Source organism: Tiliqua scincoides, chromosome 2, assembly GCF_035046505.1.
Source record: "Tiliqua scincoides isolate rTilSci1 chromosome 2, rTilSci1.hap2, whole genome shotgun sequence".
NCBI classification, from domain to species: Eukaryota; Metazoa; Chordata; class Lepidosauria; order Squamata; family Scincidae; genus Tiliqua; species Tiliqua scincoides.
The window spans coordinates 226,700,775-226,844,211 of record NC_089822.1 but is presented as its reverse complement, the minus strand read 5'-3'; the positions used below and the strand labels follow the sequence as shown (position 1 = coordinate 226,844,211).

At 43.2% G+C, this 143,437-nt stretch overlaps 4 protein-coding genes and 1 non-coding gene across 8 annotated transcripts; 3 read left to right on the top strand and 2 right to left on the bottom strand.

Moving 5' to 3' along the window:
• The first annotated feature begins 31,242 nt into the window (after positions 1 to 31,242).
• TRH (thyrotropin releasing hormone) lies at positions 31,243 to 33,137 on the top strand. The gene is made up of 2 exons (XM_066617731.1): positions 31,243 to 31,441; positions 32,533 to 33,137. The coding sequence occupies exons 1-2, from the start codon at positions 31,243 to 31,245 to the stop codon at positions 33,135 to 33,137; spliced, it is 804 nt and encodes a 267-aa protein (XP_066473828.1).
• Positions 33,138 to 48,045: 14,908 nt separating this feature from the next.
• RBSN (rabenosyn, RAB effector) lies at positions 48,046 to 68,335 on the top strand. Its single transcript, XM_066613699.1, has 12 exons — positions 48,046 to 48,159; positions 49,491 to 49,800; positions 52,836 to 52,976; positions 54,496 to 54,596; positions 56,755 to 56,800; positions 56,897 to 57,058; positions 57,301 to 57,542; positions 58,054 to 58,124; positions 60,407 to 60,493; positions 61,130 to 61,232; positions 63,638 to 63,742; positions 64,581 to 68,335. Exons 2-12 carry the CDS (start codon positions 49,638 to 49,640, stop codon positions 65,733 to 65,735), a joined length of 2,376 nt encoding a protein of 791 aa, XP_066469796.1. The 5' UTR covers positions 48,046 to 48,159; positions 49,491 to 49,637; the 3' UTR covers positions 65,736 to 68,335.
• MRPS25 (mitochondrial ribosomal protein S25) lies at positions 66,799 to 73,396 on the bottom strand. The gene is made up of 4 exons (XM_066613700.1): positions 73,181 to 73,396; positions 71,583 to 71,689; positions 70,319 to 70,406; positions 66,799 to 69,535 (listed from the first exon to the last, which is right to left on the bottom strand). The coding sequence occupies exons 1-4, from the start codon at positions 73,312 to 73,314 to the stop codon at positions 69,343 to 69,345; spliced, it is 522 nt and encodes a 173-aa protein (XP_066469797.1). The 5' UTR covers positions 73,315 to 73,396; the 3' UTR covers positions 66,799 to 69,342.
• Positions 73,397 to 84,301: 10,905 nt separating this feature from the next.
• NR2C2 (nuclear receptor subfamily 2 group C member 2) lies at positions 84,302 to 140,684 on the bottom strand. Of its 4 annotated transcripts, none has more exons than XM_066614086.1 (16): positions 140,500 to 140,684; positions 138,800 to 138,916; positions 132,701 to 132,784; positions 119,901 to 120,011; positions 117,695 to 117,895; positions 116,347 to 116,449; positions 113,981 to 114,160; positions 112,965 to 113,112; positions 109,709 to 109,802; positions 108,929 to 109,062; positions 107,365 to 107,542; positions 102,576 to 102,697; positions 97,486 to 97,625; positions 90,168 to 90,305; positions 88,148 to 88,253; positions 84,302 to 86,491 (listed from the first exon to the last, which is right to left on the bottom strand). In XM_066614086.1, the coding sequence occupies exons 3-16, from the start codon at positions 132,758 to 132,760 to the stop codon at positions 86,317 to 86,319; spliced, it is 1,890 nt and encodes a 629-aa protein (XP_066470183.1). In that variant the 5' UTR covers positions 132,761 to 132,784; positions 138,800 to 138,916; positions 140,500 to 140,684; the 3' UTR covers positions 84,302 to 86,316. The 4 variants fall into 4 exon arrangements, with proteins under 4 accessions (XP_066470183.1, XP_066470184.1, XP_066470185.1 ...); XM_066614087.1 differs by having other exon boundaries at positions 138,800 to 138,888; XM_066614088.1 differs by lacking the exon at positions 138,800 to 138,916.
• On the top strand, positions 102,390 to 102,516 carry LOC136643388 (U5 spliceosomal RNA). Its single transcript, XR_010793995.1, has one exon. It is a non-coding gene; the product is annotated as a U5 spliceosomal RNA (small nuclear RNA).
• Positions 140,685 to 143,437: the final 2,753 nt, after the last annotated feature.

Genomic DNA, 143,437 nt, shown 5'->3' with positions numbered 1-143,437 from the left:
GGCGGTTCGGCAGAGCTCCAAGATTTGCAGTATTCGGGGCGGCCATCCACGGCTGTCACACCTGACAAGACGCAGCTTGCTGATGTGCTCATTCGCGAGGACCAACGCATAACGACTAGGAAGTTGGCGCTGAAGCTGTCAATCAGCAAAGGAAGTGTGGATGCAATCATCCGTGCTCTTGATTACTCAAAAGTGTGTGCACGATGGGTTCCGCGCTGTCTTACGGTGGACCACAAATCTCTCAGAAAAAACATTTCTTCTGAGTTGCTGAAACGTTTTGAAGATGAGGGGGAAGCATTCTTGTCCAGGATTGTGACAGGTGATGAAACCTGGGTTCACCATTTTGAGCCCGAAACCAAACGACAGTCGATGGAATGGCGTCATCCTCAATCTCCACAGAAGAAAAAATTCAAAGCAACTGCTTCCGCCGGTAAGGTCATGATCACTGTGTTTTGGGACTGTGAGGGCGTCATACTCATTGATGTGATGCCAAGAGGCAGCACCATTAATTCTGAAGCTTATGTGAAGACATGAACCAAACTCAAGAAGCGCTTCCAGCAACTTTGGGGCCATAACAACCCAGGTGAATGTTTGATTCAACATGATAACGCTCGGCCTCACACAAGTTTGAGGACTTCGGAACATATCACTAAACAGGGTTGGACTGTGTTACCCCATCCACCCTACAGCCCTGACCTAGCTCCCTCAGACTTCCACTTGTTTGGGCCATTAAAGGATGCCATTCGCGGAAGACATTTTGAGGATGACGAAGAGGTGATTCGCACAGTGCAGAAATGGCTTCGTGACCAGGACAAGGAGTGGTACCGACAGGACATACATGCCCTTGTGTCTCGCTGGAGGAAGGCCATAGAACTGGACGGAGATTACGTGGAAAAATAGGGAGTGTAGAAGAAACATCATTCTTTCTTGTGTGTAAGTTTCATTGTGTTCAATAAATAATTGTCGAAGAAAAAAAAATGTGGTGCATTACTTTCTGGATGACCTTCAACAACAGAATGCCTCTGAATACCAACTGCTGGGACAGGTATGGTTTTTTTTCTCCTCCTTGCAGACTTCCCAGAGGCAGCTGGTGTGCCTCTAGAAAACACAATGTTGGACTACATCGACCTTTTGCCTTTTCCAGCAGAGCTTTGCTTATGCGCTTATTTTTCCTTCTTCAGCATGGGAGCCTAGCAAGAGATCAGAATACATGGACTTCCCTTTTAGTCAGATTTAGCAGTTGTTGTTCTGCACGTAGCCAGCCCACCGACCCACAACCTCTGGAGTTAATATATATGGGGGTGGAGGAAGAGAAGAGTACCTCTCCTCACTGTCTTCCATTTCTCATTCAAATAACAACTGCAGTGTTCTCCTCTTCAACTGTCCTGCTGTGTCAAGAGATTATTATTGAGGCCTACATAGTGACAGCAGATTGATCAAGACCAACCACAGGAGACACAAAGGAAGAGCTCAGCACAGTTATTGGAGGAAAACAGAACCCCCATGTTCTTTTCACATAACCTGAAAACTGCAACTTGATTGCATAGAATGTTAAAATTGGAAGATATCTTTGAGGTCATCTAGTAGTCCAACCCCCTGTGACCACATAGCCTGCCCGAATTACGATAGTCATGAACTTGCTATATACCATTAAGCAAGCCTTAACAGCTTAAGGCAGTCATTTTCAACCACTGAGCCGTGGCACACTGGTGTGCTGTAAGCAGTCCAAAGGTGTGCCACAGGAATTTGGGGAAAGGTCATTTATGGGTGGAGCCAATGGGGGATGTGAGCCTCCACTGGCAGCATGGTGTGCCTTGTCAATTGTCAAAAGACTGATGGTGTGCCTTGACAATTTTAATGCCTTGTCAGTGTGCCATGAGATGAAAAAGGTCAAAAATCACTGGCTTAAGGGCACAATCCTAACCCCTTATGTCAGTTCTTTCCAGCACTGACATAAGGGCAATGCAGCTTTGAAGTAAGGAAACAAACATTCCCTTACTTTGAGGAGGCCTCTGTGAGTGACACCCAACTGCAGGATGCAGCACATGTCCCATTGGCACTGCTATGCCAGTGCTGGAAAGCACTGACATAAGGGGTTAGGATTGCGCCCTAAGCTACACAGCTGACAGCCACAATCTGGAGGCAGTAATACTGGCTTACCATATAAGATAGTTGTAATGATATATCTGCTAGCTTAAGGAAAGTGTTATACAAATACTGTTTATGCTACTTTACATATGACCCTGAACAAGTGAATCAAAATGCTGCTTATCAGGTTGCTTTCTTGGATACTTTCACTGTGATTTACTATGTGGATGATGCCAGGGATGAGTTTTTTGGTTCTGACTCACTAATACTTTGTTTCACTAAATGGTTTGTTGCACTACGCAACAGGAACTTAAATTGTCATATATGGAAGCCAGTGTTGTCAAATGCTATCCTGTCTCTTGCCATTTTCTGGTAATTCTTCTAGCACATTTACTATAGGTAATATCTGGACAAATCTAAACTTTGTAACAAGCTGGAAATAAACAGGAACATTTAATAGGCTTGTGAAAACAGCTTCTGAGTCTGATTCAGAATGATAAAGAACTTGTATAGTTTTCATATTCACTCCCTGAAGAAATAGGCATCAGGATATCAAGAATTTTTAAATAAACCATTTAAAAATCTGCAATATTTAAGATACATTCTAGAACTCCCATTGTTAAGGTCTGTGTGTTCATTATCTGCAGGGGTCCCCAGGGGTTCTCAGTATGAATCCAGGAAGTGGTTAAACCATGTTAAGGGATTCACTTTCTATGTTAAGTGATATGTGCATTTGTACCTAGAAAATTTTTATTCATTTTCTTTAACATTTTTTAAATGATAAATCAAAGATGGGCAGCCCAATCCTAAACTGTGCTGGTGCAATAGGGCTGCATGGTCTCTGTTGTACCCAATGCAGCTTCAGAGCAGGCTAGAGGTCTCCTCAGGATAAGGTGATCCTCAACCTGCTGAATGGGGTTACTCAGTGCCAGCTATTTAGCTGGTGCAAGTCCAAGCAGCCCTGTGTAGGGTGTTCAGGTCCAGGAGGGAGAATAGGATGCCCCCTCTGCCAATCCTGCCCCCTCCTGTGGCTACCCCACCCCATTCCATGCTCCCCCTCTCTAAAATGCCCCCTCCCCACCTCAGATCCACCCTCCTGCCACCTCTCATGACTCTTACCTCTGCCAGCAGCCACTCCTCAGGATGTAGTGTCTGCAGAGCAGCACAAGCCTTCCCACCAGCACTGCCTACTCGTGTGGTGTGGCAAACAAGCTTTACAGCAAGTTTGCAACACCTAGCACCAGTGTAGCAACTGTGGTGCCAGTATTCCTTTGCACTCTTAGGGCAAAATCCTAACCCCTTATGTCAGTGCTTTCCAGCATTGACATAAGGGTAATGCAGCTCTGAGGTAAGGGAACAAACATTCCCTTACTTTGAGGAGGCCTCCATGAGTACCACCCAACTGCAGGGTGCAGCACATGTCCCATTGGCACTGTCAGGGTTCATGTTGGTTCCTCTAAAGGGAGTAATAATCTCAAGGTTCTCATTAAAGTCCAAACAAAAGGGAACATGAAACACAGGATTTATTAGGATCCAATTAACAATTAAAAACTTTAATATAAATTCAATATGCAGATAACAAAAGCACTACAAAATAAAGGAGGCTCCTGAACCTGCAGGGCTCCCCCTCAGGCAAAACCCTCTTATGAACTTGCCAAGAAAAGCTGCAAAGAAAAAGATTAAAAACCTAATGGAGTCAAAAATAGTTTCACTCGCAGTCCCCAGCTACTACTCCTCCAAATCCCATCCAACCAATGAGGCAACAAAGTTCCCTTCTCCACAGGGTTTTAGTCTCTATACTAATAAGCCCAATCCTTCTCACCTGGGTCCTTTACTCCTGAGGAAACCCAACTACTCTAATACCAATGGAAGGAAAGTAAAGACCTACATGAAACAAGTTTCATGACAGGCACCACTATGCCAGTACTGGAAAGCACTGACATAAGGGATTAGGATTGCACCCTTAGTGCCATAATTTCTGCTCCAGCTCACCCATGGATTCAGCCAAGTTGATATAACATCAGGAATGGACATTAATGACTTCAAAATGTCATTGTTGTTGTGTGTTGGCAACCTTCAGTCTCAAAAGACTCTGGTATCGCGCTCTGAAAGGTGGTTCTGGAACAGGGTCTAGTGTGGCTGAAAAGGCCGATTTTGGAGTGACAATCCCTTCCACACTGGGAGCAAGTGCAGTCTGTCCCTGGTCTGTCTCCCTGGCTATAGGCCTTCCTTCTTTGCCTCTTTGCCTCAGACTGTTGGCCAAGTGTCTCTTCAAACTGGGAAAGGCCATGCCGCACAGCCTGCCTCCAAGCGGGACGCTCAGAGGCCAGGGTTTCCCACTTGTTGAGGTCCACTTCTAAGGTCTTCAGATCCCTCTTGCAGATGTCCTCGTATCACAGCTGTGATCTACCTGTAGGGCGCTTTCCTTGCACGAGTTCTCCATAGAGGAGATCCTTTGGGATCCGGCCATCATCCATTCTCACGACATGACCGAGCCAACGCAGGCGTCTCTGTTTCAGCAGTGCATACATGCTAGGGATTCCAGCACGTTCCAGGACTGTGTTGTTGGGAACTTTGTCCTGCCAGGTGATGCCAAGGTAAGAGCAAAATGTCATTGATGTTCATGTAAATGCAGTGGGTTTCTATGTTGTGTATTGTTTATGCATTCAGAGAATAATTATCTTTCTTATGTAAATTACCACTTTTGTGGCTGCACAAAACTTTGGAGCACTTTTCTCTAGTATGCTAATGTTTTCTCAGAAGCCAGATGCCAACCTCATGGGGTTTTTCTTTTGCTATTATCCCCATGAAGAACGCATTTAAAATAAGAAAGTACAATCGTAAATGAATCCTCTGCTTTTCTCTGCAGAGCTGAAGCACGAAGTAATGCAAAGGCGGGATTAGGTTTTGAAGCAGAAGAAATACAAGCAGATATGTTTTTAAAATATCTATTCAAAGAGGCATGATATAGTGATTAGAATAATCTGAACTGTGCATTTGGAAAGTGCACATGGAAGAGAGAAAAGTGGATCTTTCTTCAGGTCCTTACAGGTCCTATTCCTTCAGGTCGTACGTACGTATGTAGGTATGTAGGTAGGTATGTAGGTATGTATGTATGTATGGTATGTATGTATGGTATGTATGGTATGTATGTATGTATTTAAAACATTTATGCTCCACTTGTTTGATGGGTGAAGCTCTTGTACAGGGACCCAAAGAGTCACGTGCAGGCTGTCGCTGGAACATCGAAAGACTTCCACATTACCATCGGCGTCCACCAAGGCTCGGCGCTGTCTCTGCTCCTGTTCATCATGGTGATGGATGTCATCATCCGTGATCTGCAAAAGCTGGTGCCATGGACACTTCTCTATGCAGATGATGTTCTTCTCGCATCTGACAACCAGGCGGACTTTGAGCGGCAAGTACAAGCTTTGAGCGACCATCTGGCATTGTTGGGCCTCTGCCTCAATGTCAAAAAGATGGAGTACATGACAATGGACCCCAATGAGTTTGGGACAATGCAGATAAATGGCACTGACCTACCACATACTGAGGCGTTCTGATACCTTGGCGCAACAATTGTGGCTGATGGCAGCCTGAATCATGAGACCACTGCGCAAGTAAACGCAGCCTGGACAAAGTGGCACATGATGACTGGTGTCCTTTGTGACAAGAAGATCAGTGACCGTCTCAAGTCAAAGATCTACCAAACAGTCATCTGGCCGGTTGCACTCTATGGAGCTCAAAAAGGATATAGTGGAGACGGAGAAGGTGCAAAAGAGAGCAACCAAAATGATTACTATGAGGAAAGGCTACAATGCTTGGGCCTCTTCGGTCTAGAAAAGAGGCGCCTGAGGTGCATGACTGAGACATACAAAATCATGCAGGGGATGGACAGATAGAGAGACACTCTTTTCCCTCTCACATAACACCAGAACCAGGGGACATCCAGGAAAGTTGAGTGTTGGGAGAGTTAGGACAGACAGAAGAAAATATTTCTTTACCCAGCGTGTAATTAGTTTGTGGAACTCTTTGCCACAGGATGTGGTGATGGCATCTTGCCTGGATGCCTTTAAGAGGGGATTGGACAAATTTCTGGAGGAAAAGTTCATTACGGGTACATGTAATAGTAGGTATGTGCAAGCTCTTGGTTTTAGAGGCAGGCTGCCTCTGATTGCCAGATGCAGGGGAGGGCACTGGGACGCAGATTGTGTCTGTTGTCTTGTGTACTCCCTGGGGCATTGGTAGGCCACTGTGAGATACAGGAAGCTGGACTAGATGGGCCTTTGGCCCAATTCAGCAGGGCTCTTCTTATGTTCTTGTGTTCTTAAAATCACCCACCTACACCCAGACCAATCCTACAATCAAGAGAAATGGCGACTCCGATCCAAAATAGTGGACCCCGCCACCACACGGGACAAACGCTAAAGAGGAAGAAGAAAGAAGAAGATTCTCCACTTTTCCAGAAGCTCAAGGCGCTTACAGTACTCAAGAAAATGGATATAAACACAAAATACACAAGATAAAATTTAAAATATACAAATTCAAAAAAATTTAAAATCCAGAGCATCCTTAAACAACCAGAGCAACAGATGGTAGCAGCATTTCAATTAAAAAAAAAAAAAAGCCCTGGGAAGGGCAAGGAGGTCAAATGTCACAAGTGCCAGGCTGGGGAGTGGCGTTGCACAGTCAAACACCCCCACCCTGTGGTGCTCCCCACCGCACCACCCAGGGCCTTTCACCCAGAGGTGTTCTGAGGGCTGGGGAACTTTACAAGGCCTTTGGAAGCAGCGCACTGCTTCCTTGGGGCTCCAGAAGGGAGGCCAGGGTGGCAGCCTATGGGGAGGGAGCTCATCAGGGGGCTTGCAGCCTGTGGTCTTGGCCCCAGGGGCTAGGATTGCCACTGCCCCATAGGTAGTGATAAGTAAAATTACACAAGCTCAAAATACTGAGGCAACAGAAAGCATACAAATACATGACAAACAGGCCAGATAAAAGCAACCAGGGATATCCCAGTCTTACCCAACCCCAAAAGCCTGAGTAAATAAGAAAATTTTTTATGCCTCACTGGAAACTCTACCGAGGGGCAGATTTAACAGTTTCTGATAGTGAGTACCATAAAAGTGATGCCACAACTAATAAGGCCCTGTTCCTTGCCATTGTACCCTTAACTTCTACCAGCAATGGAACTCTCAGTAGGGCCTTCTCTGATCGGGGCAGATTCAGCTCAACCAGGCAGGAAGACCTGGGCTCCTGGTTGAACTTTGTGGCCAAGGTTTGCTGGGTGGTGCCGTACACTTGAGCTCACTCCCAGGGTTTTGGGTGCTCAGAGTTGTTGGTTCTGAACCCTAGAGCCCTCAAAGATCCCTGTTCGGTAGTACTGCCACCACCCTGTAAGAGCCAGTGCCTCGGTCCAGGGACACCGAGACCCTTTAGGCTTAACTATATCCCTTGTAGGCAGTGAGCACTTTCTTTACTTAAAGTCTCAGTCCTCAAGTTTCTAGTCCACAATGAGGATTTTTGGTAGCTTGCTGAACGGCTAGGCAGGATTCTGAACCTTTGTCCCCAACAGACAATGAACCAACATGGTAAAAGGATTTTACTTTATTAAGTACATAGGGTTACAAAAAGTTACAAAAGGCAGCAAATGCTAGAAGCATAAAACTTCTAGGAAACATATCAGCATAAAACAACAAAGCTAACTGGCTATCCCTATTATTTCCTAACGCTCACCTGGGTCAGCTTCTTTTGTAGATCCTCAGTTACCTATGAGGCCACATGGTCCTGGCCTGGGCAGGATGTGCACCCACGCCAAAAGACCAAAGACCAAAGACGAAGACAAAGGGCAAAAGGCAAAAGACAAGAAACACCCCTTTGGGCTTTGTTCTTATACTTCTCATGCCAAGAGGATGGTGTGACTCTCTACTCATTTCAAACTGCCCAATCAGAACTCTTGGGGACAGAATCTTCTTGAAGTGGGGCTGGATGCTAGTTCTCTTAGTTCTCTCCCTCCCCACTGGGGATTCCTGGGCGCCTCTCTGGCTACTGAGGTGCTACATTTATCACCTTCCATGAGTTGTAAATACCTTTCAGCTAGGATTCCAGCCATTCTATGTTACTGGGTTACTTTGGTTCAGGCTTTGCAATGCTACTAGGCCTGAACTGCACATATTCATGACACGCCCCCTTTTTGGAAAAGAGGCTCGGAGGTTCAACACCTTCAGCCACTCTTTGCTAACACACAGGTCAGGGTACTTCTTATACTGAACTTATTCTACAGTTACGTACTAAGCAATACAAAGCAGGGTTTACTACAAGGTAATAAGCAGTGAAAGCTATAAGACAGTTTGCATTACCAGCATCATACACAGTGAGGTTACATGGAGAATACTTCACAGCTTTCTTACTAATACAGTCATGTTACAACTCATGAACTAGTGTTTTGCTGATTTCTGCTACACTACATGCGAGACAAATCTTCAGCAAGACATTCAAATTCACATATAGCATAATGTGTCTCACAAGGCAATAGTTTTCTACCTAGATATACAAGTGCATGTAACATTCCTTCTTCAGATTCCTGTAAAAGAACAGGGTTTAGAATCTTTATTCTTTCTCTGAGAGCAAATGCCCTTCTTTTTTCTTGTCCTTTCTTGTTGCTGAAACAAAAAGGGTTACAACAAAAGATTGCTGGTATTTTGCACTCTGTGCATGCTCTGAGGCACAAAGATTAGGAGAGTTCCTCCTGCTTTTCTTTTCTTTAAGAACAATGCACTTTACTTTCTTGTATTGCATACATGAAAACATAGAACGTTTTAAGGAAACATTGTTACTATTCAAACTTCTGTTGCTGGCTACAGGGGCAGGGAGTTACAATGGCCACTGTGACCTATTGACTTTTAGCATTACAACACAAATGTTATTGACATTTTAATAGGTTTTCCCATGCATTGAACACACACATGGTTTAGTCTTTGCCCCAACATGATAATGTCTTCCTTTTTGGGGCGCTGCTAAAAATCTTCCAGTTCCTATTGTTTGTTTATCTCTAATTTTAGGCTTGGAAGTCATTTCTTCTGCTTTAGCTTCATGGCTGATGGAAGAGATGCTTGAAGACGCTCTTCCTTTTGCTACTTTAGAAGCTTTGGCTTGACCAGATGGATTTCTGCCTGCTGGAGCTTCTCTAATAGACTTCCTTTTGGCAGCCTGCTGCCTGTCTAACACATTGTGTCCAGTTCTGGTGTCCAGTATTGTGTCCAGTTCTGGTCGCCGCATCTCAAAAAAGACATAGTGGAAATGGAAAAGGTGCAAAAGAGAGCGACTAAGATGATTACGGGGCTGGGGCACCTTCCTTATGAGGAAAGGCTACGGCGTTTGGGCCTCTTCAGCCTAGAAAAGAGACGCCTGAGGGGGGACATGATTGAGACATACAAAATTATGCAGGGGATGGACAGAGTGGATAGGGAGATGCTCTTTACACTCTCACATAATACCAGAACCAGGGGACATCCACTAAAATTGAGTGTTGGGCGGGTTAGGACAGACAAAAGAAAATATTTCTTTACTCAGCGTGTGGTCGGTCTGTGGAACTCCTTGCCACAGGATGTGGTGCTGGCGTCTACCCTAGACGCCTTTAAAAGGGGATTGGACAAGTTTCTGGAGGAAAAATCCATTATGGGGTACAAGCCATGATGTGTATGCGCAACCTCCTGATTTTAGAAATGGGTTATGTCAGAATGCCAGATGCAAGGGAGGGCACCAGGATGAGGTCTCTTGTTATCTGGTGTGCTCCCTGGGGCATTTGGTGGGCCGCTGTGAGATACAGGAAGCTGGACTAGATGGGCCTATGGCCTGATCCAGTGGGGCTGTTCTTATGTTCTTACATCACAAAAATCTTGCCCTAAAAGAACTGATGTGGGTGTGTTTGAATGTACAGCCACAACATGTGTACCTTTCCAACCTTTAAATTCTAACCGCACTTTTGCTTTAGGTACAGAAATCTCAGGACTCTCATAAGGCTTTACTCTAAAAGTTTCTCCAGGCAAAATGTGACATTCCTCCACCAAATTTCTATGAACTGAGGTCAGTCTGGCCCCAGAATCTATGTGTCCACATATCTTCTTTCCATTGACAATTAAGTAAACCTGATGTTTGCTAGGCTCGGACTTTGAGGAACAAGAAATTTGCATCATTGGGGCTGCTGGTTCTGAGGTCCAATTTGTTGTCTTAGCAACTGGTTCAGGGTCTTGCAAGCACTGTAAGGCTGATAAGTCCTGGCAATGGGAGATTGCTGTTTCCTCAGCCTCAGTTGGCTGTGGCATTTTGTGCTGACTCCTGGTTTGCACAGCTTGAACAGCTAGGGTATCTGTTCTCTCTGCCTGCTTTCGTGCCCATTCATCTGCGAACTCTAGGTCTGACCCAATCAGCACTGAAGGTGAGTTAGACGCATGGACTAAAAAGAAGTGGGGTCCTTTAAATGCTTTGTATTTACATTCTAACGACACCACCTTATAAAAGCGGGGAATGTTTGAATCAAACAAGTAAACAGCTGTACACAGTGTGGACTCTTGTGCTGTTTCATCCCCTAAAGAGTCTAGCAACTCTTGAGAAATAAAAGAGACATCACTTCCTGGATCCTGAAGTCCAACAACTTGAAGTTGACTCTTAAGAAATGAAATGGGTTGCTTTCGCTTGTCATTCACCCATTTTCTCTGTTCCTGGGAGATCAAGCTTCCCATTTGCAATACTCTGCAACCTGCCAGTGGCTTTGAAGCCCAATTAGCAACTGATAGAGGGGCTGTATTGTTTTCTGGAGTGGCCTCTCTCCTCCCCCTTCCTTCTACAGTTCTTCTTCTAAAGTTCTTACAAGGTAGACCTGGGCTCCCCATTTAACATGGCCTTCATGGCCAGTTTGCTGGGTGAGTAGACCTGGGCTCCCGCTTGGATGTGGAGCCCAGGTCTACCTGCCAGGTAGACCTGGGCTCCCATTCCAGTCGGTCTCGCTGGCACCCCACCCTGTGGGCATTCTCCATCTCGGCAGACACCCTTCCCTACTGGCACAACAGTTTTGGGGGGGCCATGCACCCATAGCCCTCCCTTGGATCTGCCCCTGTCTCTGATTACATAAGAGAATGGGCAAGGTTATATGTGAGTAGGTGGTCTCTCAGATACTGTGGTCCCAGGTATCTCACTCTCATATCATTCCACACAATGACCTCTCTTGTTCCAGTAGTTGTTGAAAACAACTCTTCCTCCATCGACTCAAGATCTGATCCCCCAGACTGCAAACTCCAGTACCGCCTTTCTCTATGAAATTCCAAGCAGGCCCCAACTCCCCCCTTTAAAAAAGGCACAAAAAAAGATTACTTGTTTTCTTTCTTAGAAATCTCCCTTCTAGAATTAGCACTGATTTCATACAAAGTGAATGTATGGGTTCCTTCAAAGGTGAAACCTCTGAGAGTTGTCAACGCAAGTAAAACAGGTTTCTATAAGATAAGTGAAATTTCTCAGGGGATTCTCAGTATCCCTACATGCTGTTCTCAAAAAGGGTCAGGACCTGAAATGCGTAGAATACAAAAAACTTACTTCCTGTTTGTAGGATCCCAGAAGCTCCACTTGTCAACACCCAGAGTAAAACAAATTTACTCTGTAGTTTATTTCCATACATTATTGATTTGAAATTTTCAGTTATTTAAATCAGAACTCCACAGTAGCCCTATGGTAGTCTTGTACCCTTCTTATCAAGATGTTGAATCCAGTAGAAGCAGTTATTTCCTGGACATATAGTTGTCGGGCAGTGTTCTTCAACCTTGGGGTCAGGGCCACAGTGGGGTTGCAAAGCCTCAATTGTGGGGTTGCAGCAACTTATGGGAATGAAAAAGATTGACCACTGGACTAGAACACTATCAGGTAAAGGGTGAGGCATCTGATGTAACCCTTCAGATACCAGGAGGCTGTGTTCCAGTCCTGCTCAGGTTCTTAGCAATTGTGCTAAAATAGCTTTCACTAGTGCAAGGCTTCATGGTAGCTTTCTGCTCTCTCTAATAAGAATATTTGGGTACAGTGAACAGTGCTGGGAGGGGGTTAGGGGACTGGGAAGTGGGCAGCAACAGGAATGGGGTGGGTGGATAGGGTCCTGGGGCAGGATCAATGGTGGGGTCCCCATTCTCATACTTTAGTTATTTATATATTGGGATCCTGACACAAAAGAGGTTGAAGGTCACTGTTGTAGGGCTAACTAAGGCATGATACTCTTCTGAGAAACTGAATGGATATAGCCTGAGGTATTCATATGCCTCTTTGATCTATACAAGGCACAAACAGAGCAGGAGGTTCAACTTGGTATGCACCACTGCTTCTTTCCACCTATATAGTTGTTTCTCTCAAAGAGTTATAAGAAATAGTCCAGCAATTTTGCTCATACACATTCATGGCTTTCTGTTCTGTAATTTGCTATTTTACAATACATTCATGGAAGAGCTCTGTCTGTAATATCCCAAGGGAGTCTTGTTTTGACTTGGTTGCAGAATAATGAATTTAAAACCATGCCTTTAAAGCTGCAGCCATTGTTATTCACTAGGGGGAAAAACGAGATTTCTTCAGCCTTGGCTGTACTCTGCATGATTTGGCACCTGGTCTTCCCACAAGTGCTTGCAATTTGTGTTCTGCAATGTATCTAATGACTAACCCCCCACCCCCAGTCACAAATATTATTTTTTGTGCAAAATGTATCTTCTATAGTTTCTTTCTTCTTTCATAGGTTAGAATTGGATAGATCCAAATTCAAATGCTTGATCCGAAGAGTTCCTGATTCAGCCAGCCATAGCCACACCTATGCCTTTAAAAATCTCATGGCTGACTTATAATAGCTGCCTGAATCTACATGGGATTTCCACAGTGCAAATTGCACTGATTCCGCCACACTTACAGCCCAAACCTATACCCTGCCATGTTATAACATGGAGTACTCCAATGGAGTGTGCTCTACATGCTATGATGGGAGGGACAATCATACAGCCTGGAAGACATAAGTAAGAATATTTTCTGCTTACCTCCTGGTAGGCTGCCTGCTCGTGTATGGATCTCCTCAGACCTATGCCAGCCATGAGGAGAGCCAGCAAGTCTGACAAGAGTCAGGGGGCATGTCAGGTTAGAAAATGGGGGATTTGATCAGGCAAATTTGATTAGGCTGCCACCCTCTCCTCCCCTCAGCACACTTCCTCCTCTCTAACACATTGCTCCCCCTGCCTTTCCTCTCCCCACGCATGAACCACCCCCACAACAGCCCATCTGCTTGGCACTGTCTGAGGTCCCCAGTGGTGGGGATTTTTGCTGTAGCCACCTTTAGGCAGCAGCCACAAATGGACCAGCAGTGGCACCATCTTCACACAGTCACAGGACCTTTCATGCCAGCAGAACATTAGTCACTGTTGTAAATGGCCCATAGAATTGGGCTGTCAGTTGCCCCCAAAAGGTGGGAAATGTTTAAATTATCTCACCATATGAAGATCAATAGGAGCCAATTGCATGGGTGTTTCCTATGCTATCAGAACCCTCATTCCTGACCCAGTGCTGATTCTGCGCAAAAGACCCACAACATTCACCCATACGATTGGGTCATTCAAAAGCTCTCTTGCTTAGAGATAACAGCTCCATTATGCCTGAAAGAACATGGAAAGGCCTGTTGCATAATGACAGAGCTCTTGCTTTGTATGCAGAAGGTCCCAGGTTCATATCCCTGATTTCTTCCGATACACTAGGGAAAGATGCCAGCTTGAAATCCTAGAGACTTGCTGCCACTCAGGGTAAACAATATCAAAACCAGACTGACCAAGTATATGGTAGCATCATGTTCTCATATGTAGAGGGCAAAGCAGGTGTCCAGCCGATGTGATTTACAACCCAGTCCTATGGGCATGCTGCACTGTCAGAACTCACGTTCTAGTGGTACAGCATGCTTTACAGCTGTCACAAAAGACAACACCCCATTCAGTGAAGCCGGGCTGCCACACAAGTGATAAGCAGCCATGCACCAGCCACAGTCTTCTTCTTTTTGATGTGATTTTGTTTTCATAAACAATCATGTCACTTGATTCAAAACTTCATTACCAAAGAGAAATTTTTTCTGTTGATGATGGAATTATTGCTGCCCTTAGAAAGAGAAGCATAGCTAATCTTGTTGGGACTGGCAGCTTTCCTCCAGCAATGGACTGGAGAGCACTTATTATTTCAATGAAGAAAAAAACATGGGCCGCATGTACATGCTGCAATGCTATCACAGCTCCAGCATCACCTGTTTACAAGATAATCATCCACATTTCCATAATTTCTCAGCGCAATAAAATTTGTCTTCCACTGACGTGACTCAAAGAAAGGAAGGCTGAGAAGACATCAAGTATTATTGCTAAGAACTCCCCAAAGTTATTTTAAAAACAACCTGTGACAGCCTGCTTCTGATGATGGAATTTGGGGAGCAATTGAGAAATATTGTGCTAAGTTTCTTCTCATAAGTAGCTACAGAGATGGCAGGAGAGAAAGATGCAGCACCGTTTAGCTTGTAAATACTGTACTGTACATTTCAAATACTCCCACGTACTTAATGATTTGTTCTGGGTTGGTAGTGGGAGAGCTCTAAACCTGAACATTGCAAGACTTGGGGACATGGGGCCATTCGACAAAAGTAAATACTCATTACTTGTTTCATTGCTGGAGGAACCAGTTTTGCTTATTAAACAAAATCCACAAAGAAAATCAAATTTTCATGAAAACATACACCATCTCTGTTGTCCACTGAAGCTTGCTTGATACAAGCATTGGTATCTTAATTGGTTTATTAATGAGATTTTTTTACACAGTGCTGGGGCTATGTCCTTGAGATCCATGGTGCAAAATCCTGCACTGTGTCCTCCATGGTGCCCTCCCTCTACCTGAGGAAGACTGTGTGCTACTACTGCCACTGATACTGAAGTTTTAGGGTTGCCTTGGCTAGGTGGGCTGCCTGATGGCCATGGGACCTTGGCCAATCCCCTGATGCTAGTCCTGTTTATTCAGCTCCCTGGCAAGGCTCTTACTGCATGACTCCCCCATTATACAAAGAGATGGACAGACAATGACTAGTAGCTGGGTTGTGCTTAAAGGGACAATGCATGGTTAATTTGCAGTGACAGAACACAACACACCATCCATCTTTGTTTCTGGCATTGTGGGTTCATTTTCACATCTTGCTTCTATTACTTTTACAACATGGGAGTTGTACTGGACTCCCCAAGTATATATATTGGTTTAATGAAGCTACTAATTGTGAGCCAGGCTTTCCAACTCCAGTCCTTTGGGGGGGTGTTTTGAATACTCTAGAAATAAAATAATTATCATAATTACGGCTCATAAAAAAGACTGCAGGACTAGCTTGAGTATTGGAATGGCTGTGATGCTATTCAAATGAAGCATAAATGAACTATGGTCTCTCTTGGGTATGATGGAATATACTCATTGATGGGGACAATTAAGGTTAAGTATGCAGTGAGGTGCACAAAGGATTCTTTAAAACAGCTTCGTCTCCAGCTACTTGGGATGCATAGACATTCCTGGCAGCCATGTCTGACTGTGGTAGGAGTGGGAGGATCAAATATGTTTTCCCCCACAGTGGCTAAAAGCCTTTTTCACACTGAGATGGAAGGGTACACTCAGTCCACTCAGCTGGAAGGGTACACTCAATCCAAAAGCTCCACCACCACCACCACCACCATAAAGTTCCACATTTATGGAACACAAAGAACTGAGTCACAATACTAGTGCTGGCTTCTGAGCTGGCTTACTCTTCAATTGGGGACAATAAGTGCAGTCCTCTGCATGACTACTCAGAAGTAAGTTCCATTAAAGTCAGTAGTACTTACTCCCAGGTAAGTGCGCATAGAACTGATAGCTGAAGAGTAGCAGCTAAATCCACTGCAACTTGCCCATGCAGCAAAGTAGATGCATCAATATAGCATCCGCTGAATCCTACAGGGGAGTTTTGGCATTGGGAGAGAACATTTGTTCCCTTACACTGGAGGAAGCCCCTGCAGACCTTGTGGGTCAACTTGGTCATGTGCCTGTGATATCGCTGGCACATGTCTTCATTGTCCCATGAAGGTGGATCAGATCCAAGAAGGGGGTCAGGATTTGGCAGGCGCCACTGATCTGTCCCCATCACCATCCTGTTCCACCCATGCCCTGCCTCATTTTGTCACCCTTGCCTATTCCACCCCTCTCTACCTCCCTCCCAGTCCCTGTACAGCCTTACCTTAGGAAGCGGGCATCTGAGAGCAGTCATCTGCAGACCTTGTTGCTTTCTGCTGTAGCCAGACTGCACTCTCTGGTGTTGTCACATTTGTGACAGCTGCAACGTGCGTTAAGCCAGCAGAATGTGCATTCCACCAGCATAACATGCCCTTGGGATTGGGCTGTAGGTTTGTAATGGAATTCTCCATCAGAGAAATGAACATTTGCCTCCTCTCCATTAGGGCATTTGAAACAGCCATCTTAGCAGGTTCTTTCTTCCCAGGTACTGTTACAAGACAGAAGACTCCTTTGTAGCCCTCCAATAGCCATACAGAATGAACACGATTTCCCCACAATTATGACTGTTATTGATTTGTTTATTTATTACCTCTTTTTATGTTATCTTTCTGACAGAAACAATTTCCAGAAGGGTAGCTGTGTTTCATCTCAATCATACGCATTCCAGAGGTGGAATGCAGTTTCTGGCCATTGCAGTAGCTGGCCCTGGCTACCATCCCAGCATGACGTGTTTTCTAGTGGCTATTGCTGGTGCCTCTTCTGTATTTTTTTTTTAAGATTGTGAGTCCTTTGGGGATAGGGAACCATTTGTTGATTAATTTTACTATGTAAACTGCTTTGTGAACTACACCTGTTTGAAAAGTGGTATATAAATGTTGTTATCCTTGAGGACACTGGACAGATTTCTGGAAGAAAGGTCCATCACAGGTTACAAGTAATGATGACTGTACACAGCCTCTGTATTTTAGAGGTACCCCATCTCTGAATGCCAGATGAAAGGGAGTGGCAACAGTATGCAGGTATCTAATTGTCTTGTGTGCTACCAGAGGCATCTGGTGGGCCACTGTGAGATACAGGAAGCTGGACTAGATGGGCCCTTTGCCTGATTCAGCAGGGTTTTTCTTATGTTCTTAGAGCTCAATCCTATGCATGTCTACTCAGAAGTAAGTCCCATTATAGTCAATGGGGCTTATTCCCAGGTAAGTGTGGATAAGACTGTGGCCTTAAACTATTTGCTGGGCACTCTGTGCTTACACTGCAACTTACAGTGTTGCAGTGGCCTTAGCAAATGGTATTTCGGAGGCTCATAGAGTCATGTACAGTATTTCCAAACTGCCACTTCCGAACTCCCCTTTCTGAAGAAGCTGGAGCACCTGCCGAAGAAAGGTGAGTCAGTGGGGAAGGTTAAATGAGCCAAGGGGGAAGGAGGACAGGAGCAGAACAGGGGGAGGGTGGGAGGTATATCGGAGGTGGGTGGCACCCAGTGCTGGCAACTTGCTGTGGATGTAATTCCCTCTGGGAGTAGTAGACACACCTCCTTTGTCTCCTCAGACTTGCACCAGCTAAAGAGCTGGCACAGGTGCGAGGAGACCCATTGGTGATTGGGAGGCTTACAGTGGGGTAAGGGAAAATATTTTCCCTTTCCCCTCCCAAGCCTCCCTATCTGCCTCCCCCCACCATACCATGCAGCACAGACTGTTTTGGTGCGGCTGCATGCCATGACAGGGAAAAAGATAGGATTGGGCTTCTAATGAAGCTATCCTTCCTGAAGATTTTCATTCCTCTCTAGCACAATGGGTTGAAAAAAATCTATACACATAGCTGTGTATAAACACTGCACAGTTAATGACAGAATAAAGAAACATTTCTTTGAGACCCGCCACAATTTCTAATTCTGAAACAAGCTGTTAAGCTGACTTTTAAGCATACAATTAAGTGTGTCGAGTGCCGACTTCATAATATGCTGTTTACTACCGAGAAGTCTGTCAGGCAAGTGATATGGAGGATTAACACCACAGTAACTTGGTTTTACTTTCTCATTAAATCATAAATCTGATTAGCTTTCATAAGTGACATGCCAGTGGAAAAAGAGAATATAAATAAAGGCTGCTCCATTGACAGATTGTACAGATGTTCCCCCACCTTTGGAATATGCCCTGCACTTGGTATGGATGTAAACAGTTAAGCTCATTTATTTGTATTCTGTGAGGAATTTTCTTAGTAATTCTATTAAGAGCTCCTTTGCTCATAAAATTAATACCCGCATCTCATTCACTAGTCAGTCTCAATTCATTATCAGTGACAGAATATCTGCAGTCTTTGTGGATGGAGTTTTCTCAAAGGGTTTCCTGTTAGTTTCAAGAAAGTCAAGCTGTTAAAGGATTTACATTGTGGTGTTTGCAAGGCTACTGAATGGCATGATTTTTACTTGGTGCAAATTTACTTATGGAGCTATTTTCACCTATGACAGATTGCCAGAGTTGTCCACCTACTTTGAAGAAACACAGCCTCCCTCTTTGTCTCCCTGATTAGTCCCATGCAAGGAGAAATTAGCAAGAAGGATGTAAATTACAAATCTTCGCATATTCTTTTGACAGAGAGAGAAGGCCTGGTTCTCAAACCCAGGGCAATCCTCCTGATTACATAAATATGTGTGAAAGAGGGCAAATTAGTGAAACGCCTTCCTAGAAAATGAAACTGAGTGGAGTAGCATGATTTTTCTTGTGGGTGGGATCGTGTGAACTTCTCTGGGTTGCTATTTACAAATTGGGCTCTGTGCAGCAAAGGTTCCCACTTTAGAAAGTGGGTAAAAAGAAAAAAAAACAGATTTTGCATCATCTCACATTACGTTGTCTTCCCAAAGCAATTAAAGAGCCAGTGATGCCAACACTACTCATTCACATGCACATATGTCTTCCTACATGTGTCATGCACATATACCAAATAAGTCAAATTGAACCAAATTTGGGGAATTAGCAAGAGCAAAAGGTCAAATTTTGCAGTGTCTAACGGTTTTGGGATCATTGATGTGAGTGAGCAGTGCACATTTCAAAGTGCCTCAAAATTAGGCTACCAGTAATCAGGAGACTGAGCTTTTCAAAAGAACATCAAGTTTATTAAGGAATGTAGGCAAACAAGGAAAAAGCACATTTACTTTCAGTTACTTTGCTTAGGAGATTGGTTACAGCACTTTAAATGGTTGCAAGTGAATGAAATATTTGTAAATAGCCGCATTCTGGCAAGCAGAAGTTAATTAGAAAGAGATGGGAGAAAAAGCAAAGGAATTAGCCTGGGCTGAGCTGGATTTTCTCCCCAGTAAGCCAACAGAAGAAGGCGATTTAGCAGGAAGCTTTAAAACAGGCAAGAATGGAGGCTTTTAAGAGAGAGAGAGAGGCAGGGGGAGGAGGAGGAACTGTTATGATTTAAAGAAGGGGAGAGAGATTACCAATCCTATTCTGCTTGGCAGGTTTTAAGTACAAAGTCTGTCCAAGCAGCAACAGCAGGGTCACAATTGGGGGGGGGAGCAAAAAGGTGCTCTTTGAGCTAAAAGGTAGTTCCTCTGAAGGTGAGGACAGTTACCAGAGCAAGAGGACTCAGCTAGAGCCTTCTTGACTGCAGGGCAGAATTGCCAAGCAGAAAATGTGGAGGCTTTCAGCAGGGAAGAAAGCACCACCAAAATCTTTAGAGACTATCAAAATGCACAGCAAAATGGGCAGTTCCAGAGAACTTAGAAGTCCCAAAAACATTCTGTGTGGATAGAGGGCAGGCTTGGAGTGTGGAAATGTGGGAAAGATGCTTGACTAGTAAGCCAAGAGGATATTTGTGGACCCATGCATCCATCTCATCCTGTCATCTATGCGATATGGGGCATCCTGCTCACTCTACCAGTGTGCCAGCCAGCAGCCTCATAATCCAGTGGGGGGGGGGGGATGGGAATGGATGGGAGTATGCATTTCCCATGCTATTTAAATACGTTATTCATAAATGTTCATTAAAGTCATATGTAAATGATTATGAGGCTACAGAAAAAGCATGTTGGGAGGGATGGGACATGCATACTCACATCCCTTATCAAGTGTGAGCAGATAGTGAGCAAAGAACTAGTCCTGAACTGGCCCACTGATTAGTTATAACAGTTAAACCCTGATGCCTTGTAACTAAACAGTAAATATGCAGATCTGCTCATGTGTCAATCTGGATTGTTCAAAGGACAAGGGTGTGTTTTCATCCATACTTCAGATCTCCCTGCCTTGTAAATTCAAAGAGAAGCTTGAAACCTCCTTTGTCCAAAAGCCAACTGCTGGAAACTGATAGATTAAAACCTTATGATAGAACAAACCAAATTGAAGTTGCAAGCCTAAGCCCACTTTCCTGGGAGTAAGTCCCATCAAACAGAATGAGTCTTATTTCTGAGAAGATGCATAGAATTGTGCTGTTACTCTCCACACTATATAGTACTAGGTAAGTAGATTTCCTGCTCTTTTTTTATTCCACTCTATTAGTTTAATGTTACAAGAAGCGAAAAGAAATCCTTTTAATCCTATCCTTTTAATTCTTTCAGAACTACTGTAACAGCAGCTGTTCTCCCTACGTCAGTGGCTCCCAAACTGTGGGCTGTTGTTCCTGGGGGAGCTGCAGAATCCTCGCAAAAAACCTGCCAAGGTATAGGATTGCAACCCTAATGGGAAGCTGTGGCCAATAGCCCAGTAGGTCAAGGGAGCCACCAGTCAAAAATGTTTGGGAAGCACTGGCCTACATGAACCAAGCATTCTCTCTCTCTCTCTCTCTCTCTCTCTCCCAACTCACTAATAAATTGTGCATAGTTTGCCTGCAACTTTTTTTTTCCTGCAAAGTACCCTTTGTGACCTGCACAAAACTTCTGTCTATTACCATCAATATAATTTGAGAAGGGAAGCCACGTAATAGCTTTGGTTGATTCAAGCTGTTTATGAAAAATTGGTCAGAGTGGGAAGAAAGCTAAGCAATTGTATCATTAGATGTTTTATTATTATTTTAAAAAGAGCCCTCTAAGAGACTTTTAAATAGAAAACTGTCTTTGAGGAAAGGCAATGAAATGAAAAGCAAGTTGTGTAAAAAATGAGTATCTAAAAAGACTGTCTTTCCATGAGTACTGCTGAAAGAATTTTTTTTTTTTTACTTTATGAAAAGAAAATAGTTTAAGGGCAGAAAAAGTTCCCTTTCGCAAGAATAATATGATTGAAAGAAGTCCAAGAAAGATGAAGTTGAATATTTATTTATTATTTATTCAGTGAATGTTTACTCCCTCTTCCCTGGGTTCCCCAAGGCAGCTAACAAAATAAAAATAAATGCAAGTATAAATCATTAACAGTACAAATTTTTCACATTATAAAACAATTCATTTTTTAAAAAACCTAAACAGCCTTCAGTATAAAAGGATCTGTCGGCACACCTAAAATCAGATTCCTAACACAACAGCCTTAGGTCTTACCTAAGATCACCTAACAATGTCATCATAAACCTGAGATGTGAACCAGGCAGCCCCAGAAGCTGCAGAAGTGCATGCTCCCTTGCCAGCATACTGGGAGAGGCTGGCGTGTGCTCTGAGGCTTGGCAGAGCCCAGACACAGAGGGGCAGCCCAAGTCCAGGTCCACCCCTTTTTGGACAAATAGCAGCCAGAAGGAGGGAATGGACCTCCTTTCATGTCACCCCTCCCCCATGGTGTCACCTGGTGTGGCCTGCACACACTGCACCACCCTAGTGACACTACTCTTCTCCTCTACCTTTCAAGTCTTGCAATATTAGTGGCGCCCCCACCCCCCAATACAGCACCAGGTCCTGCCTCACAAATCTCAGGCTTTTTTATACATCCAACCTGAAACCATACAGATTACCAATTGGCTTCCAAGAGAACATAAGAGAATGCAGGAGGCATTTTCACCACTCATTTCAGAAGCTCCAATGTAGCCTTTGACAGGTACCTCCCTTTTTGCCTTTGTCTAGGATTCCTCCTTCTCTGGCCTCTTTCCTCGGTGCCTCTTACTTCTCTGATTCTCTGTGTGCTTTGGGTTATCTACCTTGCCATTCAGACCTCTAAATGCTATACCTATTCACGGACCATGTGGCTGCTTCTGATTGCAGTGCCCACTTCCAGATTGCTACTTCCTGATCTAGTTACATTTTATGAAGGCTTCGTCTTCTAAAGCCTGGGCAGTTCTGATTTCCTTTGAATCCACAGGCTTGATCTCTGATGGAACAATACACTCTGAAGCTGTTCCAATTGGCTTTAAAGCCCAATCCTATGCATGTCTACTCAGAAGTAAGTCCCATTAGAGTCAGTGGTGCTTACTCCCAGGTAAGTGGGGATAGGATTGCAGCTGGGCAGCTACCCAGCACATGGGGCTGCAGCAGCACTGAAAATGGCTGCCGCTGCAACCAGTGCACCCCAGGCGGCCGCCGCCACCACCGCCGCTGCCTCTGTGGGAGAAGGGGACTTTTCTCCCCTTTCCTGGGTAAAGTGAGTAGCTCCACAATGGGGCTTCTTGATTCTATGACGACCCAAAGGTCAGTGTAGAATGAAGAGCCTCTGTGTTGGGCTGGCAGCTTGACATGGAGGCTCAGAATCCGGTGGGGCAAAGCTCCACCGGTCCTGCCTCCCTCCTGCCCCGCTCCTTCCCCCCAGCACACCTCCTCCCCACTCTCTCCCTGCCCTTCTTCTGCTTCCCCCTACCCCAGAACCCCTCCTCCCCCCATGCCCCCACCTACCTCTCCACTGCCCAGCGCCAGCCAGCACTGGGCTAGCACCGACACTCCACCGGTGCTAGGGCCCACAAACATGCCTTACGGCACATTTGTGACAGTGCGTGCTGGCAGTAAGCCGGTGCGTACTCTTTAGGATTGGGCCCTCACTGAGCTAAACAGTGCAACACCTTCATAGTCAAAAGAAAGACTTTCAAGGCATATGACATTAAATGATGTGAATTGCTGCAGCCTCACTGACTTCAGGCAAATGCACAATATATTTCCATCTGCTGAAGATCACCAGTGAGCAATTTACTGGCAAAGTTTTAACAGAAGCATTACAGCCGCCAGCCCTTCCTTTGCTTTTGAAAAATGTTGTGGGACTTTTAGAACTAACATCAAAATGCTGATGACTAACGAGAAGGCAAATGACAATGCATTGAAATTATATACATCAATTCAGAATTGCTGAAGCTTTCAGACATAGGACAAAGACATCCGTTAATTTGGAAGGCATGCTTGGTTCATTAACCTGCTGAGCAACCCTTGATAGAAACTGACAGTTAAATCTCTAACAACTTGACCATCATATCCCACTTCTTGAAAGGCATTTAAAAAAAAAAATGCAACAGCTCGCTGACCTCCATCTCCTGACACTTTCGTTTAGTGCTCAGTAAAATTGCTTTTCTCACAGCTCAACCCTAGCTTGCTCCAAGGATTCAATCCTAGCTATCTGACAGCTGGGACCTGTAAACGTCAGAGGGGAGGGAGGTGGTGAGTGCTGCAAGGAGCTGCTCATCAGGGAGAAACACACAGGGAGCAGTTAGCATAGGGATGGTGGGTCTTCTAGAGAAGACAGGGTCTTCTCTGTTGTGGCACCCATTTCTGGAACATGCTTCCAGAGGATCCATGATCAGCTGGTTTATCAGCTACCATCAGTTGGTTTATTACTGTCTGTTTGTTAATTAATTTTATATTTATTACAAAAAGCTATCTATATTATGTGTATTAAATATATATTAAATTATTTTTATATATTATTTTACTATACTATATTATATTAGTTATATAAAATATTAACATATTTAATATTCCCTCTTAATATCTAAGGAATTCAAAAATTTTGTTGAACACAAAATTGTGCAGAAGATACTTAAAATTTATTGTACTGTGTATCTAACGTGCTTACAAAGTTTGGGTGAACTAAAGAACTGGTTCAGTTAAAAAGTGTCATTAGTTTAAGTTAGTAATTCTCTGGTTGGCAACCTTCAGTCTCGAAAGACTATGGTATAAGCCTACAACACTGGGTATTCCCAAGCGGTCTCCCATCCAAGTACTAACCAGGCCTGACCCTGCTTAGATCAGACAAAATCAGGCGTGTGCAGGGTATTATGCCTTTTACAATCTAGATTAATAAAGGATGTGATTTTATGATTATCCACTTAGGGCCCAATCCTGACCTGGGCCAGTGCCAACACTGAACTTCAGGGCCAGTGCTGCGTGTCACAAATGTGCATAAGGCGTGCCCGTGACACCCTGAACCAAGTCGGCACCGGCTTCAGCCCAGTAGGATGCCTCTTGGAGCTAGGTGAGAGCTCCAGGCAGCAGTGAGGACCCTGAAGCAGGGGGAGGTGTTCTGGGTGGGGAGAGGAACCAGGACAGGAAGGGATGGTACCAACCAAGCCCTGCTCTGCCATATCCTGAACCCCTTGTTGGACTACATTATAATAATGATGTATTATGTCAGGGGTGTCAAACACGTTTCACACGGAGCGCCAAATGGCATTCATGATGCCTGCTGAGGGCTGGAAGTGATGTTGTTAGGCAGGAAGTGATGTCATTAAACAGGTCATAACCAAAACTAGCACTTTTTCTCATGTAGGAATTCATTAACTTCAAATGACAGAAGAGAAAACATGCAAATTTTTATCATATTTCAAGATATGGGAGAGCCCAATTTTCGTGGCGGCTGCCCCTTTAGCAGCCACACTTCAGCAGCTGAGAGCCTGAGGGCCAGATAAAAAGCTTCCATGGGCCGCATCCGGCCCCCGGGCCTTATGTTTGACACTCCTGAATTATGTGGTGTGGGGATGTACCTGTGTTCTTTTGTCCCATAGGCGAATTCCCAAGATCTTTTCATTCCCTGTTTGAGGCTTGTGCTGGGATCCTCTGAATGATCTGTACCACACATGATGGGTTTGATACATGCATGCAGACACTGCTCCACAGCACATACAGGACTGTCGAATTGATGGGCTGGTGAACATGTTGCAAATGTTGACTAAAAAAGTGAGAAGCAATCAAGTGATGTCTATGCATGGGTAAGGAAGCCCTTCAGTGCACTCATGTGAACCCACTAATTCAAAGCAACTGCTTCAAGTCCATTCTGGGGCTTCCATTAATGGTCGGTAGAGACTGCACCTGAAGAGATGAATTGTTTTTGAAGCCATCGTACAAAGCCATTTGGGTCTTTTCAACAGGATTCAAATCTCCTCTTCCTGACTTTAAACTAAGGAAACTTGAAGGGTGATGAAAATAGGAGCATCACGGCTTCACAACTTTATAAGGATCCTGTCATCTTTAATCTAGGTCTTTGTCACTATTGTTGACAACTTTAGACATCAGGGCCCCAGATCTTCCGGGTCCATATTGCTTCAAAATTATTCAGACATCTGCAAGCTAGTTTACTCTGGCAGACCAATAATAAGAAAGGATAGCACATCTCTAAAGCAAAAGAGGTGCCTGCATAGTATAAATTCAGGTGACAACTGATTTTCAGCATCAAGGCCTAGAACCGTACAGTAATTTTAAGAATGTGCTGCATATATCAGAGGTTTCAAGAGAATTTCTCATCAAACTGAAATGGGCTGGTAATAAGAATTCTCTGTTTGGTAATAAAGGCTCGGCATATTCCAACGAGCCAATCTCCTGATTGCAAAGTGCTCTAGATAGCTACATGAAATTATAAGAAACAGCCTGAATAAGGTATCAGGACTGGAAAGCAACCACTTACACAGAAAGTACTCCACAGTTCGCCCAAGTCCGGAAAAAATGAGAAATTTCTGTTTGTATCAAACCACATAAGGAAGATTTCAATTTACTCTGCTTGGGTGGAAAGTGTTGGGTAGGTGAGCACAACCCATTTTCCCACACCCAAAATTAACATAACATAGGAGTATTCTTTGGTTATGCTGTTGACTCTAGTCCTGTTCATAGTTTATTCTTCATGTTTTCCTGTATGCTTGTGGAGGGTCAGAGTGATTGCACCAGCAAGTCTTGCCCGTCACAGCATTTTCAAAGCACCCCTATCAGCAATGATCCACATGATCAGCATTTGACTGCAGCACAAACACTAAACATGGACAGAAATCCAGGCTGCCAGTCATGGAAAGGAAAGTCAGGTGTTTGATTCTGCAGACAAATTCTGGCCACAGATTAGAGGGCTTTGTGAACATGGCAGGGGCAGGCTTTGGCCAGCACATTCATGCTGCTTCCCCCAATGCATAGGAAACATGGGGGATAACTTATGAGCCTTTGCCTTTGAATTAAATGTGGTGTATGTGAGATTTCCAGGGGGTTTCCCATCCAGTTAGTGAGCAGATTCAGACCGGCTTAGCTTCTGCAAAGTTGCTCTATCTGTGACTTCAGACTATGCTCCAGGACTTAATGTGTCCATGATCATGGACAACTCAGGGCTGCTTCACACCTGACATTTTTTCTGTATGAAACTAAGAGCCCAATCCCATGCATGTCTACTCAGAAGTAAGTCCAATTATAGTCAATAGGACTTACTCCCAAGTAAGTGTGGATAGGATTGCAGCCTAAAACCTGTGTAGGAAAAACGTAAATAAAGCATATACACCATGATGCATCCATGTGTGCAAACTTCATCCCAAGTGTTGCTTTGCTTTAGGGAAATTGATCCATTTCTCCTTAGCTAATAACTTCTGTGCAACTGTTTGCAAGGCTGTTCTCACCCCACAAGTCTACAAAAAAGTTTTGTTTTAACGTAAGTGGGGAAAAAGTTATGCTTTATTTCTCCACTGAATTAATTCAAAGAAGCAACCATTCCTCCCTGCCCCTCCCCAGACAAAGGGGGGAAAAGAACACAAAAGAATACCAATATTACATTTGTGCAGTGAGTATTATTATTATTATTATTATTATTATTAATAATAATAATAATAATAATAATAATAATATATAATATACAGTATTTATATACTGCCTTTCTTGGTCTTTATTCAAGACTTTATTCAAGGCGGTTTACACAGGCAGGCTTATTAAATCCACGCAGGGATTTTTACAAATTGAAAGAAGGTTCTCTCTTTCAAGAACCACCACATTCAAGCTGTTACACTCCGATCTGGTTTCACATTCTGGCCTCCATCCTCCCACGCTCCGAGCAGATGGAACAGCTCAGTTGCAGCTTGCCAGCTGCTTCAAGGTCGCACGGTGCCGGTGGCCTCGAACTGGCGACCTTGTGGATGTTAATCTTCAGGCAAATGGAGGCTCTACCCTCTAGACCAGACCTCCTGCCCCTCCTGTTATTATTATTATTAACAGTATTTATATACTGCTTTTCAACTAAAAGTTCACAAAGCGGTTTACAGAGAAAAATCAAATAACTAAATGGCTCCCTGTCCCAAAAGGGCTCGCAATCTAAAAAAATGCAAAATGAATACCAGCAGACAGCCACTAGAACAGACAGTGCTGGGGTGAGGTGGGCCAGTTACTCTCCCCCTGCTAAAAAAAACCCAAAAAACATTTGGAATACTTCTCCAAATGTTCTAATACAGAGACCTCTTGTTCTACATGTGTTTGATTTAGATATTTTAGGAAAATGCACTTGTTTAATACCAAAGTTATGTTTGCAAACTTTTGGAACAATGAGGTTAAAAAAATATTTTTAATGTATGTGTTTCTGAGATATCAGCTGCTTTTCAAAATGTTACCCCCATTAAAATGAGAGGTGCCTATAATCTAAATGGCCAACTACGCATACAGTGGCTCTCTATTTTTTGTTTAGGAGGAATTTTGTCTCTCCTTAAAACTGTTCTCTGCACGAGTTTGCAACCAAAGGAGGGCACAGAGCCCTTTTTCCAGGATTCCATTTCAATCCTGCAACCAATGCCAAGGTTCAGTTCTAGACTGCATGAAGTTATACTAAAGTGAAGGCCTCTGAGAATGTGCAGTACACTTTCTTCTCACCCCAGAAGTACAACAGACACATAAATGCATGTTCACGCATGCACACATGCACTTGCATGTAAACACACTGGTATTGGAGGAAGAGACTTCCAAATTAGACAAAGGGTGTGATTTTGAGGCAAAGTGCTTTCCAGCCACCTATTGTTTCAACAGAAAGCATACAAAGTCCTGGAGTAAACCACCAATAAAGGCAATTTCCATTCCCCTTCCTTTTTGCTTCTTTCCTTCAAACAGCTGCAATTCCCTGGAAACTAACCCGTTCATGAACATTTACAATGAGAGCAGGAAAGAGAGGCATAGCAGGAAGAGAGGATAAGCGCTCTAGTTTATTTTTCTATGGGTTGCCAAGGCCTATTGCCAAGGACTACAGCCTGGACCAAAGGGGCCCACAGTTGTCAATGTGTAAGGCAATTGTGTGATGAAACTGTTGAACCAACCTCTGGGTGTTTTCTAAGTTACAGAAAAGAGCCTTTTTAAATATAGAAGAAATCCCTCAGTAAAGAACACAATCCGGTTTAACAGTGTAAGCCTGAACCCTTACTAGGGAATAAACCCTAGGGCTTATTGAACACAGTGAGAGATGTGGTGATGGCATCTGGCCTAGATGCCTTTAAAAAGGGATTGGACAAATGTCTGGAGGAAAAATCCATTACGGGTTACAAGCCATGATGTGTATGAGCAACCTCCTGATTTTAGAAATGGGATACGTCAGAATGCCAGATGCAAGGGAGGGCACCAGGATGCAGGTCTCTTGTTATCTGGTGTGTTCCCTGGGGCATTTGGTGGGCCCCTGTGAGATACAGGAAGCTGGACTAGATGGGCCTATGGCCTGATCCGGCGGGGCTGTTCTTACGTTCTTAAGTACAGTTAATATTCAAAGGACTGCACTTCATGTCCCTTCCATTGCAATGGTACAGCTAAGCTATGCTTCCATTTTCCCCACCGGGATAAATGAGAGTTCACAATGCTTAACTTTAGCTGAATCATGTCCAGAAGTGTTTTTTGTTTTTTGTTTTAAGTACCAGACCAGCGATATCATATCAAAGGGGTCATGAGCTGCCTGGCCCATTCACATTTGCAAGGGTTTCTTCTCTGAGAATGAAAGTAGTAGGACATCAGTTTTGCACAGGTGCAGTTAATATATGGCTCTCTATGGTATCTCTGTGTGTTCAGTGAAAACCAGGCTTTTCAATGTGAAACCATAGGTTAGGAATTTACATGTCCATAGTTAAGAGCCCACTTGATGCTCTGCTGACCATTTGTAGAATGTTACTAAATTCTAGACTTGGTATGAAGAATACACTGCATGTCAGGGAGCTGTGGGGCACTGCAAACCTCATTTGCCAATGGCAACAAGGCAAACATCCAGTTTTAAATCTGTGGTACAACCCACCCCCTCACCTCACCCCCGTAAACAGAGAATCTGTAAAATCTACACCATTTACTGTTTTGTCCACCTTTCACAGCTCACCAATCACCTGCCTGCAGCTTTCTTTCTTTCTTTTTTTTATAATACTTGCTTCACACAAAGCTCACAAGCTTTTAATATAAGCCAGGAACCAAACCCTTTCTCAATTTACAATTTTTTTTTAACAACAGCAACAAAAATTAGCACCCTCTAGGTGCTATCATGAGGTCAGCCCACAATTGATGGAATTGATGGAATTGATGGAATTTTAACAAGTGTACAAAATTCAGATCACTGACATCAATGAAAGATGACGGGGTGCAACACATCACCTCTACTACCTCACGGCTATTTGCATAATGGGTCCAGAGGCAGCACTGTATAAGAAGGGAAGCACTAATCCACAAAACAGAACTCGGCAGCTGTTCTGCTGGCTATCACATGTGATTCTAAGGAGGAAGGGTAACTTCCAAGCTCAGACCTGTAATAGCTGCAGAAACACTTTGTGAGCTGAAGCAACTCTTTGGAAGCCTCCGTCCAGGAACAGCACAGCGCCAGCACAGAAGGTAATTTCCATTTCATTGTCAGCCTGTTTTTTTTTCTTCTTCTGAGGTTTATAACTGAGCAACATTTCAATTATGATCATCATCATGTACATGACACACCACAGGGAATCTTACAAATCAAATATGTACAGCTGTTATTCAGTTATGTTCTTGATGGTTATAAAATTGTACTATTTACTCTGGGGAAATTCCTGTTGTAAATTTGACTCACTGCTTTGTAAAACTTTTAAGTCTGAATTTGTACATTCTCTTCCTAGCAAAAGCATAGTGTTTTAAAGAAGGGAACTTCTGTAGTCAGCAGAACATCACAGAAATGATCTGACAGAAGCAGATGCCTTAAGATTTACAATTCCTAACTTGTTAGATACAGAGTCAGAGAAGAATTTTGGCATTAAGTGGAAAAATGTATATTTCTGTCTTGTTGGCAAGCTAAAGGTTGCAGCCCTCAATACACAGTTACCAAATAATAAGGTCCACTGAACACGGCAGGATGTATTTCTGAGTAACCAAGCATAGGATCCCACTCAAAATGTATTTTAAGGGATTGGCCAAATCCATTGATAAGTTTTCATGGAAGGTGTTAATTGTGTTTCTTTCATTTTAAAATATTTTTATATGACTCTGAGAGCATCAGAAATCTATTCAATGAAAACTAAACATTGATTGATTTTGATGAAAGCAAGGCTGTGTTGACTTAAACAAGCCTTTTAAGGGTTAGATCAATTTTATGCAAGTCAAAATAATTAATAAGCAGATCCCATTTTTTTTAACCTACAATATGTATAGCATGAGGCAAAATCTGAATCTGACCTGGATTATTGAAAGTAAGGTAATATAGCATTAGATCTTGGTAAACTTAAAAGCTTCAGTTCACTGCTTAGGCTCAACATTTTCTATATCCTCAACATTAAATGAGGATTTTAAAGCAACACTAGCATTTATTATCAGTCAGCCCTTCCCCTTGCTCAAAGGCAAACATCTACATTCATTTAATAAGCTTCATGCAAACTGAGAGAACATCCAGAAAATTAAAAGGGACAAGTAATCATTTTCACGGGTAACTTCAGCAGAATTGAATAACAGAAGAGCCTGCATTTAATTCCTGGATACACCACACTTCTCTGAGTTTCTTTCCAGATTTGCTCCATTTCTGACCACTTTGTTCTGCTTGCAGGACCTCCAGTCCCATCATGACATCAGCTCAACTGCTCTTGCTGATGTGCTTCCTGGCTTTCACCGATGTCTGTGTGAACTTGGGGCAGCCAATTCCAGAGGCAGGTGAGAATGAGGAGAAGGGTCACCTGGATGACATCATCCAAAGGGCAGAAAGCATCATCTTGAGGTCTCTTCTCAAGAAGATAGATGATGATGGAGAAGATCCCAACACAGGTAATTGTGACCCTGGGACTTCTGTTGTATTGTAATAGTTGAAGCTCATTCCCTATTTATTTATATGTTTTTATATGCTGCTTTTTGGTGCTTAGAGATCCTCAGCATGGTTGTAGAGATATTAACTACAGCAGAGACATGACTGCTGAGACAAACACAGTTCATTTTGCTATCTTTAGAGTTAGTCCTCTATCCTTTTTCTCTGGATTCTGATTCCATACCAGTCTGACCTCTTTGGTCAGGGCTTCTTGCTCACTGCTGTTTTCAGGATGCGCGAATGTCCATCAAAATGATATGGGTGATCTAGGGCTTAAGGGGTCTGTTCTAATCTGGCAATATTGTGACTGGTCACTTGGTTCTGCTCTCAGTTATTCAGCAGTTTGCCTATATAATAGACTTTAGGTAATAAATAAATGCATCATTTCCAAGGACAGGAGAAAGGGTAAGAGTGATAGCTCAATGGTGGAGCATCTGCTTTCCATACAGAAGGCAGTAAAGTAGGAGGGGAATAAAGAAAAGGAATAAATGGCTCATTCATAGGGAAGGTCCCAAAGCATACTGTGTCTCCTTCTTCCTTATCCAAACTGGATCAGGAGTGGAGAACGATAAAAACAGATGTTCTGGGGAGTCACATAGAGTGGCTCACTTGAGGAATGCCAGAGGTTTGTTTCATATCAACAAGGCATTGTGATTGCTATCCCACACCAGTATGAGTCTGTTTCACCTTAGTTATGGACTCATATGAAACCAATTTGTGGGTTCTGTACTGTGCCACCTTTGTGTCTGGTTTTGATGTTCTTCATCCAGATTGAGGCAACTGCTCATGGGAACCTGATAAGAGCCATCTCTTTAGGTATGGTACTGTAGTTCCATAAGCCCCCTAGCTGGATCTCGGAATATTCTAATATCTATCTACCAAGCTGCAATTCCATGTCCAGCTATTATTTTCCACCCTTGCTTTGTACACTGCACCTTCTGTTCAAGCCCACGGACTACCGCTTTGATCAATCCCCCTTGAACTAAGCTGAACATACACAACAAGAATAATGTTATCACTAGGCTTTATTAATGCTGGCAATTTTCTTGGGCAGAGACAAGTGCTTCTCAGCTAGATTGGTTTTCCAAACGGCAGCACCCTGGGAAGAGATCTATAAGTGAGCTAGAAAAGAGGCAGCACCCTGGAAAAAGGGAAAACTTGGATGATGAATTCTACAGTGAAACTGTGAAGCGGCAGCACCCTGGGAAAAGAGAGGAAGACGATGAATTAGATCGCTATTTGGAACTGCAGAAGAGGCAGCATCCAGGCAGAAGATCCCTGTGGGATCCCTACCTTGACATCTCCGGCAATCAGCTGGCCTATCTGAATGAAATTTCCAAGAGGCAACATCCAGGCAAGAGGTATTTAGCTTACAGCAAACGACAGCATCCTGGTAAGAGAAGTTGGGATGACGAGATAGACAGGGACGAGCAGGACTTGGAAAAGCGGCAGCATCCGGGCAAGAGGTACCTGGGTTCAGACAGTCCAGACTACAATGTTTACAATGTCCCCTGTGACCCTCAGGATTCCTTCAACTGCAGCAAAGCCAACCTGCTACTAGAGTTTCTAGATAATGTCAGCAAAGGCCGTGCAGAAGAGAAGCGGCAGCATCCCGGAAGAAGGTCTTCATGGGATGGTGAAGTGGAGGCAGAAGAGTGAGAAATGCCTGTGTGTGTGTGTGCGTGTGTGTGCGCGCGCGCGTGCATTGTTTACATTCCTCTGAATGATTCCCCCAAACTGCTCAAAGTTCCACTCATACCCCTTTTTGACTCTCTGCTTGCTGACCTTCTGTGCAGGTAGTTCTTTAGAGAATGTCTCTAGAGAATTTCCAGATTTAGTAATGCATGGACATGTGGATTTCATTTTAAGCACAGGCCTGAGTTTCCTGTTGAAAGGCAAGTAACCATGCTCCTCCACAGGCTTAACATGAAATGCTTTCTTCAAGGATCATTCTGATTTTTCTTTTCTTTACAGGCAGGTGTAGGCCAGAGACTCAAATGAGGTGAAAATATCTGAAAGCAGGTGTTTGTTCTAATGTGAAAATAGCCCACTGTGAGTTTTGATGCTCAGAATGCAGAGTCCCACTCCCGGTTACATTACCAGGTTACCAGTGACAGGCTTCATTCTCATGCCTGGGTATTCTCCCATCACAAAGATATGAATCTTTGGTTGTTCTGGGGCCATTTCCCTCCATGGGGCTTCAACTAGAGAAACTTAATAAATTGAGTTATAAGTTCCTTGCTGAAATAAGGTCTACACATTTATAACTCTGGGAGATGTAGCAGGCTTCCAACAAAGATATCTTAGAGTGTGTTTATGTAGTAGTGTTTCATTTACTCAATTTGGTACTTGTGGATGAGACCGAAAATGGAGTAAACTGGAAATGTGTGAAGTGTGACGAGAGTGGGGGGAAGAAGCTGTATCTTTTTGGGAGGTCTCAAAGCATGTCTTACCATAATGAAAACATGTCTATGCTGGTCCACAGCATGCCCCTCTGCTCTTGGCACCTTTATTAGACCAACACAGGATAAAACCATTGAGACAACTAGGACTGCAAGGGTTGGAAGTGCACTGTATGAACAATCCCAACCCCCCACAAGCATTTCACAATCCAATCAATAAATATCTCCCTTACCTATTGGTTCTGTTTCATGGGGCCAATAACAGAGGCAGCCTAGGCATCATGCTTTCTATAGTGAGCAGCATCTCCAATAAGTCTTCATGTTGTTTCAAATGACTCATTGGGTGAGTTGTGGGTCATCATATCACAGGTTTCCTCACTCTCATTGACAAATGCTATCAACGTGGAGTGTGAGCAAAGAAACTCAAGCCATAAGAGACTCAACTCACACAATAAGTTGTTCAAAGTGGCTTGTGTGTGTTTGTTAGACATTTACCAAAGTGACTCCCATGGCAAACATAGCATCTAGATTAAGGCTGCAATCCTAACCACACTTTCCTGAGAGTAAGCCCCATTGAACAAAATAGGACTTACTTCTAAGTAGGCCTGGTTAGGATTGTGCCCTTACTTCCATACCAGATAGCCAGCAACAAAACATTTGAACAATATATTCCTTAAGTGGAAGCAGCAAGGGAATTTAATAAGAAGGAAAACAAAGTTAAAATAGGCCAACACAATGAAAATGAAGAGATTATTGCTTTGTAAATGGCAGCTTCTCACATTCTAAGGGCCCAATCCTATCTCCTTGGCAGCTCATGGCTGCATGCTATGGGAGGGGCATGAAACGGTCTAGGAGAGGTAAGTAAAACATTTTCTTACTTACCTCCCCATGGGCCACCTGGCTTCCAATGGGTCTCCTTGGACCTATGCCAGCCATTTTGCTGGCATAAGTTCAGAGAGACTCAGGGAGCAGTTTGGAATGGGGAAAAGAGGATAGGATTTTGGTCAGGAGTTCTGGTCTAGAGGGTAGAGCCTCCATTAGCCCAAAGATAACATCAGAAGGTCGCCAGTTCGAGGACACCGGCAGCTCCCTGAAAGGCTGAGAATGGCAAGACCTTGAAACAGCTGACAATTCGAGCTGAGTGATTCCACCTGCTCTTGGTGTGAGCAAGAAGCGTCTTGGCTGCCTCCATGTGCGAGATGGAGCTGCTTGTCACCCTGCTGGGAGAACTGGAGGCCAGAAGTGAGACCACACCAGGAAGATCCATTCTGAAATGTTGTTGGTTCTTGAAAGAGAGAACCTCTATGATTGTAAAAATCCCCTTGAGGGATTTAGAAACGCCTGCCTATGTAAACCGCCTTGAATAAAGTCAGAGGAGTAATCCAATGACCAGAAAGGTGGTATATAAATACCTAGTTATTATTTATTTATTTATTTATTTATGATGATGATGATGATGATGATGATGTGCCAATACCACTATAATACTATAATCCTCCCCCTCCTGCCCTTGAATCACTCCTTGCCTGGCCCACTCCCTGCCACAAACCACCCACAATCCTTCCCCAAACCACCCCCACTGTTGACCAACTTGCTCTGATGGGGCATCTGGTAGCCACTGTCATGCATGTGGTGGTGGGGGACTCCTGCCATTTGCACTGGCAGCCATGACGCATGTGACAGTAGCATGGCTTTTGTGCCCCCATCTGGATTGCAAGATCTACTCACATAAGCACTGGATAGGATTGGGCTGCTGGTTTGGTGCATGTATGTGAAGGCAACAAAGGGCACAATCCTAACCTCCTAATCCCAGGAATGTCGCAAAAGTTCCATAGCACTTTTGTGCCACTCTGGAGGCAGTTAGGCCAGCACAAGGGACATGTGCCTGCCTCCCTGTGCCATTGCGGGCCTCGGGGAAGGTGAGTTTGCGTCAGCCAAACCCTGTATCCGGTTATGCCGGATCCTAACCCCATTCCCAGGCAGCCTGGGCCAGCCCCAGACTGCTCGGATTTGTGCCACCTCTGGAGGTGGCGCAGATCTGAGTAGCCCCACTGGGGCTGCAGTGGCTCTCCCTAGGGTAAGGGGAAGTGATTCCTCTTGCCCAGGGCTGAGCCACTGAGGGTCCGAATCTTGCGCTGAATACAGCGCAGGCTCGCTGGCCTGCCTGTTCCAGTGCAAGTTAGGATTGTGCTGAAAGTGAGATACTATTGATAGGCTCAAAGCGGTCTACTGCTGTAGAAGCAGCAAGGATCGTGCTCATTCAATCTCTATTGTGGCTGCCTGCACTATTGGCCAGAAATAGTCTGGAGTCCTTGTTCTGTTGAGCACCTTGTTCTGTTGGTAATAACCTTTATGCTTATTACCAAAAGGGTAATAAGCATAAAATGGTTCCCATGCCAGTATTTACATAAGGCTTCCAACCATTCTTCATGCAATGCTGCATTTATAAGTAATCTGTATTACAGGAAATGGTGTACAACCATGATCTCCTATTTGCTGGCTAAAATGAATCAGACTGCCCTTCCATTAATGAGCAGGATTAATGTGCATAGAAAGTGACACATACCAGACATTTGCTACTGTCCTTTGCCCTAAACCTGACTCATAGTTGTGGAAGATTTTGTTTGGAAAAATCCACAACTGTCATGCTGCTTGATTTCAATAAGCTGATTTGAAATCAATGCCTTATTTTATTTCAAAAGGAAAAATTTTAAATGGCAGAAAGCAGGTGTCTGTCTCATTATGCAGTTTTTAATTTAAGTATGAAAACAAAACATCTCTAAAGAAATGTCTTCACTTACTGTAGATTAAAGTTGTTTACTTGCCATACACAAATCAGTAAATATCCATCATTAACAATGTGCCAAATTCACATCCCTTTTGATTGTACAAAAGCAAATAAACAGTGTACCAAATGACCAATGTCCTCCTGAATGGGGAAAAAAAAATCAGTTCATCTTAACATGTGGGGGGAATCCCACAATTTTTCTAATTAAGTTGTATGTGTGTTGGTGACTTGATGTTTGTATAGAACACTCATTTAATACCAGTGTGGAAGGCTGCTTTGTGAAGACATAGCAGAGTCTCTCTCAAAATCTTCTGCTTGTGTATAATAAATAAAAAAGAATGCAACATGATCAACTATCATCCTCTTTAAATAGTTATATATGAAAGTCTGGGTTAACATTGGTTTGGGGGCCCAAACCTTAAGGAGAAAGATTGGTGCCTTAACATCGACGGGGGGTGGGGTGGTGGGGAGGAAATCTCTTTTGACAAAAAGCGTCACAAGCAAAAGTCTGAGCAACTGACTTTTTTGTGCAACGTAGTAAGATGTTTCTGATGCAACAGTGAGTGGAGAGGTCTTATTCCTTCCACTGATGGGTAGAAGAGGGAAATTTCAGCAGGTGCAACATCTCAGACCACTACAACACAAAGGTATTACAATTTGAGCCAGCCTAGTAGATTTGTTCATCCTTTAAAAAAAAAATGAAAGGAAGGACATAGGGTTTTTCAGCTCAGCAATTACACATCACTTGTCTGGTGGACAGACCAAACAAAGCCAGGAAATTCTGTGAGGCACTTTTATGTACCAAAAAACCCCCAAAATAAAATCACAGAAATATGTATGACATAAGTAACCAAGAAACTTGGGGTGGCACATGTTTCTTTCCACCATTTTATCCTCACAACCCTGTAAACATCTTCCAGCACAACCCTATACATGTTTAGAATGGCAACCTGACGCTCCTAGACAGCAATTGGTCTAAGGAAATCTGCCCCAGTGATCTTCAGGACAGATTGGGGATTGGAACTTGCATCACCACACTGTCTTTGAACAATAATATGGATGTCTGTATAACCAAATTCTCTTTTAAAGCCACCCTCATGCAGAATGTTGCTACTCAGAGGTAAATTAAATTGATTTAGAGGTACTCTGCTGTGCCAGACTCTTGTCAGTGTCCCCAATCACAGCTATGTAGAGCTAAACAGCCTCCCACATCTAAAAGCCACCAAAAGGAGCACAGTCATTCTGCCCTTCATGCTAGAAAGCCTGCTTCCATGCAGCTGAGAATATAGCACATTTACAAATTATGGCTGCTAGATTTCATTGATATGATAGGAGAATGCTGCCTTTTTTTTTTAAGTTGTGGAGCAGGTGTTTTGCCAGATTCCCAGTCCAAGCGCCACTTGGAGAATTATGCCCACTTTAAGCTAATTAGCTCCCCTTCTTTCTCCAAAAATGACCCTGGTTCTGCTGGACCCCACCACCAGGGTAGCTTGCCTATTTAGCCTGCAGAGGTCCTTCTTCCTCCCTCTCCTGCCAGCAGCTCCTCCCACCACTATAGCAGCACTTTGGTCCTCAGCAGGCCTTGGGTGTGGCAGCCAAACACCAATCTCAGTGTCTCCAGAGTCCATTCACCCATCAGCATTTCCAGTAGGCCATTAGCTAGTAGTTCATCAGTCCATTAATCCAGTCTCCACCTTTCCTCCTTCTACTACCCACACCAAACTCTCCCTTCATCAGATGCTTTTATGCCTGAGGGCCCTATTGCCTTCAAGTGGCTTTAGCTGTGCAGCACACCCTCTGCTCAATGTCCAGGCCTTAACCCTTAACCCAGGCCACTGCTGACACCACATCCTATCTCCTCGAGGTATCTTGCGCATTTCCATTACAGCAGGTTAGAGGGATTTTATATGGGACTTTGAGCAAACCTAGCATAACTGATGTACTGTATGCTGTGACTGAACATGCAGTATTAGCTAGGTAGATGTAATATGGTGCTCTCCAGAGTCTCAGCCCACTCAAATTTCTGACCTGGAAGCATTTAGAAGAAAACATTGACATCCTGAGAAGCACTGCAGTTATACACAACATGCAAGTGCAGCTGAATTGCAATCTGCTCAGTTATAGCCATGTCATTTACAGTAGGATAAACTCACTAGATTATGGTCTGTTTTTTCTGTTGCTTTACAGCTTGGTTAGTGTCATGGTTAATCCAATACTGCTGCCACAGCAATGTGAGGCAGTATTCTTCAAATGGTAAATCCTGATCTGGGAGCAGATCTATTCAAAGCTCTAGCAAGAGGTGCAAATTGGACATTAATGCTTACTAGGGAAGGTGATGAGCATGGATGTGTCGGAGCCACAGTGACAAAATTCAAGTTAAGTCCCGAGTCTCCACCCCCTTGACTTGAGTTGCCCACAAGTCATAATGGTGGCTGTTGCGACTCTTCTAGAGCCATTTTTCAAGTCATTTTGACTCCAGTCTGAGTCTTTTTGAAAAGTGAATCAAGACCCAGAAGCGGCAAAAAAAACCAAGCAAGCACACACACAAAACAGAGTCACAAGCGCACACAAAAGTGAGTCTTGAGTCAAGTCTTCAAGTCTTTTCATTTTTAGGGTAAAAGTCCCGAGTCAGTGCCCAAGTTTTTGATATGTGTGGCTTGACTCTGTATGAGTCATGAAAAACTTGTGTTTTCACCACTTCCAAGTCATCCAAGTCTCTCAGGCAAGGATTCAGCCTGGTCACCACTACCCAGTACCCTGATCAAGGAAAGGAACTGCACGGAGATAAGCCACATTCACAAGAAAGCTTCTTCTTTATCCCAACAGCAGATCAGTCTTCTCCCTGGCTCCTACAAAGTCTTCTAAGACTGAAATCCCATACTGTTCACACTCTCCTGAGCATATGTTCCATTGAACACACTGAATCTTAGTATATAGTATATGATTATGGTGTAAATCAGGCTTTCGTGCTAATCTGAGCAGTTGAGGCTGCAATCCTATACACACTTACCTGGGAGTAAGTCCCACTGAATTCATTGTGCCTTACTTCTGGTAGACATGTATAGGCTTGACCCATAAGAGACAGCTGTTGCTGTGCCTTTGCCTTGTTCTCCTCTGCCATACCGTGCGCTGACTGGCATGCAGAAACTGAAGCTGACTCTGGCATGCAGTTTCCCATGATCGTTACATATTGTGCAGAACACCTCCCTTTAATGTTTACATAGCTCCCTTACATAGCTCTGAGGTAACTTTAACATCAAGTTACCTCAGAGCTATGCAACATTTTGCTGTTATTCCAGTGCATTTGCCACCTAGGCAGTTAATATACTTTCTGAAATATCAATCCTGATTGACTGTTGGTTCTGATCCTTTACAGCAGGGGTGCTCAAAACTCCAGCCCGGGGGCCATTTGTGGCCCTTGGGGACCCCCAATCCGGCCCACCAGAAGCCCCCAGTTTCCAATGGCCCTCCGGAGACTTGCTATTGATCATGCTGGCCCAACATGACTGCTCTCAGTGTGAGGGCAACTGTTCAACCTCTTGCGTGAGCTGCGAGCCAAAGGGCTCCCTCCCCTACTTGCTGTTTCACGACTGTGACACAGCAGTGAAGTGAAGGCTGGCCTTGCTTTGTGTAAGGCCTTTTATAGGTCTTGAGTGATTGCTAGACCTTCCTTCATTCATATAAGTTCCATCTCTAATATATTCATTTATGTAAATTTATTCAAATTTCAAATGTAAATTAATTCTTTTTTCCCTGGCCCCCAGCCCAATGTCAGAGAGATGATGTGGCCCTCCTGCCAAAAAGTTTGGACACCCCTGCTTTACAGTACCTGAAGAAGTAATCTCAACCCCCTATCTAGATGTCTTTACTGTACTGAAAGTACATTAGCGATTGGATCAGCTGAAAACAGATAAATTAGTAATCTTTTGGCTATTTAATACAGTATTTCAAAGTCATGACCAGGTGTTCACACGCAGAGCTAAACCAACTCAGTTCAATTGTATCACAAATTTGAAAGGAATAAAGTCCTCCAGCAGCCATGAAGTTTGTCTCCAAGCCGACAAAGTTTCACTTTCCAGCAATACCAGCAAATGAAGCATAAAATAGTCAAATTCTCTGACCTTTCTCCAAACTTGATTTAATTTTGGTTAAGAAGATGGGGAGAAGCTGTATAATTAGTCCCTCTTGTAACTCATTTGAAATCTCTCTCAGTGCTGAAATTGTGCACCCCACACAACAAGATGCTGTTGGAAGTGCTCATCCTCCATGTGAAATCATTATAATTAGTATGTGCCGCATCTTCTTTAGGAATGTGCAGTACCGAGTAACCCTTTATTATTATTTTTTTTAATGACTCATTGTCTGAAGGAGTTTAGCGGGAACACCAGCAAACCCCAAAGTTTCTGATCAGTTACAGAGTGTTCTACCTTTAAATTGCCAGCCATTGTTTAAGAGAAAAAGAGATGGGGGAAGAATTAGTAGGTGAACCACCAAACTGCATCAGTTGAGCACTTTTGTGATGGATACCTGTTTCACTTCTTGAAAACTATTAATTTAAAGCTAAAACACAGAAGCTGCATTGGAGCCCCCTCTGTGTCCTGCTTTTGCCTGCCAAATGGAAAACTCAGACTTATTCCTTTTTTGTAAGCTATAACTAAACAGCCAATTGCTTTCATCCAGTCCCTCACCACAGTGTGTGCCAGTAGCCAGAATCCATCAGCTACTAAACATTATCTATGCTCATTAAGCAAGTCACCTCCAGCCATTGATGACTATTGAAGAAGTCAGCTATAGAAAAAGGTCATTTCCAAAAAGGATCCTTCACAACAATATTTTTTTTAAGAAATGTTTTTGTATTGGCTTTTGCTAAAGCTGTAAAGTTTCACAATTTCACTGAGTTAGGGCTTCAAGAATTCAGTTCAAGTAAGAACAAAATCAGTTCAAGTTTTGAAAGTCAGATTTCTGCAGTGCTATAGAATATCAAGAGACTTGAACACTCTAAACCAGTGGTTCTCAAACCTTTTAGCACAGGGACCCACTTTTTAGAATGACAATCTGTCAGGACCCACCGGAAGTGATGTCATTAGCCTGGAAGTGATGTCATGACTGGAAGTGACATCATCAAGCAGGAAAATTTTAAACACCCCCATGCCACAAAATCAAATCAAGGGAAATTAATGGGCAGCACAAACCTAACTTGTACTGGAAAGGCAGGCCAGTGGGCCTGTGCTGTATCCAGTGCAAGTTGGGGCTGACTGTGGCTTGGCCCGAGGCAAGAGGAACAAAGGGTGCAATCCTAAGCCCTTATGTCAGTGCTTTCCAGCTCTGACATAAGGGCAATGCAGCTCTGAAGTAAGGGAACAAACATTCTGTTACTTTGAGGAGACATCCATGAGTGACACCCAACTGCAGGATGCAGCACATGCCCTACTGGCACTGCTATGCCAGTGCTGGAAAGCACTGACATAAGGGGTTAGGATTGTGCCCTAACTCCCCTTACCCTGGTAGAACAGCAGCAGCCCCAATGGGTTTACTCGGATCTGTGCCACCTGAAGAGGTGGCACAAATCTGAGCAGCCTGGAGTTGCCCCAGGCTGCCTAGGAACAGGGCTAGGATCTGGCATAAGTGCTGGATCCTGGCCCTGCCTCCCACTCCCCTCCTGCCTGCCCATAGGCCCACCCACCACATACCCTCCTTCTGCCCCAAGACGCCTCCTCTCCACCCTCCCCACACACCCCCCAGACCTCCACACCGGCCAAATCTTCCTAACCCTCTAAGTAGTTGCTGATCTGTTTTTTAAAAATTCCCTCCCAAAGGCTGCAATCCTATCCACAGTTACCTGGAAGTAAGCCCCATTGACTGTCATTGTTATAACATTTCCCCAAATGCAGTCACATACCATGGTAGTCTCAAGTCTAATATATTAAAAATAGAATACACATTGAAATGAATTGGGATTCACCTGAAATTAACTCATGACCCACATAATGGGCTCCAGCCCACAGTTTGAGAAACACTGCTCTAAACCAGTACCTCTGCTGTGCCCATGGGTCTCCAGTGGAAACATGGAGTTCAGCTCTTCAGTGCTAGAAATTTTTTTTTCAGAAAAACCCAGATACAAAGGACTCCGGATTGTTCCCATCTGTTTTCAGGGCAAAGTAATCCTCATCAGTGCAGTCCATTTAGTTTCAGTTGGCAACTGTCCTTTGTATGTAAAAGTGAGTCTTGGGGCCTCTCAAGGCATCTTCCCACCTACATGGGCTATACCAGTAGCTCTGGACATTGGGCTCCCACAGAGACAGGAAGTGGGCATGGCTAGGACTTTCTGCCCTTCTCACAAACATTTCAAACTACATAGAAGCTCCACACAAGAACCCTCAATGTATTTTTGCAAACAGTGTGGCAATGGAAGCTTTGCAAATGATAAGATAGGCTTTTTACATGGATGAGTGAAGAAGCTACCAAAGCCAAAGGTTTCTGCTTTGGTCCCAGAAAGACTGAGAGAGTGAGTTGCCTCCCTCTCCCAGCCATCCAAATTGTCAAAAATCTCTGTTGCAGTTAATAGCCAAATAATTCGAAATGCACTTGACAGCTTCTCATTTACAGTGCCTATAGATCATGGTATCATGTCATTTTGACAGATGAGTCTGCAAACAAGACAGCTAAATCATTAGGGAGTCCTTTCTCCCTCTGAATGAGCAAACACTTTGACTTGGCATCAAAACATTTAATATCAACAGACACCTCAGGTATATGCAGGTTTTTATTTAAAAGAGAGTGGATCACTAGACAGGTTATTAGTCAAGAGGAACACAGATATTCCATGCTGGTTAGTGTTTTGTATGCCAGGTGGAATACCAAAGCGAACAGAATAATATGTGCCAAGCAAGGTATAATTAGAGTGCTTACAGCTGAACACCTTCCAGCAAACATCTCAATAAATTTATACATAATCTGCAACCAGATTACTTAGAGATTTGCCTCTTCACTTCTCTCCAAGCTTTGAAGTGACTGGGCTCAGAGTGACTCACCCAACCCAAGTGAGTTGCTTCATTCAGTTCTTGCAAGCTTAGCTCGTGAGGAAGCAGCTTGGCAAGGCCAAGGACAACCAAGGCCAAGCAGAGCTCAGCTGAGCCACATCAGGGTGGAGCAAAGTAGTGACTCGGCCAAGTTGGTTGGGCTCATCAGCCACTTCTCCTGTGGCTGCCATCTTTGTTGGGCCTCACACAGCACACACTTCTGGTCTGATACCCGAAGTGGACCACCCCTGCACCCCACTTGCTATGCCACAGCTACATGGTCTTTGAGAGAGAGAGAGTGTGTGAGAGGATTTATATGAAGGGTGGGGAGGGGAATCTAATCCATTGACTTCCTTTTCTCTCCTCTAACAACTGGTTTCTATACTGAGGGATACTAAGGGTAATGGCTTGAGAGAAGCTTTACCAAACTCCTCTTTGGTGTGTGGTTTGATTTAGTGAGTCTATCTTCTCCAAGGGTTAGATTGGGATAGGGCCATGACAGCCAGAAGACATTGGCATGGTGCACTCCAGACTCCCCTTAAGGAAGAGCTTCTGAAAGTTGGTGCATAGAGTGTGTATCTCCGCCATCACTCCACCCAGATACAGTTTGAGAGAATAGCCCTTTTGTCTCTCCACTATGCAAACTTGCACATCTCTCCCATGCAAATTCCTTTCTAATTTAAGGTAGCCAGTATGCGTAGTATGATGGTGTAGTGGTCACAGCATCAGACAACTCAAGCTCAAATCTCTTCTTATCCATGCAGCTGGCTGGGTGATCCCAGACCAGTCTTATAGAGCTCACAGGGTTGATCTGAAGATAAAATGAGGCCAAGAGAGAGATGACTATGACATGCCATCCTGCGTTCCTTGAAGGAAGGATGGGATAGACATGTCCCCTTACTAAAGAGGACCTCCAGCAGCCAAAAATCCCCCCAGAATGCAGTAGAAGCTGTGCTGGGGCTGCACTGGAATTTAGATAGGACTGGGCTGTAAGACTGCAGTCCTGTAAAATGTTCCTGGCAGTATGCCCCATTGAACACAGTGGGACTTACTTCTAAGTAAACTTGCATAGGTTTGTGTTGTGATGAATTTCACAAACCACACACAAAAAAACAAGATCCTCCCGTTTAGTCATAATTTCTATTCCCTTGTAACTGACCAAGTTCTATCTTAAACAAACACCGTGACAGGAGAATCACGACTATTTGCATCTGTTACTAGACCCTGAATTTCACTTGTCATTTTGATGCCCACGTTTTAGAGCTATCAGGTTCTTCCTTTGCTTTCCATAGTCATTTCATATGTTTGAGTTCATATCACTTTATCACAGTCCTATTGTCTGTAAATAGTAAAAACATTTCTTACCTCAGATGTGCTGACTGCACCACCTAGTGGGATCTTCAAGTAGCATTTTTCTGCATAGTCCACTGCCTTGCGCAACCACAATTTAAACCATTTTTTAATTTCTATTTGCACTCAGCAGAGGTTGTTTTCACTCTAGTGTGCTCCTATAGCAATGAGGACCTTTGGAAGTCTATGAAATGTTTTGAGGATTCTTTCACAACACATGGTTTGCAAGCTGCAGTTCTTGACTTTGAACAAGCAGAAGTTTTGCCTTCAAGATTTCTCTTTCTTCCGTTTCCTGATCAAAGCATCACCTGTATAAACCCCTGACATTTGCAGGGTGTCCACTATATCAAATTTGTTTTAATGGGTCACAATCAGCTGTAGTTCATGTGCCAGTTACTATACAAATTCGTAGAGACATTCTTCCATTGAGGCTGCAGTCCTCTTCATGCTACCCTTTGAGTAAGCCCAGTGACACTTGCTTCTAAGTAAACATGCTTAGTATTGTCCTTGAACCCACAAAGGAAGCATGAGGTTTGTTACCCGGAGTGCTACATCCCAATTTAACACTCTGAGGGAAGGTATAGCAGAAAACAGCTTGTTATTGCTGGTACCAAAGCAATGGGGTTAAAATGGTGTTACTTTGGCCAGAGTCTAGTGAGAGCTCTTCGCTCACGGCATCATTAGGATCGTGTTGTTAAGAAGGAAGGACTCTAAAACCATTCCTGTGTGAAAATGATCTTTCATTTGAAACAGTGCGCTTGCAAGAAAATCTGTCTGAATTTACATAGAACATCACTTTACTTATTCAGTGACTCATACGGATGATGAACGCTTTGTGCTGGCTTGGATACATTTTCATAACAACAATACCTATTCCCCCAGGAGAGTGACTATCAAATACCTACTTCATCAGAATATTTAAATGACATTTACTAATGCACAATTCCCCTCACTTAAGTTTTCCTGATGAGGTTGCATTCCCAATGGTATAGCTACATGAGTTCATTAACACATTACACGTCTTATACTGAATTAGTTCATTGTCTGAGGAATGGCTTCTACCATTCAATCCTTCTCTGAGATGACATTTTTGTTATACATCTTGTTTTCTTGCACTAAGTTCTTGCACACACCTACTTTACAAGCCACTGCACAGGAGCTGAGACTAAATGGACTGCACTGATGAAGATTACTTTGCCCTGAAAACAGATGGCAGCAACCCTTTGGCACGAGCAGAAGGCGAAGAGACCAAAGGCTCTTGGCCCATGGCTCTTTGCCTGTGGATAGGAGCCTGTGAGCTCCAGGACAGAGTATTCGTCGGTAGTAAGCATCTGGTAAGGAAGCTTTAAGCTTTCTACGGATCTATAGATCGCTACACAAGATACAAGCTATGCAGTCAGGCAGCCAGCAGCAGGGTGGGGGCTATCCAGGGTTCTGCATCAAGTGCCACATGTGTGACTATATTCCTCAGGGGCATAAGTCATGGGTGTGTCCTCGTTGCAAGGAGCTCCAGGGCCTCAGGGAGCAGCCTTGGTGGCCGACCTGGAAAAGCAGAAGCAGATAGAGAGGGACCACAAGGAGACTTCCAGGGACATGCAGGCTTTATCCCATCCTCAAGTGGGCAACTCACCAGCTGCCTGGCTAGGAAGTCTTAGGGCTAGAGGACATCCCTCTGGGGAAGAGGGAAACAATCCCTTAGGGGGGGCCCCCTCTTCAGGGGATGGTCCCATTTGCAGGAAGGATACTCCTTGGTGGGAGGGGGGTTGGGTGATTCAATTATCAGTAACATGGAGCGGGGGGGGGGGTCTGTGATGGAGGACGGCATGGTGACTTGCTTGCCTGGTGCAAAGGTTGTGGACATCACTTCTCCTCTTCATCTCTAATACAAGATGTGTAAGATCCGGGTGGCATGGCACGAATGCCACAGCAAAGCATTCATGACTGAGGACTTTGTTCGACTCTTCTACCTATGAATGGGACAGATTCAGGCCTTCACTTCCTTATGGTAGTCTCCTCAAAAAACTTTTCTTCCAAGGATGGTGAAAACAATCTTTCTAAGTTATCTAGGGCCCAAACCTATCCAATTTTCCAGTGCTGATGCAGCCATGCAAGGGGGTGTATGCTGCATCCTGCCGTGGGGGGGGGGCAGTCATGGAGCCATACTTCAAGGAATGGAAATGTTTGTTCTCTTACCTTGGGGCTGCATTGCAACTGCATTGGACCTGAAAAGCTGCATAAGGCTGGGCCCCTAAAATGCCACAGTCAAGTGACCATAAATATATCAGAAGCAGGAAGCCAGTCAGGGAGCTAACTAGCAATGCAGGGTGACCTCTTTTCCTAGGACATGTCCTCTTTTTTAGCCTTGTGTCCTGGAAAAAACCTGAAATGTCCTCTTTTTCCAGGTGAGTGGTCCCCTGCAAGCAGCACACAGACCAGTGGTTCTCAAGCTTTGAGCACCAAGACCCACTTTTTAGAATGAGAATCTGCCAGGACCCACCGGAAGTGATGTCATGAACGGAAGTGACATCATCAAGTGGGGACATTTCTCGCAGTCCCAGGTTGCACTGCTTCCCCAGGAGGAAGTCCCACTGACTGTCACTGTCAGAAGCAGCCTGTTCAAAGCCCAGGTCTGTCACACTCGCCCAAAGGCAGCCGCATCCCAGGGCAGCATCAAGTGTCACAGATGAAAAATAAAGTATTGAAATGAATGGGACCCACCTGAGATGGGGTCATGGCTCACCTAGTGGGTCCCGACCCACAGATTGAGAAGCTGGTATAGACGCTATCCCACGTCCAGCCATTAGGTGGAGCGAATGATGCAGTCTCACGGAATAGAATGCTAGGCAGTGAATGGAATTCCCTGAGTGTGGACTGCAACAGGCGCGCCCCCCGCCCTCTCCTGCGATCGATTGCTCGGCGCTCGCCTGAGCAGCCCGGCCCCGCCCCCACCCGTCGCCCCGGCGGGGAGTCCCTCCTTCTCCGCCTTGCATCCGCGCCTCGGCGCTCGGCTGGCGGCCGTCCGTCCGTGCGGAGGCCCTCCTTCCGGTCTCGGCCCGCGCGGACGGTTGGGGCCGCATTTGGCCCTTCGGATGTCGTAGCCGCCCTGCCTCATCGAGGGCGAGGTGAGGAGCCGAGCGCTGGCTGGCTGGCGGGGCGCAGCCCCTTCCCTTGTGGGGCGCCTGGCGGCGGCAGCGGCGAACAGGCGCTGGTGCCCCTCCTGCCCGCCCCGGCCCCCTGTGGACGACCCTCCCTGAGTCAGCCCTCCCCCCGCGTCCCCCTCCTTGCCACAGGGGAGCCCGGAGGCCCGTCCAGGCTCTGGAAGGGCATCTCCCGGGGAACCCCGGGGGCTGGGCTCCTTCTGAGGCCCTCTGGGCACGGGGCGCCTCGTCCAGGGGTGCAGCAGGGATTCCCGGGGGGGGGGGGGTTGCTTTCCTGGGCTCCCTGAAGATGCTGGGTGGGCTCTCCTCCCGCTTTTCCCTCAGGGTGCCCTCCTTTTCCTGGCACAGGGCGCTTGCTCTGGCTTTTGTTTTGCCTTTCACAGCTGTGCAGCATGTACACCTCGAAAGGTAAAGGACACACACAGTGTCTCTGCAAAGGTTTCTCTCACAACACTGTGTCTCTAAAGGTCTGTGTGTGTCTCTCTCTCACACACAATATCTCTAAAGATCTCAGACACCCACTCAAACACGCACAGTATCTGTAAAGGTTAACATACACACACACATACACACAATATCTCTGGGCATGGGTTCTTTCTCTCTCTCACACAGTATCTGTAAAGGTCTCACACACAAACACACACTATCTCTGTGAAGGTCTCTCTCTCTGTCACACACACACTATTTCTGTTTAGTGGGAAACTACCACTTGGCAATTATCTGCTTGTTACACTGCTGTTGACAGTGAAGAAGCCTTGCAGAGGCAAAAAAGGAGGAAGCTTATTCCAGCTGGTGCTGCAGCTGTGTGAGTTTGTGTATGTGTGTCCTAATGGCCTTTATTATTTCTCTCCTATGTACTGAATGATGGTGAGAATCTCACACCACCCTGGTCTACACCTGCAGCAGAATTCAGGTAGCATGCTGAGGTGATCGAATTGGCTTTGCTGCTGGAAGATGATAATTTTAAGTTCTTTGATGTGGCAGACATTTGCAAATAGAAAATCAGGGCAGCACAGACAGGGCTGAGCTAGAGCTCCCTTCAGTTGTTCAAGTTAATGCAAGGGAATAGGCTGAGATGAAGGCTGCAGTTCTGTGTAAAATTACCTGGGAGTAGGCCACATTAAACTCAGTGGGACTTGCTTCTGTATAATGCATGGGATTGTGCTGTAAGCTTCTGCTATGGAATTTATTTAACCCATGGTGAAGGAAGGGTTAAAGGTTTAGTAAAGGATCAGTGAAAGTGATTGAGTTAAATGGTTCATCCTGTTTAAAGCTGTTCTCTGGATCTATTTCAGGGCCATATTTTGCACAAACAACAAGAGAAAAAGCTACTTTTCCTTTGTTAGTACAGTTTTTTAAATCATGTTGCTGTGTGGCATATTGTTGTTCTGCGATTGCTGAGGCTTGGAGTGTGCTGATATTTTTGGAGTCTCTGGGCCACTATGGCAACAAGCTACACACCTCCATTTGATGATGCCGGAGAGGTGAGAGAGGGCTTCCTGTGCCCTCTGTGTCTGAAGGACCTCCAGTCATTTTATCAGCTTCAGTCTCACTACGAAGAAGAACATTCTGGAGATGACAAAGATGTCAAAGGACAACTCAGAAGTAAGAGAGCTGCTTTTGACTTTCGTGGTGTAAAATATAATCTATTCAAATGTTTATAATGTGTTGTCAAATAATTGGACTATCTTACTGAACCATTTTCACTCTTTGTAGTAATGTGCAGACTTTTGAGATAACATACAACTCTTGATTAGGCAGAGTGGAAAGTAATTACCAGTTGTACAAAGTGAAAAGATACAAATGCAGTTTTCATTCACATTTGATAATTTCCTGTTGGTGCACTTCAGTTTATCCCACTAAAACACACTGAGTGCAGGGTTACAAACTCTTGTAAGATTCTAGTAACTCAAAAGAAGTTGGGTAAATCTCCCTGCATTAAAATAATTTGATTAACCTGAGTTAAGGGGCTTAGGAGATCTAGTTTTAATAAACTGACTTTGGCCAACGGCATTCACTGTACAAGAATTGATGGGAGGCTTTTCAAGGCAATCCTGTACTAACCACTTCTAGTACAAACATACTGATGTGATGTAGTCAGACTTCTGCGTGTTCCCAGCGCCAGAGTTGACAGCAAAATTATATAACTCAAAAACGAATAGAACATAGCAATGTTCCCCTGGTGTTCACTGCAATAGGACTAGTGGCTGTTAGTCATGGAGTAGCATGCTGATGATGCCCATGTCAGGTATGGAAAGTCAGATTCCACACATGGTGACAGCAGAACACTTCCACGCCAGTGAGTATCCTATTCTACTGTATGTACATGACAGATCTCCATAGATACAAACACACCACAACAACCTCACTAATGTGAACCACTCTGGCGCAGACCTCAATAACTAAAGTTCTCCAAGGATGCCTAGAGATTGGGGTTTAAATCTTCTTATACTAGTGCAGTGCTTCCCAAATGTTTTAGCACCAGGACCCACTCTTTAAAATGACGCTCTGTTGAAATCCTGCTAATTGGGTAAGAGGCACTTTTTCAAGTGGGTGCTCCTTTTTTTAGCAGGGGGAGAGTAACTGGCCCACCTCACCCCAGCAGTGTCTGTTCTAGTGGCTGTCTGCTGGTATTCTTTTGCATCTTTTTAGATTGTGAGCCCTTTTGGGACAGGGAGCCATTTAGTTATTTGATTTTTCTCTGTAAACCACTTTGTGAACTTTTAGTTGAAAAGCGGTATATAAATACTGTTAATAATAATACTGTTAATAAATCCACTTAGCTTTACAAGACACACACAAAAGTTTCAGTTTACCAACCCCTCAAGCCTCTGTTTTTATCATTCTCTATTATGGTGGGGGGAGGGGAAGAATTGCCTTCTGGAGCATTTGTGGATCATCTCCACAGTCATTGGATCGGGACCATTCTGGTGGTGTTGCATTCCCTTTGGCCAGCCCTTAAAAGTGGGCTGAGGCATGTTTACCTACTTGTGGGCAAAAGCACACATGCTATTCTGTTTCAGTTTCCATAGGCTCAATACTTTTTCCTTGTCAGCTTCTCAGTTTTGCAACCCACCAAAAATTCGTTTGTGACCCACTGGCAGGTCCCAACCCACAGTTTGGGAACCACTGTACTAATGTGTTTGAACCAACTTGTCTTTAATTAAATGTTGAAAAAAAATCATGTACATCAGTGTTCTTGGTCTGTGGAAACTTCACTTCTTTATTTAAGAAAATCTTCAGTCTGTTTTTGCTTTATTATGGTAACAAGTCCTCCTGTCTCTGACAGATTTGAGGTTTTTCAAGCAGCAAAATAAGTGTAACATGAGTGAAAATGGTAGATAAATGAAATTTGTGTAATATGATGTGCTTTTTCTGTCACCTTATTGACTGTGAATTGAGTATGGTCAAAGATATCTTCTGAGGGGAAGATAGTTAAGGAGATGGTGTAATTGTTCCGGAAGCTGGCAGTGGTACTGAAAGTATTTTGGCCATATCAGAGATGCAATGCTGCTTCCAGGTTTACTTTTATGAGTCTGAGTTCTGTTGTGATGTTACTTGGAGTAACTAGCTCTTGAACAAATGAAACAAAAATGTACATGATATTGTCACATTTGATGTGGATTTGTTTCAGTAAAACATTTTCTGTTTGGTATCAGTCTTGGAGCTGTTTGCGACATAACTTTTTAAGCTTTATGATTCTACTTTTACAAGGTGTGCAGTATCTAAAAAATGCTCTGCGTTGAAAGTTAATTCACGTTCTGATTCCAAAGATCAAGTACTTCCAGATCAGAGGAACTAGTTATTGTCTTGGTGATATTGATGTATTAACCATCACTTGATGATGCATTCTGACAGTCACTCTTGGAAACGCTCTCAGGAGATGAAATGTGGCATGGGAACAGGCCTTAGTGGCCACACAGTTCTATTAAATAAACAAATTAGTAATGAGCTCAAGAATAGTTGAGGCAATAAAAGTACAAAAGAAACATTATGTGTTGAACATGTATGAAGTGCCTTTTCTGTTTAAAATACCTAAGGTCTCTGCAGTCAATTCACAATGGCTTGCTGAAGGTAAGTGGTTGTGTTGAAGTGTTAATTTCTTCACTTGTTGCAAGTTGTTTCCCAGCTCTCAGAAGGCTGTTAAGTGCGTCATTGTTCTACCTTTTTAAAGTGCTCGTCTCCTGCTTTGTCCGGTGTTCTCTTTTACAAATTGCTTCCCAAATTAATCCTCTGCCTCATGGTACAAAATATTCCTGTGAGCAGCCAATAATTGGACTGATTGATTAACTGGCACATTTGTATTCCCAGAAGGTTGGACCAGGTAGGAGTATTTTTCCAGGCTTCTGTTCTTGTGTGAAGCATTTACATATAGTTCTTCTCAACTGCATAGATGGGTTTTTGGGTATTGTTTCTTCAAGCATCTGTTTAATGCTCACCACATTTTAGTGTAGATGGGAAAATAGCTCCAGTGTGTTGCAGGTGCAAAAGATGGGAAGCAGACATTGCCCTCAAATGTATTTACCATGCCTTGGAGTCAAATACCACAAGGAAGTTCAGGAGAAAAGACAGGTGCCTCTTACAAGTACATTAAACTAATGGATACTTTGTGATCTCTTTATCATTTCATTATCTTTCAGATCTGGTCCAAAAAGCTAAAAAAGCAAAGAATAAGCTGTTGAAGCGTGATGATGACCGAACTGATGTGGGCCCCCAGGAGCACTATGAATCTTATAGCTATGGTGGAGTGGATCCCTATATGTGGGAACCTCAAGAATTAGGTAAACATTGAATGTTGCATATAATGGAAAATCTTCACTAGCTCCCTGATCTCCAATGAGGTCTATCCATAATGAACTAAAATTGCTGTGCATAAATAACTCATTAAAATAGAGGAAATTAGTTGATTGCTGCAGTCTTAATGTAGTGCAAAGTTATTCATTTTAGTTCACCTGGACAAAACTACACAAGCATTTGTAAGAACTAAGCTAAGCAAAGTAGCTTGGCTTTGTTCTTGAGTATGCTTGTGTAGTTTTGTGCTAAATTGTGATCTGGGTTTTCCCTGTCCTTTACAAAGAAAAGTGTAACTGTGTTGGGTTATTGATTATGTTCTTAAAATGCACTGTGTGCTTTGTTGATCTTCTTGCAGTGTTGCATCTCTGACATCCTTAAATGTGTGCATGAACTAATGAACAACAATCTCAAGCATGTCTTTACCATGTTGGCCTGCTTGTCCTAGCACCCATGTTTTACTGTGGTGTACTGTTAATGCTGCGGCATGTAGAACATTTGCAACTGAAGTGGCACATTTACTGTGTGCAGCAGGGCTTCTACTTTCTGTGTCCTTTCCTTCAGAAAGCAGCAGTCTGCACTGTCCAACAAGCTGCTCCTGATGCTTAGTGGTACTTCAGAACTAATCTTTAACACTGTGCAGAGGGCTGGGGCCAGGATAGAAACCATAATACAGTTGTGCCCCAGAATCCATGGGGATTCCATTCTGGAACCCCATACAGTTAAATGTAACCGCAGATAATCAGGGACGACCCCCTGCCCTCTAGAGGCGAGGGGAGCTGGGCTGCCTTCAGAGGGTCTTTTGAGGCCCACAGAGGCCATGCACAACCACCCGTACACCCCTAGGGGACTTTGAGTCATGGCCTTAATTTTTGAGCAAACATAATTATGTGATGCTGTGAATAGCTAGCCAGCTGTTTCAATTTTGTGTTTGTTTCTGTGTATAACCCTGAGAAATACGAGTAATGCTGATAGTCATTGCTGTTGCTTTTTGCATTTCTGGAGGTAATATGCAAAGCTTTGTTCATGCATACTTAGTATTTGGTTTTGCAAATCCTTTCTAAGGGTTTCTATATATAATGTAGGAGATTCTAAAACAAAATTTTTTTCCTGGATTGCAGTTGGCTAGGTTTTTAATACTAGTCTGACAGCTTTGCTCTTGACTCGTTGATAATATGAAAATTGTGACTCAAGCACTTGCGGATACCATGATTAATAAAATGGCTTTCACTGATAATTGAGACAGCTTACAGTTGCCACTGTGTTTTGCTGTTGTTGCCTTCTAAAATACTTTATCTTACTGGCAGAAGAGCACTATTTATCAGTAAGGACAACATTGGGATGCAGTTCCCCTCCTGAACAATACTCTGGAAGTGTCAGATATAATTGAACTTTGAATTTAAGCTGGAGTGGCAAGTGAGAGCTAGAGACAAACAAGAACATGTACCCTGCCGATTAACTAAAGTTGAATGAATCTAGAGAGTTCCCTGACTGATGATTTCTTACCAGGTGCTGTGAGGAGCCATCTTTCTGATTTTAAGAAGCACAGGGCAGCCAGAATTGATCACTACGTTGTGGAAGTCAATAAATTAATAATCAGGCTAGAGAAGGTAAATAGGCTGCTCTTTGATTTTTCTCATCAGTGTGCAGAAATCCTCTTTGAAACATTTGTATATATGCTATAGTGTTGTTTCTCATGACTACTGTGCTATATGTCATATTTCAATGGAATAGGGAACTTTCACTTTTTGTTTGGTGTTAGTACTGTCTGGTGTTGTGTTTCTGAAAGTTTCCTGTCACAGGGGAAAAAAAATAGATTGACCCTCTCTGGCATTAATGAACTTAGAGAAGTATCTTCTCCTATCAAGTCTGAAGACATGAAAAGGAAGGGGGAAAATTGGATGGATCTTCAGCTTCAGTTCATAAACGAAATACTGATGAAGGCTTGCCATTGTGGCCCATTGAAAGCAGTGTCAATTAGCACACAGCTTCCACCTCCTAGCCCAAACATTGCATGTTCAAACAGAGAGTGGGATCATGAAGGACTGTGTGCCATCCTTAGCAATTACTTGCTTCTCTGTAAGGAGAATTTGGCAGCTAAGGCTTTAGTGTCCTTTTAGCTCCATTCTTCTCTTTGCTTTTGGTAGATATTCCTAATTTTAAAAATATACTGTTTTTAAAAATATAATTACCATAGACAAGAATGGTTCTAAATATAAAAGGGTGGATGAATAAAATATAGAACTTTGCTATTATGTCAGAATTAACAAGAAAGAAAGAGAAAAGACAAATGTGAAATATGGCTTTTTGTTCAGTCAATTTCTGTCCAGCACACAGGTGTACACATTTGATCCCTGTTGCGCATATGTGACATTGAGCAGAAATGGTTTAAAGCAGTTTAATTTTATTTTATCAAGCATCTGAATTTTACACTTCTGCTTTAGACTGATGACAATTAGGCATTTATATATACATTTTAAAAGATCATTCATTGTTTTGTAGCTTAAAGCTTTTCCTGATATCTGCTTCGTTCTTCTATTCATTTTTTTCAGTATGTTCTATTTTGGATACTGTTGTGCAAGTCTAATCTTATCTGCATTTATCATTGCAAAGATAAATGATGTTACTATAAAGAGATGTTTGGGAAACATATTGATTTTTATGATGACATCCAAGTCATTCTCAAAGAAATAACAGAAAAGCAAAAGGAGAACCTCTTTGTATAAAAATTTTAAAAAGTATACTCATCTACTAAAATGGGATCTCAGAGTTCTACTCAAGAGTTTGAGAACCCTGTAAGACTTTGCGTGAGTGCAGAGGGGTAGCAATGTGATTGCACTGCTGCCTGGAAGGTAAGGGTTTTTCTTACTTTCCTGGGGGTCACTATGGTTCTCCGGAGGGTCTGGGGAGCCTGTGACCCTCTCTGCAGTCTTCCCTGTGCCTCCAAAGTACTGTAAAGGGGAAAGAAAAAATCACTTCTGTTTTCGTTGTGAAACGAAGTGGTTTTTCCCCCTTTTTCCAGGACTTTGGAAGCGGGGGGAGGGCTGCAGAGGAGGTCGCAGGCTCCCCATGCCCTCTGGAAAGCCATAGCAATTGTGGCCAACATGTTGCTGCTGATTTCTTGGCCCCTTAAAGGGGAAATGCCTTTTTCCAGTTTCCCTAGGGCAGGGGTGTCCAAAGTTTTTGGTGGGAGGGCTACATCGTCTCTCTGACACTGTGTCGGGGGCCAGGGAAAAAAGAATTAATTTACATTTAAAATTTAAATAAATTTACATAAGTTTACATAAATAAATATATTAAAGATGAACTTATATGAATGCATGACAGTCTTGCAATAGCTCAAGGTCTATAAAAGGCCTTGCACAAAGCAAGGCCGGCCTTTCCTTTGCTTCTGCTACTGCATCACAGACGTGAAACAGCAAGCAGTGGAGGAAGCCCTCATCCCACAGTTTACGCAAGAGGTCAAACAGTCACCCTTACACTGAGAGCAGTTGCATCTGTGCGTCCAGTGCAGGCTCCAACAAATCTCCGGAGGGCCAGAGGCTCATTGGAGACTGGGGGCTCCCTGAGGGCCGCACTGAGAGGCCTGGAGGACCACATGTGGCCCCAGGGCCAGGGTTTGGGCACCCCTGCCCTAGGGGTTGTGATCCACCAGTTTGGGAACCACTGTATTAAAAAATTAAATGCTCTGTTGACTGTTTTGGAAAGATGACCCTAGTAGATACATAACCTTGACCCTAACTCCTTGTGGTTATTCTCTCTCATCAGCTTACATCCTTTGACAGAACCAATACTGATTCTGCAAAGATAAGAGGTAGGTGCAAATGTACTTGACTTCTTGCTATTTCCTGCTATTTATTTATGCCATTGTTTTGGTTGATGATGTTTGGGTTTTGTCATCCTATTTTAGCGATAGAGAAGTCTGTAGTTCCTTGGGTTAATGATCAGGATGTGCCATTTTGTCCAGATTGTGGTAACAAGTTCAGTATTCGGAACAGACGTCATCATTGCCGCCTTTGTGGATCTATCATGTGCAAGAAGTGCATGGAGCTTGTTAGTCTCCCCTTTGCGAGTGAGTACAGTATTCTGGTAGTATAAATCTGACACAGGGTCTGTGTCTCTGATATTATTAAACTCTGACAACACCTTTCAAACATATCTGTTGTTGACTGTGGTCACAACACCACAAGAACACAACACCACAATCTGTTGTTGTGTGGTCACAACACAACAAGAAGCACCACTATTTCACTATCGTTCTGTCAACTAGACCACTGTTTTTGGCCACTTTCAATTGTTGGTATGTCCTTCCAGGCAAACTGACCACCGCCAGCAAGGAAGTCTTAACCTCTCATACTAGCCCAAACTGCTCACCCAACAGCATCCATGGCTCTCGCCGTGGCAGCATCAGTAGCGTAAGCAGTGTGAGTTCTGTCCTGGATGAAAAAGATGATGATCGAATCCGGTGCTGTAGACACTGTAAAGACACCCTGCTCAAGAGAGAACAACAAATTGATGAAAAAGAGTATACTCCAGACATCGTGAAACTGTATGAGGTAAACTAACGTTTGTGAATAGGGATGAAGTCAAGAAAGGCTACCAATTACTTGTTTATAGGAATTATTATACTCTGTCACAGCTCATGTTGTGCTAGATCAGGAGTGGGCAAACTTTCAACTTTAGGGGTCCTGAACCTTTAATGATTGTATAGAAAACCAGCATCTGCTGAAATTCTCTCCTCTACACTATTGTTAAAGGTTCAGGAACCCTAAAGTTGAAGGTTTGTCCATCTCTGTGCTATATACTCATTAAGAGCAAAACAAAGCTATGCCAGTGGTTTACAGTCTGTATACAGTACACTGAATGGAAAGGAAATTAATAGGACCTTTAAATTGGTATTCTAAAGGAACTTCTGTTAGGTTGGCTGAGAAAATTCACACTAAAAATTTAGGAATGAAACAAGCATTTTTTCCATGGTTTTCCTGTCTTGTGTGCAATATATGTATTTATATTGTTGCTGCTATGAAGTATTTTATTTTAATCTATTGATTTTGTTGATTAAACAAGAAACTCCGACTTTACATGGAAAAGGTTGACCAGAAAGCCCCAGAATACATAAAGATGGCAGAATCGTTAAAGTAAGCCTGAGTGATTTTTTTCATATTTCTTTAGTACATAATGTACAGGAAGGAAAAAAAAGCCGGTGGTAGCTTTTTAAAAATCTAGATATTTGCTGTCTAGTTAATTGGAACGTTGAGTAAAACAACAAAAGGAAGGAAGGGTGGAATTGGTGAACATAATGGAAAAGCCACAATTGGCAGTATCCTTTCTGCCCCCTCTCTGCTTAACCCATTTCTGCCCAGCTCACAGGTGTACACATTTGATTCTTGTAGCTTATATACAACGTTGGGCAGAAATGGCTTAACATCTAACTTAAAGGAAGAGTTGTGACAACTCTGAGGGCTTAGTCGCTATTTTGATGTTTCAGTAGTCCAAACCAAAGATATTAAGCAACTGTTCTTTTTGAATTTTGTCTAATGGATCAACTAGTCTACCTTTGATTTTTTTGGTGCCTCAGAGCCCAATCTTATCCAACTTTTCAGCACTGATGCAACCACAATGAAGCCTTGAGATAAGAACACAAGCATTCCCTTACCTTGAGGAGCCTTCCATGATTGCCCCCACTCCCACCCTTGGATGCCGTGCTCCATTGGCACTACTGAATAGGATTGGACCCTCAATAACTGAACCTAAGACTCAGTTTAGAAATCACTTTATGATTTTTTGAAGTCTTTATGAGATTCTTTTGCCATGGTAGTTTTGTGTGATACATCTGTTGTCTGAATGTGCCCTAATTCAGTGAGAGCTGAATGTTGGTCAGTGGCGTCACTAGAATTCGCATCACCCGGTGCAGAAGGCCTGTGTGTCACCCCATGTAGTGGGCGGGGCAACACCCCAGGTGGGCGTGGTGATGTACCATCGCCCCATCCCCACTGGTTTTTTGGCTGTACTCTTGTTAGAACACGGATATTTCAGTGTGGATTGTTTCATTGCATTCTGCATGAAATTACGCATTGATTGATATATAACATGATGGTATTATACCTCCAAATTCTGATTTTAGGGATTTTGAAAACTTGTAGAGTCAGTTCTCTCTCTCTCTCTCTCTCTCTCTCTCTCTCTCTCTCTCTCACACACACACACACACACACACACACACACACACACACACACACACACACACTCTCCTCTGTGTCAACTTACTAACACCTTATAGCAGCAGTTCTTAAACGTTTAGCACTGGGACCCACTTTTTAGAATGACAATCTGTCCAGGACCCATTGGAAGTGATGTCATGGCCAGAAGTGACATCATAAAGCAATTAAAATAAATAATTATAAATAATTAAATTAAAATAAAATAATTAAATAAGGGGGGCAATCCTGTTCCACCAAGTGAATCTACTCTGAAGTAAGTCCTATTGTGGTCAGTGGGGCTTACTCTCAGGAAAGTGTGGGTAGGATTGCAGCCTGTGAGCCCAAGCCTATGCATGTCTACTCTGAAGTAAGTCCCATAGTGGTGAATGGAGCTTACTCTGTAGTCTCCCTGCAATAACACCCCCCCCCCCAAAAAAAGAATCAGTGAGATTTCCAGCCCTCCCAGTGCCCAGTTTAAATTTCTTCTATTTCAGGCATATCAGCATAAAGACCCACCTAGCTTTGCAAGTGCAAAATAGAAAACTTTCCCCTTACCATTCAAGCCTCCTTTTGGGGGGGGGGGGGGTTGTCATTTTTTAAATTTTCAGATGTTTTTGTGGATGAGGGCAGCCAGTTAAACATCCATTTTCAAAGTATATATCATAGCATTAATTTTCATTAATTGTCAGCATTGAGGGGAAGATGCTGTCCAACGTTGAGGTTGCTCCAACTTTGAGGTTGCTCCTCCATTTTCTTGACTGGGACACATCAGAACAGAAGAGGAACAATTGACAGATGCCCCTTTCATGGCATTGTAGCAGTGCTGAAAGAGGGATGCTTTTGTAGCATCCTCTCCTGCCCTACACTTCCATGAATAGACTTCGTCAGAGGCCTCTGCGTCTTTGCCCAGGTATCTGAGGAAGTCCAGTTGTGGATGGGGAATGCAGAACAAGACAGTGACATCATGAGTTGCCCAGTAGAGCAGGGTGTGCTATCGCTGCCCATTTTGGAAAAATTCAGGGTTTGGTCAGTTGGGGCCCTGGGATGTTTGTAAGCCCTTAGCAAGTGCCTGATCTGGCCAGTCGCTGACATCACCTCTGACTCTGTCCCTTCCCAAAATAACTGCAGCATTGATGAGAATAGAGAAATAGGCCAAGAGTTGTGGTATTAATTCCCTTGGCCTGTGCCTGATGGTTTGTGTAAATGCACCCATTTTCTTCCAGTGCTGGGGAGACAACCTACAGTCTTGAAAATGCAAACAGTCTCAGGATGGAGGTACAAAGGATGTATGAGTTAATAGATGCCTTAAGGTATGTGACAAAACTTGAGTCTTCTCTAAATGTATGCTGCCATAGGCAGCAATTCAAGCATTATTTTAAATAGTTGAATAGCTACAGGCGTGACAGAACAAACTGCCCCCCCCCCAACTTGCCCCTGAAGCATCTTGGCTCCCTGGCAGAAGAGAGCAACTCTGTCACCCTGACAGTAAAACTACACCTTCCTATCAACTTGCTCTCTCTTTCAGCTGACTTTGACACTACTTCTGAGGCAACCTGGATGTTGTTGGGCTGTTTAGCCAGGGGCACAGCCTCTGTCTCCCCACTTCTCATAGTGGATTTTGTCAGGAGTCCATGATAATGACACTGCTTTAGGAAGATTAAGCAATGGCAAAGCTTCAGTAGCTCTGCTGACTTCTTGCAGTACAGTCCTGTTGTCAAAGAGTGAGCAATTCATGAACATTGATGACAGCATATTGTCTAATTTATACGACAAGCTAATTACACTACACTACCCACCATATTTCAACAATGCCCAACAGTTGCTCTAACGATGAAGACTTTACATGTTGAATCTGAGAATAATTTAACATTCTGTATTGTACTTGTATGTTACACAGAACTGGCTGTTAATTTGGTGTTGCTGATGCATTTTTTGTTTTGCTTCAGCAAGAAGATTCTGACTCTGGGTTTGAAAGAAGAGCCACAACCTCATCCCAAAACATTGCAACTTCAGAGAATGATTAGATACTCAGCCACACTTTTTGTGCAGGTGGGTTATCTATGAAGTATGATCTGTTCTTAGGCATATGGTATATTGTCTTTAGAAACTTATTAGGATAGAAGGAGACAAGCTAATATCATTTTTCTAGAGTATTTTAAAGTTTGGCATCCTGATTTAAAACTTATTTACACATTAGAAGAGCCCTGCTGGATCAGGCCAAAGGCCCATCTAGTCCAGCTTCCTGTATCTCACAGTGGCCCACCAAATGCCCTAGGGATCACATGGTGCCCTTCCCTGCATCTGGCAATCAGAGGCAACCTGCCTCTAAAACCAAGAGCTTGCACATACCTACTATGACATGTAACCCGTAATGAACTTTTCCTCCAGAAATTTGTCCAATCCCCTTTTAAAGGCATCCAGGCAAGATGCCATCACTACTTCCTGTGGCAAAGAGTTCCACAAACTAATTACACGCTGGGTAAAGAAATATTTTCTTCTGTCTGTCCTAACTCTCCCAGTACTCATCTTTCATGGATGTCCCCTGGTTTTGGTGTTATGTGAGAGAGAAAAGAGCATCTCTATCTATTCTGTCAATCCCCTGCATTATTTAGTAGTTTTTAGTTTAGTTAGTTAACCTTTATTGGCATTATAAATATTACAGCAAACAACTGACAACAAGTGGAACAATACAACCGTTATCCACTAGACTAGTTCAGGAAAACTAAATAGAGAAAAAAGAAATAGGATCTAGAAAGAAAAGGAGCCAGAAGGGACAACCTTATCCTTTCAGTAAAACAGGTGTTAGATGGAAAAAGCATTATTTAGTATGTCTCCATCTTTTGTGTGTTTGATGTACATATTGGTCTTTCCAGTTTCCAGCTTCCCTACTTGGTTTCCTGTAGGAGTTCTTCTGTACTAAAAATGACCAGGTGAATGGCTGTTTACAAGCCCATTGAAGATCTTAGCATTGCATCTTTCTGTTGGGAATTGTTTGAACACAATCAGAAATGTCCAAAAGCTAGCTTTGCAGACTACTTATTCTGCTTGTTATCATCAACTTGTTATCCTACAATGCTTTACAGCAGGGGTGTCCAAACATTTTGACAGGAGGGCCACGTCATCTCTCTGACACTGTCAGGGACCAGGAAAAAAAAAGAATTAATTTACATTTAAAATTTGAATACATTTACATAAATGAGTTTATTAGAGATGAAACTTATATGTATGATTGAAGGTCTTGTAGTAGCTCAGGGCCTATAAAAGGCCTTGCACAAAGCAAGGCCAGCCTTTCCTTCATTGCCACTGCTGCATCACACATGTGCAAGTAGTGGAGGGAGCCCTTGTCCCACAGCTCAGGTGAGAGGTCGAACAGTTGTTCTCACACTGAGAACAGTTGTGTTGGGCCAGCACGGGCTCCAGCAAGTCTCTGGAGGGCCAGAGGCTCATTGGAGACTGGGAGCTCCCTGCGGGCCAAATTGGGAGCCCCCGAGGGCCGCAAGTGGCTCCCACGCCAGGGTTTGGGCACCCTGCTTTACAGTAAAAAACCTTTATCACTTGAACTGAAAATGGAAAAGTAGTGCTACTCTGTCTTCCTTTTTAACTCTGATTACATAGTCTGCTGCCATCATTCCCTTACCTGAACATGCATTTGCCACTTAAGAGCTATGGAATTTTATCTGCTGTAGTTAAAACATGGGTAAATGAAGTACATTTGAAGACTGATCTATGCTTCCATTTCGACTTTAAAGATACGCAAGCAAAAGAAAGTACTGCTTATGGATAATGTCCACACAATGGATAATTCAGAACTTTGCTTAATACACCCTTCAAGGGTTAAGTGGGTGACAACTGGGAATAGGCCTTTTCTCAGGATAACCTTATAATAACCTCTCTGAAATTGTTTGCCTGCACCTATGCTATTATCTGCTATGTGGTTACTACTTTTTCTTCTGACTTTCAATTGAATTGATCTGCTAGTTTTAATACTGCTGTTTTGTTTGACACTGTATTTTAAAATCATTTTTGGCTTTCATTGACATATTTCTGTTATGGATTGTGCGAAGTATGAGCTGGTTTAAGCCAGGTAGAAAGCCTTCACTCCGAAAGCAGATGTATACTTAAGGAACAGAGCGCCTTGGAACATATCCTCAACCCAGGGATTATTATTTTTTTGCAAAAAAGGCACACGGGATAATAAGCTTTTCACTTCCACTCCCCCCCCACCTTTGTTCATTTTAATGACCTTATTTAGGGGTGAAGGAGGTAGTCTTTTTGTTGTTGCTGTTGAACCACTGGTAGCTGGAATCCCTAGTCAGTCTATAGCAAATTCTGATCTATGTTTTTCCCACCTCCCAATATGGACTGTACAGTTGTCTGTAGTTTTTAGTTCTCAGTAATCTATAAACCAAACAGCCTTTTTACCATGTAAGTAATATTCTAAAAAATTTCCTCAGGAAAAATTGCTTGGTCTGATGTCCTTACCAACCAAAGACCAATATGAAGAACTAAAAGAGAAAAAGAAGCAGGAATTGGACAGAAAACTACAAATGGACAGACAGGTAAATATTTCTAAGAATTGTTAATGTGTTAAGATTTTTGACTATATAATATTCTTCTGAAATTTCTTTTAAATCATTGTGCAGAAGCTGGTAAAATCAATGGAACCTATTTCCCATTGTAGGATCAGAGTACTATGGTAATTATGTACTTCACCCCTCCCTTCCCATGTTGCTTTCATGGGGTGGGAGCTGCTGCAGTGCAACTTCCTACACCCCTTGGGGCTACATGGAAGGAGCCTGCACTGCAGTGTTGGCCCTCCTGGAAAATAAGGTAGTACTGGCAAGGAGAGAATTGCAGTGTGGTCTCTTCCCACACAGTCTGCTGCTTATTGCATTCCGTGAGGAAGATGAGAGAGACCTGTGCTGCAGTGGCTCCTCTGCCACAAAGGGAACATGATGAGGGAAAGACAGATACTGCTGTCATTGGTTTTAAATTCCAAAGGAATTTAGGAGCATGTTCTAATATGAAAAATAAGTTGACTTGGGCTGCAGCCGTATACACAAGAGCAAGGATAGTGTAGTGGTTCAGGAATTGGACTTAGACCTGGAAGATCAGCCACGGAGCTTTCTGGGTGACCTTGGACCAGTTGCTCTCTCTCAGCCTTGCCTACCTCACAGGGTTGTTGTGAGAACAAAAGGAGGAGAGGAACTATGTACATCACCCTGAGCTCCTTGGAAGAAGGGTGGTATAAAAATGTGAAAAATGCTGTTGTAATATTTTTTGTAATACTGATTAGACACAGAATGTCATCAAGAACAATTATTCTTGATAAAATTAGATGCCACTGAAGAATGTTGTTTCTAGACCTATTCTTTGAATTTTTTTTGGTTTGGCTAGGCAATACTTGAAACGCAGAGACGACTGGAAGAGAAGCATATGGACTCTGGTTCTCGACCCTCGGTAGCATCTAATGGTGAGATTTCCCGGCCCAAAAATGTTGCAGTAAAGAAAGCTGAAGGTTGGCTTCCCACTGCCAGCCTATCTCGCCAGCAGGAATTTACAGACCCGCTTCTTCAGCAGATTGACAATATTGCATCCTTCATTAAGCAAGCGAAGGAAGCAAATCGTTTAGATGAGGTTCGGATGCTACAAGAGAACCTGCGACAACTTCAGGATGAGTATGATCAACAGCAGACTGAAAGAGTCATTGAGCTCTCGAAAAGGCAAGCTGAGATGGAGGAGATGCAGAGAGAACAGTTGCAGATACTTTGTGAAAAGGAATGGGAGAGAGAGCATAAGAGAAAAATGTCTCAGCATGTACGGACTCATTCCCTGGACTTCAGAGAAGTGAAGCACAATAAAGCAGAGTCAGGGAAAGAGAGTCTGAGCCAAATAGCACATGTTTTGGACCTAGATACCACTCAGAACAAAAGTAATCCAGCGTTTAAAGCCTTGTCACCAAGTGGCGATGACCAGGCGCCAGCTCATGAGAGCCCAGGCTTCCCTGGTCCACCTCTGGAAGTCCAAGATCACCTCAGAGTAATGGAGCAAGAAAAGGCTGCTCCCCTAAACCCTTTTGAAGAGGAAGAGGCCATGACTAGCACTTTAAAGAGGGACCCTGATAATCCTTTTGCTGAAGACTCTTCCCCAGCCGGAGCCTTACCACTCCCAGCTTTGCACAGTGGTAAAAAAGAATACAACCCATTTGAAGACGAAGATGGTCAACAAGCGAACGGAGTAGCTGTCTGTGCTCCAAACCCCTTTGAAAATACTGTTGGAAATCCATTTAATGGACCTGTTGGTAATCAGGAATCTGGGAATCCATTTGAGGAGTCTTCATCCATGAATCCTTTTGAAGTTGATGATGAGAATGAGGTGTCAGGAGAAGACATCATAGAAGAGGAACTGCTGCTCCAGCAGATAGATAATATCAAAGCTTATATTTTTGATGCCAAACACAGTGGACGGCTGGATGAGGTAGAAGTGCTGACGGAGAATTTAAAAGAACTGAAACGCACATTAGCAAAGCAGAAGGAGAAATCCGCCTGCTGAACCAATGACTATATCCAGGCACGCACAACTTTACAGTTCCTTATGTGTCTCACAGGCAGGGCAGGTGGAATTAAAATGAGAAGCATGTAGCAAGAGGGTCATCTTGGGGGGGGGGGATCTAACCTTATGCACTTTGGTATAGGCATTTTCACTATTCAGACTTTGCAAATAACATCCATGCTGAAATCTAAAATTATTTTACAGACCTTTTAAAAAAAGTAATCACAACTCCCCTCCCCCCCCACAAGACTTTTTTGACGGCAAGGTCTGTTGAATACTCCAGAGGGCTGACAGGGAACCTGATGCTTCCTGCGAAAATGCAGGAAACTGCTCTCCTTCCCTCTCTGCTTGGTTGCTATTGCAGTATTAAGAGACCAGCCACCTAAGCTGACTTTTCCAGGAACAAGGGGCTGGGATTGTCTGTCTGTTACCTGTGTCAAACATGCCTCGCGGAAATAAGATGGGGTCGTTAGCAGATGCCCTTTGCTACTGTTATCAGCTAAGAGCATGTGTTAAAAAGCAGGTTGCTGCAGTGCAGTGACCTGTACAATACAAGACAAATGATCTGATTGTGCAATACAAAAAGTATAAAGGGATTTTTAAAGTAGATGTGGTGATATAGATGCAGCATTGTTGTTTTAGAAAATTCATCAGCCCATCTTGCGATGAGCTCGTTTTTCTTCCCATTATGGTTTTCAAAGGGAACCTGCCAACCAGCCTAAATTGATTTTACTTTACTTTTATGAAGGTGGAGATTTTTTTGCCCTTCCATAGAACTACAATTCCCAGGATTCCTGGGGTGCAGAAGTGATGGGAATGCTATGGTGATTTCTGCTTGTGGTGTAGACATGTTTCTGAATTTGTAGGCTGTTATCAGATACTGTGGGGAAACATGCAGTGTAACAAAACCAGTCAGAGTGGGGGCCAATTTCAGTCTGCAATTGATCTGTTTATAAATGGCAATAGAAATTCTGCCCATTAGTTTTAACCAACATTTAGCTACCTCTGTCAAAGTTTGACACCTTTCATTGAATATGAAAAAATACTAAAGAAAATCAGGCAATGTTTTCAACTGCTTTATTACTTTATAAACCTAGAAAGAATGCTTATGATTCTGGAAACTAGGCAGGTTGAGTATGAAAGCCCCAAGACACTGTTGGTGTGCAACCACCCTTTATTTCCATGGAAGGCCTGCACTGTTCCTTTCTCATTTGAAAGGGTGAAGGCAACCAGTCTTCTTGATCTCCCCTTCTCATATCTGAACTGGAACTTTTGCAAAAGGTGAACAGGATTGTGAAGGGACTATTGTCTAATTTTTTTTCTGGCTTCAGTTGTACTGAATTAATTTTATTTGGTCACATTCAGTCTTTTGAGAGTGAACAATTTAAATGTCATACTTGAAGAGTACAGTGGACTTTTGGAGGCCAAATTCTGCTTTGGTTGGGGGAATGGGAAAAAGGCCTAACAATCCAAACAGTTTTGCAGCATTAGTTGTGAGAATTTTGCTCATGTTTGAAAATGTGGGCAGAAGTACTACATGGAGAAAGGAGGGACTTGCCTGAGAGTGGCTGGACACTAATATTTGGTTATAGTTGTAAATATAATAATGCAACATGTTGGCTATAGAGATCTCTGGAAAATGTTTACAGATACATTTTGTTACTAATAGGGTGATTAATATGGTCAAGACCTAAGGCAGCACTTTACTTACTAGGTTTTATGAACTATAAATTCATCTTTTTCTCCTTCTGTTGGGGCTTTAGGCTATTCAAAGGGAAAAACACATTCCTTTTTTTTTCTTTGTTGCGGGGGAGGGAGGTTGGCTTTACTGAAATTAATTTAACATATCCGTCTTTCAGCCAAAGCCGTTACTTCTCAGTGGTGGCTTATTTTAAAACTGCACTCAGAATTGTGTGCCTCTATCTTGTGGAGACTGACTATTCATAGTCATAGTGATAAGGGCAAATGCATACATTTTTAATTAACATTTTTCTAACTGGGAGTGGGCTTGTGGTGCTTATAACAAACCTGACAGAAGTGAAGCTGAGTATCAGGTTAACTGGAACACATGACTGGTAAATTCAGTAAAAATACATATGCACATAACTAGTTTAGCTGAGTCCTACAGCTACAGATCAGTGGTCTATCTAAAGCAAACCAACCTGCATTTAGTATAGGCAGGAAGGCACTAAATTCACCTGATATCCTGTGTATAACAGCCAAAATAAATGTTCAGTGGCTTTGTTTGTTTGTTTTTTTTACTTTTGAAGTATTTCTCTTTGTTACATGCATTCTGCCTTGTTTGTATGTACTTTATAGTCTAATACACTAAGGCAAACTTATAGTATTGATGTACTTTACTAGTGGATATGTTGGTTTGTAGCTCCATGAGTGCAAGTCAATGTGAAATATAGCTAGCCTTCTTCATAGGATGATGGTAGACCATGTTTTGACAGTCTTCCATTTGTACTACTGAATTGACACTACGAAGAGAAACCAAACCATGCCATTGTGAGATTTAACATTGACATCTGTTTATACATTTGCATGCATTACTCTAGCTTGCAGGCTTTCTGATAAAATAAAATAACACGTTTGTTTTTGTGTGTATGAGTAGATTGATTTGACGGAGGGATGGGAAATCTTACGTCAAAGTCTTTTGGTGCAATCCCAAAAGCCTCTTACATGTGAACAGCTGGGTTCTTGCTACCTCCTAAATAGATATCTAAATGGAAATAGAGATACTTTTCCAACTTGTGGGGAAGGGTGATGGTGATAGAAAATGCAATTACTAGAAAATAGTTTTGGTTCTTGTAAACTCAAAAAGTCAACATAGCTAAGACAAAATGGCACTGGTGAATTTTACAAGCTTGCTTCGCTTAGGAGAACTGAACCAAAGCTCCAATTTAACACTGCACTCATCTTCCATAATAATACGCTAAAGCCCAAGTAATCTACATCAGAAACTGTAATTGCAGAATTTGTTGGTTGGGTAGCAATAGGAAAGGGCACTGAACATCTTTTTCTTTTCCTTCTTTGGTTTAACTCCAACAGGCATGGATTTTCGGTCATAGGAGCTAAGGGCTTCCTCCTTTTGACACACCAAAGCAGAGATAGTTAAGTAGCTGAATGCCACACACTGCTCTTTTTCTGGACTGCTGCACAACTGACATTCATATAGCCCTGACATAATCCAAAGACTTATTAAAACTAGTAGAACTCCTGTGCCTCAGGTGTTGCTTCAGTACAGGGGGAGCCTGTCCCCATGACCACATGTCCAGTTGTGTAAAACAAGTTCTGTGTTAGCCTGTAATTCATTAAAGCAATGAACTGAGACAAAGGTTGTTTTTGTATTTAAAAAGAGATGCTAGTTACAATGTAATCCCAGAAAATCCACAATAATAACACATCTGATTTTATTTTAAATGGGTTGTCCCTTGTATTAAGTCTGGCTCTTCTGCTGTCACTGAAACAGACTTTTAACAGAGTACTTGATATCAACAGAACTTGATGTTCTCCTCAGGGCTAATGTGGTCAGTGTCTTGTCTGGCAGTGATCAGTCTAAATTTTAATCCCTGCTGTAGCATAACTTCATGCAGAAGTGGGTTTAGGAGGTGTCAGTTTCTCTCATGGCCATCTTATACTTGCCAGTCATCTCCTTAGGTAATGGCACCTTTCCAGGGCAGGGAACTTGCCCTTCAATTTCACACATACATTGCCGCAAGTGGTATTTAAGGGGCCCAAAAGTTGCAGGGTGGCGAAGCTTCATCTTTTCCTGTGCTTCCCGCTGGAGTGTTTCCCTATGAAAAAAGATGAGTTCAGTAAGGAGGGCAGCAATAGTTATGACAACAGTCCATGCACCACAGTAGCCTAACAATTTCATGGTTGAACACTTATGCCTTTACAATTCTGTAGCACCTGTTGCATGCTCTAATCCCCCTCAATTGTCTCATTTCTGCAAAGCTTCTGAGAATGCTTAATCTAGCTGCTGTAGTGTGCTGCTTTGGGGCAGCAGTTGGTGAAAAAGGCTGGGATGGCAGAGCCATTTTATCAATCATCCTGCATCATAGGACAATTCTAAGTTTGTGTGATCTGGATTTGACAATAGTATTCCATCTTTTCTCCCCTTTAGGGGGAGAATCCACAATCTGGACTGTATGAAATGCTTCAGAAGCTTTTGATGTGTGATGGCACTTAGTGTCACTTGTAACAAATTGCTTACGATAAGTAAGACTTGCTTCCATGTAATCAGGTATGGGCACTTGGAAAAAGGTTTATTAAATACAGTTTTTGAAAGGTTAGATTTATGGTTGTTAAGGGGATATATAGAGATAAACAGTCCATCCTCTGGAAGGGTAGGTGACTGAATTTTTAAAAATGGATAAAAACTACTTGTAAGCTAGTGGTCCTATAAAGCTTTACAGTAGCCACCCTATTTGCAGGTCATGTCTGCAAAAAAGGGGGAACAACAGGACTTGAAGGGTTGCTGGCCCGGGGTGAAATCTTTGAAGATCTTTGGATTATCAGACTACTACCATTCTACAAAATAACATACCCCATCCTCTCATTTTTTGCTTACTTACTCGTTTTTACCAAGAATTTTCTTAATGTGTTGTGTTATCTCTTTGTTAGTCTTCTCTTCCACATCAACCAGCACTTGCTCTCCAGTATCTGCAGAAGAGAGAGTGCAACAAGAAGTATTGGAGATTTCCCAGGAATTGTCTCCATTTAGTGATTCAAGTTCCTGCTGTGTCTCACTTACCCTCCAACTCTGAGGTGCAGTTGGCAAAATATCAAACCCAACCTCGTTTCTTTGCCACAAGTTATTTATTTATTTATTTTTCACATTTTTATACTGCCCTTGGAGCACTCAGTGTGTGTGTGTGTGTATACAGCACCATGCTGGTATGTTGCACTAGCACCCTGTCATGCCAGTATAACACTATTTTCAGATCTATTTAGTTTTGGAAGTTATACTGTGTCCTTGTCAGCAGATCACAGGGTGGCTGGCTTACAGTGAAATTAAAAAACACAAGAAGAGACCCAACAGATCAGCCCAAAGACCTTTCTAGTCTAGATACCCGCATCCTGTTGCTACTCCCTTGGACCTGGCATTCAAAGGTAGCCTACTTCTAAAACTAGGATGTCATACATACCCATCATGGCTTGTAACCTGTGATGAACTTTTCTTACATAGTGGGTAAAGAATTTCTTTCCTTATTCTAAGGGAATCTTAAAAAAAAATTAAAAACTATACTTAAAACAATTTTTGGAGAGAACTACCCAAACTTAAGGAAGAGAAATTACACTGAAATTTTTGATATGTTGCAATAAAGCCAAGTCTTCAACTGCTGGTGAAAACCACAGAGAAGGAGCCAACCATACCTCTAGGGCCAAAGTGTTTCACAGCATAGGTGCCACCACTAAGAAAGCTCTCATTGCTCAATGAACTTCCAGCAGCAGCTCAACCCACAAGACAGTTGGCAGCAAAGGCATACACCAGATCTTATCCTGGCTTTTAAACTTTCCTGCCTCTCTTCTGTCTTTGGACATATGCCATCAAAATAGGTGGCATATGTCCAAGGAGACGCACTGGCAACTGGTCAGCCTACTAGAGGTAAGTATATTTTTACTTATCTCTTGCAGGCTCTCCAATTGATCCCCTCCCCACCACAGGATGCAGCATGTACCTTTTTGACATGGCTGCACTGGCACTGCTGGCAAGGGATAGGATTGGGGCCTTGGTCTGAGAAAGACTTTTCCATTAGCAAGAAAAACAAAGGGTCTTCCCATGCACTTCAGCAATAGCTAAACAAAACAACACACACACACACACACACCACCTACCTAAATAGAATTTTAAGAATGGTGAAGGCGTCATGTTCTTAAACATCACAATCTGCAGCCAAGGGTTTTTGTACTGAATCTGAGGTATGTTGAAAAACACAAATTTTCTGTTGAGAGGGGGGAAAAGCAAGAATGAGTTCTGTAGGATTTTTTCATAGAGACATCTCAAATCACAGCTTACACCCACGCCTTGGATGCTAGGCCTTGAGGTGCTGATACGGAGGGGAAAAAGACTTGAGCTATAGATTCCCATAGTTTCTATGCTATGCCATTAGATATTTGATTTTCTCTGTAAACCGCTTTGTGAACTTTTTGTTGAAAATCGGTATATAAATACTGTTGTTGTTATTCAGCATCCCCACCTCAATATACAGCTCACATCTGTAGCCATTGACTGCCGTGTTAAGAATCACGGATCATGTGCCATGGCCACAAACCTAGCTTCCAAGTACAGGTCATCACACTACATGCAGTTATATAAATCCACAGCTCACATAGGTCCACAGACTACCCCATTCATTTATTTTTTACATCATTTATATTTCACCCCAATGTCTTCAATATGATTTACAATCCATTTCTTGTGACATGAGCAGTCATGAGCTAAGGGTAGCGTGGTGGATAAGAGCCTGAGCTCTACATGACAACTTCTCCAGCAGGAATCTCACCTCTGCCATGTGCTCAGTAGGTGGCCTTGGGCAAGTCACTCTTGCATCCAGTGGATATTTGGAAGTAATGGTCTTTCTAAGGACAACATGGGAAATGCTTTGCACAGTCAGAAAGCACTGTACAAATGTTCTGTATTTTCTGTACAAGTTGGGCAACCCTTATCTGGAATTCCAAAATACAGAGTATTCCAAAATTTGGAACTTTTTTGAGCGCCAACACGCATTTTTTTTTTAAAAAACTTTTTTGCCTTAAAGAAATAAAACCACTGTGTTTCTTGCACAAAAGCATTAAAAATATTGCATAAAATTACCTTTGGGTTATATGTAAATAGGGTATATGAAACACAAATGAGTTCTGTGTTTAGACTTGGGAGTCCCATCCCCAAGATCTCTGTTTTTGCAAGTTATGATTCTCCAAACAGCTTCTGGTCCCAGGCACTTTGGAAAAGTGATGCCCGACCTGTACAAGCAACTTCTACAGAACTCCTTGCCACAGGATGTGGTGATGGCATCTGGCCTGGATGCCTTTAAAGGGGAATTGGACAGATTTCTGGAGGAAAAAATCCATCACAGGCTACAAGCCGTGACGGGTGTGTGCAACCTCCTGGTTTTGGCAGGAGGCTACCTCTGGATGCCAGATGCAGGGGAGGGCACCAGGATGTGCTCCCTGAGGCAAGGTGGGCCACTGCGAGACACAGGAGCTGGACCAGATGGGCCCTGGGCCTGATCCAGCCAGGCTCTTCAGTTGCAGGGCATCCATTCCCTGCCACAAGCGTCTGGGGAAGCCCAGCAGGGCTCACCTGCCTCAGCCTACAATCCTGTCCACACTTTCCTGGGAGTAAGCCACACTGACTCTAATGGGGCTTACTTCTGAGTAGACATGCACAGGATGGGGCTCCCCACCACCCTCCCTGCGGGGGAGGTCCTCACCTGGCGCCGTCGCCGCGCTCCCCGCACGTGTTGTAGTTCACAGTCATCACCTTCACCGAGTCCTTGAAGACAACGTCGCCCTGACTCAGGTACTGCAGCGTCCTGCGGATGGGGAAGCGGCCTTTCATCGGCATGGCTGCACTGCTGTGCCCAGCCGCGGGGAGGCGGGTCTCAGCCCAAGCTGGGAACTGATCAACCCAGGTTGTAACGCGGGGGGGGAAGAGGAAGTTCAGAGGACCAGTCGGGTCGCAAAGCGATTGTGGGAAATGTAGTTTCCTGAGTGGGAGCGGCCAGAGCGTGAGGACTGCTTGCAATGCGGTCTCCGCTCCGCCTGACTGCTTAGACCTGCCGCGCACGTGAGACAGGCAGCCGCGTTCAGAGGGCAGCCCTGCTGCGCAGGACTTCTCCGAAGTGCCAATGGTACTTGCTTCCATATAGGTAGGCACAGGAGTGCAGCCCTTGCCTACTCAGAAGGAAGTCCCATGATAGGCAATAGGGCTTGCTCCCAGGCAAGTGTGGATAGGACTGCAGCCTGTTGCGAAGGGTCTGCTGCTGCAGTGCAGAACATTGTGGATCTTCTGGTTCTCATTCACTTTCATGGGGAGACCCTGTAAAAGGCGCAGTCCTCTAGATCAGGGCCGTTGCCTGCTTCGTCAGATGGTGCCTGCAGCATACTTGCGTAGGGACTTCCTTCTCTGCTCGCTCTTGGGGCCCCCTGCATTAGTGCAGAAGCTGGTAGCAAATGTATTAACTGCAACGCAGGTAGTGGCCACTTGGAACACGACTCAATGAATTCTTGATCCTCGCAGAAGCAGCTGCATGGAATCAGAGGCAGCCTGTCTCTACCTTGCACATACCTACCATGACTTGTAACCTGTGACAAACTTTTCCTCCAATGCCTTTAAGAGGGGATTGGACAAATTTCTGGAGGAAAAGTTCATCACAGGTGACAAGTAATAAGAACATAAGAGCCCCTCTGAAAGAAGCCAACGGCCCATCTAGTCCAGCTTCCTGTATCTCACAGAGGCCCACCAAATGCCCCAGGGAGCACACAAGACAACAGGCACAACCTGTGTCGCGGTGCCCTCCCCTGCACCTGGCAATCTGCCTCTAAAACCAAGAGCTTACACATACCTACTATGACTTGGAACCCATAATGAAATTTTCCTCCAGAAATTTGTCCAATTCTCTCAAAGGCATCCAGGCGAGATGCCATCACCACATCCTGTGGCAAAGAGTTCCACAAACTAATTACATGCTGGGTAAAGAAATATTTTGTCATGGTAGTTATGTCTACGCAGAAGTAAGTTCTATTGTGTTGAAGGCGGCTTACTCCTAGTAAAGTTTGTATAGGATTGCAGCTTTCCATTATATTCTCATGATTTCTATATGCAGACTACATAAATCTTCTGCATAATCTCAGTTGTCATATCTGTGTGCATGAAGTGCCTTTAACAGCTCATAGATTTTATGCCTTCCTGCCCAAGTAGCCATGCCCACTTCTCCTTTTATTTGGCAATATATAGAAAGTACCCTGTAACTCAGTTCTGCTGTTTGTTCTACAGCTCTGCTAACACCTCCTGTAAAAATAATGGATCCATGAAAATCTATTTAGATTTTGCACCATAGTAGTGCCACACTGGGTAATAGCCATGATTTTTTTGGATTACCATCCTCTCAGCTCTCAACACAGACATGAACTATGATTACATGGTGGATTTGGAGTGACTCCGTGTAGATCAATGATTTTGCACCCTGTGATAGCATATGAGATCCATGATTTCCATGGATCCATGATTTTGGTAATACAATCTGTGATAACATGAGCAAGCTAGGTAGGCAGTAGATTTTTGTGTTTTGCTTTAATGGAAATCCATACCTCAAATCTACGTGTTTGCACATTTTTTGGCACTGCTGGATGGGCCCACACATTTGGAAATTCTCCATACAAAAACCACCAGTGCCTCAGATCCATTTTTTCATATGACAATGCCACAAAAATTTGAACCTGTAATTTAAAAGATGCAATTATGGCCACATATACAAACTGTGATTTGGATCTAAACCCTATCCAACTTTCCAGCACTGGTGCAGCGGTGCCAATGGGGCGTACACTGCAACCTGTGTTAGAGGGGCAGTCATGTAGGCCTCCTCCAGGTAAGGGGATGTTTGTTCCCTTTCTTTGGGACTGCATTGCAACTGCACCAGCACTGGAGAGTTGGATAGGATTGGGCCCTGTTTCTATATCACCAACCCAAAACTGGCCAAGATCTAGAACAGCAGTATTCTCCACCATGTCATTTCTCAAACTGCTTTTTAGGGTTCTCTCAGGTTTCAAAAGTTATTTGCCATGTGATGGAGTGAGAGTCAGGGAGAGCTGCTCAAGAAACATTATAAAGTGCCCTTAGCAATGCAACACTAGTGCAGCTCTTGGATCCAAACGATAGGCCTTTGAATTGGTTTAATCAACATTAATATGCAGTGGCTGTATCTATTATGTCATGGCTGTAATTTTTAAAAATGCACCAAAAAATACAAAAAAATACAAAAGAGAAAATGGAAGGCCATAGAAGGGTCTTTATTTACTTTAATAGTATAAACCTCCTATAGTAGCAATATTAAGCCACAACAATATAATGCCACATTTAGACAGCATTTAATAAAATGCATAAGCATGCACTGCAATACTCTATATACACACAACAACAATGCAAATTTCTCTTCATGACCCAAGTCATTGATTAGATATAAAAATTCAGATTAAAAAAAGACCATGCTATTTAAAATGCTATCACATTTACAAAGCTGATTTCACAAAAGAAGCTGTGAGGAAGCAATAGCTTTTATCAGGTTTTTGAAACCTGAAATTAAAAAAAAAATTACCCACATAGACATTTTAATAAACAATGAAAAGCACAGGGTTTACAAAAAGATACCACAGGGAATTATCACAGACAGTTCCTCATGTGGCAAATAGGTTAGTTTTAATAAGAGCTCAAAGCTTGGGTTTCTTTTCCCAAATACATACAACAATTATATAATGGATAAATATGTGCATTTTTTGTCATAAAAGTATTGGAAACAATGGCTTTACATTATATTTAGACTTAGTGGTTTCTAACAGTAGGTATATGAAATGTGTGGAAGATGAAAGTGAAGCAGACTGCCTTTTGGGCTGCATGCTACTCAACTTCACCGGCCTTTTGGTGAGGTTCATTTCTCCCCCCCATCTCAACATTTTAATACAGAAAGTAAAAGGTTATCTTGTCCTTTACATTATTGATTTCTAAGAGTTTGACATTATTTTTTGATCCAGATTCAGAATCCATTTAAAACCTTCAGTGCAGGCAGGAAGTGATTTTTACTTAAACAAAAGAGGTCAATCACTGTGTAACATTTTTCTCAACAATTTTCAAAACAGGAAACAAATCACATTAGATACACTGCATTCTTAAAAAATTTGCAGCCAATCCTAGACATGTCTACTTAGAAGTAAGTTCCATTGTGTTGAAGATGGATTACTCCTAGTAAAGTTTGTGTAGGATTGCAGCTTTGAGGTTAAAAAAAATCCATAACCAATCATTAATCTTTTTCTTTATATTTTAAAGCAAAACTGAAATTCAAAAATCATTGAATGAAAAGCTCTCTATTGAGTAATAAGCAAGCATTGCTGATTGTCTTGATACTATAAGTACATTGCTATGCACACTGACTTGGAAGTAAGCTCCATGGAACACAGTGGGTTTACTTCTGAATAAATATGCACCAAATTTGTACTGCACAGGAGTGAGAACCTCATTCAAGACAAAGTTCTATTGATTTAAAATGGAGTTTACCAAGTTATCAAAAAAATTTACATATTAGATTTAAAATGTTAAGATGAACATGAAGATGCATCCTTAATATTTCATAAGGATTAACACTTCAAAGAAGCATTTATATATATCTGTTTAATAGCAGGCTACAAAATGGAGAAAGTGCCCTTAAGTAGCTCCCAATAAAGTGAACAGGACTTCCCCAGGGATTGTGCCCCCCCCATATTAATGGGCTCCAATCAGAACCCAAACCCTACAAAGACTGGCAGGTGCTAGGTTGCATTCCCTGACATGCAGCAGTCTTTATTTCATGAAGCCTAGTCTTGTAAAATGTTGCACCTACACCTACGGAATGCTCAACTCAAGGTGTACACATTGAGGCTTAAACAGTTCTTAATATCAAGATAGTTGTGGAGAGAAGTACCATGCTTCCATTTCTCAACCATTAACTTAGGGCAGGGTCTCCAAACATTGAGGTCAGAGGTCCACATCACATATCTGGCATGGTGTCAAGGGCTCCAGGCAGTGTCTGGCCTACACTGGGCTGGCGCCAGCACTGACTCAGCATAGGGTGTTGTATGTGTACCTTACACCACATTCTCAACACCTAGTCTGTGGTAAGCTTGTACTGCTAGCACTAAAGAGCTCAGGATTGGGCTCTTAGTCTCTTTCAGGTGTTAGTCTTTTATTAAAATAAGAAAATAAGAAAATAAAACTTTTCTTAAAATATGTCCACAATTAGTTTGGACTCCATTCTATATGGCCACTGCATTTTTAATCTTCACGGATGACCATATAATCTCATTGAAAATCAAGAGCAAATCTACTGGAAAAGGAGGACAGGATGCCCAGGCAAGGCAAAACAGGATTTAGGGAAGGTATGATAATAAACACTGGTAGTGATTTAAAAGCTACTTTCCTTCAGAGTTTACCTGGAATATCTCCCATGGACTTCAACAAACTTTCCTCAATCACTAATGGGTTATGTGTCATACTAATTGTCTACTCAAAACTGATCTTTAAGTAGTATGTTCCCTTTCAGCAGTTACTTTCTAAAAGAAATATATTAGGTTTGCCGGAGAAGATACAGCATCATATATTACTTAGCTCAGCAATTTTCAGACACTGTTCTGTGTCACACTGGTGTGTTGTGAATGCTCTGCAGGTGTGCTGCAGGAGTTTGGAAGAGGGTCACTGGGGGATGTGAACCTCTGGCCAATAGTTCGGTGTGCCTTGTCAATTGTTAAAAAAAAACACAAAACAACTGATTGTGTGCCTTGACAATTTTAGCACCTTCTCAGTGTGCTGAGATGGAAAAAGTTGAAAATTGCTGACCTAGCTGATATAGTGACATTTATGGCAGTACCTACTGCATTTTACCCTGTACTCATTTATGCAAGATAGTTAACATAAAATTCTACACATTTGTTGTGTGACAATAATGAGCAACTTCAGAGGTCATACAGACAACATTAACAAAGTGATCTAGTTTAACATGCTGAAAAAGACTATACAGGCAAAAAAATTTTCTAAGGAGTAGAGAAAGCTCCTTTTTGTGTGTCAAAACTATAAAGAAATATTTATGGTTCACAGGTGCATAACTTCCATTTACTTTAACAAGGCTTGTGTGTGCTGAGAAATAAAATCTGCAACTATTAAATAGTTTGTGTCAGTACTTAAGACAAAGTGCAAACACATCCTAGCTTAGAAATATGTGCCCCCTTTCCTGAGGAAAGTGGGGGTGCATATGATTAAACTAGGGCTGAGTTCAGAGCAAGAAATAAAAATTAGGGAAGCTCAAGATTTGCAATGCGCATTTATAATCTTTTAACATATAGGAATCTTGTTTATATGATTACATGACTGTACATATTTCTATATACATACATACACACTTTATATTACACTGTACATAATATACTAGACAAAGTTGAAGACAAGCACATACACACAAATAAATATGGCTGGAATCTAAAGCACTTTTTTAGGTGTACCCAAGGATTTTGATGCACACCATCAATTTTTTTTGTTTACTCTTTCTTGAATTGCAGGACCCCGTCTCCCAATGCAATATCACAATCTACTTTTGGAGAAAGAGGGACACTTTAGATACATACTTACCAAAAAATGTTCTTATCATAACAAGCTATTTTTAGAACTTTCCTGCAGCTCAGAGTGAGCTATCTGCTGGAGAAAATGGTCTATCACAACTTCCAACATAGCTTCTCTCATGAACTAGACAACATTAAGGCTGTAATCTGACACATAGTCATATGTGTCCAAATGTCACTGAAGACATTTGCATTCACAACTTCAATTTCATTTTGCCACTGACAAGTTCTATACTAAGTCAATTTTAAATGCTGATGTTTTCAATCTTCCTACCTGAAACATATTCTTATGTCCTACTGATATCAAAGGAACTTACTTCTAAGTAACTATGCTTAGGACTGCTGCTTAAATCTGAACTTGAATCTTCAGCAAACTGAGCATTATAAAAGCTCACATTGTATTTAACTCATTTTAGCCCAGCCCACAGGTGTACACATTTGGTCCCTGTTGCGTATAAGCTACGTTGGACAGAAACGGTTTAATCACAAGGCAATCTTTTATCACTATGACTTCATTATAAGGTGTCAGCAGATTTGAAACATTAAATATTTCAGTATTGCATGATGCTGCTGAAGCCAGCTGATAAACATTGATTTCACTGAGGTCAGACACATTAATAAAGGCAGATTCAACTATCATTACACAATGGGATTCAATAGGATTAGACCACGAGTGTCAAAAATAAGGCCCACAGGCCACATATGGCCTTGTAGAAGCTCTTTATCAAGCCCCACAATAATTGGGCTTTCCCAGCACCACCATCAGCTGCTCTTAGCTGCTGAGCTGCAAAGTGATCTGTCAGAAGAAGTGGCACTGCTGAAAAGGCAACACTGGGAGAGCCCAATTATCATGCATGCCACCCTTTCAGCAGCACTACTTCTGCCAAGGTGAACATAAGAACAGCCTCGCTGGATCAGGCTATAGGCCCATCTAGTCCAGCTTCCTGTATCTCACAGTGGCCCACCAAATGCCCCAGGGAGTACAAGACAACAAGAGACCTGCATCCTGGTGCCCTCCCCTGCATCTGGCATTCTGACATAGCCCATTTCTAAAATCAGGAGGCTGCACATACACATCATGGCTTGTAACTCATGATGGATTTTTCCTCCAGAAATTTGCCCAATCCCCTTTTAAAGGCATCTAGGCCAGATGCCATCAAGGTGGCATCAAGATACCATCAGGATGCTGGGAGGGAAAGACAGAAGGAGGCTTCAGATGGGGAGGAGTGGTATGGGTGAAGGCTTAGACTAAAAAGTGTGAAGGAAGGAGAAAGGAGATGCTGCTGAGCTGCCTAAATAGTCCAATTAATATGGAAGTCCCCTTTTCAGCAGCACCACTTCTTCTAAGGCATCACTTTGCACAGCACCTTTCAGCCGCTGAGGTGCAAAGTGATGTCTCAGCAGAAGTGGAACTGCTGAAAGGGGTCTCCCATATCTTGAAAATATGATTAAGATTTGCATATTTTCTCTTCTGTCATTTGCAGCTAATGAGTTCCTCAGTAAAAAAAAAGGTGCTTATTTTTTGTCATACTCTGCTTAATGTGTCGGTTCCTGCTCAATGACATAACTTCCTGCCCTCTGTAGGCATCATGAATACTATTTGGCCTACTGGATAAAATGAGTTTGACACCCCTGAATTAGACCAATGGAAGAAGGCCCTATCACATTCTATTTCTAAATTCATTGGCCTCAAGCCAGAGAAAGATACAAAGGCAGAGAAGGTTTAATGTCTTTTCCTGAGTAGCAGTTCTCTAGGCAGAATTGCAAAGCATTTTTTAAAATGCACCAAGTATTAAAAGTTTGTTGCAATGTTCTGGTAGCAGCTGATTTTTGGGGACAGTAAAGCTCTGAGGGCATGCACAAATTTTTTTTTGTACACATAAAGATTGATGAATGCACAAGAAACTGAACAGTGTCTGGAGAAAACACATTCCAACAAAATGTGCAGAAAATGTTGAAAAAAGATGAATTAAATCACATCTTTACACTTCTCTTTTCTTGGTGCACTTCTGTGCACTCTCTCCTGTTGAATACTTACTTCCTGAAAATTCCAATGGATATAAAGCGACTCAACTGAGTTCCTAGGTGTAGCATACATCACATAGTCACAACTCTGATCTTTTTCTTGGTAATGATCAGTCACTTTGCAATGCACTACCAAATACAGAAGCCAATTCAGCTCTGCACTATTGGAAGAGGCTATCATGCTATACTGTTATCTCTTTGGCCAAATAAAGTGGATTCCTAGGCACTCAAATATAAAAGCCTGCTTGCATTATAGGATTTGGCTCACATCATTGTAATATATATCAGAATCACCTGATACCTTGAATCACTTTGACAGCCCAAGCCTATGCATGTCTACTCAGAAGTAAGCCTCCATTACAGTCAATGGGGCTTACTCCCAGGTAAGTGAGGATAGGACTGTACTCTGAATCATGTTCCTTGGGTGGCATGAAGAACAGAAATCCTTTAAGAATTACCCAGACTGTGGGATGCTCCATCCCACAGTTGTATTTTAGTTGTATAGTTGTATTTTAGCAATGGACAATAATAGAGAACTTTTTTTTAGAATGCAAGCTAAGTTCTTTTCAGATGTTATACTAATCGTGGAATCCGTACCCAGGTACAGCATCATTAACAGTTCATACTAGTCTTAATTTTGAATATTTTTCTGAAATATCTGATGATATTTTTATATCACCAATCATCGTTATTGAGGGTGCAAGGTCATATGCAAAATTTAATTCAGTATTATAAAATAGAGTCACAAAACAGAATAAAACCAGTATTTGTCATTCTTTTGCAGATTTCAACGTAATTATGGATAGCTAAGTTCCTAAGAAGCATCTACATACTTGTATTATTTCCTTCTGTACACAAGTAGCTACATTTTTTTTTTTTCAAAATACATCTTAAAGGTTAGAATTTGGGCATCAATTAATTTTTGAGATGTATAAATAGTATTAAAATTTTAAAAAGAATTTTAAATTTAAAAAGGCGTGCTGCTGCCTTCCCCCCACCCCCACTGCCTCCCCCTTGCCCTTGCAAGAACTTAGAGTGGCTCAAACTCTCCCCAAGAGTTTGAAAATCGCTGGCATAGGGGTTGGGTCAGAAATTAATCATAAATATGATTTTGATATCCAATTTCCCTTACTTCAAGATACATCTCTATTCACCTGCACATATGCACAAATGATTTCAGAATTACTGTAAATATAAATCATGGAAAAAGACACAACATTGTTTCAATTTTTATGTAGCATTTTTCTTGTGAATTAAATGGATTGTTATAAAGATGGCAAGAGCAACTGATTTGGATACACCTGGGAACTTACTGAGTGATTTTGAGGATACTGTTTATTTGAACTCTGGAGCTAGGCTACCTTAAGTCATCATTAAATTTCTCTCTTATATGTCAAGATGTGGGTGATAAATGAGAGGTCAATGGAGGCAATGGAGGTAAAGATGTAGGACAGAATTCTGTCTGGATTTGTGAAGAGGCTTCTGAGACAGTCTAACACTTTAAACAAAAATATTTTAAAATCTTACATATTAGAACATGTTTTCAAAAAATGTCAAATTTGAAAAAGAAGTTGTTTTTGATTTAAAATGAACTTTTGTAACTGATTTAAAAGACAAAATAACAATAGTAACACATGAAAAATATAGGCAACAGAACACAAACAGAAGATGTCGTCCCTAGAAAGCACTCAAGTAGGGCAGGCAATCAGTGACACAATGTATACCTCTTAGTACTTCAGATCAGGAGTCCAACCACAAACTGGTCCAAAGGCCATTTACGGCCCTTGGGGACCCCCAATCCGGCCCACGGGGACCTCTGGAGCAGTGTTTCTCAAACTGTGGGTCAGGACCCACTAGGTGGGTCACGAGCCAATTTCAGGTGGGTCCCCATTCAATTTCAATATTTTATTTTTAATATATTAGGCTTGATGTTACCATGGCATGTGACTGCATTTGGGGAAATGTTACAGACCTGTGCTTTTAACAAGCTACTATGTATATTCTTTTAACAATGAAAGTAATTGGGACTTACTCCTCGGTAAGTGTGGGTAGGATTGCAGCCAAGGATTGTTAAAAATTTTTCTGCTTGATGATGTCACTTCTAGTCATGACATCACTTCTGGTGGGTCCTGACAGTTTCTCATTCTAAAAAGTGGGTCCCAGAGCTAAATGTGTGAGAACCACTGCTCTGGAGACTTGCTAGAGCCCATGCTGGCCTGTCACAACTGCTCTCAGTGTGAGAACGACTGCTCAACCTCTTGCGTGAGCTGCAAGCCAAGGGCTCCCTCTACTGCTTGCTGTTTCCCGAATGTGAAGCAGTAGCAGCAGTAACAAAGGAAAGGCCAGCCTTGCTCTGTGCAAGGTCATTTATAGGTCTTCATTCATTCATATAAGTTCTATATGAATATAAGAGTTATTCATTCATATAAGTTCCATCTATAATATATTCATTTATGTAAATTTATTCAAATTTTAAATGTAAATGAATTTTTTCCCCTTTTTTCCACAATGTCAGAGAAATGATGTGGCCCTCCTGCCAAAAAGTTTGGACACCCCTGCTTCAAATCAAAGCAGACTCTAATTAGTTTCTCTTATCGATACCGCCAGTCTTCAAATGCAGAATATTTTTCCTGGATAGAGATAGGATCTGTATAAAAAATTACAAGTTCATACGGGCAGGCAGCTTGCTTACTTGATGCTTCGTTAAACAACCCACTAATTTAGCTGGAATCTCTGTCCCCTCATTAAGATACCAGGTAACATAGTTTGCTGTATAACTAAGGGTGCAATCCTATCCCACGCTGGAACAGGCAAGCCAAGAGGCTTGTGCTGTACACAGCACGGGATAGGGTCCCAAAGTGGCTCAACCAGAGGTAAGGGGAAACTTTTCCCTTACCTCTGGGTAAGACACCCTGGCCCCTATGGGTCTACTTGGATTTGCGCCACCTCCTGAGGTGGCATAACTCAGAGGAGTGCAGAGTGGCTTGAAGCCACTCTGAACTCACAGGGGTTGGGATCTGGCATAACTGCTGGGTCCCAGCCTCGCCTGCCGATCCCCACCCACCCGCTCCCGGGGCTGCCCACTGCCCGCCCCGGAACATTTCCCTCCCCGCCCACCCCAGAGCCTTGCGTCAGCCCAGTAGGGCTGACACAAGGATCGGTGCCTCCATTAGTGCAGAGGCTTGTGTCAGCATCTGCAGGCGTGCCGGCCCTGCTGCCTCCCAAGGAGGCACAAACGTGCCTTACAGCACATTTGCAACCTTCCTGGGCTGGCGCAAGGGCACCTTTGGATTGCGCCCTAAGTATTGTATAACACAGTTTTTCTGTATCTCCAAGTAAGAAAAAATGTTGTATGTTAAGCAGCTATAAAATGAGACGGAAGCCAACATGTTATTGGGTTGCACCTGAAGGTTGGAAAAAGTCCTATCTAGGCTGTCAGTCCTGTGGTACAGTGGAGCCAAAATAACTGCTGCTGTGTCCCACAGGGTCAGGAAGGCAGCTGGAGGTCTCTTCCAGGTAAGGGAACACTGATTTCCTTACCCCATGTCAGACTCTGGCACCCCTATGTGTCTACGCGGATCTCCTCAATTGCTGGCACAGATTCGAATAGTCCCATGTAGGGCTTTCAGGCTTGGGATGGGGGTTAGGATGTGGTGGAGGAATCCACTGCAGTCCCTGCCCTCCCTGAGCCTGAACTGCCCTCATCTCCACCCAAAAATGCCCCCTTCCTACCCCATTCCGCCCTCATCCCCTGGCGGTTTTCTTTCCCTGGTTGATGGGCACAGCACCGGCGCTGGCAGAGATCCACTGGCAGACCTCTCCACTGATGGCACTGCCTTCCATGAGGCCACAACATGCTTTGCAGCATGTTTGTGACCATGTCTGTACCTGACCTGCTGGTGTGAGCTGGCATAAGATTGAGCTACCTGGCTACAACCCTACACAAACTTATTGGAAAGTAAGCCCCATTAAACTCATTGGGGCTTACTTCTAAGTAAACATGAATAGGATTGTACTGAAAGGCAGAGTTCTTGACCTTGGGAAAAAGACAGTACCTCGCATTCTGCAGTAGTCACTCTAATTGATTTTATATGCCATGGTGTTTTTAAGTTTTAGACAGAAGAAATGAATTTTAAATTATAATGTATACATAAGTACCAAATGGCACAATGCTGTAATTGAAACTGATCATACCTGCTTTATGACAGATGTTGCAAAATTTAAAAAAGTATACTATAGTACAAGTGTTTTTATGTAAGCAGTACCAGGTTAGTAGTTAGCCTCTTAAAAACCTCAATTGTTCCTCATTACAAAGGCAAGAAGTTAGTATACTGTTTTCCAGTGTGAATAACTTCTACAGCATCTATTATGCTGACAACAGAGCCATAAACATTATGTTTCACTTATGCTGTAAACATTTACAGTAATTTAGCAGTTTAATTTCATATAGCATAGAAATTTTCTTGAAAGAATCATAATAAACACATACAACTGAAATGTTGTAGCACAAATGATTGTCTCCTACAGCTTTTCACGTTTTCATAGAAATCACTAGCATTCACCTGCAGTTAAAAATGCTATTTTTCACTTACCCTGCTCATACAAGCAAGGATGATGACAATGTCATAGCTTTAACAAGAAGTGCTTTGAAAGTGCCAATATCACTGCATCATGGTAATTTGACCGTAATTTGACTGTAATATATAGACTTGGATACAAAGAAACCCTTGCACAAGTGGAACAAAGGTGCATACCTCTCAGAAGTTACAAAGTGGGAAGGTCACACAAAGGGGAAGGAATAAGAAAACTTCTTCAACATGTGGAACTCCACCAATGGTTTTTTGGATCCAAGTCAATGTTCTTAGTTTAACTAATTATTAGTATTCCAACAGTATAGATCCTATATTTGCAAACTGAACATTTCTACATAAAAAGCATGTTGAAAGCTATGTATTCCTCTCAATTCACTGTAGTTTTTTCATCAAAAGACATTAAAAATATTCCTTCAGGCAGAAACGGGTCCTAGTAAAAGGTTTGCAGAAGTTTTTTTTTAAATCTTGTCTTAACATTGACAAGAATAAGTTTAATTTTAAAAAATGGAACATGCTGGACATGTTTGTTCATGTTATCTAAATTAATCAGCAAGTTATGATTACCGAGATCCTTAAAGATGCCTTGATCCCTTCTAGGAAGATGAGCCTGTTATCTGGCCATTGTACTCTGCTGTTTCCATTTTCAGGATGTAGGGGATGATGCTGTCAATTGGAACATTTCCAATGAGCCCAGTAAAAAAGAGTTCTTCAGTAATGCTAGAGCTCATTAGTCTAAGTGCTGGCAGCCTAACTAGAATCCGTGCTAGCCTGAAATAAGAAAGTCAGTAGAATATGAAAAGGTGCACATTACCAGAATTTACTTTTATTTTTATGTGTGTAATGTAATCTTATGCATGTTTATTCACAATATAGTTCAAATGAGCTAAGTAAGCTTACATGTTGTCTTGTCTTAAAGTACATGTCAAACATTTTCAGACTAAGAACAGGAATAGGGTCATGAGGATGTGTGATATTATTGCACTGGGTCATGGGAAAAAGCTCTGAAGAATACTGCCCTACGTCATATGGCTTACCTGTTTTTGAAACTGAAGGATATTTCAAAAGCTATTTGAGAATCTACTGTTCTGATGAAAATAAGTAAAAAATTCGAGTAGGCATTTCCAACTTGCTGGACAAATTTATGTAGCTGTCTGGGAGCTGTCTGGGAGCCCAATCCTGAGCTCCCGGGGCACATGGCTTTGGTGGCACAAAAACGGCTGCCACCGCATCCTGCGCACCTTGGGCAGCCATGGGCGGCACCTCCAGAGAAGGGGACTTTCATCCCCTTCCCTTGGAAAAGGGAAGTAGCCCCGCAATGGGGCTACTCAATTCACCTCGATTCATATTTGATTCATACTCGATTCAGGTAAACGTGTTGGGGGGCAAGCCCTACGCAAATACTCAGGATCCAGTGGAGCAGAGCTCCACTGGTCCCGCCTCCTCCCTCCCCGCTCCCTCCCCCTGCACACCTCCCCCCTCTCCCCGCCACGCCTCCTCCCTGTCCTCCCATCCCCTCTCCGGAATGACTTCTCCCCATCTCACTTTCACTGGCCTAGCATGCTGAGGGGGAGGCGTGCCAGGGGGAGGGGGGCGGGTCCATGGAGCTTCACTCCACCGGATTCAAGGTGTTCGTGCAGGGCTCGGCGCTCTACACGAACACCTTTACTTTACCTTTTGGTCGGCGGTAAAGTGAGTAGCCCCATTGCGGGGCTGCTTCCCTTACCCGGGAGAAGGGAACTTTCATCCCATTCTCCCGAGGTGCCGCCCACGGTAGCCCGGGGCGTACAGAATCTGATGGCAGCTGTTCTCGGTGCCGTCAAAGCTGGGCGCCCCAGGCAGCTCAGGATTGGGCTGTCAGTAGGGAAATAAAACCCATTTTTGTTGTCTATAGCTTGCTGCCAGGTTTAAACGTCTTTCAAATAAAATGTACCATATTGATTTTAAAATAACATTAAACTCATGTTTATGGTTTCATATACTATCCGGCTATTTCTACAAATGAGGAAACCCCCTCTCCCAATACATGTTGGTTGCAAAATAAAAACTTTTACAAGATCTTAAATTTTTGGTCAGTCTTCTGCTTTATGAATATTTCAATAAGGTCCTTTTTATTTTATTTAATAAAAAATTTCAAACTCTACCAACACTCTCATATTTACCATTGCTCTCAAATTTCTATTCTATCAACATTAAATGTTTTACTATTGGATTTTATGAACTGAGCATAATCCACCCAAATTAATGCATTTTAGATCCCACTGATTTCAGTTAGAAATAAGTACAAACCTAAATCTTTCTCAAAGACATCAAAAGATTCTAAAGGTGCCACTCAATGAACTATGCTCACTGTTTTATTGGCTTAAATACTACATTTTCACATGCTGCATAAATTGCTTTGGGAACTTAGCAAAAAAGTAACAATACCTGTAAGTATCTTCTGGGTAAGTTTTTTGAACATAGTCTTGTAACTCCATCTGAGCTTTCTCCTGAAATTTTTCTATTTGGTTGGAACTTGTCAGACCAGGGTGATCTAGAGCAAGCAAAAAAGATTTCACTCTGCATTTACTTGTCCCAATGAATGAATCAGTTGTTAGCAAGAATCTTCTATTTAGAGTCAATTAAATATTTGTGTACTTAATATTCTTTGCTGTAAAAAGTATCCAAAATATCAACCGTTCCTTCCAAGATGTGAAATGGTTAATATAAATGAAACTGGAGACAAATAATGAAATGTAATATTTGCAGATGATTGCATTGTTACGCACAGTAACGTTAATCAATATGTGTATATTTGTGATTCTTAATCAATAAAAACTACAGTATTATGAACTGGATGTAATAAGTGGCAAGGTCCATTTTTGAAAAAAGTCTGCCACCGTTATGTATAATGATCAAAATATAATATAATTTGACTTACAGTTTAATTTTCACACTTTTTCAGGCTCGGTGCTGCAGTGGGTAAGAGGGTATAGGAAACCCCTATTGTGCAAACACAGCTAGACTCCAGCCATAGCTTTGCTAGAATTTGGAAATATTCTACAGACAGCTGACCAATTTCTTCTCCCACTGAAGCTGCATTTTGTTCCAAACTGCTCATTAAACAGGAGGGGCTTAACCTGGATGTCTGACTGCATTGCAGGGAAGAAACAGCAGCCACTGAAGACAGGTGGATATGTACATTGCTACTTGATGCCTGTCTGGTCAAAGAAATGCTCCAAGACTGCAACTGGTTAGTTAAATGTTTAAAAGAACAGTTTGTACCACAACAGTTTATAAACTTTAACAGCTGAAAAGCTGCCTCCTCTCCCTTCATGTTTCATGGCTTCCTTCAAACAGCTGTCACTAGAGTGGTTGCTTTCAACTGTACAGCATCAAGATTTTTTCCACCTGGTAAATCATGCATCTGGAGCCATGAGGGCAACAATCCCATATCCACTTACCTGGAGTGGATCCCACTGAACTCAATGGACTTATTTCTAAGCAGACACATAGAATATTATAGTGTAAAAGTTGGTTTGTTGTTCCAGGGTGAAAGCAGATAAATAGCTGGGGGTGTAACTTCACACAGGGCAACTTAAAGCAGCCATCATACAGAGGATGTTCATGGATAGCTGTTGAGCATGTCACAAAATGTTTGTGATTCTTTTCCCCACCAAATCATTTTATATTTTGTATGCATCTTGCCAGCAGAATCTTCATCTCAGATATTCGGAATGCAGAGGATTTAAAACTGCCTTATAGACAACACCCTGTGTGTATTTTAAGTCTGTTTTTAAAATCTATTGTTCTTATCAACCAGTTACAGGGGCCGGGGAAATCCTGTTTACCTTTAGTTTTCTTAGTGTTTATTGGAAAGTAGATCCACATAGTAGAAGACTTTCAGTGGCAGACATTTGCACTTTCCAACATGTGGGAGCAAATGTCTTTAAAATGTTAACACAAATATTTTTTTCAGTTGCTTTAAAAACTACAGGATACAGTTCCATAAACCATTTCTTCACTCCAGTCCAACACAAAAAACAGACAACCTTGCCTGAGAAGGTTGTGAAGACCTAACAGTGTCTGTCCTTGTTTTAAGACAATCTGCAAGCATTGTGATCTTGTAGCTTACTGAATATTTAAGTTGAAGATGAGAATAAATGAAAAAATAGCAGAAAGGAGTGAGACTATGGCTCTCTAACAACCACACATCACTAATACTTTGATCTTAAAACACATGAAAATAAATCCCAAGGAACTCAAGAGTTAAAATTCAACAGAACAAATCCACTAATTACTATTTGCAGTATCTTACAGAGTGTTTTGTCAGAGTTTCATAGCTCAGTTCTTTATCAATGGTTTTTAATTGTGGAGATGCCAAAATAATAACCACTTGTATATGCAACAAGGGAACAGCAGTTAAGAAGACCACGACAAGCTATTGTAGTAATTTTCAATGCCTTACCAGGACTAAAGAGGACTATAGCTTTAAGGTAAGCATATTCGTATCCATCAATATCCAGTTTAGCCATACTGTTACAGAACTCCTGAAGTTTCCAGATATGTTCCATCACTTGTTTTATTCGGTCTCCGGAAAGTTTATCTACAAGTAGACATTATAAATTCTCTTAATATCTAGGCTTTGTCAAGTCAGCATCAATTTTAAATTCAAGTTCACACTTGTGTTGTCTCTCATGGAACCACAGTCAAACTATGACATAACATTTACAGGGTATGAGAGATATTTTTCCACAAGCCTGGTTATTTCATGGTGCAGTTCAGATGTAATGGTAAACCACTGCTTAAATGTTAGGAAAACAAGTAGTCATGAACTGCTGGCGTGTGCACCTCTAAGTTTCTGTTTTAAAACAGGTTTTCCATTACGTCCAACTTGGAGAATTCTGGTTTGATTCTAATTTATTTTAACTAATTACTGTTAGAACAAACCACAGTTCACAGAGGTTCAGACATGAATAGAACTTAGGCTAGTTTAAAAATAAAAGAAAAACTTTCAATCTCCTCTCTTTGCATGATGAAGTGTGCAAGGCATACTGCAATTTGTTCTGGAAGGACTAAACCATGGTTTAGTATTTTCTGAACCAAACCACAGTTTTAATCTGTATACCAGAAGCTTCCAGGTGTAATGAATTACAGAAGCTTTGATATAAATAAATGTTCTTTAGAAACAAGATACCACTGAATAATGGAAAATTGGTCACTCAAGCAGACATGTTATTTAACTGTCTAAAGCAGGGGTGCCCAAACCCTGGCCCTGGGGCCACTTGTGGCCCTCGAGGCCTCTCAATGCGGCCCTCAGGGAGCCCCCAGTCTCCAATGAGTCTCTGGCCCTCCGGAGATTTGTTGGAGCCAACACTGGCCCGACATAGCATGAGGGCAACTGTTTGTCCTCTTGCATGAGCTGTGGGATGAGGGCTCCCTCCACTGCTTGTTGTTTCACGCCTGTGATGCAGTAGCAGCAGCAAAGGAAAGCCCAGCCTTGCTTTGTGCAAGGCCTTTTATAGGCCTTGAGCTATTGCAAGACCTTCATTCCTTCATATAAGTTCATCTTTAATATAGTCATTTATGTAAATTTATGTAAATTTATTCAAATTTTAAATGTAAATGAATTCTTTTTTTCCCCACCCCTGACAGTGTCAGAGAGACGATGTGGCCCTCCTGCCAAAAACTTTGGACACCCCTGGTCTAAAGTAAAAGACAAAGTCAAATGCAATGATGACAGCCACTTTCCCCAATAACTTTAGAAATATAAAATATATTTGCTCTGTTAAAACGCATATAATTTTGTTTCATGAGTAGAACTAGTAGAATGAATTCTGCCTTTTAGTCCGTATTCTGGGCCTGCCTGCCAGTGCTGGATCCCAATCCTGAACCGGCTGGAGCAGGCAGCTTTGCGTCAGGCGGCTCAAGACGTGGGAGAGGGTGGTGGGAGGCATTCCGGGGGTAGGGAGGGCTCTTTCTGGGCAGGGGAGGACAGAGCAGGGGGAGAATCAGGCATGGTAGGGGGTGCGATTGGCAGTGGCAGCGCATACCATATCCTAATCCCCATTCCTGGGCCTTGGAGTCCTACATAAGCTCTCAGATTTGCATCAGCTAAATAGCTGGCGTAAATCCAAGTAGCACCATAGGGCAAACTATAGGGGGGTTATACAGGGTAAGGGAAAAAATATTCCCTTATCCTGAGTTGACCTCCAGCAGTCTAATCTGTGTAGGATACAGTGCAGGCCATGCAGGAAAATCAATCCCTATTTTAGGTTTTCAGAAATTTAACAGAATTTTACATTGATCTTATAATGCGGAATACATCAGGGAGACTTAGCTAGAAAGGTCTGTAGAAAGATTCCTACTTAGTACAAAGAAAACTTTTCATGCTTTTATTCACTCTGTGGCATCTGCATTTACCGTCAATGCAGCTTGAAACAGCAATGTTATTCATAGAAAAAGAATCTGGACAAAGGACTGTCATTCCTTCCACATTTTCTTCTGATTTTCTCTAATAAATATATTTCATATGGTTTAAATATTTTAACTTGACCTGTATTGGGAATAACTGTATAGATATTTTTAAATATTTTTCAGCCACCAAAGTTCTTAACATAAATATTTTGCAAATAGTTTGCTGCAAGGCATTCAGTTTCACTTGATTAAAGAATAGCAATTATTTTTTCTTGTTTAATTCAAATACAGAACATCCCATTTCAAAGGGAAGCAATACGTTAATTATCTTATCCTATCCTTGGCTACCAAACGCTAGTTTGAATCTAATACATAGCACACCACAACCAGAGTTGATTAAGTTGATAGTTGCAGTAGCCTCTCTGCCTACTGTGATCCTTTGCTTTCTGTGAGACCAGTTAACTCCACTGCATCTATTATTCCCACAAATTTGTCTTAAACCCAGCAGCAACTGTTACCCTGCACATGTCTGATCTTGTCTAATCTCAGAAGCTAAGCAGGGTCAGTCCTGGTTAGTACTTGGATGGGAGGTTGCCTGGGAATACCGGGTGCTGTAGGCTTATACCATAGTCTTTCGAGATGGAAGGTTGTCAACAATTGTCTTAAACCCCCTCCAGACTGGGATGCTGGAAGCTCTTGCAGCCCTACACTTAATCAAACGTAGGGCACCTACCTCTCCACGGCCACTGAATATCCTGCCTCTCTCCTTGCCCAGAGGAACTACATCAGTTCTGTTGTTTTTGAGGGCCTTGCTTGGGGGGGCGGAACCTGCCTATTATAATTAAGTTTGAAAGGATTTAACAAATTGAATTAGTAAACGTTGGAAACTGCTAATTTTATTTTTCTAGATCCCAAACAAAGCACAATAAAATAGCCACAACCCACCATATTAAAAAGATCTGCTGTTGATCAATAAGCCTGCAAGTTAATAATACAGTGTTATTGTTCTAGTACACAATTTTTGCATTACAGTTTAGTTCCAGCAGCAGCTGGTCATAGGTTAGCATTCATCAGACAGACTCTGCTGTGCCTAAATGTGAAAGCAAGCAGGAACAGCTAGAATTCCAGACAAATATTTTGATCTTGTTCATTACCAAACAGTGACTATTTTACACAAACTGTTCTACATTCCAGAATTTCTTATGTGCCACAAGTAGTTTCTAACACAAACGATGGCCTATTTTCTTTGGTAAAAATGAAGCCATAGGAAATTCATCGAACAGTCCCAGATGGATAGACTGCCTTAATTCATATCAATTAAGTGGCCAGTCATTGGCTTCGAAATACTAAAATGCATTTCATTTTAATACTTTCATACTAAAGTGCGTTTCGTTGCTCAAGACATACAAATAATAATTCATGAACTGAAAGAGAACAATCTAAAAACAATGGATGTGTATGAACACTGATAAGATGGTGTGATGAGTTTAGAGTTGTGAACGAGCCTTGATGTTGCCTGTTTAGTGTGCCTGGGATTTGACAAAAAGTTTATGTGCCTTAAATTGCTGCTTTGTTAATAAATTTCCCTGAAAGGTGGAGACACTATCAAAAGTGACTCAACTTGCCCCCACTACGCTCCAGTCAAGGAAGCATGTGGCCCATGGAAAGATAAGTAGTTTTCTTGTGGTCTGCATGTGAGAAAGAGGTAGATACAGAATGAAGAATGTGGGGGGAGAGAGAGCACTTACTCTCCCTCCCTGCATGCTAGAGGGATATTAACTGAACACAGGAACTGTCCTGCTTCCTATAGTCTCTTCCCTGTAGCATGCAGGCTAGTTGGCTGCATGTCACATTCTTCAGTTGAGCAAGAATGTTCTTTTGTTAACAAGAAACACTCATGCCTCATTCAGAACGACTGAAAAACAAAGGTAATGGGCACAGCCCTCCGTTATTTATACAGGGTTGTTCTGTATACTCAGTTTCTGTATCTGTGGGGGGAGAGCTGGAATGGAACTCCCCATTGATATGGGAGACACCTGTACAGATTGACAGGACTGAATACCAACAAGTTTCTTCAATTTATAATGGAAACTGTGTAAACTAGATTGAAAAGATTGTGCAATTCAATTCTGATGACACTGGATATGTGCAATTAATATTTTGAAGACTGTGTAATGGATTGATTTTGAAAAGACATTAATTGACTCCTACAGAAGGAATTGTGCATTTTTTTAAACTGAGGAGACCCTAAATTCCAAGACTCTCCAATGAACGTAATGAGGTTTAAGCATATATTTTAGTCAAGGTTTAAAGAACAGAAGTTACAAAAACGAGGCAGATAGATCACTCACTCACTCACTCACTCACTCACTCACTCATTCCACATGATCATTGTATGGGGAAAATGGCAATGAGAAGACTGAAAAAGAAGGGAGCAAGAAGCATAGATCCAAAAGAGATGAAACCAGAGAATTTTAAATTAATATGATCATTCAAAAATTAGATTTATCTTAAAAAGTCAAAAACTCTAGAGTAGTGTTCTCACACATTTAGCACCAGGACCCACTTTTTAGAATGAGAATCTGTCAGGACCCACTGGAAGTGATGTCATGACCGAAAGTTACATCATCAAGCAGGAAAATTTTTAACACTCTTGGGTTACAATCCTACTCACATTTACCCAGGAGTAAGTCCCATTTACTATCATTGTTTGAGAAACCTTTTTCATCTCATGACTCACTGACAAGGCACTAAAATTGTCAAGGCACCATCAGGTTTTTGACAATTCACACCATGCTGCCACTGGGGGGCTCATATCCTCCATTGGCCCTATGACCTCCCAAATGACCTTCCCCCAAATTCCTGTGGCACACCTGTGGAGCACTCATGGCACACCAGTGTGCCATGGCACAGTGATTGAAAAAGGCTGCTCTAGAGCACTGAAAAGAAAATAGAAAATAAATTCGGAGAAGTGAGCTCAAGAGAGTGGAAATATATTCAGAGTCGCAGAGTATGTTCAGTGTGTGCATGTTCATGAATTAGTTGCAACTGAACTGAAAATATATGCTGAACAAATACTTGTGAAACTGTTAGATATAAAAAAAATCTTGAAAACATTGAAAAAGAATAATCTCACTTGGGAGTATACCAGAAAGAGATAATTTATTTATGAAAAAGGGGGAAGCAAAACTCTCAGAAACTAATAAAACAGGAACACATAGAAACTGAACTCAAAACCTACTACCTGGCTTGGAAAAGGAAAAGACATACTGTGATATTTCAAAGCTTCAGAATGAGGCCACTAGCTGTAAAAATATTCTTTTTTGGATCAAGAGTTCCTCTTATGCAGGCAAAAGGCACTTCGACCTGTGCAAGGAAACCACCCTGATACCTATCAAATCTACTTCCTCACTACAACCTTCCACACCACATCCAGCACTTTTTTGAGGGGGTGAAAGCACTGCAGAGGAATGGAGGTGGCAAGAACGGCCTGTTGCACTTCTTTGGATTCAAGTTTATCAATGAAAATCAAGGCCTAGTAATAAAATAAAATTACAAGTTCTCTCAGATGTTGCTTCCAGAATAAATAATTAAGGGGGGAAAAACTTAAAAGCCATTACTAAAGAATTACAAGGCAGAGGAATAGATGGGGTTTTCCAGGAAGACTATCAGCATACCTCAATCCATTGTATCTCTGACCACTTAAAATTTTGGACTTATTTATTTCTGGGACTTCATGTAACGAAATTGACCTTTATTATTACCTTTTTCATCTGTCCTACTGCTCTCTCTTTTTATAGAGAACACTCAAGGACAAACGGAAATGATAAAAATAAACAAAGAGACAAAGACAACTTACTTATGTAAACAAATACCAGACAAGACAGTGTAAGAAACAAACAAAAAGCATAGAATGTTAGTACCAAATAAAGACAGGATGGCAATAGGCAATTAGGAAACAGTAATTCTACAGCCTCTAGTTCATGTAGAAACCTGACTGAAAGTCTGATTCTGACTGTTAAAACTCTCTTCTTTTGGGCAGTGAAATGAGGATATATTTAAAGAGTAAAATAAATATATTATCAGTAAATGCAATGGGGTAAAACTCTGCTAAACACACTGCTCAGTTGTTGAGAAGGAAAAATATCTATTTTTAAAAGAAACAAAACATTAGTAAGGGTGAGAAAAGAGATGTAGGGTTATTGAAATTAGGTTATGTATTTGAGTTCTACTGTGGAGTAGGGGGAAAAAGTTGATACTATAATTAGAGAAAAATGTGTATTCATTTTTACTGAATGCATAACAAATACTAGTAAATATGAAATATTTGGGAAAGGGTGTGTAACATTTTACTTTTACCTTTTAACTACAGCCAGAATAATAAGTGCCAAGTTGGGGGGAGGGGAACAAAATCAGATCCCTAATCTCTAACTGAAGAAATATGTATATGATAAAATTGACCATCAGGTAATTTTTATCCAGAAATTTTGAATATTTAGCATATTTTGGAAAAAGTGAAAAATAATGTTAAGCAATGTTCTTCCTAAAAAAATATATGAACAAAATCAATGGTACAGAAAACAATGATTTTATGGAGTATATTTAAATACACTATTTGTTTTGACTGCTTAAGGACACTAAATCGGTGCCTGCAAATTCATTACAGAGAGAAACTGAAGAAGGCATAGCCAGGGATGGGCCACGACTCAGATGACTTGGACTCTAGTTGTGAAAACACACTGACTGGTGTTTTTTGTGACTGGTAAGGATTCTAGTCATGTATATCAAAAACGTGGGCACTGACTTCGGGGTTTTATCCTAAAATGAAAAGATTTGAATAGACTTGAGTCAAGATTCAGTTTTGTGTGTGCTTGCTTTTTTTTGTCACTTCCACGATTTGACTTGTTTCTTGAAAAGACTTGGACTTAAGTCAAAACGTCTTAAAAATGGCTCTGGACAAGTCGTGACAGCCGCCATTACGACTTGTGGGCTACGTGAGTCAAGGGGGGGTGGAGACTTGGGACTTGACTAGAAACTTGAGGAAATGGCTCTGACACATTCGACATGGCAACATAAGTATCCCTCTTTCAGCTTGTTCCAAAAACATAGATGCATTTCAAAACTATTGATGCAATGAAAGCAGCGTTGCCCAATCTCTAAAATAGGAAAGCCATAAATAGATGTCTTATTGCTGGTGAAACAGTATTTCTAGAAAGTACTCTGTAAAAATGTACTCTTATCCACATCTTTAAACATACAGGTCCTGCTGGCATTTACTTAGATAAATCCTAGTGGTATTATTGCACCTTAGTAACTGTTCTTAGAATTACAGCCCTAAAAAAGAAGTGTTTTTAAAAAAATGCACATACCTTCCTGTATGCTATTCTGCAGGTGGTTGACAATAGCTGCTAGGATAGTAGACAAGCTCATCACCTGTGCACACTGAGCAAGGCCTAAAGTAAACAGTTCATTCCAGCAGGCACGTACAAGGCTTGTATTACAGTCCTGCCTAAAAATTATAAAAGCAAATAATCATAAAGGTCAAGATAAAAACTTCATACTCACAAATCCTAATTTATTTTTTGAACAGATGGACATCAGGAAGCATTAACATTTTTACTGTCAGTAAGTTCATTTCAAATTAGTACTGCCTAATTGTCTGTACTAAATTGTCTACACTGAAAACATTTGGAGAATGGACAGTTGTATGAAGAAAAGCAGATACCCATTTAAAAAATAATTATTCCTTTCTGTTAACTAGTAGGTTGGTTTTTTGAAGAAAGATCCACAGCTGGGGGTAAGAGGAGGAAGCACTTCCCACAAGTCGGTGATGGCTGATGTAGAGAAACTCAAATGTAAAAAAACCCTTCAGTTTAAAATGAGCAAGTATTAAGGTGCTTATAATTTTCCCTTGGACTCCAAAAAACAAGGGAAATTGAAAATTAAGGGCGCAATCCAAACCTGCGCTGGAGCAGGCAAGCCAGGAGGTTTGCGCTGCATCCAACGCAGGTTCGTTGACTGCAGCGGCTCAGCCAGGGGCAAGGGGAAGCTCTTCCCCTTACCCCTGGGTAAGGGCTGCTGGCCCCAATGGGTCTCCTCAGACCTGCTCCACCTCTGGAGGTGGCGCAAGTCCAAGGAGAGCAGAGCGGAGCGGATCAAAGCCGCTCTGTTCTCCCTGGGGATGGTGGTTGGGATCCGGCATAACCACCGGGTCCCAGCCCTGCCCCCGGCTCCCCGTGCGCCCACCCCCGGGGCCCATCGACCTCCCTCCCCCCACCCAGAAACACCCCCCCACCTCCTCCCCGCCCCCCTGCACCTACCTTTGCTGCTTGTGTCAGCGCAGATGCGCTGGCACAAGCGGTGGGGAGGAAGCTGCCATGGAGGCTTCCACCGGCCTCCGTGCTTTGGCGCATCTGGATATGACGATGCAGCCTCCTCCCATGGAGGTGCAAATGTGCTTTACGGCACGTTTGCAACCCTCCAGGGGCTCATATGCTGGCATAACTGCCAGTTAGGATTGCGCCCTAAGGTGATAATCTTGGGGTGCATTCCTAACCCCTTATATCAATGCTTTCCAGCACTGACATAAGAGTGATGCAGTTCTGAGGTAAGCGAACAAACATTCCCTTACTTTGAGGAGGCCTCCATGAGTAAAATCCATTACGTAAAATCCATTACAGGTTACAAGCCTTGATGTGTATGTGCCACCTCCTGATTTTAGAAATGGGCTATGTCAGATGCAAGGGAGGGCACCAGGATGCAGGTCTCTTGTTATCAGGTGTGCTCCCTGGGGCTTTGGTGGGGCCACTGTGAGATACAGGAAGCTGGACTAGATGGGCCTATGGCCTGATCCAGTGGGGCTGTTCTTATGAGTGATACCCAACTGCAGGATGCAGCACATGTCCCATTGGCACCGCTATGCCAGTGCTGGAAAGCACTGACGTAAGGGGTTAGGATTGCACCCTTAGTTTCTCAATCTCGGAAGCATAATTACAGCTTGTACAACTTTGTACAGTCTGGATAACTGGCAGTACAACATGTGAGGAGGGACCTTGAATTTGCTGTGGATCACAAGATGAACATGAGTCAGCAGCGTTACATAGCTGTAAAGAAAGCTAACACAATTTTCGCCTACATTAGTAGTACGTAACTTCCAAGTCGCAGTAGGTAGTGGCTCCACTTTACTCCAGGATAGTCAGATATCACCTGAAGTACTATGTCCAATGGTGGGCACCTCACTTTAGGAATGTTACAGCGAAACCGGAGGGGATCCAGAGAAGAGTGATGAAGATGATCAGAGGACTGGAGAATAAGCCCTACAAGGAAAGGTTCAGGGAACCTGGTATGTTTCACTTGGAGAAGGTTAAGAGGGGATATGATTGTGCTCTTCAAATACCTGAAGAGCTATCATATGGAAGGAGGAACAAATTTATTTTCAGCTACCTCTGAGAGTAGATCAAATAGGCACAGCTGCAAGGAGATTCCAGTTAGATATCAGGAAGAAATTCTTGACGGTAAGGGTGGTTCAGCAGTGGAACAGATTGCCAAGGGAGGTGGTGGATTTTCCCTCACTGGAGATCTTCAAGCAGAGGCCCGACAGGCACCTGCTAGTGATGCTCTAAGAGGATTTCCTGCTACAGGCAGGGGTTGGACTAAATAAACTTGTGGGTCCATTCCACCTCTATGATTCTATGAAAAAGGCTTCCAAGTCAGAGGCTGGGAGCTTCCAGAAAAGTTGTGCCCAGATGTGTTTCTTCTTAAAAGTAAGAAAGAGTCTTCATGTAGCAATTTTGCATTTTCAGAGTTAAACGTTGAAAGTCTTTATGTGTTACAACTCAAATATGGACTTGTATTTGTCTAGGCAAGTCACCCCAGTTTACTGCTCATGGGTTACAAAACATAAATATGATTGGCTGTATCCATGAGTCTCTATTTTGTTACTGGCTCTGCCCATGCAGGTCAGTTTGCAACCAATCATGATATGAATAACTAAAACTTCAAAACATCAGTCAGTGCTGCTGTATGAAAAACTGAAAATTTAAACTATGTATCTGTTGCCTTGAGGAGATGAGCACGTAGGTGGATGGGAGAAGCTCATATTTCTCCCAAGTCTATAGGTTTAATGATTATTTAATGGAGCTCATAAAGGGGGCCACACACAGAAGAAATTACATTGTGCTACAATTGCTTCAAACCCTTCACCTATCACTCACTATTTCATGGTCACTGCCAATCAGCGATGTTTCCAAGTTCCACAAAAGTCTTCAAAGCAGAATTTAAAAGGTCAGTAGGCTCTTACAGACATAACAGAATTAGAAGGAAAGCAACACTGATGTACAGATACATCAGTGCTGGGCCAGGAAGAGCCATCTATTTTGAGGCATGTATCTTCCATACAGACCCCTGGAATGAAACTGGTTGGTTAGTGCTTTCTTAATGCTAGAGTAGAGAATGTGGGAGAGGAGAAGAGATAACAAGTGGAGCAAACAGGATGCACAAGGGACAGTAGGGTGTCCTGCCGGCTGTTGTCAAGCAAGAGAGAGGGACATGAATGGTTTATCTTTAGCTTCACATACATCCCTTGAGATCCCAGCCCAGTCATTCTACATCACCAAGAGCTCTAGTGTGTGGCCCGCCATAAAATACTTCATGTAGACTACCAATAAGTTTGGTTTCCCAGGACAAGGAGTCATCAAAGTTGTAGGAGTGACTACCTTCAATGACTGGGGAAAGAATAGCAAATTTTAAAAGTTCTTGAAAATATATAAAACTTGAGAGGCACCACGAAAACTACTGACTTACAGCCCAATCTTCAGCTGCCTGGGGTCCGTGGCTGCAGCGGCGCCAAGAACGGCTGCCTGTGCGCCTCAGCCTGCCGCAGAAGGCGCCTCGGGAGAAGGGGACTTTTGCCCCCTTTTCCCGGATAAGGGAGGCAGCCCTGCAATGAGGCTACTCACTTTACTGCCGACCAAAAGGCTGGTGGCAAGGTAAAGTCATTCGTGTAGGGTGCCAAGCCCTGCACGAATGGACAGGATCCAGTGGAGCAGAGCTCCACTGGACCTGCTTCCTGCCTCCCTGCTTCATCCCCCAGCATGCCTCCCGCCCACCCTCTCCCCACCCACCGCCGGCCTCTCCCCTCCCCGGAAAGCCTCGGCCCCGCCCTCCGCTTACCGTGCCGCAGCTCAGCGGTCTGTAAGACCACCGAGCGGCGGAGGCTAGGCGCCCGCCCTGCACTACCCCAGCACTAGCCCAGCACCAGCTGGCGCTGGGCTAGCACGGGTGGTAGCCTGGCTGTAACTGTCACTGACATGCCTTATGGAACGTTTGCAACAGTGCACGCGGGCGCCGCAGAGCTCAGGATTGGACTCTTACTTAGAAATTCCTTACAAAAATATACATCTGAAGCTTTCAGACAAGGCCAATCACATTTATGGAAATTAGCAATGTAGAATAAAATGAAGGCAAATGGATGATGATGATGAGAGACCTTTATTGGGTCCCTTTGGGGAGAAGGGCGGGATAGAAATAAAGTTTTATTAATTATTATTATTATTATTATTATTTATTGGCATAAAAATCATAATAATAAAACACACACATACCCATAATCACATAGCACATAGTGATCACGGAGTGATCAAGAATACCCAATAGGCTAGCCTGTTACAGGTCTAAGCTTTCAATCCAATTTCCCAGGAACATGATTATCGAGACAAAGAGGGCAACACTGTCAAGAATTCCTCCCTCCTCTGTAGATAGAAGGGCTCACAGGACAGCTGCCTCTGCCTGGCCCTGGTTTCTCACCAGAATAAGCATAAGATATTTCTGGAGATGGAGCTCATACAGGGGACAGAACAAAAGATTACGTTAAAGTGCCTCCACAAGATTCAGGCCACAAGGGGTAAAGCCTTGCTGTCAGAGGTATTCCCTTGTAACTGCCCCATAAAAGGGCTGAGGGAAGGGTATTACATCTCACAAGCATAAAGGTTCTTCTTAACTGTGGATTATGCAACTGATAGAGATAAGATGGTATCTTACCAAACTGAACAGGTTTCTGAACAGGTTCACTGAACAGTGAAAATACAAGAGAACATAAGGTATTGGCCATACCAATACCAAGTTTAAATTCTTGTACTCAATATCAAGCGTTCTCTCCTTAATGGCCCTGAATGCTGCGGTTTGATCCATTATTCTCATCTTTTCAATGTCAAGACCTATTGATTTCAGCCTGGCATACAAGACAGTGATCTCATAAGGAAGGGACAAGTCTGATACTCTGGTTTTTCTTCAGATCGTATATATCTTTTGCCTTTTACTAAAGATTTCTGTGAAGAGGTAAATGCATAAAATGCAGACACACAAAGGAAGAAATGATTCAGTTTTTTACATCAAGTATAGAATGGGAAGACAGCACTAATTCTTACTGTAAAAACAGAAAAAATGAAACTTATCTTCTTACCCTAGTGCTTGAAAAGCAGGGATGGATCTAGCCCAGTGCATGGAAAGAAAAAGTAACCGGGATGCTGACTCACAAATGTAATGCACATTCAGGTATTCTGGCATTGGGCTAGGCATTGTTAACTGCAAGAGAACAGACATGTACAAGGACAACACTCGGTTTTAACACATTATTCAAAACTTATTGATAGATTTATCTTATCTACAACACTACATAACATATTCAAAACCTTTTATTGTGAAACCATAAACATCACTTTTGTACTTGATGTAGTCTATGATTAGTTTAATTCAGTTTTCTTAACTGAATAGTTTTGAAAAAATCACAATCCAAATTTACATGGCTGCTGATATTAAGCTGCACATTGCATTAGCACCATATTGATCCATATATAATATGATACATGCAACACTTCCATATACAAGTATGCGCTGTTTAATGGTGGGGATTGATTCTGCAAACCCTATCTTTAGGTGTACTGGTCATTGCTTGGACAACCATTAATGGTTGCTGGGCCATACCCAGAATGCCCTGCATCAGGCCTTTAGCACCATCAGAATGCCTTGCAGCACTGAGGAAAGCAGGAAGAAGGCAGCTAGCTGCAAAATGTGTGACGGAAAGTATATGAAGCACTGGTTAGCCAGTTCATGAAGCAAAAAAGCCAGCCTGGTGAATTCAGCAGGACTACCATTGTATATGCGGTTGGTCATTTGCTGAAACATCGCTTTATGGTGCATACCTGTATTTATAGCTCATACTTCAAAACTGAGAGCTGCTCTATAACTTTGGAAAACCCTCTGCAATTGATTCATGCTTATCGGAATGGAAGCCTTACAAGGCTGTCATAAGGGAGAAAATTATTTCCTATGCTTCTTATAAGAAAAAGTTTAGGGAAAAGAAAATAGAAGCTTTGAAAAAAGGATTCAAATATTTATAAAGGTAGTTAGCTAATTCTTTCTCACAAGATTTATATGCTCTATTACAAAAGTCTAAGCATCAATTAAAGGAAATATCACTGAAGGTGGAATGGCTTTTACCTGTTTCATCAAAAGCATTGGAAGAATGTGGAAAGCCCAGGAAAGGTCAACATATTGTTTAGGATAGCAAAGAATATAAAAGATATATTTTAATTATTATAGATGAGGAAAATGTAATGCATACTATATTGCACATTGAAATACGCAATGAGCAGTGCAAACTTATCTTGCGCTGGAACAGGAGGCTTGCGCTGTATCCAGTGCAAGATAGGGCTGCAAAGTGGCTCAGTCGAAGGTAAAGCGAAACTCTTCCCCTTACCCCTGGGTAAGCCACTGCAGCCCCTATGGGTCTCCTCAGACTTGCACAACCTCCTGAGGTGGCACAAGTCTGTGGAGAGTGGAATGGTTTGAAGCTGCATAACAGCTGAATCCCAGCCCCACCTCCCGCTCCTCCCGCCTCCCACTCCACCTGGCCTTGGGACTGCCCTCCGTCCGGAATGCCTCCCTCCCGCCTCCTCTCCACCCTCCACAGAGCCTTGTGTCGGCTGAGTTTGGTTGACGCAAGGCTTGCTCCGCTGGCGCAGAGGCTGAATCCAGCCTCCGTGGACCAGCACACTTCCGTGCGCTGGCCAGTCGACTCTTGAGGATATGCAAACATGCCTTACGACACGTTTGTGACCCCTCTGGGCCGGCGCAAGGGACTTGTGCCGGCCCAAGGGCGAGTCAGGATTGCGCCCTTAATTCTAAATTATATAGTAAAGTAAACTTTGGAAGAGGATGTGGAAAGGTATTTTTTTTCTCATTTTGACTTTTCTATACTAGATTTCAATAGATTCTGGCAGCATTGATAGCTATTCAAGAAACAAAGGCTGCTATTTTAAAGGGATAGTAGACGTTCAGGGCCCAATGGATTTCTGGTTGAATGGTAGAAAACATATTTGGACCTTGTAGCTCTGAAATTATATCAGGTTTATAGTGAGATTTTTGGAACAGGTCACTTTCAATATATGAAGTTGATTTAACACTGATTCCTAAAATTAACAAAGATCATAATAATGGCCCAATCCTATTGGGCTGCTATGTTGCCTGAACCCACATTCCAGTGATGCAGGATGTTTTACAGCTATTGCAAAGGCCAACACGCCATACAGTGCAGTGCAACCACTGCTGCAAGTGGCCACAGCCACGGAATGGTGGCCATAGTAGGAACCCTGGCACTGGTAAGTCGTCACAAAGATGGAAAGAATGGGGAGGAGAAGGAATGGGGAGGAGATTGGGGAAGGAATGGGGTGTGCTGAGGCCAGGAAGGGGGTGGTATCAGAGACTGCAGCAGCACTGCCAATATCCTATCCCTGTTCCCAGCCTTCCCGGGCTCTGATGGTTAACTCCGAAGAAGGAAGAAATAAGTCCCCCCACCACCATAATCAAAAAACACAGTAGAGTGCTGAGCTTTAAAAGACTGACCATTCCTGATCAAGACAGGGCCAGTCTGGGGGCAGGAGGCCCTCCAAGGGGAAGGAGACTATGGGCGCAATCCTAACCAACTTTCCAGCATAACTGTGCCAGTGGGGTATGTGCTGCATCCTGCAGTTGGGGGGTAGTCACAGAAGCCTCCTCAAGGTAAGGTAATATTTGTTCCCTTACCTCGGAGTTGCATTGCCCTTATGTCAGTGCTGGCAAACTGGTTAGGACTGCGGCCTTTGTCAATGATTGGCCTGTTTCCTAGAATTGGTAGGGACTAACACAAAGACTTCGGTAATGACCCTCCATCCTCTTTCAGAGAACAAACGCTCCCTTAGCTCGAGGAGGCCTCCAGGACCCAAAAATCCTCCATGGGATGTAGCGTGTGCCCCATTGGGATGGTTGCATCAGTGCAGGGGAAGTTAGGTAGGATTGAGCTGTCCATGTGCAAACTAGTGGCCTTTTTTAAAAAGATGCTATTGACTACTGTACTGGCTTCAAAAGTTTCAAAAGGTTACTAAAACACTGTTTTGCTCTGATCAGGTGGGATTTATAGAAGGCAGACAAGGCTCTGATATTTGATCAGTTGTAGATTTGTTTGCCTTGAGGACTGTCTAATCAGGCAACTATTATTTCATTAGAAGTGAGAAAACATATGATACACTGAAAATTTATTTTTCTTATGCTGATGAAATTTGATTTTCCCGAACATTTTTTGAAATGGATCAAAATTTTGTATTCTGGATCAAGGACTAGAAGAATATTGACTAATAGTAATTTTTATTATTTTTGGAGAGCAGGACAAGGATGTCCATTCCCACCTCTTATTTTTGATTGGTGTTTGGAACCTTTAGTATGTACTATCAGACAAAATGAAAATATAAATGGTCCTAAATATATTCTAACAAATTTAAAATAATTTTATATGCAGATTATATTTTGTTATTTATTTCGGAACTTCACGTATCCATTCCAGAATTATGGCACCTCTGCACTGGTAGAGCTAGAATTTTGCCAGTGTAGACTGTTGCAAACATGCTGTAAAGAACATTGCAACAGCCTACAAAGACACATTGCCATTTGGTTGCCCAATCTGGAGATCCTTTTGGAGCTCTTCACAGTCTCCTTTGATTTTCATCACACTGAATAGTTTGGAGTCATCTGCCAACTTGGTCATCTCACTGCTAATCTATAACTTGGGCAGAGCTCCTGAGCTGGTGCAAGTCCTTTGCGTCAGCTCCTGAGTGTTGTGAACACATAGGTTGTAAAGCATATTTGCAGCTACTTGGGAGTAGTCTAGGCCAGCACAAGGATGTGCTCTGGCCTAGTAGCACTGGACCTGGGCCCGGAGAAGGTACATTTGTGCCAGCCCTGGCAGGCCAGCACCAGGGGCAGAAGAAGGTGGACGGAGGTGGAGAGGGGCGTTTTGGGACAGGAGAGAGTGGCCTGAAAGGCAGGTAGGACCAGCTCTGGCAGCATAGACCGGATTCTAACCCTTGTACCTAGCCCAACCAATGTCACATGAACTGTTCGGATTTGTGCTTGTGAAATCACAGGTGCAGATCAAAGTATCACCATAGGGCTGATTGGTGCGTGACACAGAGTAATGGGAATAAAATCCACTTAGTTGCACCCCAGCATGCATCTACCTTGTGCTTGATTCAGCGCAGTCTCCTTCCCTCCTCCTCCCTGCCGCCCCACACCTACCTTTACTGCTTGTACCGGTGTGAGCGTGGCGACACAAGCGGCTGTGGGGAAGCTACGGCAGAGGCTTATGGCAGCTTCCGCAGACCGGCACTTCTCAGCACGCCGGCCTGGCTTCCCTGCGAGGAGGCGCAAACGTGCTTTACAGCATGTTTGCAACCCTCTTATGCCGGCCCAAAGGACTTGGGCCAGCATAAGGCGGTTTGGATTGCGCTCTAAATCATTTAAGAAAAAATTAAAAAATGTTGGTCCCAAGACAGGCCCTAGGAGGACCCCATATCTTGCTTCCATCCATTGTGAAAACTACCAATTTATTCCTACCCCTCTGTTTTCTAATCTTTAACTAGTTCCAAATCCATAAAAGGACATGTCCTTTAATTCCATGAGTATTAAATTTAACTCAGGAGGTTTTAGTGAGGGATTACTTAATCCCTGTTGTAGTTTGAAGGGATACCTATACATCCTCCTCTGTAATTTACAGTCTCATTACTAGAAATGAACTGAAGAAGTTCTAATAAAATAACAATTCCTCAAGGAAACAGACCACATGGAGGCAAAGACTGTATGCTTACCTGTTAAAATTTTTTTGCTTTGTGTTTCATGAAGTACTTCATGACAAATTTATTCAACTAAATTAAGATACACACCTTAAATGTCACATGAGTATCTGTAAGCAGAGGACCTTCAACTTCAATGATTGGTGTAGACTGATCCCTGCTGATTACATGAATATTCCCACCACTTGTAGGATCCATCCCATCTGCTAGATTTTGAGCTGCAGCACCATCTGTGGTATTAAGTGCTTTAGCCAAAGTATCAAATGCCCTAGAAACAAGAACAAATCCATCAGATAAGTTTCCTCCCATTTCTATTACTATATTTACATTAGAAGTGAAATAAAACCATTGATATAAAACTGAGAAAGAAAAGTTTGCAGATTGACATTAGAAGCAATGGCCAAAATGGAACTAGATCATGATATTCAAAACAAGACCAATAGCTATTATTAATTGACATGTTGCTATTGTAGTTTATGGTCCAATCCTAACTAAGGCTTGGCTGGCAGAAGTGTGCCACTGTGGCTATTTTGTGAGAACTACAAAAAGCTGTGGTGCCAAAGCCTTGCTGGTGAAGTCCACTGCCCCTGCTGCAGCTGGTAAGCCAGCAGTGGGGCAGAGGGTTGCTGGAACAAGGTTGGGAGTGGGAAGAACGGGGCAGAGATTGGGGTGGATTGAGACTGGCAAGGGAACAGTATTGGCAGTAGCACCAGCAACATCCTACCTTTCTTCCCAGCCTTGATCATGCTTCCCGTGTCCACAAAGACTAGCACCAGCAAAATTGCTGGTGTAGGTTTGAGTATCACAATTGAGCAGCAGATGTTTACTCTTGGGCAAGAGAACAAATATTCCCTTATCTGGAAGTCAGGTAAGGGACTCCAGGGCTTCCCCTGGCAGGATGTATCACACACTCCAGTAGTGTAGATGCATCAGCGGAGTGGAGAGATGGGCAGCCCAATCCTGAGCTGCTCGGGGTGCCCAGTCTCGGTGGCGCTGGGAATGGCTGCCACTGGATCCTGCGTGCCCTGGGCTACCGCCGGTGGCATCTCAGGAGAAGGGGACTTTCGTCCCCCTCTTCTGGGTAAGGTAAGCAGCCCCGCAATGGGGCTACTCACTTTACTGCTGACCAGAAGGTGGTGGTAAAGTAAAGGTGTTCGTGTAGGGTGCCGAGCCCTCCACAAACACCTTGGATTTGGTGGAACGGAGATCCGCAGACCCGCCTCCCTCCCTTCCTCCCCCGGTACGCCTCCCGCCCACCCCAACCCCTGCCTTCCTGTTACACCTCCCCCCACCCTCCTCTCTCCGCCCCTGCTGGCCTCTCCCCTCCCCGGAACACCTGCTCCCCGCCCCGCTTACTGTGCTACAGCTTGGCGGTCCATGAGACCCCCGAGCCACAGAGGCTGGGCACCTGCCCTGCCCTAACCTGGCACTAGCCCAGCACCAGCTGGTGCTGGGCTAGCAAGGGCGGTAGCCCGGCGGTGAGGCTCGTAAACATGCCTTACGGCACGTTTGCGACAGTGCGCGGCAGCATGAAGCCAAGGCACTGAGCCCAGGACTGGGCTCTTAGTTAGGAGTGGGCTGCCCATCACTGAAATAACCATATAGAGTGGATTAGGAAATCTGAAAAGTTGAGTATCTAGTGTTAAGCACATACCGAGTGATCTCACTTGCAGACTGCTCTTCCTGCTGCATTTCAGAAGTGTCTCCATTATTAAGTGAGTCATTGAGGCTGGCAAGAGATGTTACAACATTTGCTAAAGTTCCCAAGGCACCTTGGCTTGTCTCAGCCTATAAAAAAAAATTGTTTATACATACACACATGAAACATTTACATGACTTAAAACTTATTTTATTTATTTATTTTTAAAGACTTGCATGTTAAGAATGTCTTCAATTTGTCAAAGAAGCTTAGTTTTTTGGGGAGGGGAAAGAAGTAGTTTTCACTGATATTCCCCCCCTACTGGCTGTAGTCCCATGTGCTCCCAGAAAAACCTACTCTTGGAGCTTGAGGGATCCCTCAAGAGCTATTTTTTTCAGGGGGCTAAAAAGGATGAAATAATCAGCAAAAATTGCCCTTTCCCCCTTGCACAAATGGCGAATGTTCTTGGATAAAACCCATGATGTACATGTTGTCTTCAAAACAAATGCTTAAATTTACCGTTGTAATTTTTCTTTTTTCCTTCCATTGTAAACAAAAAGTCAATAAAGACAAGATAAGAACAAACAAAATAAGAAAGCATGCATCAGTCAGTTTCAGCATGGGAAGTCTACAGCACCAGATAAGCCTATCTGTCATCACTGGAGTATCTTTTTGAAGATATTGTTTCAACTGTGCTTCTGAGGAAGCAGAAAATGACTATTAAGGGATTATACATTCACATATAAGAAAGCAACTTGGTGAACAAAATGTACAATGAAGCCAAAAGAATGCTACCTTGGAGTCTGTTGCCAGAAGCACTGTACCATCATCCCGTATTAACGGCTGTTGAATATTCACAAGCATCCCTGAATCAAGCAAGCCTGTTGATCTGTTCAAGAATGGAGAAAAAGCATAAGTAATTTTATGTTATGATTAATTAACCACTTCCATACAGGCCGGTAGCCAGGATTCTAGAGGTGGGGGGGGTGACTATTTTTCCAAGGGGAGCAATGATGTCAGGTATCTCTACTGGTGGACAAAATTTAAGGATAAGTCTGGAGAAACATCAAAGATGCGAAACTCCCCCAAACTGCATGAAGAGAAAATAATTTGGGTTTCTTTTGAAAGATGCATTCATTAGCTGTCAAGCAATGTAACAATAATTGCGGGCAGGAGGTCTGGTCTAGAGGGTAGAGCCTCCATTTGCCTGAAGATTAACATCCACAAGGTTGCCAGTTCGAGGCCACCGGCACCGTGCGACCTTGAAGCAGCTGGCAAGCTGCAGCTGAGCTGTTCCATCTGCTCGGAGTGTGGGAGGATGGAGGCCAGAATGTTAAACCAGATCGGAATGTAACATCTTGAATGTGGTGGTTCTTGAAAGAGAGAACCTTCTTTCAATTTGTAAAAATCCCTGCGTGGATTTAATAAGCCTGCCTGTGTAAACCGCCTTGAATAAAGTCTTGAATAAAGACCAAGAAAGGCGGTATATAAATACTGTATATTATTATTATTATTATTATTAATTGGCATGGAATAAATGCATCTCTGCATGCCACGGAGAATGTACTGTCTACATAGAAATAACACTCAACATATCCTTTCATTTACACACCAGTGCAATACACAGGCTTGCAACCCTGCAAAAGTAAAACATCACTGTGATGCAGTTAGTATTTACTTGTATTGAAAGTGCCTATTTAACCCCTATTTAACACCTATATAGCACCTAACTAGCACCTATCAAACACCTATCTAGCGCCTATCTAACACCTATATAAAGCCTATCTAGCACCTATTTCTGTTGTTGGCAACCTTCAGTCTCGAAAGACTATGGTATCGCGCTCTGAATGGTGGTTCTGGAACAGCGTCTAATGTGGCTGAAAAGGCCAATTCGGGAGTGACAATCCCTTCCACACCAGGAGCAAGTGCAGTCTGTCCCTGGTCTGTCTCCTTGGCTATGGGCCTTCCTTCTTTGCTTCAGACTGTTGGCCAAGTGTCTCTTCAAACTGGGAAAGGCCATGCTGCACAGCCTGCCTCCAAGCGGGCCACTCAGAGGCCAGGGTTTCCCACCTGTTGAGGTCCACTCCTAAGGCCTTCAGATTTAACACCTATATAATGCCTATCACCAATCTAGTGCCTATCTAGTACCTACCTAACACCTATATAGCACCTATCTAGTATCTAACACCTATATAGCACCTATATAGCACCTATCTAACACCTATATTGCACCTATATAGCACCTACATAATGCCTACCTAATGCCTATGTAACACCTTTCTAAAAACTATATAGCGCCTAACACTATAGCGCCTAGTGCCTATTTAACACCTATATAGCGCCTAACACCTATCTAACACTGATCTAACACCTACATAGCAACTATCTAATACCTATATATCTCCTATTTAGCACCTATCAACCTATATAATGCCTTAGCACCTATCTAGCACCTATATAGCACCTATCTAGTACCTATCTAAAACCTATCTAGCACCTAACACCTATATAATGCCTATCTAGCACCAATCTAGCACCTAACACGTATATCGCACCTATATAGCACCTATTTAGCGCCTACCTCACCTATATAATGCCTACCTAGTGCCTATGCAACACCTTTCTAACACCTATATAATGCCTATCTAGCACCTATCAAACACCTATCTAATGCCTAGCACCTATCTAATGCCTACCTAGTGCCTATGCAACACCTAACACCTATATAGTGCCTAACACCTTTATAATGCCTATCTAGCACTCTATAACACCTATATAGCACCTACCTAGCACCTATCAAACACCTATATAATGCTCATCTAGTACCTATATAGCACCTATCTAACACCTATCTAATGCCTACCTAGTGACTATGCAATACCTTTCTAATACCTATATAGCACCTAACACCTTTATAATGCCTATCTAGTGCCTATTTAACACCTAAATAGCACCTATCTAGCACCTAATACCTATATAGCACCTAACACCTATATAATGCCTATCTAGCACCTATCTAGCACCTAACACCTATACAGCACCTATAACACCTATCTAGCACCTATTTAACACCTATCTAACACCTATACAGCACCTATATAACACCTATCTAACAACTATATCGTGGCTATTTAGCACCTATGTAGTGCCTGTCTAGCACCTATTACCTATATAATGCCTGTATAGCGCCTATCCAGCACCTATATAACATTTGTCAATGACACATTGCTGATGCATTGATAGGTAATAGGTGCTAGAAAGGCACCTTTTGCATGAGACAACACAGATGAATTGCACATGACAAGTAACAGCCTTAGGTATTTACAATATCAGAGCTTCATTACAGCTTGACAGTTCAAGTCCTTTGAGGTGGTCCTGTCATGCATTACTAAGCTGTATTTTGTCATGAAAAATGCTGCTGTTTTATAAGTAAGAATACAAGATTATAGTTTTGCTTATTGAATATATCATGATTTAAGGTATGTCTTATCCAAATATGTTCAGAAAGTTCCATATGGAATACATTACAATAGAGCAGTGGTTCCCATACATTTCAGCACTGGGATCCACTTTTTAAAAATGGCACTCTATCCAGACCCACCTAGCTTCATGAGACTAAAAAAAAAGTTTACCAGTCACTCAAGCCTCTATTTTTTCCTTTTTATTATGGTGGGGGCCCTACCTTCTGGAGCATTTGCTGAGCTCCACTGGATTAGGATCATTCTGGTGGAGTTGCGTTCCCCTTGACCTGTCCTTCAAAGTAGACCAAGGCACATTCACCCACTCACGCACATGTACGTGTTGCTCCGTTTCGGTTTCCATAATGCTCAATACATTTTCCTTGTCAGCTTGCCAGTTTCAAAACCCACCAAAAATTGAGTGGGTGAGTTGTGACCCACTGGGGGGTCTGAACCCACAATTTGGGAAACACTGCAATATAGTATGAACTCAAGAATATTTCTCTCAAAACTGGGCCTGATCATAAATCAATTTTGTTTTATTTTGAACGCTGACTACTAGATTAGTTCACAGGAACCCATTTATTACTTACCTAGTCCCATCTTTATCAGCTACAAAAGTTGGGGTTGCTATTAGAGGACTTCTCAAGTCTTTTCTGATATAGATTTTTTCTGTTGAAGCAGCACAGTTGGTTGGTTTCTCACGCTGCACATCAAAAGGCTTCCTTTCACTCTGTACAGCTACACCACAATGTAGAGATTTGATATTCAGAGATTTGAAAGCAAATCATTCATCCAAGGTCTTATAAAAAGAGTAGATTCTTAAAATCAGGACTTGCATATCATCACAGTTTATTTTGGTTTAATCTAGGGAACTGTTTGTACTAATTTGGGTTCTATCTGACAAGTTGTTCCAGAAAAGTGACAACAGTTATACTGCTCCATGGAATTTACCTATAAAGCTCCTCAAGGTATTCACCCCCTCCCCCCATTTAACAAGACCATTTTTGGAGACTGTCCATCGTTTTAAGCTTGTGCGATCAACATGTAGATGACTCCTAGCTCTATTTTTCAGGATCATGCGATCAAAAAGTGTTCAGTTCAGATTCATTAGCCATGGACCAATATAAGTGCTAAGAAATTGAATGAACTGCAGATGAGTTTTGAAGACAGATAGTCAAACATGATCTCAGAGTGTTCCTATGCTCTGCTCTGCTGTACTGCCTCCATGCAGGATCTCATGCCTCATGTTTGCTCGTTTGTTGCTGCCCTTTTTAAGAGACCCTGTCTTCGATGCAGAACTTTTGTTATGAACAGATTCCTAGCTTTTTGTTACATGCTTTGATCATACATCTTTCACTGATGCTGCTTTGCTGAACAATAAATATGATTTTAGTCATTTTAATAACTCACTAGGAAAATCATCCAAAAAATGAGTTTGGGAGCTAAAATATTAAATAAATTCTGATTTGGGATGACAAAACTAATCATAATAAAAAATAATAAAGATGTCTTTAAAATCTGTTTATATCACAGTCTATATTTAACAGTAAGGCCATTAATATATCACATGATAGACAAAGAACCACTTTATCAACTGAAGACTCACATTCCATTTTCATCCCCATCTCGAGGCATTTTTTTAGCCGACAAAACTGGCAGCGATTTCGATGGTGTTTATTGATGATACAGTCTTGGTTGCTACGGCAACTATAGGTCAGATTTTTCCTCACACTCCTTTTAAAGAAGCCTTTGCATCCTTCACAACTGACAGCACCATAGTGACGACCTAAGAAAATGAAAAATAATACACAACTATGACAAGGTGGTAGGTTTTGAAACTATTTTTGTAATATGCAGAGCATATTGTAGATATTTAGCATATCTACATAGATATTTAGCATATCTAAAATTTTTGAGAACACTGAATTTCAGTCAGGTGCACTTTTAGTGAGATTTTGGGTGCAATCCTCAACTGCCAATGGGCCAGCACAAGTTCCTTGTGCCTGCTCACCAGTGTCACAAAAATTCCATAAAGCACTTTCATGCGTCCGGGAGATCAAGGTTGGCGCACAGATGAGCGCCAGCCTTTGGAGGCCAACGCGGGCCCCACTTGGCCGGTCCAAGTGGTAAGTCTGAACAAGCCAAGTCAGGCTTTCATGAGGAGGAGTGTTTCAGGTGAGGGGAGGGCAGGCCCATGGGCGGGTGGCTGGTGAGCGGAGGTAGGGTCAAGATCTAGCATGCCAGATCCTATCCCTGGTCCCAGGCAGCCCAGAGCAGCGTCAATGCATCTCTTGAGTTGGCGCAGAACTGAGTAGCCCCATTGGGGCTGCTGTGGCTTTACCCAGGGTAACGAGAAGCAATTCCCCTTGTCCCGGGTTGAGCCGCTTTGGGATCCAACCCTGCTCTGTCTCACTAAATCCTCAAGGGTCTAAGCATCTGACAGTATCGTAGAAGGTTTTACATATTAGCACTCCTATCCTAAGCAATTCAATTAGTATTGAACAAGGATGTGTTTTGTGCTTAATGGCTCAATCCTATGTAGCTCTCCACATGTTGATGCAACTGCACCAAAGGAGTGCATACTGTATCTGTAAGGGAGTTTCAGGCACTGATGGTCTCCTCCAGACAAGGGAACATTTGTTCCTATGCTCAGGATAAGGGTCAACTTGGATCTGCACCAGCTATAAAAGTCTGGGTGGACCTGGGAAGTGCAGTGAGGTCAGGAAGGTGGATAGGAAATAAGAGATGCTGCTACCACAGATATCATTGCCTTCCCGGCCGCCATCTGCCCTCTTCCCCATCCCAAACTCCGCTGCCTATACTGACTCATTCCTCCCCCCCACTAACTTACCAACACAGTGGGACATGGAGGGACTGCTGCTGCATGAACTTGGCCACTTGCTGCTTGCAATGGTAGCCAGGCTGAGGAGTGGCATGTTGCGCTATGTGACGGTTTTAAAGGATTTTAACACTGCTGGAACACTAGTTCCAACAGCATAGTTCCTATTAGGCCTAGGCAATTCACATCAGAGTTTTTGGTGCCTTTTCTTTAAACAATACTTATTGGTTAGATAACTAGTTGACTCTATGCCTATCAACACAGAAGTAAACTCTATTAAGTTAATAAGACTTACTCCCAAGTAACTGTGCATACGATTGCAGCATGAGGTTGTAATCCTGTGTGTACTTTCTTAGGACTAAGCCCTACTGAACACTGTGGGACTTGTTTCTTAATAAAAAAAGCACAGGATTGCACTGTAAGATTATGCGAATAGCCAATGTGATAGCCCCCACAGTTCTTACAAATGTTGCATTTAAAGATATGCAAATTGAAATTCAAGGGCTACCTAACTCTATGCTAGATATTAGTTTTGTTTTTTTACATCAAGCCATAATGTCTAGAATGTTTAGAAATTAGAGAATCTGGATTCTATTGTGCTTTCATCCCAAATACCTCTAGAAAGGAAGAGTAAACTGTGTTTTGATTGCTAGCTGCTATAGTGTATTTACTTAAAATAAAAAATTGGTTTTGGCAAAATATTTCTGTAAATTTCAGCAAGTCTTTGTCAGATGATAGCAAATGAAGTCTTTTCTGAGAACTAGAATTTAATGTTAAAGAATATTTCTGTTGCAAGCTTGTATTTTTCATGCACAGAGATCAGGATGCAAAATACTTCTCCTAAAAGTCTATTTTATCCCTACTCTTCTGTAAAGCTGCTGTTTGGGGTACACCACAATGTGTCAAGATAATCCACGTCAACTAGAGGCCCTCCCACACCTCACAAGAAGCATGTAGCACCTCATTTTTCACTAGGCCTGCAGGATGTAGAGAATACATAGGAGAAACAGAAGTACAGTTAACGGTATCTAATTTGGGCTGTGTCAGCATTGTAGAATCAAAGCCCATAATTTTATTAAACATACCTCTAAACTGATATAATTAAATAGAATAATTGTCTTCCAACAACATACCTGATGCTTTGTCTCCACACACAACACAATACTCTACTACTTGAGGTCGTTGGACATCGGTTTTAGCCAGCAAACGTTCCACAGAGGCAGAGTCTGTCACAATCTAAAATGATAAATTAGAGGCCATTTCAGTCTCAAAGAAAGAATCGTGCCAATCCAAAATAGTAGTACTAACAAAAGACCCATTCAAGTAAACTTGAAAAAAGGCAGAAGGGATATAAAAATGGACATTTGAAATGGGACAGCATATACCAGAATGGTATTCAAAAACATTCATATTATTACTTTGCAAAATCATTCCAAAATTTGTGATAAATAGGATTACGGTAATATATAATATAACTTTTGTTTCTCTTCATAATCTGACATTTTGGGTACAGTTCATCTCATTAAAGCAAAACATTCAAATAAAGTTATGTAATACAAATCAGTTCTCACTAACTTCAAATTTGCTACCTGTGGATTTGCTTTTCTGCAGGAAGCAGGATTGCCACTTACCTCATGCGAGCTGCTAACCGTTCTCGGCTATCCGCAGTTGTTCACTGCATCCATTGGCATTCTAAGGGTCTCTGCAGCTTCCTTAAGTTATTTGCAGTGGCCATTTTCAGCCCTATCCCTGACATTGCAAATATCTTCCCTGCAATCAGGAACTCTCTGCAACCATCACCATTGGGGCCGTTTGGGGCTCTCTGCAGCATTCTGGAAGCTGTACAATTTGGTCATTTGCAAGGTTTTTGCTGCATCCGTACCATTCTGTAGGTATTCCTGACAAGCAGTCCAATCCTGCACTCCTGTGGCACATGGCTATGACAGCACCGAAAACAGCTTCCGCCGCATCCAACATGCCCATGGCAGCTGCGGGCAGCACCTCGGAAGAAAAGGACTTTTGTCCCCTTCTCCCAGGTAAGGGGAGAACTTACCCAGGAAGAAGTAAGCCCAGCAATGGGGCTACTCAATTCACCACCTATCAAAAGGTCAGCAGTGAGGGAAAGAGTGTTCCCTCCTCCCCACCACCCCAGCTTACCTTACCGCAGGTCAGCAGTCCATGTGACCGCTGAGCGGCAGAGGCTGGGCGCCCACCCAGTGCTAACTCAGCGCTGGCCAGCGCTTGTCTAGCACCAGTGCTCACCTGGCGATAAGCCTCATAAATGTGCCTTATGGCACATTTGTGACAGTGCATGCCGGCAGAAAGCCAGCACAGAGCCCAGGATTGGGCTCAAGGTTAGCTACTCCTCCCCCTAACCCCACTGTTCCCTAGGATCAATTATTCCCTCTCTGCGGATTTGGTATCAATTCTACACAGAATAATGACTGTCAATGTACATTCTTCTTTAATGGTTGTACTTACCTGTATTCTGCCTGGCACAATATTATCTGTGGTGGTAAAGATAAGTTGTTTAGTATTAGAAGCCTCAGGTGCTGCCAATATCACTTTCCCTGTTCCTGTTCCATCTGGACTAGCTAATATAAATTGTTGCTTTGGGGATACTGAAGAGTCCACAGCAGTCACTATTTGAATTTTCTGCCCTGTTTGCTGATCTGTGACAATCTGTAACAAAAATTGAACCCTTTTATTATATGAAACTCAAAATGTTCATTTCTACCCAAAAAGTATGTTCACAGCAAACAATATTTTCAATTCCAATATTTAAAGCACTGTTTCTCAAACTGTGGATTGGGACCCAGTAGATGGGCAGTGAGCCAATTTCAGGTGGGTCCCCATTCATTTCCATATGCATTTTATTTTTAATAGATTAGAATGATGCTACCATGGTTTGTGACTGCACTTGGGGAAATGCTACAGAGCTATATTTTTAACAGGCTACTATGTACAGGTCCAACCTTGTTATACACGGATTTTTTATTCAGGAATTTGGCTCAACACAAATGTCCACTGCAAATGGGAAGGAATGTGCTGATCCCTGGAGAAGGGGAAAAATGCACCCCTTTAAAATGGTTATCTTACTGTTGTAGAGATTTTTATCCCAGAGAAGGGTCCTTTAAATTAAAGGAAAACAGTCCTTTACAATAGTTAGAGAGGGGGCAGCCAGCTGACAATCCATCAATTATTCTCCAAGTGATCCCCTCCCTTTCCCCTGAACACCTGAAAGAAAGGTAATCCTTTCTAAGGGCCTGGAGAGAGACTGATTGTTGGCAGTGGCGTAGCTAAGATAACTCTATCTTATCATCACAAAGGTCAGCAAGGCTGCTTTTAAATCACTGGAGCAAAGGAACTTTGTTTTTTAAATTGATTTGCTACAGTGCTATTTTTTATTTTTGTCATTAACTTGAATTCCAAGTTGAGGTACCAAGGGGCAGGGAAAGGGTGGAGCAAGGGCATCCCAGAAGTGGGAAAGAAGTGTTTTGGGGTGGGGGAGGGGATGATTCAGACCTAGGAGGGGGACGGGGCCAGCTGAACAGGCCTCCACTGCACCCTAACCCCTGTCCCAGGCCTGAAAGCCCTACATGGGGTGACTCAGTTCTGTGACAACTAAGAGCCCAATCCTGAGGTCCATGGCACAGCTCCGCGCCACGGACCACAGTTGCAAACAGTGCCACAGTAAGGCACGTTTGCAGGGCTCACCACCGGACTCCCGCCGGAGCTAGGCCAGCGCCAGCGCCCTGTGGTTGCCTGTGTTCTGCAGCTCCACAGTTTCCTGGACCGCCGTGCTGCAGAACGGGAGGTGGGGGCTTGGGGGAGGTGTTCCGAGGAGGGGGGAGGCGTGGCCGGAGGCATGGGGGAAGCATGTCGGGGGGAGGGAGAGGCGGATCCGCGGAGCTAAGCTCCGCAGGATCCAAGGCGTTCGTGCAGGGCTGCTTGCCCTACATGAGCACCTTTACTTTAGCGCCAACCTTTTGGTCGCCGCTAAAGTGAGTAGCCCCATTGCAGGGCTGCTTACCTTACTCGGGGGAAGGGGACAAACGTCCCCTTCTCCCAAGGAGCCTCCCATGGTAGCGCGGGAGGTGCAGGATCAAGTGGGAGCCCTCTGTGGAGCTGCCAAGCCTGGGAGCTCCGGACAGATCAGGATTGGGCTGCTCATAGCTGGTGCAGATCTGAGTAGCCCAACTGAGCAGACCGGGGCCTGCACAGGGTAAAGGACCAAGTGTTCTCTTACCCCAAGAAGACTTCCTGCCTGCTCAAATCCAATGCTGGTTACAGTGTGGGCCAGGCAACCCCACTGCACCAGCACTGGATAAGATGAGACTGTAAGTAACTGTTAGCTAATAGTTATCTAAGGTCCAATCCTATCCCATTTTTCAGTACCAGTGCAACTGCAATGCAACCTAAAGGTAGAGAAACATATTTTGAGGAGGCATCTGTGAATGCCTGCCCACCACAGGATGCCATACTCACCCCACTGGCACGGCTGCACTGGAAAATTGGATAGGATTGGGCCCTAAGTAACTACTGCATAATAAATTTGATTTTTCTTCTACATGATCAGTTCCAGTTCTGTCATAATTTTATGATTGCAACAAAAAGTAAGAATAAAGCTTTAACAAACAAAGCAAAAACAGAGCTAAAAACTTCTATTTACAGAAGAAATGTATACCTGAATACGTTGTGGTGAAGCTACAGAGGAATCTGTTGAAATGATTTGGATGCGTTGAGAGGGGCTGGTCATCACTGGAGATTCAGATAATGTGGTCTGTACAGTCTGCACCTTTAATGAATCATGGAAAAGTGTTAACCCATGTGCATGGTGAATATAGTGAATTCAAATATTAGAAAATAATAGAAAATAGAAACTAGCTTCTGTACAATATAATAAACTAGGACCCCCAAAATGTAGAACTTCTTAGTCAAGCATTATAAATACTACAATATGAGAACTGCATGGGATTAAAAAGCAATTTTTAAAGCAATTAAATTTTAAAAGCAATTATTTTTTAAAAAACACACAACAAATGTTCTGTGTGACTCTTGAGCTTTGAGTTTTGAGGTTCATAGTTTTTTGAAATGAGGTTCAATTGATGTATGATATAATCTTAAATCTGGAATTGCATTCAGCTTACTATGGTATTTATTTTTTATAAAGGCAAAAGAAGAGAAAGAAATCTCCACCAGCTCTGCATCCCTGTTAAAATAGCTGAAATGTTTTGTTTGTAAATGCTGCAAGAATAAAGAAGGTTTCATGCAACCATTGGATAATACTTCCCCACACACTACATACAGGGGCTTAGGACAGTCCCCATCTCCTATATATGAGAACCCATAGTTCATGTATTCATCACAGTTTTTACCTGTTTGAAGAACACCTTTTCATTGTTTTGCACCAAAGTATTAGACATGTCCTGAGAAATTCTTGGTGAATGATCATTTTCCACATTATGTTTCAGCTTTTTTACTGTGCTGGTTTTCAACCACTGATTCATATCTGATAATACATGAATTAATGACAAAAAACTAGCAGTTGATGGGGCTTTCGTACCAGCCTTCCTTCTTGCATTGCTGGCCCTGCAAGGCATTCTGGGGTGCTACCTGCCTTTTCTGCCATTATTCAATTCTTTTTCACATACCCCAGTTTGGGAACCACTTGTGTAAAGTATCGATATTTAGACAATAGACCAGACTTTTTGGCCAGAGGGCCACATCAAATGTCTGGCACCATTTTGAGGGCCGGGCAAAAAATTTAAATATAAAATGTATATAAATACATTAGAGATGGAACTTAGATGTGTGAATAAATGAATGAATGGGCTCATTCATTCAACCTCTCTGGTCCTTAGAACACCCTCCAGATGCAACCACAGCATAGTTCCAGTCATGTTTGGCAAAGTGGGCCAGGGGCTTTCAGGGGACAAGAGGTTGGCTATGGGCCAGATAGAGGCTCGCTGTGGGCCGCATCCGGCCCCCAGGCTGGGGTTTGGAGACCCCTGCTATAGACCAAAGAGCAAGACCAGTTCCTTTCCATGTCATGGTTGGACACCATTCTCCTCAGAAAATATTAGTGCTTGATGCTTGAAAGCGCTGGGCACTCAAGTCAATAAGGCTGCATTCCTATATGCACTCACCTGGGAGTAAAACCCATTGTATTTAATGGAACTTGCTTCTGAGGATTGGGCTGTAAGCTATCATGCCTAATCTATGCATATGGATATATACACAAGTGAGAAAGGGAACAATACTTGTAGTCTGCATGACCAGAATGCCAAGCATAGAAGTCAAGGCAGAATCTTTTGATCGATCTGGGTTGAACTCTGTTTGCTAGCCACTGGTACTTTTTTGATTGAAAAACAATTAACAGATTACAATCTCAAAAAATATCTAACTTTCTAAACTAAACTTTAGAAAGTTTCTAAACTAAACTAATCTTTCTAAATATCTAAACTTTCTAAACCAATGAAACTATCATTGGATAGGGAGCACCACAGGCAGAGCATAAGATGCCAATCAACTACTGTATACCCACCATACTCAAACTTTATACAAAAAATATGTTAATTATGTAGGTACAAACAGTGAACAGCCCAATCCTAAAGGCAATGCTGTTGCCGGGTGCAGTGATGCCAATGTGGCTACCCCTGCATCCTGTGGTACCGTGGCAGCCACTAGAGGCCTCCTCGGGGGAAGGGGACTATTTTGCTGGTGCAGAGTTGAAAGACTCTAAGTTGAGTCTTCCAGTCTGACATGGGAGTTCAGGATCCAGCAGAGCTCTGCTCTGCCGATCCCACCCCACTCCTGCCCCAGTTCTTTCTCCTGCCCTGCCCTCCCCCCACCCCGTGCCAGCAACTTCCCGCCTCCCCCACCCACCCCATACTACTTACTGCCAGCTGGTGCTGCTGGAGTGCTGGTTGGCCCTCTGAGTGGTACTGAGACTGAGAACCGACTGACCCTCTGGGTGCTGCAGATGTGCCTTACAGCACGTTTGCAACACCCAGTGCCTTGTACCGCCAGTGCTAAAGAGCTCAGGATTGGATTCTAAATACAGTTTCAGCACAGTCCTTAGTCCAGTACTATCCACACATCTTTTGAATAGACTGAACAAATCCTATGCACAAATAAATACAGAAATATAGTGAATACAGCACAGTATGAGACTCACAGTGGAAAGCTAACATTTTCCAGAAGGTCAGAAGGGACACTGAAAGTTTAAAAGCACAGTGCAAGTGCTTTCCATTCAAAAGTTAAGTCTACATTTTGGTCACTGACACAAAGTGAAGGAAATGTTAAAATGTGCTGCATTACATTACAAATTAAAAGCTGCATTACAGCTTTTAATTTGTTACAAATGACCAAAAAAATTAATATTTAAATGCTAATATCAAAATGAGCCTGGAAATTCCATCAGTCTTACACATTCCTACAAATAGTCCTATCACTAGAAACTGGCTTCTCCCTATATTTCCCCTTTCAAAGGTTAGAGAAACATTTCTATACAGTCAGCTTGCTTCATATTAGCTTATTTTTAAACTAATAACTGATACCTGTAATTACCTTTCATCTTTACTATGCAAAAGGCAATATATAATAATTTATCTGAAAATGTGAACTAATATTTAATACAACTGCTATAGAAGCTACTAAAAGATGTGGACTACAATTCTGCATTAAAAGACATGGTCTGTAATACGAAGTATTTTAAAAGATCAAGCATTAGTTATTATCATCATTAAACACTTAATTAGAATTCAGCTTTATAAATGGCTTTAAGTGAGAAACTAAAATATTCTAAATGTAACCGGTAGCAATAATATCATCATTTGTTAAAATTACTGAGAAATGACATTTACTTAAAAAAGCCTTATTAAAATGATCCATAAAGCAATGTACACTGACTATATATTCTATAGAAATAACCTCTGAATCAATTGCTTCCTTGACTCCCCTAGCTTGATACTGTACAGACTCTAGTACTTACAGTGTCGAATCCTTTTTCAGCTTTATTTACATTTTTTCCTCAGCAAAGTTTTTGGCCAAAACAATCCAAGACAAATGAAGAACTCAGTTTCAGTCTATTCCTAAACATTTGAATATGAACTCCATTTATAAAGATTTCAATCGCAAAACCAGACAGAATTGTTTCAAAATGCCCTCTCTGTGACCCTGCTCCTCTGAAGGTCAAGTACACTATCACTCCCTGTAACCAAGGAAGCAGAATCGACGTGTTCCTGCTGTTGTGCCAGCTGCTGAAGCAGTTTGTCTAATAATACAATTAATTTCAATGAGGAAGATGTACCCAGGTTACAAAGCTTTCCTCCTCTCTTTGCCTCTCTTTTCCCCCAAGTGCCACCTTCCATTAAACTACAAAATTGCAAAATTCATGGGAAAATAACGTGTCCAGTTCCTGAATAATTTCCAGATCAGTAAAATTAAAAAGAAAACTACCGTATTTTTCGCTCTATAAGACGCACTTTTTCCCCCCCAAAAAGTGGGGGAAAAAGTGTGTGCGTCTTATGGAGCGAATACTGAAAAAAAAAAAAACTCCGCCCCTGGCCCCGCCCCCTGCCCGCTCTGCTCGGCTCCGCTTCCCAGGAAAGCGTGGGTGGGGTGGCAGTCTTGCTGAGCAAGCCCGCGTGTCTACTCAGAAGTAAGTCTTAGAGTCACTGGGGCTCACTCCCAGGAAAGCGTGGGTGGGATGGCAGGCAGGGGTGCTCATTATGTCGATCCTCGAGCTACCAGTCCATCTCCAGGCGAAATGAGTCAATCGCCGGCTTCTCTCCTGTCCACGCATCCCTAGGAGAGAGCCCCTGGCAGGCTTGTGAGCCCAGGGAGCGAGCCTAGGGAGTGAGTCCAGGGAGCCCAGGGATTGAGACAGGCTCCTCCCTGGGAGAGGAGGCGCTGGCAGGCTTTTCTCCCGTCCACTCATCCCTGGGAGTGAGCCCCATTGGCTCTACTGGGGCTGACTTACCTTTCCCCTGCTTTTGCACTGGTATGTATGGAGATCTGCACCCCCCCCCCACTTCCATCTGTTGGTTCTGTGTGCAGAGGGTTTTGCAATGGTCTTGCTGTGATGCCTATACAGAGATCTTACATGCCCCACGCTTTTCCCCTGCTTTTGCACTGGTATGTATGGAGATCTGCACCCCCCCCCCCACTTCCATCTGTTGGTTCTGTGTGCAAGGGGTTCTGCACTGGTCTTGCTGTGATGCCTATACAGAGATCTTACCTGCCCCACACTTTTCCCCTGCTTTTGCACTGCTATGTATGGAGATCTGCGCCTCCCCCACTTCCATCTGTTGGTTCTGTGTGCAAAGGGTTTTGCAATGGTCTTGCTGTGATGCCTATACAGAGATCTTACCTGCCCCACACTTTTCCCCTGCTTTTGCACTGGTATGTATGGAGATCTGCACCCCCCCCCACTTCCATGTGTTGGTTCTGTGTGCAAAGGGTTTTGCAATGGTCTTGCTGTGATGCCTATACAGAGATCTTACCTGCCCCACACTTTCCCCCTGCTTTTGCACTGGTATGTATGGAGATCTGCACCCCCCCCCCACTTCCATGTGTTGGTTCTGTGTGCAAAGGGTTTTGCAATGGTCTTGCTGTGATGCCTATACAGAGATCTTACCTGCCCCACACTTTTCCCCTGCTTTTGCACTGCTATGTATGGAGATCTGCGCCTCCCCCACTTCCATCTGTTGGTTCTGTGTGCAAAGGGTTTTGCAATGGTCTTGCTGTGATGCCTATACAGAGATCTTACCTGCCCCACACTTTCCCCCTGCTTTTGCACTGGTATGTATGGAGATCTGCACCCCCCCCCCACTTCCATGTGTTGGTTCTGTGTGCAAAGGGTTTTGCAATGGTCTTGCTGTGATGCCTATACAGAGATCTTACCTGCCCCACACTTTTCCCCTGCTTTTGCACTGGTATGTATGGAGATCTGCACCCCCCCAACTTCCATCTGTTGGTTCTGTGTGCAAGGGGTTTTGCAATGGTCTTGCTGTGATGCCTATACAGAGATCTTACCTGCCCCACGCTTTTCCCCTGCTTTTGCACTGGCATGTATGGAGATCTGCACCCCCCCTTCCATCTGTTGGTTCTGTGTGCAAGGGGTTTTGCACTGGTCTTGCTGTGATGCCTATACAAAGATCTTACCTCCCCCACACCTTTCCCCTGTTTTTGCACTGGTCTGTATAGAGATCTGCTCCCCCCCCCCTTATATTGGAATCCAGGAAGATCTGGTGAGGAGGTAGATGTGGTGTCAGCAGTGGCCCCTTTAAGGGTAAGGCCTGGGCATCCAGCAGAGAGTTGCTGCACAGCTGCAGCCACTGGAAGGCAATAGGGCCCTCAGGGATATAAGGAGTACCAGAGGCAGAAAGGGTTTGTGGGTTTTGAAGAAGTGCAGGTTGGAGGTAGGGGAGGAGACTGACTGGGTTTATTGAATTTGGAATCTGACTGTGGATTGTGACTGGACTTGGATACCCTGATGGATTTAACTGACCTACCTGGAACCTGACCTTGGACTGTAATTTGGCTTATTGGCTCTGGACTCTGATTTGGTAACTCTGAATGATGGGACTGATTTACTTGGCATCTGTGGACTGGAACTGGACTCATTTTTGCTTGCTGCACTGGTGAATTGCACAAGGGGGACTGATCAGCCTTAAGCGGGCACAAGGCCCAGTGGATTGGAATTTGGCAGAACATCATTGTAGTAGAAAGATAATGTGATCCCCTATTTGTATGCACCTACTTTTGTGAGCTTCATAAATTCTGACTCTAGCGATGATGAGTTCTTGGTGTTTCCAGAAAACTAGAGTGCTCAAACCTTTAAGTCTCTCCATTTGTTAATGACAGTGATAATGGTTCTTAATGCCACTGTTGACTGCTGTTCACTTTACATGGTTCAAATGTTATTCTGTTATAGTTTATTAAATATTTTATTACACTATTTGGTTCAGAATATTTTTTTCCTTGTTTTTCTCCTCTAAAAACTAGGTGCGTCTTATGGTCAGGTGCGTCTTATGGAGCGAAAAATACGGTATTTTGTTCTCCTATGGAGTATCTTTTCTCATTACAGTTCATTAAGCTAATACAGTTAAAGAAAAACAGGCCTCTCTAAATTCTTCGGCATCCATTAAATATCACGTATCATCATCTTTTTTATTGCTAATAATGGTACATTTTATTTTATGTAACCTTACAACACAAGCCATCATTCTCTGGAAGAACAACAAATGCATAACCACAATTGCTGAAAAAATTAAGATAACATTCTAAAATTTCAAGAATTAGAGCTTATAAAAATTGTTGATTCATATTAGAAACTGTTGAAATCTCCAGTGTTATTTTCTGACAACACCTCTGTTATGGTAAATTTCTACAGCATAACTTTACCCACAGCTTTGGGCCACTAGTGTTAAGACAAAACAGTTTGCATTTTTAACATAAAAATGGCATTTTCATGAAACATGTATACCAAACTGAAATATTTTTTCCCCAGTGCTTATTATATCCACTAAAGGAAATCCTAGTTCTGATTCAATGTTTTAAAACCTGTTCTCCCTCCAAAGAGTTCAGAAAAGGACATAGCTCACTCACTTTATCCCAAGCAAATGTGGTGTAGTGATTAGTGTTGGTCCAGAAAGATTCAGATTCAAACCCCCCCCCCCCGGCACCTCAGCCTGGACTAGTTGCTATCTCTTAACCAATGCAGGATAAAGGAGAGGAAGGATTCATGTAAAATGCCCCAAAATTCTTCAGGAAGGGTAGTATACAGGGCTTTTTATGTAATGGAACGCACCGGAACAGCGTTCCGGCACCTTTTTTCCCCCCCTCCTCCTGGCCCCCACCTTTTATTCCCCCTCCTCCTGGCCCCCACCTTTCCCTCCTCCTCCTGGCCCCCATCTTTTTTCCCTCCCTGCACTGCCCAGCACTGCTGGCTAGGGAGGGATTCGAACCTCCAACCCTCCTCCTGGCCCCCACCTTTTTTCCCCCTCCTGGCCCCCACCTTTTTTCCCTCCCTGCGCCACCCAGCACTGCTGGCTAAGGAGGGATTCGAACCTCTAACCTTGTGCTCCACAGCCCAGCACTCTCTCCATTGGGCTATAGGAAAGCCTAGAGTTACAGTGTTCAGAACTAATATATAAGGTCCTGAGCCCAGCTGGTGGCCATCAGTGCCTCAAGTATTAGTTCCAAACACTTTGAGGCTAAGACTTCCAATGGCTCAGTTACTAAAGTGCTGGTCTGTGGAGCCAGAGGTTGGGGGTTCAAATCCCCGTAAGGAATAATTTTTTTTTCTTCTTTTTTTTTTAGGTGGGGAGGTAAATAAATAAAAGATTACACTCGTTAATCTTAAACTTGTTCTTGTAAGTGGGTTCCTGCACCTTTTATTTTTTTTTTACAAAAAAAGCACTGCCCCTGCCTCACCTCACTCAGCTCTCGCCTGAGCCCAGCCCGCCTTTCCTCTCCCCGCGCTCTGCTTCCCCACGCTCAGCTACCAAGCCGGTGAGGGCGTGGGGACATGTGCTGAGGAGGAGGAGGAGGAGGAGGAGGACGACGATGAGGGACAGCAAGCCAGGGAGACGGGTTGCAGCACCCAGGTACTGGCTTGGCAAGAGGAGGGGGGGAAGGAAGCTGACTGGTGCAGCCCCTGCACCTGAGACAGCCTAGGCATGTCTACTGAGAAGTAAGTCCCCTTGTGTTCAGTGGGGCTTACTCCCAGGAAAATGTGGATGGGATTGCAGCCCAAGCCTATGCAAGTGTACTGAGAAGTAAGTCCCCTTGTGTTCAGTGGGGCTTACTCCCAGGAAAATGTGGATGGGATTGCAGCCCAAGCCTATGCAGGTCTACTCAGAAGCAAGTAATTCATTCATTTTTATAGTTATTAATATAAGGCTTGGCTGATCTAAATTAATTAAGCAAAAATTATTACTAATAATTTAGTAGCTTTGTAATGTCATCAACAGGAGATTTAGGTTTTTAACTATAAATGGGGAAGCTTAAGTGTCCTTGCTGCATTATAACAACACTTAGGAAATATGTATTCCTCTGTGCAGTAGGTCAGATCATTGTTGTCTATTAATTTGTGGTTTTTTTTAGACTATATTTAATAATCACTATTATTATAATGGGGAATGGGGACATAGTACACAGGGGAAAGGGGGGAACCACAAAAGATGGGTTAATGAATTGATTAAGTTATGAAGTTATGAATCAAAAATCATGTGGTCACACACCCTCTATTGGTTCAAGATGAGTTGTAAAATAGATTATATTCCGGCATTATATAATTTATCTATTTTACAATTCATCTTTTGTGTTTATTTTTCTGCTCCCCCCCTTGTGTGCTTATATTGCGCATTCATTGTTATCTGATCACATATTTCTCTTTTTTTTTGCACCAATCATGTTTCAATGTCTTGAGCCAATAGAGGGTATGTGACCACATGATTTTTGATCCATAACTTGTTTATTAATCAATTAATTAACCCATCTTTTGTGCCCCCTCTCCCCTGTGTGCCAATTGATTTGGGTTCAAACAAGTCTGTAGAGTGATGTAATGTAATCATTTTTTATATTTTGCCTTCATCAATTGTTTTAACCAATATTTATTAAATGTTTTAAAAGTTTTAATTAATTTTTTTGGTTGTTACATATTTGCAAATACATGCAACAAGCCGTGATATAATCCTTGGTGTGTGCTCCAGAGGTGGTCCGTCTCTTTTTGTTCTTCTCTCTTGAAGATCTCCCCTCATTTTCTAGTTCTTAAGTAGTTGGGGAATGGGGATTTAAAGAGAGAGAAATGAGATGAATAAATAACTAAATAAAAGATTTATTTTATTTTAAATAAAATTATATATATATATACACGGTATATGAAAAGAAAGTAATACCAGGATATCACTGTCATTGCCAACTACAACATCCCTTTGTTCAGCAGTGTCAACTGCTGTCTGTGCAATGGGGAGGCTGGGTTTCCCTTTGTATTCCTCTGTGATGCCCAGCAGCATATTGGGGTTGCATTTAACAATTTGTACTTGAATCTGGATATAGTTGCATCCTTTGAAAGGTCTGTATCCGTTCAGATGTTTGTCAGAACTGCCTTGTTTTCTTGGGAGGACTGCTATATCAGTCAAGCAGGATAGGTGAACAACTCACATATAGTTCTATGCCTTTTGCTGTAGCAGTGGCTATCAGAATGGAACAGCAGGTGAGGGGATCAACCTGGATTATTTCTTGGGATACTGAATGTAAGTAGTCAAGTTCTTTACATTTCAATGAATATGACTACACTGTATATGCTTTCCCAGTATAGGATAAAGTATCTGAATATCAACTTCTTCAGCATTAGCCACATTAATCTGCCAATGAGCTACTACTTTTGGTGAGAGAGTGTAGAAAAACTCCTCACTAGAGATGGAAGAAAATGAATTTTGGTGTTTTCCAAAGTTAGAACTGCAGAAAATAGTGTTATGTGTTTTTATACAAAATTTACATAATAATAATAAGTTATAATCGTCTCCTCCTTCCAGGTAAAGTAGGCAGCCCCGCAATGGGGCTACTCACTTTACCACCAACCAAAAGGTCGGCGGTAAAATAAAGGCGCTCATGTTGGACATGGAGCCCTCCCCGAGCGCCTAGGATCCTGTGGAGCAGAGCTCCGCAGACCTGTCTCCCTCCCTCCACCCAGCACACCTCCAGCCCGCCCCCTCCCCATGTCATGCCTCCCTGGCACACCTCCTCCCTGCCCTCTCTCCGCCCCCACCGGCCTCCCCGCTCCCTGGAACACCTCCTCCCCCCCCACACCTACCTGCCGTGCCGCGGCTTGGCTGTCTGGGAGACTGCTGAGCCGCGGAAGTTGGGCGACCGCCCTGCGCTAGCCCAGCACTGGCTGGCGCTGGGCTAGCACCGGCGGGAACCTGGCGGTGAGGCTCGCAAACGTGCCTTATGGCACATTTGCAACAGTGCTGCCGCCGAGTACTGGATTGGGCTCTTATTCTACAAACTAATTATCTTGCAAATCAGTTTCAATGAATGACCAGTAGTTCTAGTATTATGAGTAAGGGAGAAAACCTTCTCTCTATGCTCTCTCTCCACACTAGGCATTACTGTGTCTTAATCATGCCCTCCCTTAATCTCTTCCCCCCACCACGTCTCGCCCCTCTTTCACCCCATTATCGGGGGGGGGAGAAGAGATGCATTAACAGGGCCCTGTAGTGACATGGTCTGCTCACTTTTCGTGTTTTCCTTCTGGAAAAATCAACTTTAGGTGCTTTAGGAACTTGGGTGCTTTAGGTGCTTTAGGAACTTGTTTTCCCTCATTTATTTTACGTGAATTCTTTACATTTATAGAAGGGCATGTTCCTTCATGGCCCCCCTTCACGAGTCCTAACAGGAGTTCTACTTCCTTTATCTGCAGGTTTATCCCATTGGGACAAGAGACACAGAAACAAGTTTACACTGGTTGAAAAGACCATATCTTCCTCTATACGTAGATCACCAAAAAGTCTGGTCTGAGACCTGCAGGCTGTTTACTCTCTCCTTCCACCTCCACTTTGGTGTGTTTAAGAGTCACCCACTGTGCTGCACCATACATGTCCACCCCACTGACTAAGAAATCACTGTGTCTAACCAGGTATCTAAGAAGGTGACTTTTTTTTTGTCTTACTGCTCTCTCTTTTTCACTCTCATCTGCCTCTCACTTTCCATCACAGCAAAGCAAGATCCTACCCAGAGTTAGACAGCAGTCCTGGTAATTTGAACAAGTACCTCCATTCTCCTTGCCTTTAGCAACCTGTAAACCTTGATCATCCCATTTCTGCCCAATAAGTTAATTCACAACAAACAGGTCTCAAGTACCAGCTGAGTTTGTCTCTTGCTCAACAAGAATTGTGCCTCTTGTGTGCACTCTATTTTAGTTCTGTATTCCCCCCCTCCCGAGAAGTTGGTCTGTTGTTGGTGGCGACCTTCTCGCACATCTGTCTTCCTATGCAGCCCCTGTAAGGCAAGTGGGAGGCAGATGCAGCATCTTCTCCACCACCACTTTCTCTTTTATCCTCACAGGGGTTGCAGATGAAGACAGATAGGAGAGGGTCATCACCAATCAACCAACTTCCCCAGGGGGCAGTCACCAGGCATCGGATCTTCAGCCTCTCCCATGACAGGCAGAAGGAGAAGGTGCCCAACAGACTGAAGGAGCCGAACAGCCAAGATCCTGATAGAAAGCAAACTCTGGCCACTAGTAACAGAGCTTGACCAGAGGCAGTCACAGCAAGTTGGCACAGAGAGGAAGCTAATGGATTCCACCTGTTTAAATGGGTCTGGGCGCCACTCTGAAGGTGCCTGCTTCTTCTTCTTCTTCTTCTTCTTCAGTCCTCAGCTGGCACTTGGAGAGCAGGTTGTCCTCTCAGCCAATATGCTGCTGTATGTGCCACTGGGATCCGTGTGTCATTTATGACACACTTCCACTCTTTGCAATTGTTTGCAGTATTTCTTGCCTCATCTGTGGTCAAACACTGGTTCCCTAGGTCTTCCTCAATGTGAGCCAAGTTTTCTTTGGTGCTGCCCATTGAACCCTCCAGTAGGGAGGTCCCTCATGCCAGAGGAGCTTGCGTGGCAGCTGGCTGGTGTTCATTCTGCACTTGTGGCCAAACCACTGCAGTTTGTGTTTTTGGGTTTGCTCTTCAACTGATAGTTGATGATTGCACCTTATCCAAATTGTCTCATTACGATGGTGATCACGAAGACAGACACTCAGGATTTGTCTCAAGCATCTCATTTGGAAAACCTCAAGCTTGTTCATGTCTGATTTGAGCCATCCATGTTTCCGATCCATATGGGAGAATTGGGAAGATCAGTGTACAGAAGAGGCAAATTTTATTGATGAACAAAGCCACTATCTTCCTCAAGAAGATGCCCGCAGCCTCTGGAAGGTAACTGCTGGCTTCCTCAACCCAGCAGAGTTTCAGGAGGCTGCAGGCACCCAGGCTGCAGGCACCTACAGAATGGCACCTCCAACCTTCTGGAGGCTGCAGGGATTGCGGGGAGTGAGAAATTTACCTCGTGAATGGCAAGGCAGGTGTCAATCCTGTTGCTCGCGAATATATGAATTTGTGAGTAGTGAGAGTTGACTGTAGTACCTTCAGATGATTACTAGAACCAAGTAAGATGCAGCGCACATCTGGAGAATTTGGCAAGGCCACATTCCCCTTTCTTTCCCGACAGCACCCTGTACGACAAGTTGAAGATAGAAAGTAGAGAAAGGCACTCTCCCAGCTTCCCTGATGAACACTTTGTTATACAAAAATGAAGTCCTAATACATTAGGAATGAAAAATGTAGTTCTGTATTTCCAGGTGCAACAATCCAACATACTGTGAATAATTACAACTTCAGATCTGACTAGCTGTAAAAAGAATATCTTCCTTTTCAAAACCAATTGAGAGTTACTGCAATATCATTCATCACTCACCTCAGCCACCTGCTGTGTCTCCACTATCTGCTGAGCCAGCACCTCCATATTGGTTGTCATGGTGAAGGAAGATCATTAGAGAACCTGTTGGGAAGGATGCCAATAACTTCTATCAGACACAGATAAACCTTTTGTCATTTTTATTACGGAGAACAATGAAATTTACTGCATAGGTCTATGCCATATCAGATCACTGTTTTCCTTTACAGTATTCAAAATAGTATACATTGTGCCACTGTTGTGAAATTTTCATCATAAAAAAATAAAACACCATGTCTGTAATAAAAGAGGTATGAGGTTCCACAAATTAAGTTCATTAAGCTATCACTAAGACCAGTGGCAACCACATTTCTAGTTGAGCACAGCACAAGAGACATCTTCCTGTCTCCCAAGTTCTCCATGTGTTCCTGGGGCATAGAGTGAAAAGGAATCATTCATTTATGCCAGGCAGCAAGATAGACCCTGTCTTTAGTCTGCTGCATGAACAACTCAAAAGGAAAATGGGAGAGAGTTTCAGTCAAAACACACCAAGTTAGGAAACACTCAGATTGGATAAAACAGATTCTCACTGCTTCCAAGCACTTGCAGTTCAGAGCATAGCAAGAGGCTACATGAGGGGGAGAACACAAATATCGATTCACTTTCAAGGCCAACCAAAATCTAACTCCTGAATAGGCAATACCATGAAGCACTTCATGAAATAACTATAGCTGACATTTAGTATAGTACATGAAATAGACATTAACTTTTGTCAGATTAAACAGTGTAATACTATGCATGTCAACTCAGAAGTAAAACGGGAGAGTTCAATGGGACATACTCCTAGGTAATTGCTTACAGGACTGCATCCTAAATAAATTTTAGTGACTTCTATGAAATTATAATTCCATACATTTTCAATAACACACAAAAACAGCAATACTAGTCATTGATGGCTTTTGCTAATCTTCTCAAACTGCTTATCAAGGCCAAGGAAACACTATACTTCTTGGTCTCCATATTTACATTTTTTTTACTTGTGTCTGTATTGAGTAAAGGAAGCTACATTAACATGATTTCGGTGGTGAAATGAAGCCTATAAGTAAATGGTTAATCATCTGTATGCTTAGCTCGGACCAGCCCATTCATGAGGCTGAGCCTAATCCGTGGCTTCATGCCGCTGCGTACTGTTGCAAACGTGCTGTAAGGCATGTTTGCAAGCCTCACCGCCGGGCTACTGCCTGTGCTAGCCCAGCGCTGGGCTAGCGCAGGGTGGGCGTCCAACCTCTGTCGCTGGGCAATCTCATGGACCGCTGAGCTGCGGCACAATAAGCGGGGATGGGGAGGAGGCATTCCGAGGAGGGGGGAGGCGTGGGGAGAGCGGATGGGAAGTGTGACGGGGAGGTGGGGAGAGGGCGGGCAGGAGGCATGCCAGGGGGAGGGAGGGAGGCGGGTCCACGGAGCTCCGCTCCACCGGATCCAAGGCGTTCATGCAGGGCTTGGCGCCCTACACAAACACCTTTACTTTACTGCCAACCCTTAGGTCAGCAGAAAAGTGAGTATCCCCATTATGGGGCTGCTTCCCTTGCGCAGGATCCAGCGGCAGTTGTTCTCGGTGCCGCCGAGGCTGGGCACCCTAGGCAGCTCAGGATTGGTTGGTTGCTGTGGTTGGTTGCTTCAGACAACAGGTTGGCAGAGGGTATCCACCCACTTGACTTCACTGCTTCATCACTTCCTCTTGGCCTCTACACTGAAAATGAAAGATGGTAGTGGTAGGTTCCAATATTTCTGATGCTGTAGCCCAGGGGCCTCCAAAACTCTGGCCTGTGGGCTGAATCAGGTGCGCCAAGAAAATAATCTCAGCAAAGCCTTACCATTTCACCCTGTTGCCTCCCATCTTTGCACCTGATTTGTGAAGAAACTCACGCTGGGCAGCTGCTTCCCTGGGAAAACTGGGGCACAGAGCCCTCTGGGTGATCAGCAGTGGAAGCAGTGCCCAGCATGAGTTTCTTCAAAGATCAGACATGAAGATGGGAGGCAGAGGAGTGGAATAAGGCTGCACCACCCCTGTACCTGAGCTTTTCTCAGCACACCACGCGCCGAAATTTGGAGGCCCCTGCTCTAGCCCAACATTCTCCTGTCTTCCACTCATCTTCCATGTAACACCCCCCTCTTTCTTTTCCAAGGGAAAAGGGACTGTTCCAGGGACTGGAAGGAAGAAAGGTTAGCATATCACCCCAGAAGGGGAGCAGTATTTGGCATGCAGCCTCAGTTGCCAGGATATCTTAGGTTAGTGACGTATTTAGCTTACATTACTAAAATATTTATCAAACTTCAATTTCAATTGCCTAGCCAACAGTTAACTGAAATGGCAACTGTCCTTGGAACTTCACTTTATATTATAAATGAACTAGTAAAGTGTACTGTAAGGGGCAAAGCAAGGCCTGGATTTTGCAAGACCTCATGTACGTTTTCACAATTCATCTGTGCAAACACAAACTATATGCACTGTGGCAGTGCTTTTCAAATTTTATCCATGCCTGCCAGATGCAAATGCCCTTCATCTACTCCACAAAGCGTGGGCAAAGAGCAGGTGCCCCTGCAAAACTGTATAATTCAGCGATTTCAATCTTTTTCATCTCAGGGCACACTGACAAGGTGCTAAAATTGTCAATGCACACCATCAGCTTTTTGATAATTTACAAGGCACACCATGTTACTGGTGGGGGGCTCACATCTCCCAATGGCCCTAATAATAAAGGACCACCCCAAATTACCATGGCACACCTGCAGACCACTCGTGGCACACTAGTGTGCCATGGAACACTGGTTGAAAATATCTGGTATAATTGCTCAATTATCTCTGCCCTTCGACTAGCGAGAGAGAGGGCAAGCAAGTATCCTCTCTTTTTTGGGCAGCCTGCTAGACCCAATCTGCACCACTCAAGAACTTTGGACACCCCTGCTAAAGAGGAATGGGTAGGGGGCCACCAAAGACATATTGGCCTCCTTACCTTACATTCACTCTCCAATACAACCATTCAAAATTGAGGCCATTACCCCCAGTGTCCTCCATAACTAGAGGCCGTAAGTAAGTCTAGAAGTTGAACTCAAGAATTGGAAGGTGGGACCCCAAACTGGAGTATGCAGTGGCGGAGCTAATGATCATGTAGCCCTGGGCCAAGCTCAAAATGTTGCTCCGTAAGTGATGTCACAACCGGAAGCGATCTCATAATCAAGTTTTTTTAAAAGAGGAAATTGGGAGCAACCCACCTCCTCCCCCCAGCAGCTTGCCACCTACTTGCTTGCTGCCTCCCCCCAGTCAGTGGCATAGCTAAGGCATCTATCTGCTACCTGGGGTCAAAGATTTGTAGCCCCCCCAGAAAAAAAAAATCAAATTAATTAAATAAATTATTATTTATTAAATAATTTTATTAAATAATTATTTATTAAATAATTAAATAAATTATTATCTGCTACCTGGGGTCAAAGATTTGTAGCCCCCCCAGAAAAAAAAATCAAATTAATTAAATAAATTATTTATTTAATAAAAATAAATAAAAAGTGTGCCCTTGATAAGTTCGAGATACTGTGTTGGGGTGAAGAGGAATAGTTTTTCTTCCCTTGCTAAATATAAGAAGGGCATCTCTTGAAAAAGTGCCTTTTATCCAGTTAGCAGGAGTAACTGTGTTATGTTACATGGAAATGAGAGCTGGCTCATATTAACATCTTATTGGTTTCATACTCTATCACAGGGGTGTCCAAACATTTTGGCAGGAGGGCCACATCATCTCTCTGACACTGTGTCCGGGGGGCCGAATTAATTTACATTTCAAATTTGAATAAATTTACATAAATGAATATATTAGAGATGGAACTTAAATGAATGAATGAAGGTCTTGCAGTAGCTCAAGGCCTATAAAAGGCCTTGCGCAAAGCAAGGCCGGCCTTTCCTTCACTGCCACTGCTGCATCACAGACGTGAAACAGCAAGTAGTGGAGGGAGCCCTTATCCCACAGCTTAGGTGAGAAGTCGAACAGTCGTCCTCTTGCTGACAGCAGTTGCGTTGGGCCAGCACGGGCTCCAAAAAGTCTCTGGAGGGCCAGAGACTCATTGGAGACTGGGGGCTCCCTGAGGGCCTGATTGAGAGCCCCTGAGGGCCGCAAGTGGCCCCCGGGCCGGGGTTTGGGCACCCCTGCTCTATCATGATAACATGTCATTGCAACATGTCAATAACATAATAATATGTCACTGGCTCTCAAAACAATTAGTTTCATAGGTCTGTTTTGAGTTAAGAATATCCACTTTTTGTTAAAAGTTTCTGCTGCAGCCTGGTTCTGCTTTGCAAATGCTTGCAAAGCAGGTCTGTTTTTTGAAACAACAGGATGGGACCCTTCTTCCCAGGCAACAATTCAGTGCACCACTACTTAAGAATAACACCCATGGAAAGCAGTGGGTCTACTTCTGAGTAAAAAGGGTTGTAAATATCTCATCTCTCTGCTGTGAATTGAATTGCACACTCTGTTATGTGTTATGGGTCATATGTTGTACGCAGAGCTTCTGGCTTAACACACCAGACACCTTAAAGGTGTCCTTGATTCATGGTTTTCCTCATGTCCACTTTAAAGGTGGATTTGATTCATGGGTCTCCTGCAGTGGTTCCCAACCTTTTTCACTCGCATATCCCTTGGCAACCCATTTCCATAAATTGTATTATTAACATTAATTAATTAACAGTATTTATATACCGCTTTTCAACTAAAAGTTCACAAAGCGGTTCACAGAGAAAAATCAAATAACTAAATGGCTCCCTGTCCCAAAAGGGCTCACAATCTAAAAAGATGCAAATGAATACCAGCAGACAGCCACTAGAACAGACAGTGCTGGGGTGAGGTGGGCCAGTTACTCTCCCCCTGCTAAAAAAAGGAGCACCCACTTGAAAAAGTGCCTCTTACCCAATTAGCAGGGGTTAATTGTACCCTTCATATTAGCAAAATGTTTGTAATTAATAATACAAGCCTTCATCTCCTCCATATGAAAGCCCAGACTTCATGTATTCATCACATATTTTCTCTTTTCATCTGTTTGAGGAACAGAAGACTCTGCCTTTGCACTGTTTTGCATCAGAAGGGTACTGAGAAATTCTGGGTGATTGACCACTTTTCATATTATGTTTCAGCTTTTATACTGTGCTGGTTTTCAATCACTGGTTCATAGATGAATTGATGACCAAAAACTAGCTATTGGTGGCGCTTTCACAGCCAACTAGCTACCTCCCTTCCTGCCTTGCTGGTCCTTGCAAGGCATTCTGGAACACGGCCTGCCCTTTTCTGCCATTCTTTTTCAAGCACCCCTAAAGGTCCTGTTGAGTGTCCCTGGGAGTATGTGAATACCAAGTTGGGAACCACTGTTTTACTGGTATGTAGTTTATAGTGCACTTACTCTGATAGTGTTTACAAAAAGGTGGTGAAGACCAGAATTTAAAAAAGAATAAAAATGTATCTTATGATCTTTTACTATGTTTTTAATAAATTAGAGACTACAGTTCTTAGGTAACAATTCGTGGTAGGTTATTTTTCAGGATCTGGCCTCGGGTAAAATCAGACAAAACTTTAGTCAGACACCCTCCCCCCTAAGTTTAACCCCCAACTTATCCGAGGGTTATAGAAAATTCCATGATTGATGGTTCAAAACCTGCTCTTGACTTATTTGTGGGGTTGACTTATGGGCGAGTATCTGCAGCATCTTCTCCTAAAAGGTTTGTTCTCACACATTAATTTATTTATCTATTTATTTATTTATGACATTTATACCCTGCCTTTCTCCCCAAGAGGATTCAAGGCACCTTACAAAAGAGCAGATTCAAAAAAGTAAAAACAAAGTAAAAACAATTGTACACTGCCCTAAAAATTCATTAAACATTAAAACAACCATGACAAATGACAACAGCAGAGCAACAGCAACACCTGAAAAGGACAAGCCTGTAAAAGCTAGATGCTAATTAAAAAGGTAAATTCTATTTAGTGCAAAAAAAAAAAAATCAGACATTCAATTCTTCTCTACATAGAAACCAATTACAATCTGTGTTTAACAGAGAAAGAAATCCTGAGCCATTCCCACCTGCTTTTGTGCTTATTTCAGCATCTGGAGAAGAGACTTTGGCATGGAAAACAGCTGTCATTGGGAGGACCACTCAATTCATGCTAGAGCTGGAATGAAACACTGAAGGGAAGCATCCTGATGGAACAAGATGAAACGAACAGCCCTTTGGCTTACAATACAACACAGTGCTTTAACTCAGGGGTCTCCAAACGTTTTGGCCAGAGAGCTGCATGAAGTACCTGGTGCAGTGCTGAGGGCCGGAAAAAAATTTAAATATAAAATTTAAATAAATAAATTAGAGGTGGAAGTTAGATGAACGAATGAATGATTGAATGGGCTCATTCACTCAGCCTCTCCAGACCGCAAAACACCCTCCAGATGCAATCAGAGCACAGCTCTGTCATGTTCAGTCAAGCGGGCTAGAGGCTTTCAGGGGACAAGAGGCTGGCCACGGTACGGATAGCAGCTCGCTGCGGGCCACATCTTGCCCCCGGACCTGGGTTTGGAGACCCCTACTTTAACTGAAGCTCTTTGAGGAAGTTTGGATGTGGACGTCTATGGGGAAGGGGGGTGAATTAAAACAGCGATGAATTAACCAATCTTCTAGAGCAGAGATGGTTTGCAGCCCTCAAGCACCCCCAATCCAGCCTGGAAGGAGCCCCCAGTCTCCAGAGCCCCTGGTCCATTGGAGACCATTGGAGCCACGCTGGCCCGTGATGTCGGCTGCAACCATCAGGCATGAACTGCAGGCCAAGTTAGAGCAAGGGCTCTTGTAGTCTCCATGTGCTTTCTGCTTTTCCCTGGGCATTATTTCAGCCTCCCCATTGCCTCTGAACAACTTGTGCCTGCTGTGCTTCTGGCTCGGCCTGCAAGGGTTCACTGTGCAAGAGGTGTGTGGCCAACAGTCCTCATGCCAGTCTACTTGCCTGCATTATAGTTCTCATGTGTGTTGTAAGTAGGCTCAGTGAAAACCATTCATTCCAGTTCCATCTCTAATGTATTCATTTATGCATATTTATGCAAATCAACCCGCGTGTCAGAGCGCTTCGACCCAACCTGCTCCAGAGCGGTGGGAGTCTTCCCGCTCTTTTCATAACGGGGGTGGGAGAAAGCCCGCCTCCCCCAAGGCGACGCTGATTGGCGAAGGCAGACGCCACTCAGGGCGCCTGCTCCGCCCCAATCCATAAAGGGAGGGGCGGCGGGGAGGAAAAAAAAAAGGGACACTTGAGGCACGAAGCGAGGCACAAGATGGCGGCGCTGGCAGGCGGCCAAGTGGAGGAGCTCCGCCATTAGCCTCCCCGCCGGCAGCTCCCTCAGCGGGGCCGGCCGCGGGCGCCCCCAAGCTTGCCAGGCGGGCTGCCGGCAGAGGAGGGGGGAGGACGCGGCCGCTAAGATGGCGACGGGCTGCCCCGTATGCAAAACACCCGCCGCCCCCTCCCCTCCGCCCTCCCGGTGGCAAAGGTAAAAGGGTCGGGTTCAAGCCGCTGCCTCCGCCCGCCGCTCAGACTCCATCTTCCTTCCTCCTCTGCGGTCGCGCTCCGGCCTGGCGCCGCCGCGGGCGCCCCCCGCCGCGCCCCCGAGCCCCAGCCGGGTGGAGCAGATGCCGCCGCCGCCCCCCGCCCAGGCGCTGCCTCCCACCGGATACCAGCTGGCGGCGGCGGCAGGCCCGGCCGAGAGCGCCGCCCGCAAGCCAGGAAGGGTCAGAGCCGCGCTTTTACCTGAGCGGTTGGCGCCTCAGTGGGCGGCTGACGGCTACTCGGATCGGGCCCCCGCCGCGGGGAGGGGAGAGGCGCCGCGGCGCCGAAGGGGTTAAGCGCGCCCCGCGAGGGAGGCAGGAGGGGGAGTTTTCTGTTATTGTTTGGGGCGGGGAGGGGCCGGCGGCTCTTCGGAGAAAGGTCAGAGTTCGTGACCCCCGCCGCCGCCGCCCGGGAGCGCTCGCCCGCTTCCCCTCGCCAGCCGCGCGCCGGCCGCGGCCCCCTCCATCTCTTCCCCAGCCAGCCAGCCCCAGCCCCCCCCTCCGCCTAATGAGGCGGGGCCGGAGCAGGGGAAGCGGCAGGGAGGAGGGAGGGGCTACCTGGGGTGGCCTCAAATGCTCGCTCGCGCTGCTCGTATTCTCCCGCCGCCGCGTTCGTTGCGAGAGGGGGCTGCGGGGGCGCGCGCGGCGGTTTGAAAAGCGCCCCCCCACCGTGGAGCTCTCGAAGGCAGTTGGAACTTTGCTGCGAGTGGGGCTTGCCCCTGAGCATCCCATGGGGGGAGGGGCGGGCTGGCACAGGGCTGGAGACCTCCTTTCAGCCCTGGCTCCCCACAGCCCAAGCCTAAGCAGGTCTACTCAGAAGTAAGTCCCCTCAGTGTCAGTGGGGCTTACTCTCAGGTGAGTGTGGATAAGATGGCAGCCTCGGGCACTGCTGTAGAGCAGGGGTGGCCAAAGTTTTTGGCAGGAGGGCCACATTGTCTCTCTGATGCTGTGTTGGGGGCCAGCGGGGGGGGGAGGGGAATTAATTTACATTTCAAATTTGAATTTACCTAAGTTTACATAAATGAATATATTAAAGATGAACTTATATGAATGAATGCAGGTCTTGCAATAGACCTATAAAAGGCCTTGCACAAAGCAAGGCTGGCCTTTCCTTTGCTGCCACTGCTGCATCACAGACATGAAACAACAAGCAGTGGAGGGAGCCCTCGTTCCACAGCTCATGCAAAAGGTGGAACAGTTGGCTGTCATGGGCCAGTTGCATCCGGCCAGTTTGGGCTCAACAAATCACAGGAGGGCCAGAGGCTCATTGGAGACTGGGGCTCCCTGAGGGCCACATTAAGAGGCCTTGAGGGCCGCAAGTGGCCCCAGGGCCAGGGTTTGGGCACCCCTGCTGTAGAGGAAAGGTAAGAGCAGGGCTAGAGCTGCCAGCCTTTCCACACTTACCTGGGAGCAAGCCCAATTGACTATACTGGAACTTACTTCTGAGTAGACATGCATAGGATTGCCATGTCTAACCTGTATCTGCCCAACATTGTGTATATGCTACAGGGACCAAATGTGTGCCCTTGTGGGCAAAAATGGGTTGAACACTAATGTAAAGGAAAGGCAGGACCAGGGCTGCAATCCTGTTGATACTTACCTGGGAGTAAGTTCTAGGGTAGGGCTGTGATTCCAGGGGGTAGGTGGGAAGCTCAGGTGCATGAATGGTACATGTATGTGCCAAAACAACAGTTGGGCCCAAAGAAAAAAACAGCAGCAATGTGGATAAGGGGGGGGGGAACAACACCCTATTCCTGATGTGGACTGTGGTCAGGATGACCAACTGCAATGAGGACAGACTGCCTATGTCTTTAATCTTTGTACAGAAAAGGGATTTGGGTAGTTGCAGCATTAAACCCTTCCAGGTTGAGCTGCACCTGCCCAAATTCCCTCTGCTATAGAAAGGTTAAAGATATAGGTACCCTGTTCTCCTTTGTATCTGGTCACTTTGACTGTGGTTTGCTATGTTGTTTCCAAAGCTTCAAAATGTAGTTGGTTCAAGACAATTGAAACCTTATTTGTAATACTCAACAATGACTTGGAATAACCATTTATTGGCTTGTATTGCTATGTAAACAGCTTTGTGAACTACTTTTTGTAGAAAAGCAGTCTATAAATATTCTTAATAATAACAACTTCCAGTTTTCAGTGAGGTGTTATGTGGCTATAGTAGGCACAAAACAGAGACTTGTGATATTTTAAAGCCTAAGGTTTATTGTAGCATAAACTTTTGTGGACTAAAGCCCACTTCCTCAGATGTATGGAATTATTCTGGATGCCATGCACGGGTGGATATATATATTTGTCTTGTTATGTATACTTAGTTTAACTTGATCACTAAAGGTTAGTGCAAATCACTGGCTGGTTCATTTATCGCCAGTATCTCACATAGGTGTGTGTGCTCAGGGATGTCATAGCCATTGAAATAAACTATGTTTCCACAGATAGTAAACCATTTGGAGGTGTGATTCACACCTCATTGTCTTCAAGGGATCACCAGGTATGACTGTGTCCTCTGTGCTTTCCCTTTTAGAGCAACTTTCAAAGGATGTTTGGGAAAGTCTTTGTGGCAGCAGAGCCTACAAATACAGGGAAAACTATTTAAGTTCCTGTTGGTTTTCTTCTGCAATGAGATGCCCTGCTGCTTTCTGATCTTTTCAGGAGCTCAGTGCAACTTGGAAAGATTTGCACTGCACTTCTGCAGGCTCCAGTGAAAGGGAGAATTTAACATATGCTGAGATTCAGAGATTCTTGGAAAGGCTCTCCACACTCCACAGCGTGGTGCTACAATGCCTGCTTGCTTGCTCTTCTGTCTGAACAATCAGTATTGAGAAAAACTGGAAACTTTTCTGCCACAGTTGCACTTCAAAGCAACAAATATTTTAACATCTTTTAAAAACAAAAACCACCTTGCAAGATATAAATTAATGTGCTCCAACTCAATGGTGCTTTGCCAGTTAGGCTTGGAAGGCTAGTTCTACAGTTGCAAAAATATATATAACAAAAAATACACATAAATAAAATCTGAAAAGGAACAGGAAACATGGAATGGAATGAATTGATGATGACCATCATTTGGGTATTCTGTCCAAACTAGGTGAATGGATGACAATTCCAGAGAAAATAACTAGTGTGAGAAC

What these genes read in the sequence shown, in the direction of transcription:
- RBSN (XM_066613699.1), top strand. Translation starts at nt 49,638, where the DNA reads ATGGCAACAAGCTACACACCTCCATTTGATGATGCCGGAGAGGTGAGA. An exon ending in TGTCAAAGGACAACTCAGAA is followed by an intron (nt 49,801 to 52,835) that starts GTAAGAGAGCTG and finishes ATTATCTTTCAG; the next exon opens with ATCTGGTCCAAAAAGCTAAA. An exon ending in AAGATGGCAGAATCGTTAAA is followed by an intron (nt 58,125 to 60,406) that starts GTAAGCCTGAGT and finishes ATTTTCTTCCAG; the next exon opens with TGCTGGGGAGACAACCTACA.
- MRPS25 (XM_066613700.1), bottom strand. Translation starts at nt 73,314, where the DNA reads ATGCCGATGAAAGGCCGCTTCCCCATCCGCAGGACGCTGCAGTACCTG. An exon ending in GAGCGCGGCGACGGCGCCAG is followed by an intron (nt 71,690 to 73,180) that starts GTGAGGACCTCC and finishes CCCTCTCAACAG; the next exon opens with AAAATTTGTGTTTTTCAACA. An exon ending in AAAATTCTTGGTAAAAACGA is followed by an intron (nt 69,536 to 70,318) that starts GTAAGTAAGCAA and finishes CTTTTTTCATAG; the next exon opens with GGAAACACTCCAGCGGGAAG.
- NR2C2 (XM_066614086.1), bottom strand. Translation starts at nt 132,760, where the DNA reads ATGACAACCAATATGGAGGTGCTGGCTCAGCAGATAGTGGAGACACAG. An exon ending in CCTGCTTTTCAAGCACTAGG is followed by an intron (nt 97,626 to 102,575) that starts GTAAGAAGATAA and finishes TATAATTTTTAG; the next exon opens with GCAGGACTGTAATACAAGCC. An exon ending in TATAGTCCTCTTTAGTCCTG is followed by an intron (nt 88,254 to 90,167) that starts GTAAGGCATTGA and finishes TGCTTGCTCTAG; the next exon opens with ATCACCCTGGTCTGACAAGT.
- TRH (XM_066617731.1), top strand. Translation starts at nt 31,243, where the DNA reads ATGACATCAGCTCAACTGCTCTTGCTGATGTGCTTCCTGGCTTTCACC. An exon ending in TGGAGAAGATCCCAACACAG is followed by an intron (nt 31,442 to 32,532) that starts GTAATTGTGACC and finishes TTTCTTGGGCAG; the next exon opens with AGACAAGTGCTTCTCAGCTA.